The sequence below is a fragment of the Phasianus colchicus genome, chromosome 14, assembly GCF_987193195.1.
Source record: "Phasianus colchicus chromosome 14, bPhaCol1.hap1.1, whole genome shotgun sequence".
NCBI classification, from domain to species: domain Eukaryota; kingdom Metazoa; phylum Chordata; class Aves; order Galliformes; family Phasianidae; genus Phasianus; species Phasianus colchicus.
In genome coordinates, this window is record NC_143449.1 from 7,176,986 (window position 1) to 7,305,107 (window position 128,122).

General features: G+C 43.2%; 1 protein-coding gene and 1 long non-coding RNA gene across 4 annotated transcripts; one reads left to right on the top strand and one right to left on the bottom strand.

Moving 5' to 3' along the window:
• The first annotated feature begins 4,059 nt into the window (after nucleotides 1–4,059).
• On the top strand, nucleotides 4,060–31,028 carry LOC149915986 (uncharacterized). Its single transcript, XR_016470988.1, has 5 exons — nucleotides 4,060–4,141; nucleotides 4,756–4,827; nucleotides 5,249–5,299; nucleotides 21,741–21,831; nucleotides 30,578–31,028. It is a non-coding gene; the product is annotated as an uncharacterized LOC149915986 (long non-coding RNA).
• On the bottom strand, nucleotides 4,839–99,281 carry TRPC5 (transient receptor potential cation channel subfamily C member 5). 3 transcript variants are annotated; one of them, XM_090150106.1, is made up of 12 exons: nucleotides 98,852–98,935; nucleotides 83,969–84,544; nucleotides 70,568–70,966; nucleotides 54,953–55,474; nucleotides 39,204–39,540; nucleotides 35,819–35,958; nucleotides 32,125–32,447; nucleotides 27,351–27,546; nucleotides 13,156–13,362; nucleotides 12,937–12,978; nucleotides 10,398–10,487; nucleotides 4,839–9,711 (listed from the first exon to the last, which is right to left on the bottom strand). In XM_090150106.1, exons 3-12 carry the CDS (start codon nucleotides 70,943–70,945, stop codon nucleotides 8,977–8,979), a joined length of 2,970 nt encoding a protein of 989 aa, XP_090006232.1. In that variant the 5' UTR covers nucleotides 70,946–70,966; nucleotides 83,969–84,544; nucleotides 98,852–98,935; the 3' UTR covers nucleotides 4,839–8,976. The 3 variants fall into 3 exon arrangements, with proteins under 3 accessions (XP_090006232.1, XP_031450318.1, XP_090006231.1); XM_031594458.2 differs by lacking the exons at nucleotides 83,969–84,544; nucleotides 98,852–98,935 and adding an exon at nucleotides 99,152–99,281; XM_090150105.1 differs by lacking the exon at nucleotides 83,969–84,544 and having other exon boundaries at nucleotides 98,852–98,970.
• Nucleotides 99,282–128,122: the final 28,841 nt, after the last annotated feature.

Here is a 128,122-nt window from a genome sequence, read left to right on the forward strand (position 1 = left end):
TGTGCCACAGAGCACTCCTGGCTGTGCAGGATGAAGTAGGCAGTGATGTGCTGTAGTTTCCAGGTGTGGACTTTGTGGTGTTAAGTATTCCACCCTCTTCTAACCTGCTACAAACCTTTCTGCCCTTACAGCAGGCTCTTATCCAGCTGTCTGCCTGCAGATCCCCCAGTGCCAGAGCACACGTCCGTTCCTGAGCACCATGCAATGATGGCATGCTGCAGCCTGTGCTGGCTGAGGGGTGCTGGGCCATCCGGCTCCCTGCAGGCAGTGAGCTGCTCCTCTGCTTGTTAACATTCTGTACAGCGCTGCTGTGTGCTGGAGGCACAAGTCTCCGGAGTCTCTTGAATTGTAAAATCCATCTGTTATTGAAGGTAATTATTACAAATGCTGTAGAGACTAATCTTGCTGATTCTGCCTGCCGGCAGCATTGTCTTGCAGGGCTGTGCTGGCTGCTGTTCCTGTGCTGTTTTCCCCATGGCTGTGCAAGAGCACCAAACTGACTCCTGTGGCTGTTGCTTTTCCAGCTCAGTTGTTTTATTTTAGCCTCTTTTTCTGCAGTGGTGCTGGAAATCCTTCTCGTTTATAAAATCACACTGTCAAAGGCTGCATTATGCGTGGGAGGTGCTCAAATTTTAAATCCGGACCCACAGTTCAAAGTGACCGCCCTTATGAGGGAGGAAGGCAAAGCTCTCAAATTAGAACTTCATGGCTTTGAAATAAGATCAGAATTTAAATGTTTCAAGGCAGAGCTCCTGCTGGTCGAGTCACTGCCACTCACAGTGATTTAGCACAGAGCAGTTCAGCCAGCATTAGCCATAGGCGATGGGCAGTGCTCACAGCAGTTCAGTTATTGCCACAAGTGTGCTGATCTGCGGCAGCAGGGACGCGTGTCTGAGCCCTAACAGGGTGTTTTTACACACTGGGCTCATTTATGGTGTTCCATGTATTCCTTCTGCTGAATGTTGCCTTCGCTGGAGCAGGGGAGCGCTTTGCCACCAGCGTACCACAAGGTTAACACCAAGATAAGAACAACACACAGCTGTGACAGCTGCTTGACATCGCTGTGTTATGGAAGATGGTCCCAAGAGGAAGTGATGCATCCTGCAAGGATGAAATTAGTGGACCTTCTAACTCCCTCTGCCCCTCTCCTTTGGGTATTTTTCTTGTTTTTACCCTGCCTGTTCACATTCAAATTTCAAACTGTGGTTTCAGACCCCCTTTTTAAACCAGTTTATTTTGTCTTTGTTGGAGTTGAAAGCAAAAATGTTTAATATTTATGGTGATTACTTGAGCACGTGATTTGTGTTTTCAGGAAGTGCAGTAAGAGGAGATGGATTGTACTGCAAAGCTCCTTCTGTCTCAGCCCACTTCCCTCCCTCCCTGCTCCAACCTGGCGTTCTCTGCTGCAGTGCATCCTTCTATCTGTGCAATGGAAGGCGTTTTCAGATGCTGTTTTTGAGGTAGAGAACGCAACTAGAGATTCAAGGTGCCTTAACTTTGAAATTCCAGGTTTTATGGTAGGAGTAAGGAATATGCATGTCAAACTCTAAAAACAAAACACAACAGTAATAATAAAATTGCAGCTTTCTCATAGCCTTGGTGTGTTTACAACTCTGTAGCTGTGGGCTGCTACAGTCCTGGGCCTTGCTGCAGCTCTGCTGTCTGTTCCCATGTGGGGCCATGTTGCCCAACTTGTACCAGGTTCATTTGTGTTTCAAGGAGAGGGGCACTGCCCTTGTGTAACTTCAGAGAACTCCATTCTTCTGGAGGTATGACCAGGAGCTCCTGGTGGCTGATAGAAACCTTCAGAACTTCAGCAGCGTGCCTCTGGTGCCTTAATGAGATTTGCTTGGAGGACTGCTTCACATGAGCAAATGAAGTTAATATAGTTGGGTTGTTGCTTAATGACTCTTTCACGCTATTAGCTATATTGCTGCATGTTCCAAAGTGGATGATGTAGTTATGCTGGTCAAAGAATATCTTTGGGGAGCAAATTAAAATGGAAAACGATACATACTTGGACTCCTTTGTACTGCAGTAATTGCATTCATGTGGTGCATTATATTTACCAACGCTCAGTGTGGATTTGCTGCTTTCTGTTGCAGAGAGGATGTAACGATTGGGATTTTTCAACTTCTGCACAGTCAGGTGTTGCTCAGCTGCTGCCTGGGAACACTTGCTCAATCTGGCTGACTGACTTCACTGCAGGTAAGCAGGGCTGTACCACGTCTCTTCACTCAAGCACCAGCATAAATCTCTACAGAAGTGGGGCCCTGAAGTGCTCCTTGAGGAGGCTTCCAGTGCAGAAGGTGGTAGAAATTACTGAATGTCATCTGCTTTGCTGTTCATAAATGTTTATTATCAATAGGTAGCTGGAAATGTTACATCTGAAAAGGTAGAAACACCTTGAATTTCAATAGGCTTACATTTTTGGGAAAAAGATTAAACGCTTTTTTTTTTTCTTCAGTTTACATTTAAGCTAAAAATACACATAAAATAAATAATTTTATTTATTATATACATCGTTTCATTTTTACATGTTACATGAGGGAATGACATGGAATCTGCACTATGGACAGAAAAGGTGCAAGTAGAAAAGTACGTAATATGAAGCGTTTGTTTTTGCTTTTTGCTCTGCCCTCTCCTTCTCCCCCTCTCTTGGGGTGGCTGCTACCACCTAATGGGTAAGTGCTGAGGTCCCCACTCTGTCTCTACTAAATACACAAAATTCTCTCAACATCTAAAAGCTCTGTTGCCTGGAAAAGGCCATTTGATTTCTGACCAAAATTAAACGGAAGAAGAAAATCCTCACCTTTTTTTATCCCATGAAATAAAACAGCATCTTCAAATATGATCTGCCGTGAAGCTGTTTCTGTGATAGCTTTTTCATGAAGATTTAATTTGATATTAAAGCTGGATTGATTTGAAACAAAACAAAACAAAAAACCCACAACCATTTCCAGTGTAAGCCCAATTCTCCAGGGCTTCCTGAATAGAGAATTGAGTACTTACACATCTGCAACCACCCTTTTGCTTCTCAAGGATCCCTAGCTCTTTAGTTTCCAGACCCATCTTATAAGCACATTCAGTTGTTTTTAAATAAAACTGTACAATACCTCAAAAATAGCTACACCAAAAAGTGCCCCTTTGCTCAAAAACAACTATTTATAGTCAAAAGGCATTTCATTCTGTTGGCGAAAGGTATCACAGTGTTCTGTTAGCTCACGTGCTAATGGCCAGCTCCTTGGCTGATCACATCTCATTCTAAGTGCATTGTCTCTTCTGGCTTAGAGTTACTGCTGATGGAAATGCTTTAAATGGGAGGGGAAGAAATCCCCAGAGGAAAGAAACAAGCCATGCTGAAGGAGGACATGCCAGCCAGCAGGATGGGCAGTGCTGTTCTCCAAAGTTGATGAGCTGTAGGTTGAGAAGGGTCTGTATGTAAAGAAAGAATGGAATGGTCAGGTTGGCCTCACAGTAGTGAGCGATGTGAGCTAAGTGGGGGTTTGTGTTGTTGGTTTTGGGTTTTGCTTTGCATGCCTTATAAAAGCAAAGCAGGTAGAAGAGTTTCCCTGAAGCATAACACGCTGTCATACATTCAGAAGATGTTTTTGCCTTTTAAATACACTTCTCTTAGATAAAGCATTCTTTTTTAAGAGTCATTCTCGATCATCAGTTTACTCCAGAGCAGCAGTTATTCTGGGTGGAGGGAATTATGTGAATAATATATAAATGACTTGTTTGTACAAGTGTAATGGTCTGAAACAGGGAAAGCAGTGTAAAAATTAAATGGAATTGAATTATAAATGGTTTGAAAATACATTAACGTGGCCAGCCCAGAGTGCCTCCCACTGCCTCCAGAAACTTAGTCAGGGATTGATTTTATACTTGTGAAGTTTCAAGTTACACATTCCTTGAAAACTGCAGATTATTTTGGTGACACTTTAATTTAGATGATACTCTAGTGGGTTGATTTACTATTCACTGTAGTCTCACTGATTTCAATTAATTTTGCCTTTGCATGAATGGAAATCACTGATGCTTCTGGCACACCTGGGTAGGGGCAGCACCAGGAGCTGCTCCAGAGGGAGACAGTGACTTTCAGTGCATCCATCCAAGGGCAGCTTCAGAGACTTGTTGGGTAAGTAACAGTTTTCATTCATTCTGGGCAGCCTCAGTGGCGTGGATGGCTTTTGCTTTTTGTACTTCTCCATTCTGGATGTCTGTGGAATTGTAATGGGGCTGGGAGGATGATGCTGCTGTTTTGGAAGTCAGCCTTGGTGGCTGTGCAGGGCCTTCTCACGGACACGGCTGTGGGACACTTGGCATGCTGCAGTGCAGACTGGCTAAAGGAGAACTCAGTCAAAAATGGAGCCTCTTCCTGTGTATTTCTGTGAGATTTTGGCCTTTAGAAAAGGAAAGAAAAAAATAAAAGCAAGGCTGAGAAGTTCCAAGTGTTGTAGGACCTATACCTAATAGCGAGTGAGCAGTTGGTGTTTGCCTGGTTTTCTCTCGGTGAGATGGCCCTGGGGTAAAGGGCATCCCTGCTTACGCTGTTAGTACTTTTCCAAAGTGGAAGTTTCCCTCATGTTCCTGTAAGAACACCACATTCCTGGGCTCAGAATGCTTGCTGTGCCCTTACTATGCACATCAAACCTTAGCACTCCTCTGACATGAAAGAATGTGATGTTTTCCTGAAGCCCAACTTTTTTTTTTTTTTTTTTTTTTTTTTTACTTCTGTGTGCACATAAACAGTGCTGGGCTGACTGTGGAACCTCCCCATGCCTGGAAGTCTGTTGTGCCAACCAGCGTTAACCTATTTAAAGGGTAAGGTTTTATACAGGAATACATTTATGTAATAAGTACTTACAGTGGCAATTTCTGTTTAAAAATTGTTACACGTATCACTAGAAAAAGGGTGAAACAAGTACAGTGAGGTGACCTTCCAAGTCAGACATGTCACAAAACCAAGGAAGTTAGCTGAGGCTCCCAGGTCTCCGTCTACTGCAGAAGTGCCCTAAATTCCCCTGGTGGGAAATCATGCTTTTTTTCTACGTGGGAAACTACCTTAACAGACATAGCAAAATCCTAACCTGAATTAGTCTTCAGAAGAAAAGTATGTACCACTGCTATGAGAATTAACTAGTTACTGTATATAGCGCCTTTAATTTGAAGATCTGAAAGTGCTTGTAAATAATGAACTAACCCCCCTGCGAGGTAGGTAAGTAGTATTATCCCTATTTTACAGATGGGGAAACTGAGGCATTTGAGAGGCTACGTGACTTGCCCAAGGTCACAGGTGAGTCAGTGGCAGAGCTGGGAACAAACCTCAAGTCTTGTTGTCTAGTCCTGTGCTCTGTCACTGTGCATGCTGCTTCTGTAGGGACCACGAAATACAAATAGTTGAGTATTTACATATATATCAGTATGTGAATAATATACAAACACAATTATCCAAATAATCTGCAGAAATGTTACTTAATTTCTTATTTATACAACAACTTCAGTCTCTGGCCTGAGTACACTGCCTTGTAGCTCTGTGATGGTTCGCGCCTGGGGGTCTGACTGCCTACTGGGGGTTGCTTGTAGGTTACAAAGCCAGGTGAAAATGATGCCAGGGATGGGAGGTGAGAAATAAAGCTACTTTGAAGAGCAGAAAACCTAAAGAATAGGCCAAGTGATCAAGACCTGTGTGATTCCAAATTCCAAATAGCATATGTATGATGATTGTTGTTGGAGCATCTGGTACAGAGGCCAGGCATGGGCCAGTTGTGACACAGCTGTGCACCCTGAACCAGGGAATAGGTTAACTCCTTCCCAAAGATGCTCAGTGTCTCATAAGCTCCTACCCCAGCTGCTTGCACAAACAGCAGAGAGATGCTTCAACCATTCCTCCAAAGGAAGGAGTAAGAAAATGGAAAAATGTAAGTAAAATCTCCAATAGTCTGACTGCAGGTGATTTTAAAAAGGAAAAATAAGGCTGGGATCAATCAAATATATTTTTTTCCACAAGATCTTTCAGTTTCTTCCCCTGACGCTCCTCCTTAACAGTAGTAATAATAATTCACGAGCTGCTATAAAGCCTATTGCTACAAAAGGGGGTGCATAGATGCAATCAAACAATTCGGCCTTCTGGGGAGACCAGACTGACAATTTTGCAAACTCCTAGATAAATGTATTCATCACTTAGTCAAAGCAAATAGTTGTGTTCAATATGAAAGCCAGCTCAAACTAGTTCATAGCTGGGAAGTATCTGAGTCATGAAACAAATCCCCCAGGAGCTGCAGCCCCATGATGTTCCTCTCCTGTTCAACAGAATGCTATCAAGAGATTATTGCAGTGCTTTATCCATCATGCCATTACAATGTGGCAGCTCCTACCCCTGCCCTTTCAGGACACAGCAGGAGGACATGACTCACACGATTTGCACAGAGGGGATTTGCATTACCCTCTGTCACTTCTATGTTTTTGAGGGGCATTGCTGCAGAGTTATTTGCATTTCATTTTGAGATTTGTACCTGCTAATGTAGGACTGAATTTGAATGACACCTTTTAATCGGAGCCAGCTCCAGTGTGCTTGATTTGTGGAAAACGTAAAAGCTCTTCTGCTGTCTGAGGATGTGAGCCCTGCATCTGCCCAGCCTCCAACTCAGCTGACATCATCTGCACAACGAAACTGGGGTGGTTTTTATGCCCACTTGTTACACTGGTAACATAAAGATGTGCTGCCCTAGAGTTCATAAGCTGCAGTATGCTTAGGTGAGGCATGAAATAATTCAAACCCTTCTTACTCCATGTAGCAGCTCACATTAACGTTTATGCTTCCAAAAATACACTAGATTAGATTTATTAAACTGTGGGCTCTTATTGTGGGCTGCTTAGAGAACTGCATTCAGCTGCTTCTAACTGCAGCTCTCATAGGTGGGTTTGCATTGTGGAAGATAGAATTGCTGGATTTCTCATTAAGCAATCAGCAAACTGCTTCTGACAGCTTTTCTGCAAGTCTCCTCGTGATGCTTTGCTCAGCCTTACTTTCAGGAAGAGAAGATGCAATTCTCAAAGACTGCTATAACCCTGCAGTAAGTATGAAAGCCTGAAGTCTATTCATACTGAAGTGCTTCTTGCTCTCTCACACCTAGCACATCTAGAGGCTTATATCCTTTGGGTTGTGTGCTGCACGCTGGTAACAATGAGAACAGAGTCTCTTCCTGGCTGCTCTTTTTTCTTAATGCTGTTGTTTGCCTAAAGCCCTGCTTTCCCCTTCAAGTTCTGAATTCAAAGCTTCCCAGGAGCCAAGCCTGTCAGCATCTGCAGGTCTGCTGCAAGAGCTGTTCACACCTGTATCTGGGCTGCAGGCATGTCCCATCATGACCATGCAGTTGTGCTCTGTAGGTGTCCTCAGGAAGATCCCAACAAGGTGGTGGTTTTCTTTAAACAGGCAAAGCATCATAGCCCAGGCACCCAGCAACTCATTTACACAGGACAGCACAGCTTCTGCAAAAGATTTTTGGCAGTACACCTCAGGATGTGCTCCAGCCCATGTAACCTGTCCTGGGAATAGAGCCTTGAGCCTGACAACAGGACACAGCCATGGTGTAAGGAACAGCCATTTCTCAGCTCCTGGTCAGCACTGGCTTCTTCCTGGCAAGCAGCCAACTAACAGCAGCTCTTAAGCAGTGTTGAGTGCCAATCATCTGTGTATCTCAGCAACAGCACAGAAAGTCCAAGTATCACATTGTGGAAAATCACCATGTCAACCATTTTGCTCTTGATGGGGCATCTTCCCCCCTCTTTGATGCTCCTTAGGACAAATACAACAAATACAATGGGAGAGCCTGGATAGGGCCTAGCAGAAACGGAGGGGGAAAATGAACAATTGAAAAAACACTAACAGAAGGGTAACATTTCCTGCCATGTTCCTTTCTGTTGCACCTTAGTAAAGGGACTGCAGAGACTTCCTGGGGTGGCAGATACAGTCTGGGCTGCTCTCACTCCAGTTGCTTCTCAGGAATACAGCTCACAGACCCAGAGACCTCACTGCTGTACAGCAGGTGGATGGCTTCTACCTGAAAGATGATATTGGCTAGAAAGGCAGTAAAAAGCAAATGCAGCAGTGGAAATAAGAGAGAGAATTTCAAAAACAGATGCAGCTCAGTGTATGGGTGAGGTTTAGGGCTGGGTTTTGGTTTACCATTAGTGACATAAGAACCACACTGAGTTTTCTGTCTCAGGCAGCCACAGCTGGTTTGGGGTTGTTCATCAATGCTGAAGTTAGGAGCAAAGCCAGCTACTGGCTTCCCCTGCCTGCCTCACTGGGAGGCCATTCTGCTCCCTACCAGGGCATTTCTTCAATGCAGTTAAGTAAATAAGCAAATCATAACATGTTCTAGGTGCATGACCACAGCTGTCTTTTAGTAAGAATTTACAATATGAATATAATGACCTGAAAAACCACACTACTGCAAGAATCAGAGGTTGTATTGCTTAAAGAAAAGAAAAAGCCAGTTATAACCTGAAACCCTTCCTAAAAAGGTTTTACGTATGACTCTCAGCCTCTTGCTAAGCCACTGCTCACCAGCTGGATGTACTGATGAGGACTTCAAGCAGGAGGCAAAGCCAAGCACATTGGATAGCAGCAGTGATAACCCAGCAGTGCTGGGATGATGAGGGACAGCACTGGAGGAATTCTCTACTCTGCCACTGGTGCATCTGAATTAGGTGGGAGTCAAAGACTGACTGCATCTGAATGAATACTGTGGTTTACATTGATTTTCTAAATGGTGAAGCCTTCCATTCAGCTTTTGTGAAGATAAAAATAAAATCATAGGAGGCGCAGATAGCTCTAAGATAGGCTAACAGAGTTTTACATTTGTTTCATCCCATGGGCAGAAAAGAATTCATAATGCTGAACCAGGTGAGAGCAAACAATTACAAATAATGAACCAAGTTTTCTAGCAGGTGTTAAGATAGCCTTACTTATAGCCGTGTTGTAACATGGTCCTCTTGCCCGTCTTTCCACTGGTTTATAAACAAGTCACAAGCCTCTCCCCATGAATCAAACACATCCTCTGATGAGTCTAAAAGTTTGGAATTAGAGGAACAAATACTGGAAGCACAGTGAAGGGAGCTGGTACAAACCACAGGGCACTCCTTGCTCTGTCCTGTAAGTTTTGTGTTCCTACTGTAGTCTACCTCATTGAGGTTAATTTCACTTTTGGAACAATTCTCTTCTCTCTCTTTATCAATCTGAGAATATTTGATGTCTTTCCACATGTAGTGTGGCTGAATAATTCCATCTGAAATAGTGTACATGGGCTCTGAATTTGCTTCAGGTACGTGTCCATTCATCTTGGAGAACAGCAGCCCCAGTCTCTTAAAGGACTCTTTCTTGGAACTGGAAAGCCTCTGAACTCTATTTCCATTTCGGATGAAGGAGCGCTTACTGATCCCATTGCTTTTTGGCTTCTCTTCCACCATATCAATCCCAGACATTGTTTTAATTAGCGCAGATACATTGAAGTCCTTTTTTTTGTTGGCTACATTGAAAGACACACTCTTGACTTTGGGTTTTTCTCCAGCACTATCCTCATTTGTTTCATCCTTTTGAGACACCTCTGTGCTACTGGTAGAATAACTTCTCCTCTGTGGCTTCCTGTTTCCCAGCAGGTCAAGGACTTCATAGCGAAAACTTGAGATGTCCTGTTTTAATTCCTAGGGCAAGAGGAAAAATGAGGTACGCTCAGCAGCATTATCTGTGAGATGAAAGAGTGACCACATTCTCTTGGGAGGATTGCTCAGAGATTAGCAAAGTGCTGATATCAAATCATGCTTACAAGAGCATCACATAGATCTTCATTATTTGATGACAGAAAAAAAAAATGTTTTGTTAATCCTGACAACTGGAGAGTTCGCAAGATCTTTACCACCACAGGCTGTGGCCCAGCCTTTGTGACCACCCCCTTCCCCTTCTGCCTGCTTGAGCAGTGGGGGACGAGCTGAAATAAAGCATTTTATTATAGAAGTGATGAAACTGTTGGAATTTAGAAATATTACAGGAATCTTTTAGTTGGCCCAAAGTTAACTTTGTTTAGAATTGTTCTTCATATCCACTAATCCAGCCTCAGTCTGGGATTAAGAGTGTGATGTTGACACAAGTCAAGTACTTTGTTTAAAGCCTTTGCCTACATATAGTATTGTGTATTAAAATCTGTGGAAGTGACCATATTAGAAGATACCTGAATGAGGAGTATTTTCTGCTCAAAAGAAAACCACATGCACACCGTGTATGTATTCCCAGCTCCTGTAATGGTTGTACTTCCACATTTTTCCCCAAATTAGGGGGAACTCTTCAAGTGGCTACTCAAATTAATACGATCATTAATGAGAGAAAAAGTTACCTTGAAGTTTTCTTCAGTTAAGCCTTCATTGGTTTTGGAAGTTCTTATCATTGCTGCAACATATCTCTTTACAAGATTTCTAATCACTTCCTGAAATAAGAAACAACATGAATGATCCAGATTCCAGCTCTAAGCAAGTTCCATTCTCACTGTACTTCTGAGCTCTTACCGACAGTGGTTTTCCCTATTTTACTCTCTTAAAATGAATTTAAAGGGAAAAAAAAAATAAAAAAATCACCATTAGCAATGCTTATACTTTATCTTGAAAGCTGTTAAGTATTTTGCACTTTTCTAGTTGTAAAAATTGTTCAGTAAAATATTCTTGATTACTGTATAATCAATGAAAATTATATAAAGGAATATTGTATAATCAAATAATATTAAGATGTTATAATAATGAAATAAGCAAGAGAGTTAGGCACAGTGAGACAAAGAGAATAAATAGGAGGCTTACCCGTGTTGTGGGCTCGCTCAGGAAAGACCAGTGGAGTGGATCTTCTGAAGAGAGAGAGATCCTTCCCCCCGGTAGTCAGCTCTTAAATGGGTCTAGGAGAGGTGCAGCCAGGCTCCACCCTTTCCTGCAGCACAGGTGAATTGCTTTCACCTGTGCTCCCAGGGCTGACTCATTGCTCGCCTCAGGTGATTAATCAGAGGTTCAGGCCGTGACTCAGCAGTTCCCATACCTTAAATTACCTTAAATACCTACCAATTACCTTAAATATCTTCAAGGTATTTAAATTCCTTCACTGCAATTTTTAATCTCAGATGCGAAAAGTTTAAGGTTATCAGTCTCATGTATACTGCATAGCTAAGCTTGCCATTTTAAGATTGTTCATTAAATACTAGAAAGATGATATGTCATCATCAAATAACCTGAAGAATAGCCAGGACTCCATGGGGCAGCGTTAACCCCAAGCTCCCTGGGTCTTCTCTGGTGATGGTGGATTTAAGAACTCCTTGCAAAGCTGCTGTAGCATCCATTGACAGTACTGGAAGTACTGATTCACACCTCTGGTGACTTTTCTAAAGGCTCTCACTCTTCAGTGTTAACCTGAGGATGTCTGCTACAGTCCAGATCTCTGTAGGATGAAATCCATTTTGCTTTGTGTTTGTGTACCTCCTTGCTGGCTTGACATAAACAGATTGTTGTTTAAGGCTTCTATGGCTATGTGGCACACACAGCAGCTGATCTCTGTATACAGAAACACTATCCCAAACTTTTCCTTCGTTTTCCCTATTCCAGAAACTGTGACAACAAATCTGAGTACAGCCAAGCATTAAGATGTTCTCTGCACCAAGGCTTTACTGAGACGTGTTTAAGAAATCCCTGTACCTGTGAGCTGTTAAGCTGTGAGCACCAAATGTACATTACCAAAAGCGATCATTTTAAACATCAGTTCCAGGTACAAATACTCTTTAGAAAACAGGAGATGTCTTAAGTAAGATGAATTGTGCAGCTTTTGACAGTACAGCCTGATGTACTGCCTAACATTCAGGAGACTTCTTTTTTGGTTCTTCCAGCACGCTGGCATAATGATTGCATTGCATTCAGGTACTGAAGATGGTGTTTTCCATAGTTTATGATTTTTGGTTATTGGTATTCCACATCATAACATCATGTAGTGCACTGGGAGTTAAACTGTTAATGCTCAAGTTCCGGTTACCTGTCCAGAAGAACTGTATTCCTCAGGGGGCTTTGCAGTCAGAGAGGAAATATAACCCCTGGCAAGGTCACCTGATGCTCTCTTCTTCAAGCTCTTCTTCATCTCCCTGCTGCTCAACCAGACTGTGCATCTCACCTCAGCATTATGGTGAGGCCTATCCACCTTTTGGACACTCTCTCTCTCATTATATTTGATTTATTAGCTTGAATTCTAATTATATTGTATTATAGTGTGTTATCTTGCATTCTGATACTGTATTTAGTAAGTTAGTTTGTTTCTCCTCAGATCATTGCCGCTGGTTTTAATTATTTTGGGGTCCCCTGTTTCCCTTTTCTGGGGGCACAGATTTTGTGAAATCCCTCTGCCCCACTGGTCATGGAAACTGCCTGTAAACCGTTGACAACTCTTGATAATGAGCAGGCTGAGAAGGTATAGAAACAGCAGAATTGAACACAGGAACAATTCCTCCTTTCTAAGCTGCCCAGAACAGAAGGAAATCTCAACCACTGTTTGATATAAGATTAGGGATGCCTTGCAAAAAAGAGTAGAAGAGGAGTAACTTGAGAGGTCTTGTGTAAAAATCTGCAGAAACAGTTATAATCGGGATGACATGGCAGCATGATCCCTCTGAAGTCACTGCTGATGCAGCCTTTGACTTCAGCAATTGTGACACTTGGTAACTTTTCTGCTACTTTACAGCAGGTGGAAGAGTTAGGAGTGATTTACTAAACCATCTCACCTCTAAGGAGGAAATGCTTTAATCCATAAGCAAAATCTTCACAGAGTTCCTACACTTGTATGTAAGAAGTGAGGTACTACAAAATGAGCAGGAAGAAGAAAAAGCAAATGAAAATTTGATCTGCTGGAGAGCTTACCTGGTAATGTTGATTCTGGATGAGGTTGTCAGCATGGCGCTCCTGGAAAGAGAAAGGCACAGGCATGTTACCCACATCATCCTATTTGTACTGATGGCTCTTGGCAAGTTATGATCCAGCAGCAACCTTCTACCACACCAGTGTACTAGTGACCCTGGTGACCCTGAACATGCAAAAGCACTCCCAAAAACGGAAGTTTAAAACCATGCAGCTTCTTACCGTGAATGTTTTGAGGTTTTCATGTCTCTTCTGTTCGTTGTCAGAGTCATTGCCTGGGCACAGCTGATTGTGAATCCACTTGCAGAGGTACCAGAAAGACTTGGGACTTGGGATGATGTTAAAGGGAGGCGGCAGGGTGGCCCCTTCGTCAAAGTAACTCATCCAGAGCTTTGTCCGTGCAAACTTCCACTCAATGTCTGCATGGTCCTGTGGAGGGAGGAGAAAAGAGCATCAACAGTTTTAGACAGGCTTTACTGGAGCAAATACCAGTGGCTAAGGAGGGGACATGAACAAGAAAGGAACTCTCCAGCTGCAGCAAAGCAGTATCACTTCTTCAATCTCCTTGCTGGGAGTGTACTTTAAAGCGCAGAACACAGCTGAGTAGAAAAATACCATCCACTCAAGTGTAATGACAGCAATATTCAGCAAAAAGGTTTGAGAAGCTAAAGCTTAGCTTCATCCTTTGGAGTTACTGCTCATCATTGGCTTACCAGTAAACGAAGCAGGGATACTGTTTTTATTTTGCTTTTTGCTAGTGGTTGTATTATCACAAACTGTTGTTTTTCATGTCAAAAGCCAATGAATTCTCACACTTATTCCAGGAAAAAGATATTTCATAGTTTTTGTTGATCCTTTTTATAGAATCTATTAATTCAGCACTTATATATAAACAAGTAACATTTTACTGCATGCCATGTTTTAAATCTCACCTCTGCAATATCACTCCACCAAACTGGAGACAGCTTACTGATTTTTTTGATTTATGCTATCACCACAACACTGTGCCTGCTTGCTTTGCTCTAGTGCTTTGCTTTTCATCCCAGCAAAGTAAAGGCGGAAAGTTACTTGTATCATTTTACAGCTACAGAGATACGTGTCCATACCATCACCAAAGAACTGCAGAGCATGCAAGACATCCACCTTCCAAACTGCAAAATGGTGATCCCTGAATTGAGGTATTTGCCATCCAATCTGTAGAGCCTGGGCAGGCAGCAGCCCTCAAAACTACACTGTGAAGTGTAGGACAGAGAGTTAAATATGTCTGAACATCATGCCCCAGAAATTACTACACTGACATTCTGTCTATGCTCCAGTGCTCTGACATGGCTAAAATTTGCTCACAATTCAACAGTGAGGTGCAGCTCAACTCCATTTTAATAGCACTCTCAAATTATGTGCAGCTCTTGATTTAAAACAACTGCCTTGGTGGCTGAGGAGCACATTAGTCTCTGCAGATGGTGTGAATCAGCTCAAAATACAAGGGCCTGAGCTGCATCTCCCCCTGGACACACTCATTGCAAGGCAAAAAGGAAAATCCAGCAGTGACTGCATGTGAAGAGGCTGCAGACAGTTGGTGCACTGATAGATCAAGTCTCTGAAGCACTCTGTAGGGAAATATCCAGATCATGCCTGGCAGCAAGAGATGTACTGGGTTACTCAGCCATGTTTTAAGGAACAACAGACACCTGGAAACACTGACAGCAGTATATGGGGAGTTCAGCTTAAAACAGTGAGAGAGAGTGCAAGGCTGTTACTTAAAAACACATATACTCCAGGTTTGTTAATGCAGAAACATAAAGGTCCTACAGGGGAATCAAAAGGGAGATGTTCGTTTGGCTAGATATCCACCCTAGAAATCCATCCCTTCTACAGGTGCCCATCATAGCTGGCTGCAGCCAGTGCTGGGGCAGGATCAGGTATGCTGACGTGCTCCACCTGTACTTCTTCACATCTTAGTCACAGAGCACAGTATACCCTCATTTAAAAGACACACCCCTGTACTGTACTCCAGCTGTCTTTGCTATTTCTCTTCCTCTCTTTTACAGCTGTTAATTCCCCTGGGGTTTACGAACACAGCCTGTCTCAGTTACTCACCTTGATGTTTTGAGAACCTGAGCAAATCAGCTGAGAACTGCTGGCAGCAGTTCTGAGTTGGAAATACACAGAAGAGAGACTTCAGTTTTACTGGGTTGGTTTTTGTTTTGGTGGCAGGAAACCACCGTTTTCTTGGTTAGAGCTCTCTTCAGTGCTATGAGTAGTGAATCTGCATGTGAAACAGCAGCTTTGTGAACTCCCTTCCCTGTGATGAATACCAGCAGCACCACACTTCAGCTATCACCTGATACCCAGCCCAGGCCTGACCACCACATGCAAAGCTCCACAGCTATGGACAGCCTGAAGGCTCCTGCAGGGCCACAGCACATCATGTGATGTTTTCATATGACAACTTTTGTCACTTTTATAATAAGCTAGAGAAACATCTGCTAGCTTTGCAAGCATGACCTTGTTGCATTAGGAATTTAAATCCAAGTTTGGATTTCTTTGTTCTCTCTTCAGGCTTCAGTTGTGTTGCTCTTACCCTTTCCTTTCAAGCACTGCTCATTTCAGCTGCAGAACATTCTGCTTCTAAGAGAGCTGTGCCCTCACACTCAGAGTTCATGAACTTAAAGAAACAACACTCGGTTTTTCTCTGAGAAAAAAAAAGTATCACTTACAATCACAACGCAGATGTGTCATACTGGCCACATAATCCTCTTGCAAATCTCTGCCATTTGAATGGAAAATTAATCTCCCATAAAGATTCCCCTGTGGGATTGCTGGAGCCATCTTACTGCAGCAGTTGTGAAGATTCTTTAATTCAGTCAAAGTGATGAGTTCACAGATGTGCCAGATTTTAAATAATTACCTGCTACACTAATTACACAGGATAATTCAAGCATTAATCTCCATCTTCATCTCTGTATAGAAAGTCTGTTGTTTATGTTTTGTAATTATTATTATTTTTTTAAAACACAGATCACTACTGCCATCTCCTTACTGGGCCATATGGTTTAGATCATGCATTGCCAAATAACTTCCTGGTTTTTTTGGCTGGTACTGCCCCAGCCAGCACAGCCCCAGTGCTGGGAGGCTCTCTCATAGAAGCAGGGAAATACGAAGGTTGGAAAAGACCTCTAATATCATCTATAGCCCAACTGTCCACCTACCACTAATATCGCCCTCTGACCTGCGTCTCAAAGTACATCTCCACAGTTCTTCAACTCTCCCAGGGATGGTGACTCCACCACCTCTCTGGGCAGCCTGTACCAGTGTCTGACCACTCTTTCAGAGAAGTTTTTCTTAATACCCAACCCCCAACCTCCCCTGGCACATGTTGAGGCCATTCACTCTCTTGCTATTACTAGGATGAGAGGACATTTTCATCCTTGTGTCAGATGGCTGTTGCTACCTCTCCACCTGGGTTCCTCAGCTTGTTCTTGGATTTAGTGCCTAGACTCCCTGGTGGCTGAAAAGCTGAAGAAGGAAAATACTATCACTTGTAACTTAGCACAAGTCTGTTGACAAACACAGGAGCCCAATCTCATGGCTCTGGAAGCGGCATCCCTGAAAGCTCTAGGATGAATCTGAGTTTGCATCAGCTCAGGGCTGTGTAATGCTATAATGTGATGGAAAATACAGCAATAACAGCAGAACAAATAAGTCTTAAACTCCAGCAAACAAGAGCAAGCCCAAATACAGCAACCATAGACACAAAAATGAAGGAGAACCAACTGCTTACCTTCAGAAGACCTGGCTCCACCCTTTCCAATCACTCAGGTACATTGCATGCACTTGAGCTCCCCTGGGTTGGCCCTGCCTTCCTACCAGGTGCTCAATCACTGCTTCAGGCTGTGACTTAGCATTTCCACTTCAGGCTGAAATGGGTTCTGACAGCTCCGTGCTCACTGCTGCTGCACCCCTGCTCAGCTTGCGTGAGGCTGGTGTATGGCCATGGTACAAGCACTCAATAAGTGCAGCATAGGGATGACAGTGCAGTTGGACATCCAGGCAATCTGATACCTTCAGACTTTTCCACAATCACAAACAAGCAGCTGCTTCAGCTCCTTTATGCTACAAAGTGTTGCACAAGGGCTTCTCTCTTTACTCAACAGGAGAAGTGTGTTCCTAGGATACAAATCCTCCCCACACCCCTTTGCACAGAATAATGCATAAAGATGTCTGGCATCTTTCTAGCTGGCACAAAAAGGGCTGTGTATGCCTTTCTTGTACTTTATTACACAACAGTCAGTGGGCTAAGCTGGAAATCAGGCTGCTGCCTGTCAGATGCAGATATAGATGGCTGTGATAATGCCCCCAGGACCAGGCTGTCTGGCAGTGGCTGTGCACCGCAGAAGCAGGGCAGCGTGTTGTGCAGGGAAGGCTGGCAGCAGCCAGCAGGATGTCTGCATGGACAGCTCTGCTGCTATCCCAGGAGGTGCAAAAAAGGTCAGGAAGGGCCCAAGCTGTATTAGTTTCCTCCAGGGAAGAAGGAGGAGATGCATCACCCACTTTTAAAGAAGGTCGTGGACATGTCTTATTTGCAGCCTGGTGAGTAAGGGGGGGCTCATTCTCTCAGAGGCACGGGAATGTCAAAGGTGCTTTTTGTTGTATCATCAGCTGAGCTGCTAAGAGTAGGGGAAAGTCATTAAACTGTATTTAGTATATTTCTATCTCCTTTGAGTCTTTATTGCTCTTTGCAGGATAAATCCAGAGCAGTGACAGCACAGAAAATCCATCAGTAATGGCTTTCAAGCAGGCTAGCACAAAAAATATGCCCTTGTGTGTCTTGAACAGAAAGCAGCACAGAAAGAGGGCCAGGAGAAAGTTAATCTTTGCAGAGCCTGACACAGACAACTTTTCTGCAGTTTCAAGACTGTTAATTTTGTAATATGTGTTGTGCAAACTGCTAATAACATCAGCAGAGATTGGTGTCTTAATGACAAGCTCAGAGAAGCAAGCAGCAAAAATCCAAGCAGGCTGTTTGAGCTGGTGCTGAATATTTTTCAAAGTGAAATATTTCATACAAAGGAAAAAGCCATCTATGAGCAAAATCTGGGACCTACAAAGGCAATTAATGCATAGGTAATTCAGCTGCAGCTGACAACAAATGACTTTGCTTTCAAAGCTGGGGATGACATACTGAAGGATAAGAACTTAATGGGATCAATCACAAAAATAATACAAGAAAAATTACTAAAGGAGGACAATCTAGCACTAGAAAAAGCAATTAGAACAGTCAGGGAATGAGACAGACAAAGGAGAGATGAAAGCACTGTCTGGCATGAATCGCGCCATGACAGGCAGAGCATCCAGGCCCTGGGCAGCAGCGGGCAATGCCAGGAGCACGGCCAGGGGGATGGCTCTGCAGACATGTGGAGCACCACACACAGAGTGGAGGAGTACCCAGGGTGAGGAAGAGCATGTCTGGAAAGCACAGAGCACACAGCATGCAGCGTGGCAAGCAGAAAGGATGGTGTCGGCATTGGAAGGGAGTGCTGCTCCTCAGCTGCAGCACAGAAAAGCTTTTTCATAAAGCATATGCAGGTCTTCAGAAATATGCATAAATACTGACACTGGGGTACAAGAAAAGTGAATTCCTAGGCCAGGATACAGGTCAAGGCTTGATTTCAGCAAAGAAGTGTCTTTACCTGGTAAAGTACAGGAGGCAGTGAGGGCTCAGAGATTGAGCCTTTAAAATGCCTGATAAGAGCCCAGCTGTGGTGCAGCCCATAGAACAACATGCTAATAAAAGGAGCTGTGAAAAGATTTTGTTTTGTGGTCTCCAAGGTCCATCACTTCAAACAGACCAAGGAGGTGGCCGGTTCAGTGTCAGCAGAACATGCAGTACAGTAATTGCTTCGTGTCACAAGATGGATAAAGGATCTTTGGAGCACAGCCAAACAAGATGGAAAAATATAGGAGAGGAATTGGTCATTGGCTGCAATGGAGAAGAAAACCACTCATGGCTTCTGAAGACACAAGGTCACATGAAGAGCATGGGAATTCTCTGCTGTGACATTGCTACAGCACTGTACTATGCACAGGATAGTCCATCCAGATGTGAGCACGCCGGGAGAACCTGGGCAGGGGAGCAGCATGGTATGTCTTTCAGTGCCCAGTGGACCCAGCTGTGCCAAAAGTCTGCCTTCATATGCACAGGGATAAAGCAGCTGACATATCAAGATAATGTGACCCTCCCAAGAAAATGAGACGTAGCAGTGAAACAGAAAGGGAGGAGAAGGGAGGTCGGAAAGGTACAAGAGAACAGCACCCCTGTCTGACTGTTTGATGCTTCACCTGCACCCCTGCCCAGACAGCATTCACCCTGCCAGCAGGAGGGGACTGCAGCCCCTCAGCAGCACTCAGCTGCGTGCTGCACTGCACAGCCCCAGTAATGTCCACTGCCACGGGCTGGTGGCAGCAGGGCAGCCTGTGCTGGTGCTGCAACACGGGAGGAAACCTGGTAGCTCAAATGCCCACAGGAATGGTCGTCTTAATGCTTTAAATTGTGTTACAGAAAATCAAATGTAAGTTATCTTCATAGGGACTTCTGCATTAGGAGCTATCGAATCTTTTCCAAGGACTTAGCATATGAATCTGATTGCACCTCAGTATTAGCCACTTGCTTTCTCAAGCACATATTCTTTCCGGGGAAGGTTAAGTCTGATGGGTCCCAGTTAATTTCCATAAAGTCCTTTTGGAAATTTTTTCTCTTTGTGCTTGGGTATTGCCCCAGATACGCTCTGGACCTGTTGGGCAGTGAGAAGAACCAGTGACGTTTCTGTTGTGGTGGCTGTGTCTTCCCCAAAATGCACCTCTGTACTGATTTCCCCAGCTCCAGGGAATCAGTTTGTTTGTACTTGGAAAATGCATGCTTGAGCATTTCTATTTATATCTTCCATATGCAAAATATATTCATAATTAAAACTTTTATTATAGCTTGCAGTGTACCACATTCCACAATGTATTTAGGTTTTCATCAATTACCTTTCATCTCCCACCAGCACATTGGATGGAAACAATGATAGCTAATGAGAAGGCCAGGGAATAGTGTATTGGAGAGAACATGGAGAACCGTAGATTGTGCTGGTTTTAGTGCAACACAATTAAATTATTTGAATCGACTCTTTTCTGTTCAGTCATATTCTGACCAAGTTTTTATATTAATAGTCAAAGAGAGCAGTGTGAAGGTCATGTACACAAATAGTTCTCTAAGAACCTTGGCAAGAAGAAACAATGAAAGAGGTATCAGTAAGGCTTTGTTCTTCCTGCCATCCACTCTCTCCCTTATCACTGCTGATAAGGGCATCCTTTCAAGCTGGAAGTCAGAGAGATAAGAAGTATCTGTGCTGATAATGGTAACTACCTCCAGCCAGGTCAAAATCAAGTAATTCACACATGCCTGTGGAGAAATGGTGGGCTGAAAAACTGCATCTAACCTGTAGTACTTGAGCTGATGACCGTGTTAATATACCATGGCAAAAATGAACTGAGAAAGACTCAGTTCTGCTCACACTACTTCCAGAATATCATATTTATTTTTTCTGCATAGCAGATCAACCTGGGATTTGAGTCTTCAAAGGAAGAAGAAATACCCTGAATTTTATTGCTAGACTGCTGAGAGGCAGATATAAAGGAGAATCACGTACTTCTCTTTTTTTTTTTCTTTCTTTCCTACAAGAGAACGTGGTTTCAAGAAACAAAATCCCAGTTTGGATCCACTTGGGATTCTCAGATCCCAGGATCCATTCTGTGCCGTCACAAGGGTGTGCTTTCACCTGGGAAATGTGGCTACTCCCACAGGCATTTAAAGCCCCTATGGCTTATTTTATGTGTTATCTAGGTTGAACCATTTGTAATTCTTAGATCTGAGCTCTGATTATGAATTTACACAAAATACAGCTGATGTTCTTTGCTGCCAACTCCTGTGCCATACAAATATTTAGCAGAATATCTGGTCTCATCAAGCTAACCAGGAAAGGCAGTGACAACAGAACATTCATTACTGATCTGACCACACGACTGTTTTCACGTGCTGCAGAATGTCCCTGAATCATAGCCCTGAGCCTCAGTATCTCTTTAGGCTTAACAACCTCTTTATATACATACATCTGCAGCTTTAGATTCCATCCTTAAGTACCAAAAAGAATAGTATGAGCATTCCCAAACTTTCATAGTTAATAAAACCATGCCCATCTATCCAGGTACCAAATTCTTTTCTATTTTTTTTGCTTTTGTAACTGGCCATGAACTGCCTATCTTCAGTAGAAGTGGAGATGGACTGTGTCTGTTAGTGAATCTGTAAAGGTCATAGCACCAATGGGAGGAGCAGCTGCTGACACCTCCAGACATCAACATGCAGAGGTGCTTAAATAGAGCGCATGAGCTTAGCTGCCAAAAATTGAAAAATTGCTCAAAAAAAACCACAAAAAAACCGGAGCTAAGTATTCTGATTGTTTAAATATATCCTTGAGGCAAAAGAAAGGGAACCATTATAAATGTATGAGATCATTCAAATCCCTTAACTGAATGTTGAGCCAGGCACACAGCACTGATGTAAGAGATGAAGGCCCTGTTTCTCCCAAAGATCCTGGGAGCAGGCTCTGCAGCTGTGGGGACACCAGAGAACACTGCAGCTCCACAGGCACAGAACTGCAGACAAGGACCTCCAGCACAGCACCCAGGTTAACAGACATAATTGGATGGAGCTGTATGCATCCTGTTTCACCTGTGTAATTAGCATCATCTTATTCGCTATATTTCAGTGTACTGAGGAGGAAATCCATGAAGCACTGGAATCCAAAAAGGCACGGTTCAGAGGACTCGGTATAGCTGCTCCCTATTGCTGTTTGTCAGGTGAGAGTTCTTAGAGGATAAATCCCTTTTATTTTTGACTGCTTTTTCCTCAAAAATATTTCTCCTGTATCTTTCATTTCATCTTTTTTCCTCTGCTTTCCTAAAAATAAAAAAATAAAAAAAAATCCCCTTGATGCAGAAGCAGAAGTTAATGCTAATTGAGCTTGTCAGCTCTAAATAAAAGATGGGATAATGCAAGGGGCTGCAACCTATGTGGTTCCATCTGGATACTTCGACTTCTATCATGTAGCAAGAGCAAACCTTGCTGTGCTGCTTCACACGTAATGGGCAGAGAATTATTGACCTGTCATGTGGGGCACTGGTGTGTTAACTACAGCAGAGGAAACAAAAGCTACCCACACAAATGCCAGCAAATTCCCTATAATATCTTAGATCAACCCGGCACATTGGAAGCTCTTCTTGTTCTTTTCTTAATTGTAATGTTTCCACTGCTCTGAATAAGCTCCAGACTGGTGTGGCCACTCTGGCACATGGGGCCAGTTGAAGATGAAGATTAAAAACAACAGAAAGCATTCACTTTTCAATCCTGCTAACAGTACATGTACGAGTGGGGCCTTGCGGGATGATTGGGCCTAGGATGGAAAATCTGCTTGGTCTTGTTTTAACAGCAGAAGAAAGATGCTGCACATGAAGTCAAAGCACACGGAGTACTTCCATTTAGAGCCTCTGCAAACACCAGATGAATATTAACAACTTGATTCAAGTCCATGGGTTATATGTAATTAGGCCAAAGCCAGCAAAAAGACAAACAGTTCTACACCTTCAAATGAATCCTTCAGCTTGCTAACAAAAAGCAATTAAGTTGCCTGCCAGTCTACAGCGAGGCTCCAGGGCTGATTTCACACTCAGGCCTCTTGCTGCATGGCAGTATCACAGCACATTGTTGCTGCAGTGCATTTCCCTTCGCTTTCAAATGGGAATCTATTGGGAGTCCTCCACAACCCTTACAAATTCTAGAGGCTGCACCCAGCGTGGGGAGTCAGTCCTGCTCCTCAGAAGAGGTGCTGCAGCCACCAGGAGGGAAGTGGGGAGCAGTGGAAAGCTGACTGTCTGGATGTCACAGAGAAACTGGGTAAGTTCAGGAGAGTTAGTGATTTCACTTCATTATTACTGATGATATGAGCGAGTTTCAAGAGCACAGGGAGAGGTGTGGATGAGTACAGCTACACTGCAGATTCAGAAAATCTGAACATTACCCACACCTAGAGCACAGGGCTGTGCATCAGGTGTGAGGAGCAGCATGTGAAGGGCTGGCTCAAGCACCTGAGGGCCATAAAACTGGGGAACAGATAGTGGTACTTCATTCAGCTTGCCAACCAAAAAAGAGGCATTTAACTCGCTCTTTCTAGAGCCCAGTTGTTTTGTTACTCCATAAAAAGCTCCCAGAGATATTAATCCCAACTCATACAACAAGAGCATAATTTCATTTCCTGCTGTAACACAGAGTTCAAAAACAAACACATCTCAATTTTGACTAAGAAATTTAAATTAATGGTGCTGAAACAGAGCTTACAAGACAAATACACCCCGATGCTTAACACAGCTTGAATATTAGTCTGGGCTTTAGAGCTGGCCTTACCTCTACAGTGGGACAACCTACCACCCCACATCCTGCTGTGTGCAGAGACTGTCCAGCTGTGTATTTTAAACTAAGTTTTGGGATTTGTAGAATTCTTTCTTAGCCAAAACACCAAGAGAAAATTAAATGTACAGAAGTAACACTTTCATTTGTATGCACAGCATTAGTATTTAAGGACGATTTTTCCCAGACCTGCTCTGGTGTGATGCTATTTCTGAGGCATTTAGCATCTCTGCTCTTTCCTAAAAGCAGAGGAAGCTGCAAGGGCTTGCATCTCTCCTAAATATGTCAGTGGGATGCTTAGTGCTGCAGTGCAGTTGTGTTCCACTTAGTGCTCTAATCCACCTGGAATCCAGATCACAGCCCTATCGTTTTCCTCCAGAACTAATCGTAATTCCCGTTCTTCCATCAAACTTGTCCCCATTGTTCCTGTGGCTGTACAGTCAGAAATGTTGGTACAGTTCCAGTGAGTAATTCTTGTGTGACTTCCCAGAATCTCATGGATCCATAGGGAATATGCTTTCAAAAAATACATATTATTTATAGATTAAATCCGGGCAAGATGCACCTGCACCACTCTACATCAGAAAGGCCAAAACACCCCTGTGCCCTAAGACCATAGGAGATGTGCGTGCTTGGGTGTCAGCAACACCCACAGTCACATTATTCTGAAAACATTACAAACTAGCAGGAGGATTCTATAACTTAAGAGACAGCAATTTTATGAGAAACAGTCTATCACATAAAATCTCCTCATTATCCACTCTGTTACTGTACGCTGTTCATGAGTGATGGAGCCACCTGGCTTCTCCCAGATAAGTCCCACTGTCCTTCCTCTTGTCATCATGACATATTTCTCTTGCATTCATCAGATGATGGTATTTCTGTCACATCTGGAAAGGTATTCTGATGAGAGACCCAGCAGTGCATGACATCCACTTGCATTCTGTGCTGCTTGCATAGAAAATCCTGATCCTTACAAATTGAAACAGCCCACAATGCATGTACATCTCATTGTGCATGTGGATTTTGTTTACTTTTCAGTGAAATATAATGTCTCCTATAATCCACTACTGACAATGATTTGGCAAAAACAAAAAACATCGTGTATGAAAAAAAGTCAGTATTGAAATTGCGTTAGGGTATCCCTAGAAAAGTATGTTTATTGAAGTCTGAAATAGCTTAGAAAAAATTTAAAAAAAAATGATTGTGGAACGATTCTTCCTCCTGTGAGTCAGGAACTCCTCCAAGCTCTGTGGATGTTTTACTCTTTGCTTGCCTTGCTCTGCCTTGCATAGATTCCCAGCGACGTCACGCTGTGTGCATACAGCTCCTAACAAACTCCCAGGCCCTACCTCTTGTACTGGGCAGGCATGATGAAGAGCAGGGAAAGAACAGCCCAGATTCTCCTTCCTCTGATCTCACAGCAGAAATTCATGTATATATGAGACAATAGAGAAAAGCAAACCTGAACAAAAGCTGCTGTGAAGTGAGTGACAGACTTGTCCCTGGGAGAAACAATACTCACACAGCAGCATTACCACTGGTCCATTAACAAGTGGAATTAATTGACATCTCCTGACCACTCCACTGTAGGAAAATGAACAATCAACGATGCAGTTCACTCTCATTCCTGATGCTTAGCTCGTTTTCTTTCTCTGCAGTCCTGCATGGGGCAGAAGCTTTTCTCCTGATGTATTTTAGGAGACCTTCACCCCACTCCAAGGGTGACGTGTCTCTTCTCCTCCTCTCTCCCTGGAATGCCATCACTCAGTGTGCATTCAGTGTGTTATAAATATCAGGAGGAGGAAACGCCCTGTTCAGCAACCCGCCCAACTGTGATTCAGAAGGAGGTAGAGCTGACTACAGGAGGTTAAAAAATGACCTATGGTTGCAAAGCTCAGCATGTATTAACAATTCATTTTCTTTAGTGAAGAAATTAATTGATATTTGCTCTTAGAAGACACATGAAGCAAACTTGTCTCTGGGAGAATGTTATGAGCACACAGAAACATTAGTTTCAGAAAACAAAGCTTGAGTGCAATGTGCCAGCAGAGGCTGGGACTGACAGTCTCTTGTTTTCCCAAAGGTCACTGCTCTCAGTAGCAAGTGCAGTATGGCAGTGTAAGTATCCTGTAGCATTCCCACCAGCATTACTGTGAGGAGTTGCTTGTTTGCTAGGCTCTGCATCGTGGTTCCAACCTGTTACAGCAGTCTGACAGATATACTTTCAGATGTACCAGTATTAAGGTGGATGTAAGTGGGGTTGTCTCACTGCATCACTCAAATTATTCTGGGAAAAGAATGATGAGTGGTTTCTATTTCAGTGAATAACAAATACGTTCATTAATAGGCCAGACCAAGGTTCAGGCTTTGTGTCAGTGACAAGCCTATCTGATGACAATAAAGCAAGGGGAATGGGAGAAAATGCTGAAGAAACCATCTTTGTTTTCTGCCCCTCATTCCAGTCTCCCTGGAATGTGATGAGTAGCAGTGAACAAAGAGAAGGCACTTTAAGCACTGAAGCAGACTTATAAAGGAGTGATGCCTTTGTGCTAAGCTGCTTTCCTCCTTGTTTGGAAGGTCGAGGGGCCAGTTATTCTCGCATTCTTTGAATATGGTAAACATATTCTGTGATTCTGTGATTCTGTGATCAGATGTTCAAAAATATCACCAATTTGTCTGGGTTTGTACTCAGTTTCACCAAATAACTATGTCTGGGAGCCATGTGGATCAAGCAGGTAATCACCAGCAGTTGTGTAAGCTGTTCAAACAGACAATGCAATACTCTTCTTTACATCCTTCAGCCAGCACAGGAGTTCACCCATACGTTTACCCAGAGAAACTGAGAATGGAAGCGGAAGCAGAAGCAGAACTGGTGCTGTTCTTTTCCTCTGCTTTATGCTCTATCCTGTTCTAGAGTAAATTCAACAGTCATAGAATGCAGAGCAGGCAGTCTCTACTCTAGCTGTCCTTCTGAGTGACCAGCTGAGGACACAAACAATTTTCCTAACACCTGTTTCTGTGTACAGGTGATATAACTCTTCATCAGCTCACTATCTCTATGCCTACCCTACTAAGCATCAGAACTGGAAGTGCCCACTTGTTTATCTTAAGTGCTGCACACACAACTTTGAGCTTTGCTCCATACTGTTTCTAGCTAGTTTACCTAAAGACCTTTAAAATGCAGAGCCACGTTGCTTTAATTTTCTATCTGTTGACAGAATGAATTATAAAAGTACTGATTGGTTTTAGACACACAGAATGCAATTACAGTAGAGAAACAAAGTAGAATTCTGAACATTTGACTGAAGATAAGTTTGAAAATGGCTCCACGGCCAACTGGCAGCCATGAGCTGCCTCAGATCAGATCCATCCAGCACTGAGGCTACCCAGGAATCTCACATTACAGGTTTACAGAATTAGCTGCCAGGAGACTGGTTGTGAGTTCCAGATGGAAACGATCTAATTTCAGTGGGAAGACTACGGAATACGAAATTGCACATTGGGTGCCCAATACATATCCCTTCAAATGAGAAAGCAGTAGCAGGAGAGAAGCAAAAAATATACCAAAAAAATTATGCAAGTTAGAACCAAATGTGTTAGGAAGTGGTGGGAAGGTTTCCCTTTCTGTGCCCTCTTTGCTCCGAAGTCAGTCAGCTGCTAAGGACAAGGTGATTGGTGAAGTTAGTTTACAAGAGAAGACAAGGGCAGATCACAGGTGATAAGCCTTTTCCAGATAAGAAACATTTATGCAAAATGTCCTCCACAAGCATGATTCAGTGAATAGAAATCCCTACCATTGTCTGTCAAGAAATTGGGGCAGCAGTCCTCAGCATCCCAGAAGAAACATGCAACCAGGCAAACAGATTAGGCATATAGTGAAAAATGAATGCAAAGAGAGAATTGGATAACTTACAGCAATGAGCTGATAGGAGTTGTTCATCATGGCTATGAGCATGTTCAGCAGCACGACAAGAGAGATGACGTTGTAGGTACCAAACATAGTGGCCCCAACAAACTCTGTGAACTCATGTCTGGCTTTCACATTGGTGACGTAGAGATTCAGCAGACCAAACACAGACCAGAAGAGAGACTGGAGGGTCTCGAACAGTCTGGAAAAACAAACAAACAGATTTTTACTTGGCTACTTTCTTCAGGGAAGTGGAAATCAATGCCTTTAGGAGCCTTGGATTTGTTGAGGTTGGGTGTCGCCTGCTGTGAGAGCTCTGCTGGTGGCATTGGAAGCACTCCATCACTGGGAGCACCAACATCAGGTGGGGAATGCACCAGCATCAGGAGCTGGAATGCCACAGAGCATCAGTGCAGTACAGAGCTCAGCAGTGCCCTTTATTCTGTCTGCACTCCAGCCACAGGGACCCACTGGCCACTGCATGTAAGAGTTGTATCACATCAATAAAATTCACCACCTGTTTGAGAACCATATCCATGTGAGATGCAACAGCCTAATTGCCATGAAGAAACTTGAGGTTCTATTCCTACTCTATACACATGCAAAGAACAAACACAGTATATTCCCTTTAATTAAAGTTGGCACAGAGTGTTAGTGTTACTGCTGTTATATATAGATATAACTGTTCAAGCAGTGCATGCATCATTAACATGTCTATAAACTAAATGCTTAGGGAGTCCATGCTTTAGTTCTGCATGACCGTAGTAGTTAAATAGTGCTCTATGACAGGGAATCAAAAGGCGAGAGATGCAAGAAATCACATCCACTTGAACCTTCTGCACTAGGACAGGCTGATAGCTTGTGATTACTTTGACTGCAAGTGAACCAGGCCAGTGTTCTAATACCCTGTCTGACAGCATTGCACGTGGCCAGAAACACTGGTTGTGATGGCTTGTTTGCGAAGTAGCTCCCACCCACCACAGCGCAGTGCCCTCAATATCATGCTGCAACAATTGATCAGTAATGACTCAGATGAAAGAGAGTCGTCACATTAATTCAGCTTGAGAGGTTTTCTTCATTTGAAGTCTTCCATCCATAGAGGAACTAGACCTGACCTCCCATGCTTTACAGCTGATGAGATCATCCCAGGTCTCTGTTTGCTTCAGCCAGAGACAAGTGACCTTTTGCAATCACGTCAAATACATAATCAGCAATCTAAATAATTGCTCTATTTGGGCATCATTTGTTTGGCTTTCAAAAATGTGGCATTTACATCATCAAAAAATGACATTTATATGCCTGTTTAAGAGTTTCCATTTTGGCCTAGGGTCAGTGGATATTTTTGAATGCTCTTACCAGAAAAATCAATAAAAATAAATTCAGATATGTTACAAACCAGGAATCCATTCTCCTGAATTCTGTGTGCATCTGTTCCATACATAACCCCATGCTTTATATGAGGATTTAGTTTCCTTATGTTTTGTGAACAAAGGTTTTCACTGGCCAAAATTATAAAGAGTCTTTAAAACAAAAATCCTTTCCCCCAGAAGTCAAGATATTGGGCTTATTAAATAAGCGAGGTAATGGTAAAATAAGGATGAAACAAAGAATGCTGAGCAGTTTGCTATTAAAAACAGTGGAGTAGTCACTGTCTTTTAACTTATTTTAACTACTGGTGGCAGAAGTACTGATTGCAGTATAGGCTCAGGAGAAACTGAGGTTCTTGTCATGGTTATATGAAACTGAAATAAACCTTCTGTGTGATTTGTGCTTTGCCTTGAATTCACAGTGTTATAACCATGAGTATTATTGGCCCATGTTGCACCCAATATATTTGCATGTAGGCATGTACACAGAAAGCAGGTGTAGACAGCACCTGGTTTCTGCAACTTTGAACAGAAATAAGACTTCGTCTTTTGTCCCTGTTTAGTAACAGGTGAGAACCACAATCTTTTTCACTAAGTGTTTCAGGTGGGGCTCATTCTACTTCTGAGAAAAGAATTTTGGTAATACAACTGCACTCTCCTGTCGACTATGTTTTGGACCTTAAGCAAACAGGAGAAATCTCAGAGCTCCAGCATGCTCCTGAGCAGCTAAGGAAGAACAACTACCCCCATCTCTGCCAGGAGCTCTCCCAGCTTCCTGCAGTCACTGCAGGGAAACGGCCCCAGCTGTCAGCTTGACCCTTCGTGAGAACGACCTCCCAGACAGTCAGGTGTAATGGCTTCTTCCTCCCCTTTCTCCTCTTCCTCTATCTTCTCTGTTCTTCATCTACCACGATCACAGTGCTAAACATACTTATAGATTAAGCAATAGACACTCCACTTTCTAAAGGAGGGTTAGGGCAGAGCACAAAACTTAAATTATTCATGACTTCACCTCATTGCTGTCACAAAGGAATATTACTTCTCCATGATCTGTGTTTGTGATGCCGAACACTTCCACACCAAAAAAACATTAAACCCTTCCTCTGGGAGTAATAGGAAATAATGCACCAGTAAATAGGTGTCACATTTTAAACAAGCTGTACAAACACGAACAACGGCCTGCTTTTCCTTCCCTTACAAAATTAGATCTTATTGTGTGACTGCCTAGAAATGCTGGTAGGAATCAAAGAGGACTGATTGAAAGCTTTTCACATTTTTTCTTCCATTAGGGATGAACTATGAGCACACTCAAGGCAACACCATCTCTGATTTGAATTCACTGCAGTCATGCTTGCTTTCCCCAGCACAACGGTGTAATTTGCTGTTTTGCAGGTTGCTCGTTCTTAGCCATTCACCCATGCTGTGCATCTGCTCAAGGGCCAAATGTCAGCTTGTACTAGGGGTGTTAATAATGACTATTTAAACTTTTAAGAACACGTTAAATAAATTTCTTAAGCGAGGCGCCAACAAAAAAGTAACTGCAGAGCATTCTGTCCCCTGCCAGGAGACCTCAGTCCTAATGGATCCCCTCCCACTGCGATTCTGTTTTAAACAAACCTCTGTCATAAAGGCTGAGCCCCCTCAATTTCCTTCCTGTGCTCTGTTCTCCTTGGCAGGGGGCTTAAACTGAATGCTAGGGTGGGAGAAATTGTGGTTTGTATTGAAGCGATCCATACTCCTCCTGGTAAGTGGTTCTGTGTCATTTCTAGTTCCAAAGATGTTGTGCCTTCTTACTGACTTAAAGATCTTTTTTTTTTTTTTCCCCTTTCTGCTGAACAAATGCTCTTTTTCTTTTTCTTTACTCAGATCTGTTGCTTCCTTCACTAATCTGCCAACACTGAAAACTAGTTGTAGTGGAGACAGGTCCAAACTAGAATGCAGAACTGGAACACATCTGTTTACTGTCGCTCTGGGGAAAGGCAGACTCCAGTCCTGAACTTCGTGGATTTGACCCTTCCTGAGGTAGAAGCTGTCACTTAACAAACACGGTGCCAAACATTTCTCCCTCTGGCTACTGCATCAATATAGATGTAGATAAAGAAATAGCATTTGTTATTTAATTCCTTTGCAAGGGCAGCACAACGCATTTCTGGAGCATTCAAAGCAATTAAGACAGAAAAAAGACTGAAGTCTTTAATTCTGTTTTTCATTAGCACAGTGCAGTTCCATTCACTTCCTCCAGATATAGATGAGTTTAATGAGAAAGTTAATCAAGTCTGTGGTGTTCCTGCTCTGCAGTGGAGAAGAGCAGCATGGCTGGCCTACCAGGACTCTCTGGTCAAGAGGCTCTTGTAAGTTTGGACTTTATCCCTCGAAAGTCTCCCTCTTCTTGTAAAAATGGAGCCTACAGGATAGTGCCAGAGCCTTTCCTCTTCCAACCTAGTCATGTGGCCTAAGCTGTCATTTGCTTTTGATAACAATGCAGTGTCACAAATCCTTTCTTTAACCTCCAGCCTTCAGCTGAAGAAGAGTGGAGAATTATTGGGCATGATGACAAGTTTTATTTAATTTTGCCTGACGTGGTGGACAACAGTTTTGTTTTGCTTGCTTGCAGGGCATAGGCCCTTTTCTAGATGGTGCTTTATTTAATTTCTCTTCCTGTTGTGTGTTAAGTACTGTGCAAGCAGCAAGAACAATTGGAGGGGGGCTGATTATTATAATTATTTCCACTATTAGTAATTAAAACAAATAGATCACAGAGACAATTCATGTTATTTTTCAGCATGTGCTATCACTTTCAGCCCTGCCAGCTGTCATCACAGCAATTTCCATGCCAGCATCTCAGTAATGTACTAGTATTTGCAGCAGAATTGATTTTGATGTGATTTTAGTCTCACCCCGCTGCAAGAGAATCAGAGGAGCCTGCAACATCATGTGTGGATAAAAATGGCCTAGATGAGCTTGTTGTTGTTGCTCTGCTACATTATTTATTAATACAGCTTTTTCCTACATTCATCTCTTGATTTCTACGTTTTGCTTAGCTTTCCCTCCTTTCTTCCAGAATAAGACAAAACAGTTGTTGCAGCGAAAGGATACCTGCTTTCTCACATGCCAAAATTGAACGCAGCAGTAATAACATTTCAGTTGCAGGATGATGCAGAGAGACTCTCTGGACCAGAACTAAAATGATTGTCTCTCACTTCCAGACCTAAGAGGCTTTCTGACAGCAAAGCTCAGCAGAATGTCTGCCCCAGTTAACTCACACCTTTCCTGCACAGTCAAGCAGCTCACCTGATATTTACAAATGAATAAATAAAGTTACTTTTGGTGCAGTGATACACAGCATGCAAAGGCAGGTAAGACAGGGGACAGTCAGAGTTGTCCTCAGAATCAGACAGGAAAGAACATCTTACGTGGAGAAGGCATTGTTCTGTTTCTCACATCGGATCCCCTTGCAGTTGTTGGGTTCCTCCGAGGCACTGGTCTCATAATAAAAATAAAGCTGGTTCAGTCCATTGGCAAAAGCCAGAAGCACCAGACAGTAGATAAAAAGGAATTTAAGGATGTCTAGCAGCATGCGTCCCAGAGAAATCTGCAGGGGTCCCAGGTGTGAATTTGCTGTAAACAGGGATATGAGACGCAAAGAACTTAAAATGTTGGATATTGCAAAGAGGGCTTCTGCAATGAGAGTCGGGTGCCACATTTCCCATTCCTCCCTTGGACGAGAACCGTTGTACTGAAAGAAATAACAAGGGCATAAAAGTGAATTACGCTGTACTCATTTTGAGATAAGCCTGAAACTCAAACCTACTAATACTAATGCTTTACCTATGTATATTACCAGACAAAGACACAAGAAGTACTTTTCAACTCTAAGTATCAGTATCCCACTATCATTCAGGATTCACGACTGAAGCTGAGTTCATCAGAACAGAGCTTTTTAATGAAGTCTTCTTATGAAATCCCCTACAGATTTAGACTGTTCTCTAGAGATATTTTTGGGATATCAGCTTTTCTCTGGGGGTTTCTGGTATGTGGGCTGTACTTAGCTAAAGTTTGATAACAGGTCTTTTGAATTGGATAATTGTGGGTAATTCAGGTCCTTGCATGGATATATAACATCCTTCTCTTATAACATTTAAAGGGGTTCTGACTGCTCCTTAGTAGGTACAGATCATTTCCAATTACCTTTTTTCTCTTTTTCCTCCTGAATACTACCACACCTTTGAAACACTGCTTATTCCAGGAGGAATGTGAGAGAGAGAGACAGAAAGGAGGGAAGAAGGCAAGCAATGAAATAAGGAACATAAGAAATGAATGCTTTCCCTCTGTCAAAAAAGCGCCAACAGCCTAGAACCAAAACATGTTCTTCATATTAATTTTCTTATTAATTAATTTGCCATGGCAATTTTAGGAAAGTTGCTTAGGCAGAGGTCATAATTACAGCCAAAATACTGGATACAATTGAGTGCATCAGTTATAAAATTAACTTGGTTTGTAATGCAACTGTAAAAGCAGAAGCATTATCTGAGATAGCCAGATGTAAACAGGTAACATGAAAGAGCTGGTTGTATAAATGCAACTTCTCTGGCAGTAGACAATGGAGTTCAAGACATTTTAACATCAAGGAATAATTTATCTTTTTTAGCATTTATTTCTGCTGATTTAACACATAAAAAGGCAAAAACGTACTTAGAATTGTATAGCTAATACTGTAGCCAGAATGTTTAGGTCTCTAAAAACTTTTAAAATACTTTTTAAGAGGAAATGGTATCAATATATCACTGGCAGATGAGTTTGTAGGGAATTCCCATTTAAATCTGAAGGTGCAATACATGAATTCACATTTTTTTCAAGGAGGCAACAAAAAACAATAGTTTGAAACTGTTCTTCCATATGCAGGCACTGAGACATGATAGAATTTCAATGTGACGTGAAATTTCTGAAATTTCCAAACTGTTCATTATTCCATGAACATAACAGCCTGAGTTTGTTAACTTGATTTGAAGATGGGTCTTAAAACGTTTACGAACAGGTGGACATTTTAAACTTTTCAGCCAATAATCAACAGGAATTACTGGATAGATGTGATCAGCAATCCTCTCCTTCCTAGAGGGAAGATTTGCACAGTTTCCTTCTGCATGCTGGCTGGACACATCAGCCCTGGGGCTCTCTGCCAGGATAGGGTGCATGTAAAGGAATGTGAAAAGGTCTTCATCTCACATCTATTTTTAAAGCAATTTGCTAGGATTGTATTTTGGCTCTTTATAAATGGATGGTATATCCTTGCTTGGAAAACAACAGTCACTTCTGAACAGGCAACTGCAGGTAGCAGAGAAACTGATTTCAGAGTTATCTAATGAAAAGGCTGGAGTTGCTCAGGTTAGGCTTCAGAAGATGAAACACAAAATATACAGAGTAGTTCAAACAAGTTATAACAGGCAGGCATATTTATCCTTCCTCATTACATGATAATTCAATGCAGAAAATGAAAACTGATTAAGAAAGTATTTTTACCCTATAATTAGACTGAAGATTTCATTGTTACAGGACAATATTGAGGCCAGGACTTGAAACCAGTCAAATCAGGGGAAAAAAAAAGTCTCCACATAAGAATTAGGATGGAAAACATAACTGTCAGTATACAATTTATTTTTCTGATATTTGGCAGAAAGTTAAACGTCCATGTAATCCTTTGGAGTTCCAAGAAATGTTAGACTATGGTATACTGGCATATATACCACCCATTTCCAGCCCTGGGCTGTTCTATAAATAACAAAAACCTTTACAAGTCTTGTTGCAAAAGACTTTGAAGCCATTATCAATGTTTTAAATCCTCATGTCTCAGAGCATACTGCAACCTTTACTTGACATAGGTCAGAACTTCTGTGGGCATGCTGTTTCAGAGCTACCACTGTAGAAGGTTTTAAGCACTTCTCAGTATTGTTTGACATTGGTCCTTATCACGACCAGACCTTAGGTTAGCCAGGCTTAATTCAAGTGGGACTGATCTGTACTCAAACAGATATATTCCTGTAATTATTCTGTATTCTTTTTTGTGCTGATGTACAGTTCTTTGTAGCTAGCTTGTGTGTTTCTGTAGTCCTTACAAAGTATATAAATGAAACTGTACTTCCTTTGTATGTCTGGTTTGGCTGTAAGTTTTATATTTCAGTGTGTGACCATATAAGTCTGTGGATGCATAGCCCTTTTTTAGTAATTTGTATGTGAGAGAGAGAAATAACAAGATTGTTAGCATTTTAGGATTTGTCTGTGCGTGCTACAATTTTCAACATTTTCTGTATTGCTCACAGATTAAAGACCAGCCTTTCAAGGCTCTAATTTCCTCACTGGTTCTGAATGCCAGGAAAAAAAGATGTGATCTGTTTTTGCTTTGATCCTGTAACAGAGCTGCTTCTTCAGGGAGTAGCAACTGTCTTGAAGTTTTTCCCTTGAAAAACTAACTTACCACCATACAGCCTTCTGGATTTTCAATAGGCCCCAAAACAATACAGTTTTAAAGCTCCAGCATGTTTCTTTGTCATTTCCTTGCCTACAAATTAAACCTTGAATGTATATTCAAGAGAAGAAGCTGACTACTTTACATCAGATGGAAACCACCTACAAGCAGGTGTGCTCTCAGCAGACTTTTCACAGACAAGTAATCTACAGATCATGGGTCTCAGTGACTATAGATTATAAATCTTGGTTGTAGATGCTTTCAGATAACCCTATTCTTCTTGTTCCTTTATTACTTTATTCAAAAATCACGCCTTCATGAAATTTAGCATTGTTGAAAGAGATCCAATGTCAACATGGAAAACAAAAGGTATCGTTGGCAACTGAGTAGCTACAAAATGGACAGCAAGTGGGGAAACTTCCACCCAGTGCCCAAACAATCTAATTCAATATTAGTCAAAGAGTAGTGATGGGAAGGAAGGTCATTCTCTATAGAAATTTATAAGCTTTCCAGGTGAATCTTCAAATCTGAACTGCTGCGGTAGCAGCAATTCTCATACGTCTGTAATTGTGTGCTTGACAGTTTCTATCCTGTATACCACAGTTCTCACAAACAAATTACAAATTCTCTTTCCCAAGTTACTGTACCTTGACATAGGCAACAATTTTAAGGGAGATAGTTGCAAGATAGAGAGAGTTCATTGCAAAATCCATCAGATTCCACCAGTCATGTACGTATTCATTGAATCCACCGTCCCACATTTCCTTGATTTCTCCCCAGATAAAACCTGTTGAAAGAAAGAGAGTTCACTGTCATGAGAAGGTATTATTTTCCATTAAAGCACTGTGTATATGTGATGTGGTACAACTATAAATTAACTGTTTGGAAAGAAATGCCTCATTCCTTTTGTCTTCTAGAAGGTAAAACTGTGCTGATTATGAGGCATTTTACAGCTCCATTAGGAATGCTATCTAGAGAGATATGAGAAAGACCTAGATTTCCTATGTAGGGCTGCAGATACAAACACAAGGAGACTATCTGAAACCTGAAGTTAGTTGTAACTACCTGGAGTTAATTGTAACTAGCATGAGTGGATTGACTGAGATGAAATTTGTTTTATATGAATAAAGTATTTAAATTAGTGTATTTTTGGTATAGTTTTTCTGCATTGTCTGCTTCCACAGTAATCTGTGGCTCAGATGCACAGTACAGATTTTTTCTGACTTTCTCTGCAGAACATGCAACACAAGTATACCAGCTTCTGCATACCAGTATATTCCCTCCCTGACCTGGGAATACCACACCAGAGATCAAAGAAGTGAATTCATTCACTACGCTCAGTCATTGCATTTATGCATCTTGCTGCACAAAAAGCCTAGGGACTATTTGTGGGGGGGCAAAAAACAAAACAAAACAAAAAGGTATGGCTCAGCATGAAAAAGGGCACTGCAGCTTGGCATCATATCCCTCAGCAGTGAGTCACCTAATGCCAACCATGGCTATGGGTTTTGTGAGGTGAGAATTTGTTCCCAAAGGTATGGCCAGAGCCCATCATCTTTACTCTGAAATGTCTTCTGGTAATAATTGGTAGCGTTTGCTAACCTTCACTTTACCTCCCTGCTGCTAGAGGGGTAAAACAGTGAGCTTCCATAGCTCATTATCAGACTGCTACCTGGCATAACATTATGATAAGTCACTTACATGCCCTTTATTTAAGATATATTTAAGTACTTTTAAGAGCCTAAGCCCAATTTAAAAGCAAATGGCAGCTAAGCTCCTAGGTCACCATGTTTCTGAGCATGTCCTTAGAGCTCTCAGATGTTTTGAAATAGCCACTTTACAATATCCTTGAATGAAGACCTGAAATGCACATGAAAAGAGAAAGAACAAAATACACATCAAACTGTACTACCTATGCAGTCACTCAAATATCTACCCATGCCCAACCACAGCATACTGCAGTGGTCAATGAAATGCCACTCCCAATTCATTTTTAGGATCTGAAAGTTCAATCTGAAGAGCAGATAATGTTGAAATGAACGCTGCAAACATTCAAATATCAGTCTCAGCCCTTCAGCTTCCAGCCAGCAGGTCAGTGGGTCAGGCAAGCATAATGTCAAGGCCAATAAGGTAATTTTATTACAGCTGCCTCCAAATCTTTGCATGCACACAAAAACATAGAATAAATCAATGGAGAGGAGTCTGTTGAAGAACTCATACACTGTATTTATAGTGAGTTATCACTGCTGGTTACTATAGTTACAGCAATGCTGTGTGTGCTGTTCACTCTCTCTCCTTTTATAGTGGAAGATATTTCATAAATAATTACCTTTAATCGGGTGAAACTGTTCTAATTTCTCCATGCAATAAGCAATCCCACAATATCCCTATTTATCTGAAACAAAGGAACTCAAAAGTAAGAATAGAAAACTGTAGCAGGCTATTCTGAAAGGCTTTTTTGTATGGATTATCCTTTCATCTGCACATCAATTTTGCTGAAGTGCCCACCATTTCCTTCAATTTAAACCATGAAGTAAAGGATAAAATGAAGAGATCAGCTTAGTTCAGAGAAGACATTTAGCTTTCTCAGCTTATTCTGAAGTTTCTACCAACACATACATTTCAATGCCATAACTTAGTTTAATGAGATAATGAGGCTTGAGTTACCTTTTTTAAGTTGCAATGAAACTACACAAAGAACAAAATGCCCTGTGTCATGATGGAAAGTGATTTGTGAGCATGATCACAACTCTTTTTTTTCTTTACGCATTTTCCATCAGCACTTGTAGCTTTGGCACAGTGAAGTCCATTCAGCACAGAACCCACTTGCTGCTGAGCCACCACAGACAGGAAGAGCTGGGTCCTGGTGCTAGCCCAGGAGAGGCGCCAGCAGGGAGAGTAGAGGTGGACACATAAGAAGCAGTGAGGATCCACTAGGAAAGCTCTGGAGATGGAGGTTTGCTGAGAGAGATGCCCCTTACCGTGCTGTCCACAGTGCACAAACATGGCTTTCCAGGCCCTTGACCCCAAGTATAAAACCACAGCTCACTAATAACTGGCTGGGGTTTGTGAACTGAGCTAGAGTGCACAGAAAGGCTGGAAGAGAGACAGGAGGGCATGAAAACCGTTGCCCCAAGTGTGCCTCATAGTATCACCTCAGCTCTCAGTGGTGCTACATGCTAATGGCAGAGCAAAGGAGATGGGGGCTTAAGGAGAGGAGAGATGATGTTCCTAAGAATCCTAGGTTTTCACCTTCTGTTGCCTTTGAGCTCAGTTTGAAAGGATAAATACACCTTATCAAAAATGCACCCAAATTTGCTTCTCTGCTCTTCTCCTCCAGTGGCTTTATTTACTTTTTCCCATCTCACCTTGCTACCTCCTCACCCGTGCATCCTGCCTTTGGGGTCCAGGCACTCCATGTTCTTCACAGTTCTACTTGTCCAAGCCAGAACAGGTAACAACCTCAGGTTTAACCTGCTGTATTAGATACCCCTTCTTCTGCCTATATTGGAGTGACTGATACTGATTTGTTCAGTGTATATCAGCACAGAGGCATAAGGCAGAGTGAGATTTATCTTCCCTCCTCTGCTATCCCGTGGCCCAGGAACAAGCAGGGCAGGTACGTGTGTGCTGACTACCAGAGCACATCAGCAAGAAGGCAAAAGCCTTTGGAAGCCAGCAGAAGGAAGCCAGCATTCAGGCGCCTTTATTTGATACTACCATGACCCAGTAGCTAATTCTTACACCCACTCCTTGCACAGAGGATGTGGGAAGCAGGGAGAGAGCTGTGTCTGTTCAGGTTTACTCAGGGTCATCTCTAAAGGCATGTCAGATGGCAACAAGGACAGCAGAAGAGCCCAAGGCGAACAAGATCTGTTGTACCAGAAGGAGCCCAGCTGTTTCATGTAGCTACTGAAGCTGGCTGCCAAAATCTCTTTACATGATGATGATGCTGAGATCAAGTCTCCATACAGTTGCCATGGGTGCAAGGCAGGAGACTGCAGGTCAAGCATTCTAGCGTTCCTGACTTACCTAGAACCCAGGGCAGGATCATCCACTCCACGATGGTGGGAGGCGGTCCCTGCATGTGAAGGTCAGTCCTGACGATATGCTGAGATGCCAGCAGGAGCATGAAGAGGAAGGTTAGGTATGAGCCAGTGTGGCAGATGAACTTTATAAATGGCTTTTTAATGAACAGTCCCAGCCTGCTCTTCGGTGCAATCAGATATGCCACAGATAGCACAGGGAATAGCAGTCCGATGGTGACACAGGTCAAGAGTTTCACTGCCCAGTGTTTCCGCCTCCAGCCTGGAAAACCATCATACCAAAGTGTTGCTAGTAGCTGCTGGCAGTTTGGCTGAGCAACAAACTGAGAAGGAAGAAAAAAGAAAGCTTATTACTGACTGATACCTCATGTGTGCTCTTCCTTATCGTACAGAGATCCTTATACAAAACTTTGGGCTGGGTATGGGGTAGAACTCCACTCTTCTTTTCTACACAAGATTTAATATTTCTTCTAAGAGATCTTTTCTATTTGAGTCATCATTCAGTATATCAGGTACTCACGATATATAAAGCCTCATCCAAAAGTGATACAACTAAAATTACTATGAGCTTTTTCCCTTCTTATGGTTTTCCTTTCAGAACATTTTAGGTTTCGACAGTCTCAAACAAATCACTGTCAGCATCTTTAAAAAGTGACTAAAAGAGAAGTCAGGAGGGAAAAGATGGAAAGCTCCAAGCGTGTGCATGTGTGCATGTGTTAGAGAGAGGGAGAGAAGATGTCTACAAAGCAGGTGGGGTGCTGCACATGATTTTGTGCAAGGACTCCAGCATATGTGTGTGTGGGCTGGGCTGGGCATGAGACAGCATGCAATAATGTAAAGTTCAGCCAGGTGACATCTGCTGAGAAGCAGGACAGCACATTTGTAAACGTGTCTTGTTATTAAGGAAGAGAGCAATTGTAAAATGTAAGAGATTAAAGAGAAGCAAAAAGAAACCTTTGATCACAGCAGCAAAAATGACATTTGAAAGTTTACTTTCTCTCTGTAAAAAAAAACAGCTTTGTGTTGGTGATATATTGCATTTTGGTGACTCAATTCAAGAAGTGCTCAGGTTGCAATTCCTGACTGTTTTAATACCTTACAGCCCTTGGAATTTCAGACTCAAGCCAAAATATTTCTGGCCTATGCCAGAAAACTTATGTTCTTGATTATAACTAGACAGCTCCACGGTTTTCTAAACTTTTCAGACCCACAGCTAATTAGAGATGTCTGCAAGATCAAGAGGGCTGCATTTATGTATTGGATTTTTAACCCATATTAATGAAGTTAAGCAGTGACACAGGTTGCCCTGAGAGGCTGAAGAATCTCCGTGGAGATCTTCAAAGGCTTCTCAACATGGGCCTGGGCACCTTGCTCTTGTGGCTGTTGGAGCGGGAGCATGGATGGCACCAGCTGGACCCAGAGGTCTCTTCCAGTTTCAGCATTTCAGCAAAGTTATCCTTTCTGAACTCAGATTTCTGACTGTGCTCTGCAAGTTTAAAAGCAAACTTCTCTTTTCAGGATACCTGTTATTTTTGCCGTAATTAAGTTTAAAACAAACAAACAGACAAAAAACAACTGTTTGAGCATGGATACAGTTATCAACAAAAACAATGCTGTCACAGCATCTGTGACAGGACATGGCTGTATCAAAAGAATCACAAAAGAATCAAAAGAATTGACTGTAGTACTAACAGCATTCATCAAGAAGAGACCTCCGAGTAACCTGAAGATGATACTACTGTTTATTACACTTGGCTCATACATATTTAAAAGGGTTCTCTGTGAGGGATGTAATGCTAACATGCTCTACATCCCCCAGCAGAGAAGCCAGATTTTATCAGCAAAGTACTCTTTCACCCCCATAATTCAAAGCAGCTCTTGGAAGGAAGATCCCGTGGTGGCAAAGGGCTGGATTCTGAATACCAGAGATTCCTTCTTAGTGTTCAACCCTGGAAGAAGCTCCCATGCAGATACTGTTCCCCACAGTGCTGACACAAGCCAGGGCTACAGATACATGGCCCTCCTTACCACATCTTTGGTTTGTGCCTAGAATTTGCCGTAGCTCTTAGTTACCTGAAGATCACATTCAGTGTCAAAGAGACTTCTTAATGGTAGTATCAGCACACACCTGTATCTTTTAAACATTCACTTGCTGTTAGAAGTGCTCAGTATTATTTAGCATGCATGGGGACTTTCTATACGCAATTCTCAGCACTCTGTACCAGCAGAGCACTATCACTGCCACGTTCAAAATGGGAAACCAACGTGAAACAGAAGGAAAAAAACAAGAGTTGCTCAGTATCAGAGGGGGAAAGGCAGCTGCAGAACTCATGGCTGGGGTCCCTCAGGACCTGATCCTGAAGCACAAGTCAATGGTGGAGTCCCAAGCTGCTGCTCTGACAGCAAGTAGTATCTGAAGGCACTTCTCCAGAGCTCCCACAGGACCTGAACACACAGTCTGGGATCAGCACCAGGAGCAATGTACAGAGAGAGGGGAAAAAATCAACCAACCAACTTTTCCTGCATCTCTTATGTGTTTCTCTATTTTTTCCTAGAACAGATTTTTGGTGTGAACAATGTTGTAAAAAACAAAATAGTATGTGACAGAAGTCAGGCAAACTCTGATGAAACCATTCATTTCTGCAGGTATTTTTTGATTTTGTGAATGTATCTTAAACGTTCTAACAGGCTGCCTGTATCATAATCACAGGTTTTGGTTTTGGGTACTTCAAAGATATGCACTGACCAAAATTAATACTGCAAACAAAATCTCCAGGAGCCATAGAAGGCATTTCTGAAGTTGGACATTTACACGTTATTAATACAATAAATGTGGTTGCTGCATCTCACATACAAGGGACACAACACTCAGTGGGCATGAGAAAAGAAAATAAAAGCGCGTCTGATTTGGGATTAACTTACACATACAGCAGAAACTGGACAGTAGCTGACACAGAGATAAACTCCAGAAAAAGCAGAGACCTGTTGCTCATAACTACCTGAAAGTGTGATGGTGAAATGCCAGACCTGGGGACAGTGATGAAAGAAACAATTCTACAGAAATTGAAAAGAACATCAAGCATTGATTCTCACTTGGTTTGTTGTTTTTTAATCTGTTGTTTCAGAAGGGTCAGGATGTTAGGTATAAAAGCAAGAAGATACAGAAGGCTACACTGCAATATTTTTTTCATTTAAGATCACAAACAGGAGCTGTGACCGCTCGTGTTCTGCAGTCATTTGCATGGTAACAGATACTGCTGTTTCTCATAGATGAGACATAACTTTCTGTTGAGGGGAAAAATGTATAAACGCATTTTCTCTTTATCACATATGATAGAAACCTTTAAGGGGAGAACAAACTGTTTTTCCCTTGAGTCAAAGTCAGAGTCATTTGAGAAATCAAATGACTATGTTCCTCTGGTTGCTGTGCAACTTGTGAGCATCTTAGAAGTGCCTCCTCTCTGCCTAATAGCTCATTTATAAAATCTGCTTTCCAAATTGCATCTGATGTTAGTTCTTCAGATGGAGAGAAATTCACACATCACGAAAGGGCAACTTTAAAGATCAGGTTGGCATAAGGCAACGGAAATGGAAAAAGCCATTAAATTTTCCAATCAAGCCCATCTCACCATCACTAAAAATGGCCTGGGGGAAATTTAAGCACACCACTCAAAAAAGCCCTCCTAATGTCATAAACCACCAAATGTTGCCATTATTAAAGATAAGTCTAAGCACTTACCAATGCAGGATTTTACTAACTCATCTTAATAAAACTCATTAATCATAGTGTTAAAATTAGTAAATACTACAGCTTAGCTTTCACGTGGCACAAAGACTACAGCTGGGTGAAATGCAGTGTTTTCAATCTGCAGAAACACTGCAATTATCTGGCTACTTCCCTGCATACTACTGTAAACATCAGTCTCATCTTTGTTTCTAGGTGCTGTTACCAGAACCCGTTGACCAACCCACTGAATGCTCAGCTCCTTAAAGATTGTCCAGGGCTAGTGAGGCTACATTAATACACATAACATTCAAAACAGGGAAAAGCTCATCTCTAGCCTTTTTTAGGTGTGAAATGGCCTGAAATTGTAATAGAATTGTGGAACTGTTGTTTTCATTCATAATTTGAAATTTATTTAGAAAGTTTAGGAAACAACCTTATTTTTATTTTGCAAATAGGTGAAAATGAGATCTGGAAAAGCAAGCTGACTTTTCCAATATCACTTATTTGAAGGCCTTTCCTGAATATAAGTTCTATCTCCACTAAGTATGCTCCCAAAGATGTTTTTTCATCTTTTTTCAAAGCCTTTTCATTTGCTGTAGGTAGAAATATTGTATATCACAGTCTTTTATCATTTCACATGAACATACTGTATGTGACAGGATTTGATATCAGCTGAAGTTTCTGTACTGTGAAAAGGGAATATCTTGATCATTTAAAAAAACTACACATTGTCCCAGTTTTGTAGGTGGCCCAAATCAATGGCAGATGTTCTGTACCAGGTGCTCTGTTTGAGGAGACGAGCATGAGTTGAAAACTGTATTTCTTCAGCAGCTAGCAGGCAGGGCTTCTTCTCCGTTATCTGATGAGAAGAACCTGTGCTTAGCTGAAGATGCAGTCATTCAGTGAGCAATAAGATGCAGTTCAGAGTACCTTCCTTGTGAGGACAACGCTGTTCTGCCACTAGTGGGCAAGACGTTTCATCTAGCCTCTGAAAATGGGGATAAATTATTTCATCTTTTCAAGAAGTGAGATCAACAACTTCACTCATGGTTGGGAAACACATTGAGGGCAGAAACTACTGCAGTATGAAGTCTTCTGTGTTCTTTCCTTTTTTCCTTTCAGTCCTGCCAGGCTGTAACATTTGGCTTGCATCTGGATTGTGCAATTAGAGAATTTCATTCTCAGTGTTCATCATACTCATTGTCACCTAATTCTCTACCAAGGGGAATGTTCTTAAGGGAAAACAGCAGCTGCTGGATGGAGTATCTTTTTCTTAATATCTAATCTTAACTGATGTTTTTATGTCACCTAAATTTTATTTCTTGGGAATTAAATGCTTTCTGCAAGCTGTGCCATTAATATAAATATCAAACACAGAAATTATATTCCACCCCCCCCTCCCCTTATCTATGGGGAAATCCCTTATCTCTCACAGTCAGAAGTAATTTAGGATCAGACACAGATGGGCTGAGATGTGAATGCCTCGGGGAGCAACTGAAATAGCTCCCTGATAGACATCACAGGGGCTGAGCACAGTATCTCTCTGCGTTTATTCTGATTATCGTGACGGCTGCCAACAGGCTCTTCTGTTTGGAGTTTGTTGGAGTTCTTTTCTGTACCCTTGCTGCAGACAGCGATAGTGAATGCTCTTCATAGATGAATAAGCACTAATTTATAACTGCAGAGCCCTGTGTTAATAAGCAGGACCAAGTTCTTCTGTTAGTCAGCTACATCAGCTCCCAGTGAGGTTAACACTGAGAGCCAAATGTGGCATGAGAGCCATAAAATTAACTTGGTCTCCCTGTCTGACACTTACATCGATAAGTTAGACTTCACCAATAGAGCTATACCCCACAGCAACTATCCAAAACACAGCAGCTGGATGCAACACTTTTTAAAGTGTTAACTGCATTTGGGGTTATTATTATTTTATATACTATAAATTACTTATTTTATTATAAACATTATATTGCACTACATTAAATTACACTATATTACGATATTATGTTATGACTATATTCCATAGTAATTATCCAAAACATGGCAGTTGCATAGCTGCAAGGTTCCTGTGTTTGAGGGTATTATTATTTGTGCTGTCCTTTACAATTAAAGTTATTCTGGCTTTGAAAAGGCAGACTGTCACACAAACTGAGCTAGATTTTGCAGTCTGTGTGACAGTTGGGTAAATGCAGTGTCTGATGTAGTGGCATTAAGTATATATTTTAGCTAATTCTGTAAGAAATGTAGAATTCCTGTGAATCTAATTATATCATGAAAAAGATAAATGCCATTTGCCGTTCTCCACTCACTGCACATCCTGCCAAGTGCCTTATGCTCTCTCTCTGGCAGACATCAGGGTGAAGATGTCTCTGAGGACACATACATCCCTCAGTTCAGGTGAGCAGATGAGGCCAGGCTGTGCAGCAGGACTGTGCCCCTCTTACCCATACTGACACAGCTCTGGGGGGGCGTATCATTTTTCACTTCCAAATCCTCCAGATGGGCCTGCACGAGTAGCACGATGCATTTCCATGCAACAGAAAAACTATTCTGCCTCCATTTTCGAACCAAGGAGAAGAAAGGAAATGTGATTGTTGTATCAGTTTGAATTTCCAGCAAGCAATACTCAAAAGAATTACATTTCTAAATTAGCTTAAAAGCAGAAGAGAGAAACTATCTGTGGCCTCGTTTGAAGCCTGCTGCTGAAAGCAAGTAAGCCCTGTGAGATCTGATATTCTACGTAAGAAATTCCATCCCCTCAAGTTTGCAGCATTGCGAACAGTGAGATGAATAAGAAAATACTCTTTCTTAGCACTTTTTTTTTAAAGTTCAACCTTGTTAATGACTGCAAAGTTATTTACATTCTGCTGCTAAAGCATGAACTGCAGAGGGTAAACACCTAATGGTTGTTCATCCCGTTAATTAAGTACTTTCTGCAACAGAGAAAAAAGGAAAAAATGAAACAAAGAAGCTGGAGGGGAAGCTGGGTAACTCAGCCATAGCTACAGACTGTAGTTCAACATTCTTCATCAGGCACTTCCAAGAGATCATCTTTTTCTGTGTTGTTTTTTTTTTTTTTTCCCTCAGGAAAGTACAGGATGAATATCTTATTGAAAACACAGCTGCTATTCACATGTATGTTACTTCAAACAGTGAAGCACTGATGCAAATCCAGTCATTTCTGTCATTAGCAGATCACTAGCTCAGCTGGAAGAGTCCTTCAGGAAAACCTGGTGCTACCCAAATCATTCAATCCCTCTGCTGGTGGATAAAACAAACTCCAGATCCTCCACAGATGAACATATGGCCTTAAATTATACAGAATTTTGTTTAATCTGTTCTTAGAATATTTTAAGTGATGATGACATATGAATCTTAACTAAAGGTCTCCCATTCGTAACACGTCTTGATGGTAGCAGACATGAACTGAGTTCAAGCTGTAGCAACTAGTAAGTCCCCTGTGATGTGAATGCTAGCAAAAGGTAAGACTGCACGAGAGCCAAAAACCTGCTACCATTCCATCAAGATTCATAGTTTTCATGAATTTATGTTGGATTGGTTTAAATATTTAAAGAGAAGAGGTCCTGTATATTCTAAGACAAAGGTAAGACCCAGTAAATCCTGGGTGCCCACACACAGAAGAAGCAATTAACAAAATATTTAAGCTTGACATTAAATTCATCTCTTCTCAGAGTGTTTAAATGTGTGCTTAGCTATAGATTTGTATTTATGGCTTCTGTCAGCAGGATTTAAGTGCAGGTGTAAATCCAGCCTTGAACAAAGGCGAACTGCTGAACAGTGCTTCTGGAGACGAGCTGTTACCAGCAACCCCAGAACAGTTCTTCTGGGTCAAAGCCTGAGCACAAGCCCAAATGAAAGCTTTCTAGCAGGAAAAGAAAAAAAAAATTCAGCATGTATTTAGCAGATAGCAGAATACAGCTGATAAATACACTCACATAGAATTATCCCAGCAAATATTTCAGAGTAGAGTTGTGTTGCAAAGGTTAAGCAGGCACAATTCAGTTTCCAAAGGCAGTATGCTACAGTGTGCAACTAAGAGAGGGTCAGTTAATCCACAACATGCTAACTGCTCTCCCAGAGCCAAGCAGACTCTTCATACAGGAGCACTGAAAAATCACTCAGGCTAAGAACTGCTTAGAGACAAATCTTAAAGACTTTCTTATGTCCTCTTGCAGGCAGCACTTCAAGAGTTACAGGTCTTGCAAATGAACACTGGGAGCTCTTGTAGGCTTTAGCTGAAGTGGAGAAGATAGTGACTTTTAACTAAAGGGTTGAGTTTATTCTCCCGAGTGAATTTTTAACATTTACATTAAATAAGTGATAAGTAAAGCAAAAACAAGAATTTTAAAAGTCATTTGCAAGTATTTTTAAACACATACGTACTTTACCCTATTAGTGTTAGTAAAAACTTCTAAAAACATTTTCCATTTATTTCCTTTCTAAGCTGAGAAATGCCTGTGCTGAAACTATTTAATTTTGGTTTCCTTTTTCTTTCTACCTTACCTTCTCCTCCAGTATCCAGGAGAGACCAGCATATTGAAAACACTTCTTGCATCCTTGGGAACCTCTGAAGTCTTGCTCTGTTTCTGAGAGATACCCCTGCTATGAGTTGAGGAGGACATACTCTGTGCTGAAGGATGTTTACCAAGCAGCCAGGGATTGTGAATAAAGAATAAGAATGCAAAAATGGCAGTCTCAGCTTTTAACTGCTGTTCTGCAGAAGATCTCAGCTGGGGGGATTATAGTTAACCCATCCATCCATCTCACATTCCCTGGAGTGAAGAACCATGGCGTAACCATGTCTCCAGTCACAAAACATCCAGATGGCTCATCTGGATGATGATGGATCTGATGCATATATAAGAGACATAAGGGGAGTGGAATCTTAGTTCTTTTGTCTTTGGACTTTCAAACCACTATTCACTAAGAGACAGAAGTGAAGATGAAATTCACAGAAATTGGATAATTAACAACACTTATTTCTATATACAAAAGGGAGAGTATACAGAGTTTATTGTTCTGGGATATCAATCAAAGTGAATACGAAATAATAAGATATACTTACTCTTGAAGACTGATGTAAAGCTGAAAGGCATTCCAGACTTTCAGACAACTGAGCACTTCGCTTACAAATACCAAGAATGTCACTTTTCCTTTCCAGTTTCTGTTGTCTATAGAAAACCAATCAATCACGCCCTGTACTTTAACTTTTTGGCTTCTCAGGCCTCTTCTCTTGCTAGCAAGAAGACTGATGGGATACATGAAGCTAAGGGAAATGACAAACGCAATAAATCACTCTTGAATACTCTTAAAACAGTGACAATCCCTTTAGCTTTCAACATACTTCCTGTCTTTGTCCAAGAGATCATTTAAGTCAGAGGCACAAGGCACCAAAAATGACTTCAAGAATGATCCAGGCATTTATTGCCTGATTCACATTACACTAATTCAAGCAGAGTCCTTGTCCTTGACTGACATAACAGTCTTATGTTGTTTTTTAAAATCTGTGCATGACAAGATTAGTCAGAGATGATTTTGCTGTCAAAAGAGAGTCTTCTGCAGTTCTGTTCTGTGACAGCTGCAATATGCGCCTAACCTTCATCAAGTTAGAACATTTTGGTGTTACGTGAATAATATACCAAATAATACGTTTCCTCAAATAAACATTCAAGTCCACTTTGTCAAACTGATGGACCATCAGACCTCTGAATATTTATTCTCCTTCTTTCAAGTCTGGCAAGAAGTCACACTTGAGCACTACTTCTCCTCATTTTTGTAATCCAATGCAGCTGTATGGGTTAATTTCCATGCTAATTTCCAAAACTGAATAAATAAATTTGACAACAATACAGCCCATACAGTAGTGGCTCCTGGATACATACAGAAAAAAACTTGTTTTAAGGGTGCAAATGCAGATAGGTCTCCCCATCCGTCACTTCAAAGTCCTTCTTTTGAGACTGTTAGTAGCAGCTCTGTTAGTATCCCATACATGGAAGATGTTGCAATGTGGTATCAGTTTGATTGGACGGAGCCTGAGAAAAAACAGCTTCCTGTAGCAAAGGCCACTGTTCACACATCAGATGGCAACTCTGCTGCACACAATAATGAATGAATGCTGATGGAAAATGGAAGGCGACAGATGGGCTTTGAGTGCTCCAGAAATCCCTAAACCTATGCTCAGGTTTATGGCGAAGGACAGAGCTGGAAACAGCATAGCTGCACCATCCTCAACATTCCCTCTGAAGGATACAGGTCTTTCAGGTCATGAGAAAAGGAAAAAGCTTCCACAAGGCAGCTTTGCCTGCCCCATCTAGTCCAAATAAAGATCTTTTCATGATGTTGTATGATTTCATTCTACAAAATTGGAAGCTCAAGCTTTGTTATTAATCTTCTGAGTTCTGCAAGCTCACTGAAGAGCTCTTTTTATTGTGCTTTTAAGGAGTGTAATAAAAATATTCAGCCCTGTTTCATACTTCCAGTCAGCATGGCAAGAAAACAGACAAAGCCATGGGAGAGCAACATAGCACTGGCTGCAAGCAAAGACTGGATCTGTGACTATCCGTCAAGATACCTGAATGGCTTTCAAAATAGGTAAACAAGGTACAGTAAATGAGCTTTGATTTTCATAGCCCTTGCACTGCACTTTTCATGCATCTGTGATATTTTTAAAAGCTCCTGTTATACACTAACTGAAGTGCCCTTAGAAATTCACCAGGTTTATGCACAGTCCCTGGAGAATGATGCTGTGCTTCCAACTGCAGCTACACAGTTGAAAGAGTCAAGACACAGCTAAAAAAATACGTGGCATGGCAGGAATGATTATTCATTCACTCCAGTACTGTCTCTCAGGAGGTACTTGGCTATGTAAATGACTTGGAAAAATTAACTAGAACTTCTGAAGCTCCATCCTGAAGAGAAAACAGCAAAGAGCACTGTTTCTGAATTAGAAAAGCAAACAATTTCATTTCTCTCCTTTCCTGACATTGACTTAGAGTACAGTCAGTAGAAGAGACCAAGGTAACAGTTTCTGAGAGGGAATTTCATGCAGTCCTTTGATGTAATGCAGTGAAAGTGCTAAGCAAAATGGTCTCAGATAAAATACATTTCTTCTGAGTGCTTTGTGTTGAGCAGTTTCTTACAGATATATCAACTGAACCAACTACTAGCACCGGAAAAACAGAAAGTATTAAAACCCCACTGCTGTGATGTTCCACTCTATTTTGAAGATGTGATTGACCTGTGATGGAGATCAGGAAAGTCGAAATACGGTGAATATATATTGGTGCTATCACAATTGTCAGATTGTTATTTACACTTCATGTAACTTTAAATTACACCTCAAGAAGTAATCTGCTATTTTAGACCTGATTAGTTGCTATACTATGTTTGCTTTACAATATTTTGGCAATCTGAAATACATTAAAGGACACAGAAATTATATCTGCATTCAGCCTGTTTCTATTCTTTAATACAGTGACAGCACACTGTAATACAACTGTGCTTTAAGTGACTATCAAGATCTTAAGACACGACTTTCCTCATCTTTTCTTAGAAATACAAACAAATTAACAAATGCAGAGCTAACGTGGTGCCAGAACAACATAGTGAACATTGATCCCTAACAGCTGAGCTGTGCCTTTTTGTGTTAAGCTTTCAGCACCTTTTTTTCTTCCAAAATTAGTCATGAGTACAAGAATTTCAAGCTGGGGGATGTAAGGATGGAGCACAGTCCTGCCAAAAAGGACTTGGGTGTACTGGTGGGTAGCAGGCTGGCCGTGAGCCAGCAATGTGCTCTCACAGCCCAGAAAGCCAACCCATAACCTAGGCTGCATCAAAAGCAGCAAGGCCAGAAGGGCGAGGGAGGTGACCTGCCCCTCTGCTCTGTGCTGTGAGACCTCACCTGGAGTGCTGCATCCAGATGTGGAATCCTCAGTACAGGAGAGACACGGAGCTGTTGGGGTGCATCCAGAGGAGGGCCACAAAAGTGATCCCATGGATGGAAAACCTCCCTGCATGGCAGGCTGAGAGCTGGGGCTGTGCAGCATGGAGAAGGGAAGGCTTTAAGAAAGAAGGGGACAGACTCTTTAGCAGGGTCTGTCGTGATAGGAAAAGGAGAAATGGTTTCAAAATAAAAGAGGAGAGATTTATCTGGATGTAAGAAAGAAGTTTTTTACAATAAAGGTGGTGAGGCGCTGGCACAGTTTGCCCAGGGAGGTGGTGGAAGCCCTGTCCTCGGAGACTCTGAAGATAAGGCTGGACCAGGCTCTGAGCAACCCAATTGAGCTGCAGATGTCCCTGTTCATTGCAGAGGAGCTGGACTAGGTGATCATTAAGGATCTCTTCCAACTCGAACGATTCTATGAAGATAAATCCCTTATACTACATGCATTTATAGGAAAGCCTGCTTTTCTCTTAGTACAAGAATTCCTATGATCTCATGAAGATTATTTCTTCCAAAAGTGGAACTGAGGAAGTCTTGTTTTTTCTGCCTGCCTGGGGAGGTGCTTACATGGCAGTAGTACTTACCTGGATGGAGTCTTTGCAATGAAGGCAATGTTAAATGTGCTGGCTGAACCGATGCAGTTTCCCTCACCAATCAGCCCTTGATCAGCCTTCTGTGAAGACTGAGGGGCTCATGCCAGATTAAGAGATGAAGTTTCATGTACCCTGAGCATGCTCACTGGATTCCAACCACGGAACAGGGAGCTGTATTGATGGTAGGGCAGATTGCTAATTACTTGCTAAAATTAACATACAAGATCAGATTTTTCTGCGGTAGTTAGGTGCCAAAACATGCAGCTAATTTAACAGTGAAATTTCAAACTGCATCAGCAAGATAAACGTCTAATCTCCAACAGGTTTTAAGCACTTACCCAGATTATCTGATTAAAATCTGATTTCTTACTAACCTGCATATTTAGCAACCTAACTAGCTTTGAAAACCTTTCCTCCTAGGATTCAGTTTGAAGCAGGAACTATCCATAGGTGTCTAGGTTTTCCCATCAAGACTTTTTTTCAGTCCTGTACGTTCACTGCTAAAGATCATCAACCTGCACTAGGAATTTGAAGGCTGCTATTCTTCTGTATCTGGAGCAAAACTAGCACCTACTTTTCAGTGTCAGTGTGCAAAGGAAACAAAAAAGGCATAGTAGTTTCAGCTCAAATGACCTGGAGAGAAAAACACTGAATAATGTCTGGTGAAAAATACTCTGAATTCCCAGTCTACTGACGCTTGTACAAAGCAAGAGTAAGTCAGAGCGTACTCTCTACCCAACATGCACAGTACAGAACCTCCATCCAAAGGCACTAATCTGTTTACCAACTCCTTTAGAAACAACTTCACTAGAAAAAATCTAGAAGTTGAACATACCTGCTTGATTAAGCTGAAATTGAATCGATTTGTATTTTGTGGGATTTTTTGACATTTATTTCACTCAAAAAGAAAAAGCTGCAGAAAATTTTCTCTTGCAATTCGTCTAAAATCAATGTGAGATCACACATTCCTTATGTTGAATATAAAGAACTGCCAACTGCGGTAACAATTTACAGTCCCAGAAAATAACTAACATTCACTCTGGATTTTCATCTATTGCTATTGGAAATTTGACTTGTAAGGTTGTCAATGCTAAGATATAAAATTATTCTGTGGAACAAGCTGATCTTCTACAAATTCTGCCATTTCTGCAGAACTGCCTTTCATGAACCCAATCTTGTTTCTATTTTCTTCCTTGTCCCTCTTAGTCTGATACTTTTCAGTCATGATTAAAAAGCATTTCTCAGTGTCTCCCACTAAATATTCGTACTCTTTCTTTTTCAGAAGCTGGCAATGACATTCGTATCTTGCTTGGTATTTTGTATTGGACCAATTAAGACTATGAGAAAACTACTGCAAGACTTTGTTGCATAAAAACATAATGCTTCAGGCTGCATAAAATGCTTGTGAATAAGCAGGTAGTATGAGGTGGTTCAGTAGTGCTGGTTCCCTAACCACCTTCATTCTGTCCCTGCCCTGGTAATAGCATTAGCTGGCAACACAGTTTGTGCTTTTTTGCTATCATTCATGTGCTGGAATTGTCATGAATATCCCACAAAACATGGAACTTGTCCATACGTTTGGAATTCAGTCAAGTATATCCACCCCCATATCCCTGAAAATAAATAAAAAAGGATGAACATTGTCAAGCAAGCAAGCTTATATTAAGAGTTTGTTACTTGAGAATAAAAGAACCTCACGACTGTTCAGCACTACATCTCAAATACAATGAACCTCTTCCAACTTATGACATCTTAATACGAACACAAGACGAGGGGAAGTCACAAATTTGTGCTTGGTGTCAATAGTGAGCCTGAACTGTGACACGATACCAAACTGAGCAGTGCTGGAGGGGTCCTGGCTGCTGAAGGGCACACATGAGGGTTATGTCTGTGGCCACCTGGACAGTAAAAAAAATGAAGCAGTTTCCTGACCTTTTTAGATTCAAGGAACATCTGAACTGATATGCTATACTACAATTCTCCAGACTAATTCTTCACTACTTGTTTGTGTCCCTAATGCACTTATGGTGTTACCCAGCACTGTCAGCTGGCATTAAAAGCAGAAATTGACATGAAGACCAGTGAGCCCAGTGATACTGTACTGAAATAGACCAGCAATAGCAGTAAGTGACCATGTTACATTCTAGAAAGCCTGAGGCTTCACCTCCAGTTTCCTGCAGCAAGAGGCTGGCACTCAGGAGGCAAAACAGACCAAAGGGAAGAAAGGAAAATCTGCATCTTTCATTTCTTGACTGTTTTACCTGAGGTGACAAGAGCAACCTTTCTGGGAGGTGGAGTGTATCTTATCAGACTATTCCCATCTGGGTCAATGTATAAAAAAATAAACCCTCAAATACAGGGAAAACAGTGAGAAGAATAATGTGCAAGCTTTTCCACCATTCCTGTCACCCTCCAGACACAGAAAAATGTAATAGACATTGAAATTCACTTCCTCAACCAAGCAAACCAAATTCTTCTTTCAGATAACCTAAGAACATTACTGGCCAATAGCAATATATCACCTATTAAACTCTGTCCAGATTTGGAAAGAGAAAGAAATTCCAGAGCCAACTAATGAAACTGTTGTCAGCATTCTCTCTGGGTTCATAGCCTTTATTGAATCAACTTGTAAATCTCTAGATCTGCAGGGCTTTTGAAAGGCTCTGTGCCCTTTACCCATATTATGTCTTTCCTTTCTGGTAATGAGGGCAGAAGTCTGATTTGGGAAGTGATTCTAAGACCCTGGAGACATGGATGAATCAAGAAGCTAGAACCTACCTGAGATGCTTCAGGTGTAAAGTATTTGCATGATTGAGATCTACTTCCTAGCATCACACAAGCATTTTCAACTAAAAAATACCTCTGTTAATGTGGGAACCTGAGACACTGAGCATGTCCTTGTCCTCTCCTGCTTTCCTGTGCTGCTGTAGTTTCTGTAGCCCTTACAAGTTAGTGCTGAATGGTGAAGTGTGTGGCGGCTGGAGGAAGTGAAGAGTGTATTATATTTCCTGCAGTCAATAACTCCATTACAAACCCTTCTAGTCTTTGGTTCCTGTATAAAGACAGTTACTGGAAAAAGCTTTCAGAGCAAACAAACCCGTAAATTGACTATTGTTCTTTGTAGGGGCTGGGTTGCAATGAAAAAGGACTCAAGTATCTTTGAAATAGAAAATGCCAGTGCCATTGAAGCCATAACTTCCTGCAGCAAGTTCCACTACTGCTGCCAGATTCCAGTCCTGCTAGCAGATTCACACTGTCACAGCAGTGCACTGAACCTCCGGGCTGTGACTAACCCATTTGCACATGGTTCTCCACTTGATCCAAATACACTCCTACTGGTTCCCATCTAGCAACCATGTCTTTCCTAAACAAACCTATGGAGACCTGAAAAAGGACTCATTTCATCAGATATGTACAGCCTTCACTAACCTTTGCATTCAGATGGCTCTTACCTCTTTCTGGTGGTACTTTATTGCTACCTTTAGTTTTGCCAAATCATGACATTTCTGGGGGTCCAGTTCTTCACTTTGATCATCTCTGTGATTGAGAATAATCTCTAATTCTCGGGAACTCCGTGCTTGATCCAAAAGGTCCTTAGCAAATCGCTTGCATTGTTGGGAAAGCTCTTCATATTCAGCCTTGAACTCATTTTCCACTTTGCTGAGCTCTTTCAGCTCCCAGCCCAGTCGAAAGGCCGTCAAGATGGGGTCCTCACTTGATAAGGCAATCAATGAGGGGCTGGCTAAGGCTTTGTAGATGTTCAGCCTTGACCTGGAATGCCTCAGGCTGTCCACCTCCGAACTGGAGACACACTCCACACAATTGCATCTGATCTGATGTGGGCGTGGAATAGTTACCCGTCTTTGGACAAGCAGTTTGATGATTTCATAGTTGTTGGTGTGAGCCGCCAGCATTATTGGTGTGATATCTGGAGTGAATTCTGAAAACTGTGTATCCATCATCAAGGTTGGAACCTATATAAAGGGAAAAACCATAGTCATATTTCATTCGGGACAGCAGAAAAGTGATGTTCCTCCTTCATACTGTTATACTTTTAAAGTGATCTCATAATAAAACAAAGTTTTTATAACACCTTATGTGCCTTAAATCCTCTTGTATACATGTATATGCATACAATTCTATTCTGGCAAAATCATCTTGCCTCAAATCTTGACTCTCTGCCCCCGGAACAGGATCACGTTGGTGTAAAAGTAAGTCACAATCCCATCTGAATGCTTTATATGCGAATTCAGTCTGAAATGGCTACTGGTTCATATACGAAAAGGAGATCTTTCATAGGAGAAAGAAAGACAAAGGCACAAGTAATTACGCAGGAAGAAAAGCCTAGAAACACTGAATACATTTCCGTAACTATCATTATTTCCATTATATACATGCATTAGCAGACTAGGAACCTACTGACAACAGGCCCTATACAAACCAAACCGAACTCTGCTCCAGAGTTGAGCAAAGCTCTTCCTCACCCTTTCCCTACTATTTTTATTTGAAGTTACTTTTCAGTGGAAGGATGCATTACATAACTGCCCTTAGAATAGATTTGTTTTTATTTTAATGGGTTTGAAAAAAATTTAAATGTAAAATTAATGAGCCATAGTCCACTACAAATAAGACACTCCAGGGTGTGCATTATTCAGCTACCGTTGCACTTCTCAAAAGATGAGCTTAATGCATACCCTGTTGTGTCTTATTACTATATGCAGAGTGCAAAATTAGACCGAAATGCTCTTACATCCCAAGCACACAGTGTGTTTCCATTTGCAGCACAGGCAGCTCTCTTTGTTGTGTGTTAATCATTACTCAGGCATACTGTACTTCATGTGCCCACCGCTCCTGCCCCGGCAGCTGGCATCCCGCTGCTCAGGGGGTGATTGCTGGTTTTGGTGAACAGTAGGCCTGCTTCCCCTTGCAAATGTCAAAGGCATTTCATAGAAACAATTGTCAAAGAGTTCTAACGACAGGAAACATTACTCAGTCCATAAAAAAAACAAGAGTAAAGTAATGATAATTGGCATGTAGCAAGCAGCTAGCAATCTTTCTGTGGGCTAGAGGTAAGACAGGTTGTGAGACAGCGAACCTCTGACCACTGAAACTGATTTTCCTAGGAGTGAATTGCCTCTGTAGCACTAAAATGCTGAGGACTCCTGGGCTGGTGCTGATTAACGAAGCTCTACATGCGGCAGGACTCAGCCTATTCACCATGCAATGCCTTCCCAAAGGCCACCAGCACACTGAGGTATGGGGTCATTTACTGGAGCAGGGCACACTGGGAGCCTACAGGCATTCCTGAAATGCTATCAGTTTGCTACCCCAGGGGCAGCATATGAGGAGTTAAATCACACACAGGGGCAGTCATTGCTAACAAGGCTCTTCCCACAGAGGCAGTCAGAAGGGAACCTATAAATACAACTCATGGCGGGGAAAAAAGAGAATTGTAGTGATGGTTTTCTGCAGGTCATGGAGGGCTTGGTGTCTCTGTGCAAGGTTGGATAATGGTATTTTAAGATCTCTGGTAACAAACTGCTGAAAGCAGCTCTCTTTGTAAGGTCTGTGACATTCTTTCTTTTCCTTTGCTTAGCTGGTTTAGGTAGTTTTTTAAATGTCAAGAGAAAGGTGCATGTTCCTCTTTTCTTTTTCTCTCTGAAGTGTTTTTAAGCCGTGCTGCTTGCATAACTGCCTTTATCTTTCTTCTCCTCTTTCTCAGTCAGTTGCTGGCTGCTGCATTCAGAGCCTCTGCCTCAAAGGAAGAACACTTTCCCCTTCTCTATCACCCCTATTACTGTCAAGTTTAATCTTGTTTTCCTGTATGGAAATTACTGTACCCAGAGCTGTAAAAAGAATTTTCAGCTTTGTACAGATGAGGCATTCTTGTTGCTCAGCAAAGGGAAAAAGCCTTGTAGACAAGGTGATAATGTTACAGGTGGGGACAGGGCTACAGGGCTGAGTGTGTCTGCTACTGTCCTGCTCCTGAGGCTCCCCACACCTGGATCCAGGGCTCTCAAAAGAGTTGTCTCAAGGCATGGGATCAAACCGGGGGTATCTGCCAACTGATCTCCCATCCCTTACTCTGGCTGCTATCACAAGCCCTACCCTCACGGTGAAGCTCTGCTTTGGTAGGAATCAGGCAGCCACTCTGTAAAAGATGTATTCGCCTGGGCAGCTTGCAGCACTTTAATTAAAAGGACCAGAAGGGCAATGGCAGTGCAGAGAAACGGGCTCTCTGGAGTCTGGAAACAGATCGGCCTAATGCCTCACATTACAGGAACTGAAGCTCACTGCTGATTATAGCGGAACAGCAAAACAAACCAGCAGAACACAGAGCAGAACTGTGCAAGGGATGGCTGCTGTGGCCTCTTCCCTGTGTCTAGGTGATCCAAGGACCATGCACTGGCTAAAAATGACAGGGCTCGCAGTGATCATTTTTGTTGTTGTCTTGCACAGCTCTTTGATAACTTGCATCTTTATGAACAAGCTGTCTTGTTTTAGAGATGGGGCTATGCAAGGAAAGCCTTTGCTCCCTTAGGCTGCATTCTGCCTACTGTCACCAGAGGGGCAGCAGATATTAAAACAAGACGTTGTAATTGCTGATGTTCCTCCTGCACTACTGACAGGTTGAGTTCATGTTTAGATCAGCTTTTTCTGTGTCTTGGGTTAACTTAGAGTGATGGAAGCAGAAGAGGAATAAATTATTTCACCCTCAGAGGTCTCTGCTAAGCTTTCCCAAGGTTATTTTCATTAAGTGACCTGAATAACAAATTCTTTTCCATTAACCTCACCAGCTGACACAAGCTGTTAAGCTGAGTCCTTCAGAACCTTATTGTCAGTGCTTGCATAGAAGCATGTGCCATCCCTGTAGTTTATCTTGGTAATGTTCGCTCAAGAAATTGATGCCACTACTAACAACTAGCAATCAAATGCTTGGTACCTTCTTTCTTGGATTAATCCTCATAAAGTAGGCTGCTCAGCACTATACCACTGCTTCTCTGAACGATACCGCAGTGAGTGAAAAATCTCATTTATTTAAAATGGAGGGGGGAGTGAAACAAGCTTAGTTCTGTAGAGGAGAAGAAGCTGGAGGATTAGCTCACATAAAAGCACTGTTCAGTATGGCAGAGCTCTCCTCTGAGCAGGAAAACAAAAGTTTTCTGCTAAATAGCACACTGCTGGAAAGATGCTCTGATTAGGAAAAGCAGGAATCGCTGCTCAAGCTAGTAACTAGTATGGTGTAAAAGGGGAAGAAATATCAAGAAGAAAAAACACAACAACAGCACAAAACAACAAACCAATCTGGTACTGAAGAACTGATGGCTGTGATTGGCCTTCTAACAGCTTTACTTTGGACTAGATCTAGAGGAGTACGAGTGCCCCCAGAACACAACGTCTGGGTCAGAGTGGTGAAAAGCAACCCAGCTGAGGGTTTTATGCTGCTCAGCAACGTGAAGCAAAGCAACCTGAATGGAGGAGACAAGGAGATACCTCAGATGGAGGCAAAGTAAATATCATGTTTAAACACTGAAGAATTTCCAAGCAAGCTACAGTGCTTATACGATCATCCACTTCAGCAAATTAATAAAGACAAGTAGGAAGAAACTTGCCATCAGGTTAAAAATGTTCAGCTTTGATGAAGGAGCCTGGCTCTGTCTACCATTTGAGAATGGCTTTCTGTTTGTCTTCAGCCTCTTTGTACTGACAGTCCTCCTAATTACAGCCTGGTAACCCTACTACCTAGTCTCCTTCGTATACAGGACTCCACAGTGCTCACCTGGACTGCAGTGCTTACAACTGCTGTTTCCCCAGGTAAAACCCTGAGTGCTCCAGGCCTGAACTGAACAGAGTATGAAGACAGCAAAGCCTAAGCACAAACCCCTTCACTCCCAGCTCTGTTCATCTGTCAGCAGGCTTCTTGGGTCAGAGGCTGCTTAAATATGCACCTTGTTTTGAGATGCACTGAAAATTTCATTAGGAGTGCTACTACTTTTACTTGTTACAGATGGAGTTGACACATTCCCAGGCTATCTCAATTCTGTAAACTAGCACCATACCTGGGCCGCTGTAACAAACTGTGAGTATAACCACAACAAAATGTAAATATACTGATCAACATTATTTTCAGCTAGGATAACCTTTTGATTGGGCTCTTTATTATACAATATTTTCTAAGTGCCAAAACAGTGCTCTAAACAAAATGGAGTCGTACAACTTCATGGAAGATTTAAATGCAGTGCAAACAGAAATGGGAGCTTGGGTCGTTTTTTGAGCAAAGATTTCCTATTTGCAGTTTATTTTCCTGTATGCAGCCCTATGGGGGACGTGCATACTCCATCCACGAGCACTGCAGCATTGTATGACAATTGCTGTCAGTCTAGAAAGATTTTGTACTACGTCAATTCAGCATGAGGCTCAGTGGTCAGAAGGAGCTTTAGCAGTGACTATTTTGTTCAGAATCGCAGTCATGTGGCACTTTGAGACACAGCTCTATAAATAGAGAATGAGTGACAGTGTTGCTAGACTGCAGATCAGCCATGTTACCAGCAAAAGGGTTGTGGAAAAATGTCTATTGTGATGGTGCGACCATTCTCATCTTGCTCCTTGCCTAAGCCCAGAAACAAGCTGTTTCATTGACAGAATACCACAGGCAATCGTGGGGCTCAGGGGAAAATGCTGCACACTTCTCAAAACCTAGGCATTCATTTCAGGTGGTACAGTAGTGTTGATTTCAATAACTGAGTATCTTCATCAGGCATGCCTTGGGAGACATCTTTTATTACTGAGAGTGATGGCAGTTTCTATATTTAAAAGGGTGTTGTCTTTTTTAACTAAAGAGCAATTCACTGAATATCATTTCATTTCATTAATGAAATATAACGAGCAGCACAAACTGATAATGAAGTAATGTACTTTAAGGGGTTTTGTATTGGTTATGAGCAAGTTCTTATCTCTGGCATAAAGACTGCTTCATTGCAGACGTATTTTTGGGCAAGCTCTGCTGCTATTGATGTATTTTGGGAGTTGCAAAAAAGCTGTCCCAGGATATCCAGTTGAAGAAGTGTCCTTCTGATCTGAAATGTGCTCAGTAACTTGTATGTACATTAAATCAAATAGTCTTGGGACCTTGTAGCAAGCCAAACACTGAGATAAGGTTACTAGATGAGGTATGTTAACATTAAAATATATATCACTGAATTTAAAATTACTAGATATAACACATTGTTACTGAAATAATGCAAAAAATTAGGCTTGTGATTCTTATACAACCAAACTGTGTTCACTGCAAAATACATTAATCAGAAGTTTTAATTCAGCTTCTTATTTGTGTGCTAAAAAAGCTGAGACAGACCCATGAGATTGGTTATCAGAGCTAAGCCAAAGCCCAGTGCATGTGACTGTGGCAGAGCTGCATCTAAGCCTGCGTTCAGCCGTGCGTTCAGAGAATGCAGCGCAGCCAGAGATTGTCAAAAGATGTCACCACTTATGGCTCATGCTACATAATTTTCTCTTCTTCTGTGGATTAAAAAAGGAACCCAGAGAGAAGCCTTTAGAATGAAAGGATTTTGCAAAAATGCATTTAAATGGCCTGAGGCAACTCATTCCTGACAGAGCCCTTTCTTCTCTAAAGCACTGCCCCTTTCTCATGCAAGTGGGGGAAATAAAATGAGGAGGTTGATGATTAAAACTAAGAGTGCAGCCAATGTAGTTTATTCTCCAGATCACAGGGATGCTTTAACAACAGTCAGACAGTTTGTGCTCGAATCTCTTGTATTTAAATTAAGATCTTGAGATCCACTTGGCCCCAAATTCCTGTCTTTCTCAAATGAAGTGCCGAATCCAGTAGATCTTGGTCTTGCTCAGCGGTGGAAGACCAGATGGTGTTGTGCCATGAGCAACTGCACCCTCTTCTGGCTGTGACTTTTTTCAGCAGTTTAAGAGTGGCTGAGAACTCGACTTCATTATCCATTTTGTCACATTATCTCTCATATGACCAACTATCAAATACATCTTGGTTTTCTCATGTGCTTCCATTGGTTGGGGCTTGCTGAATAACAGTACTTACCCAATTAAAACAAACAAGGTACAAAAATTATGGAATATTACAAATCTGGACCTTAACTAAGCTGCTATAGAAAACTGAAATGTTTGCTATGATCTATCCCTGCCTCGCCAAAATGCAGAAGTTCCTGGCCACTTGCTAATTTGTTTCCTGAGACCCTGTGATACCAAGTTGGCTGTAAGTCTAGTATTGCTGCCAGAAGAAAATTGAATTCTCTCCTTACGTTCAGATAGGCAGACTGGATCATATGCCTGAAGCAGTTTTTTTTCCCATTTGAAACCATAAACCTGTTTACTCATTTTTCACTACTTTTCATTGCCATTTGAACAGTTGCTCTGTGGCAGGAGCTGCTGTTTTGTTGTTGTTGTTTTAAATGAAAAAAGACCTTGACAATTTTTAATTTTTCTTTTATGCATGGAAGTTAGTTTTGTTACAGAGCTTGCTTAATCCAGTCCTGTTAATTTCTCAACTACATTAAGGACCTTGGAATGTCACTGTCTCTTACATACTTTTAAAAAAATTTTATGTATAAATTCTCGCCTGACCTCAAACGTGCTTAAATACAGTCCAGAGTTAGCTTGAAATTTGCAGGCTCTGCTTTCAAAGTCCTCTCTGTTTTATTATGGCCATCTTTCAAACATTTTCTAGATATTTTTCCTGAGAGGGAAGAGCTGTCCAACTTTTTAATTAATTTTATCTGATCTCTGTATTCTTCTTTTCTGACTTAGTGGTAACAAGGACAAGATGTGCTAGAATAGTCCAATAATCACGCCAGCAGTAGCCTTTCATGTCATCATCTTTGTACATAAAATGTCACCATTTCATGTAATTTATTACCTTGTGTGGATTAGAGATGTTTCAGGGAGTTTAGGTGAGGTAACATGTTGCTAACAGGGCTTGGAAACGGAGAGCATTTTTGCTTGGAAGGGGGGTGGAGGGTTATGTTGCTACTGAATCATATAACTTTAAAAAAATAATTAAAAAAAAATCAGATTTCATCATAAGACATCATCACAAAGCGCAATGAGTGCATGTGGTGGCAGCCCGTGCTACGTGATGCTGCACAAAAGACATCTCAATGCTCACAAAGCAGGTGGCAGTTTCCCTCCGTTTTGACTTTCAGGTCGTGCTTTTTGGCATCTGTTTTTTGCTCACCAAGAAGACTGTGGATTCTGAAAAGCTCCCAGCATTTGTGCTAGCAAAGAAGTGACAACCTGGAGAGGCGGTGTGGTCCCACGCAAGAATGAAGTCTGTGTGGTTGCAATCCTCCTGTACCACTACTTCAGCAGTGACAGCCTTTGTTACCCCTGCTGCAAAGTAGATGAAAACACCAAGCAGATGATATCCCCTCCTGCTGTAGAGGCCAGCTCTAGCTTGTACATCTGCCTTAAGAGTCTCTAAGTGGAGCACACAGGTCCTCACCTCCACAAGTGAAGTACCAACAATGCCTGTGACCATGAGCCTCCTGCAGGCCTATAGTGGTTCTCGTGTGCTTTTTCAAGGCAATGGTGGAGCACAGGCTTCAGATGTGCTGGGTTCCCTCAACGTAACAACACAGGATTGATCAGACAGAATACTCTTGCTCACAGTTGATGCCTTTTTGATTTTCCCCACTCTCATTGCCACCAAAAGGCTCTGCTCAGAACAGCCTGATCATCACTGCTATATCCCAGATCATCACAGGGATGAACAAGCCATAAAGACGCTGTTCTGACTTATATTCAACAGCCTAATTAGAGTTAGGGGGCTCCTACTAAACAATCCTGCAGCTCTTGATAAATCCTAGGTATCTGCTACAGGGGAACCTGTAATTTCAATTCTATTTCCCCATACAAACTAGCTTCCCCTTGACAATGTGTTACCACTCTAGCAGCAGGCAGGCTCCCCAGCCCATTCAGGTCAATGAAGTCCAGATAGTCATTTCAAATGCCCTTTCTGGGTGCCAGAAGTCATGCAGACCACAGGCAAAAATGTGTTATGTGATGTTGAAGTACTGATCCAAGGGAGCACCTAATGCTGTACCCAGGAGCAAAGGGCAGTGAGTAAACAAGATGCGTTCATGGATGCTAGGTGGGTAAACAATTTTTTTTTTCTCCTCAAATTTAACACCTTAATCAGCACATCTATAGAGAGACCAAAGGCTTATGTAGCAATCCAAAAGGACTATTTTTCCCCACAAATAGCTCGCTCCAGGCAGTCCACCCATGCACTGATACCACTACTAACTGAAAATACACACATTAGTGCACAGAACATTCTCTCCTTGCAGGATTTCAGACCATCAGTAGCCAGTTCATCACACTGCATTTCTGCTTTTATGAGCTGTGCTGTTAGCAGCTGAAGGAGGCAAGTACTGAGATCACACCCATAAATGAATAAAGAAAACTCCCCGGGAAGCACCACATATAACAGCACTTCCCTGACTCTCCCAGCTGTCTATACACTAGATGACAAGTGCAACATGGTTGTGTGTGCTGTGATGCAGTTCTTGGACTGACCCCACCAGCCCCCCTAGGAGCTAATAACAGACCTGCTGTTGGCCCTGGCAAAGGAGCCAGACTTATTTGCTGCTGGCACCACAGCCTGCAAGCCTCTGTTCTGATGCTGCTCATTAGTTCTGTGATAAGGCACTGAGTTATACTGTTTTTGCCTTGCACCTTCTTATAGATTTGAGATTATTTTGGGAGGAAGGCACTGGGGAGGGAGGAAAGAGATTCCCAGTTAGATATAATCATTAACTGAAGCGATCTTTGATTTCTCTGTTTAGTTTAATTAGATGGAATTCATTTTGGAGGCAGCCGCCGATGTCAAAGGCATGTTAACTATAGCTGTGAATTATTACTGCATCAATAAAAATAATGAAAAGCCTGGATGCTGGCAGAGCCATTACGCTTTGGAGCAGTAACAGCTAGTTTTCCATTTTCAGACAATCTTTCTTCCTTATAGTGCATTTCAAATATTTTCATACTGAGAACCCAAGGCTGGTTTTTTTCTATTGCTTCAGTTTTTCATTACCTCCTCCGGCTGCAAGCACATTCACCCAGGTTCAGCCTTCCCCTTTCTCTCTGGACCTCCCATTAACATAGAAACAGCTGGTCTGAGTCATACCAAAGGGCACAGTATCTGTACTGAGTCATATCACCTTGCCTCTTACCTTCTTTGTTACTGAGTTTTTGCTGTTGTGCACTGTCAGATCAGGTCAAGCCTATGCACTTTCCTGATACAAACTCCTGGGTTTCAGGAATCCAGCACTTCATCCTCCCTAAATTAGCTGTTCTGCTTTGTAAAATCATGGAAGAACATAAAAGCTGCTTGTATGTACTGACCAACCTGCAGAAGGGCACTCTGACCTTGTTTTGATTCCTTTGCTGTACCCCATGCCTCTGTAACACCCTGTATTTGCTGGCACATGCCTTATCCATGATGTCCCAGAAAAGGAGTGTACATTCAGAATATGTTAGCACTACCAAACAAGACATCTTCTGTCTAGTCTGTATGCAGAATCCTCTACCTGCATCCATCTTCAACTCATGGGTAAAGAGTGAGTTCCACAAGGCTTAGCAATTTTAGACAGGAAGTCTACAAGTGTTTACTTCGCCTTTAATCATAATAAGTATCAAGGAAACAGACCTTTTAACTGCAAGAGATGGGGTAACATTTCTTATGGCCACAAATCCTAGGTCCTCTGGTCCTACCACAGGCACCCCTGTGCACTTTGCCTGCAGGCAACACAGATCCACAGTAACCACTCAGGCATGCCATAAGGAATATCAGAACCTTCTAAAACCCTTCTCTGATTCTCTGTAGAATCTAACTCCTACATAACTAACAACTGATCTTTCTTTGAAGTAAAAACTCCTGTCAGCGACTGCACAGGTCTGACAGTGCTAGCAGGGAGCTTAGACATCCCATATCAGCAACTTTGCAGAAGTCATGGGATGTTGGTAGGAAGGGCTCAACTTTGCACTGGACTGTGCATAGAGGAAGAAGAACCCTATGTGAGTAAGAAAACTCAGTTAAACCACACTATATCAGAAAGTTACTGGATCTGGACAAGAATAAAATGGTTTAATGCACCATTTAATTTCTGGTTCACAAGAGGACAGTTTCTTGGCTGCTGATCCATTATATTTAAACTGATTGCAACAGATTTTCACTCATTAGTTCATCTGAAAGGGGATTTTTGAGGTAAAATTTTAAGTTTGAAAATACTATCCAGTGTAGCAACCTTATATCAGCAAGTATCTGAGGATTAGCAACTAAGACTTCAAAACTTGCCTCTTATTCTCCAGTTTCCCCTATACAATCATATCCAGGGCTTATTTCTTGTTAAGATTCCTCTTTTGAAAGACATAGAGATAGGTAGCTGTTGAAATTCCATCGACTCAGAAGGCCTTTGGACCATCGTTACAAATTGAATCATGGTCATAAATACTGAGGTCCCTTTTCTTTTTATTCTCATTATTGAGGAATTGCATTTGTAGTCCCATCTGTGAACCAGATTAATTCGAAACCATCTGCCACGAGCAAATTGCTAATTCTGGCAGATACCAGAGAGATGCTAGTATCTTCCTTATGTAAACATTTGATGTCAGCTCTGATTGTTGTGAAGAAAACAGCTACCAATAAAGGTGCTTATGGCTACACCATGCACATGGAGTCATTCAGACAGCTGATTACTGCTTCTTAAAGAACAGAAGCGGCTCAACAGTCAGCACAGACTGTGCCCACTGCACTGCAAATACCCACTGTAACAAGGCAAGAAACAATGTGAGATCTGTGCAAGCTGAGCGAGCTGCCCTGTAAGCCGTGATGCATGTTTAACAGGGAGCCAGGGCCATGTTGCAGAATTCACACAAGCAGCTACTGAAAACTCCTGAACGTTCCTAAGACTTCATCTGAAGTAAAAAGGAAATTTTGTACTGATTTCAGCAGGATTCAAAGATTGCAGAAATAAAACTATTATTAATGATAAATTGAATATGATTCAAATACATGGGAAAATATGAATTTTCAGCCTTATAGTTCCTCTTCCTTCTTAGAGCTGTTTAGGTGCAGACTGCAGCCTGGCTGAAAACACAATCCAATGTACTGATATGTAAATGGCCAAAAAAATTTCTAATGTGACTTCCAGCACAAAAACAACACACCAAACTCTGAAGATCAAACAGATGGAGAGGCAGAAGACTTTACTGGGAAGGAGAATTTTTTTCATGAGCCTTCATGTACATATATATTCCCTCACTCCTACAGCACTATTCATTTCAAAAATGAAAGAAGTCACTTCATATTCCCTATTAACTCTAAATCCAGTGGCATACATGAGCATGCCTCTGTGGTCTTCCTGTGACAGCAAGGATAGATACCATGACAGCTCTTATCTCCCAGAGGTGACAGCATCTTTCCCAACATCAGTAACTTCATTAGCTACAGAGCTGACTATAACTGGTGAAGACTTCTCCCCAGCTTCTTCAGGAGACTCCAAAAACACCACACAAAAACATACACTAAGTTGTCAGGACCAGGCAGAACAGATTTGAGGAGAAAAGTTCTAAAAGAAAACATATCTACCTGAACACATCACTGTTCAGCACGCTCGTTTATCTGGTGCTTTGCAGAGGTGTTTAGAGAAGGGCTGATTTGTGCTCCTGCCTCTCACACACTCTACATGTAAACAAAGTCACTTCTTCCCCTCCCGAGACACCCCTTACGCAAACGGCTGCAGTGCAGGAGATTTGTGTTGTTATAGTTACTGGCTACGACTTACCCCTGCCATTGTCACAGTATTTTCAGTAAATGGTGCTTAAACAGCAGCATAGCAAGGTTTGCAAAATAATGACTGCTTGCAGTCCTTCAAAAACAGGATGTGAATATCTCTGTTGCATGGTCTTCTCAGCTATTTCTATCTGTCCCTTACATCATGAACAAGACCCAGAGTCTCTTACACAAGGAACACAACAAAAGTCACTTCAGATATAAGAAGATTTTCTGACTTCTGCTCCCTGGGAAGGTCATCACACAAGGGAAAGCAGAGCTCTTCCCCTCAGGCAGATGGAGAGCCAGGACACATCACCTTTTGCAGGCTCTGTAGCAGGTGAGCCAAGCTTTGAGGTTAAGTCTGAATAGGAACACAGTGTTTTTTACCCCTTGTCCTGTGTTTGGGTGCATCTTTTGTTATCTAGCTATCTAGATCTTTTGCTATTTGTAGCCCCAGAAGAGGCTGGCGTAACGCAACCTGTGACATTTTCAGTTGGGGTTGCAATACAAGGATAAGGTTGTGGGAATGAGCAAAATAAATGCCTGTAAAATGGATTATGCTGCTCAGCTGCCTTGGAGATGCAAAGAATAATTAACTGAGCTGATGTGAACAAGCACAAAAAAGAGCAGTTCCTCATGCCTGACAGTTCAAAAAACAAGATTTTGGTATAGAGGCAAAAAACAACCTCTCAGAGGTAGAAAATAAGAAAATGGGAGCTAGAAGGTTTTGGCAGACCCCAGACTCTGTTAGATGAAGGGAGGTGCATTTCACATTTAGGAGCACAGTCAGATGATGCTTCCTTTTCACTTCTGCCTTGCAAAGACAAAGAGCCAGCCCCAACTGGACACAGGCTGCTAAGCCCGAGCCAAGGAGCTGCCTTCACAGATTTGTTCAGGAAAACTGAACCTTATGTAGGTTTCATGAACAGATTAACTTACACCTTATATACAAATGCTATAATACTATTTTACAAATTCCTCATCCAAGCAGAAACTATTCCAAGAGATAAGAATTTGGTAACTACTCAACCAAAAAAAGCAGGTTTCTGTATGTTTTTTTAAAGATATTAGTAATTGATTGGGATAACGTTGTGCTAATCTGACTTAACAGGTGCTTTCTGTGAAAGTAATTAGGTATGGGATTCCCAAAGGACTTTCTGAGAAAGGGTCCAACAAAGATAATTACTGAATGTGTGCTGATACTAGTCTCAAATTAGCCTCAGGAAGTCACATTCTAGAAGTTCTCATATATTAGTTTTGTGATTTGACAAGCTCACCAGTGCATCCCGCCTTTGCTTAACTAAGTACTTCTTTACAATTGTTGTAATATTGACCGTACATGAAATAAATTTTAACTACCATCATTGCATGGACAATCAGTGAAACTGGAGAAGTGAAAGGCCAGTCTTGCAGCCTTCTGCTGGCAATACTTCCTGCAGTCCACAGAAGACCTGAACCATAAGCTGGAGAAGTAAATTCTGATTTCTACACAGGATCATACATCAAGCCAGCACCAGCTGAAAATTCTACCAATGAAATCTGGTCTTGCAACAAACCTTGTAAATAAAGCTGAAACTGGCACTGCATCTCTCCTCCCACACATATTCCCCTTCAAGTTGTAAACTTTGCAGCAGATATAAAACTACCTAGAGAATGAAAGCTGCACACTGATAAAAATAGAAAAGAAAAAGACATAGGCCTACTATGAAATGCATCATTGACAGAAAGATGCTGGAGATGAGATGCAATAAAGCCATCTTATTTCATAGGCCTCTGTTCCCATCAAGTTATGCCACCAAGGCTTTGAATTTGACTGGACAGAAGTTTTGGTGTTCAAGAAATCTTACAGAAAGCCACAAGAATCCCATCTCTTGCTTTTCATGATATTTTAAGAGAAACTTGTCATTAGTGTGCAACAATTAACCACAGTTCATGCTACCTCGGAAAACATTTAGTAACATGATCTATCCTTCTGTTTTACTTTCTGCTACATTGGGGTATTGGATGATCAAACTTTCTAGAAGATCAAAAGATCAATTAAAAAAAAAAGGTTCATTCTTCATCTGTGGCTCATGTCTTGCTACTTACACTTTGACACTTTAAAGCCTAAGACTAATGTTCCAATGTTTAGGTATAGTAGAAAAGCTTCTCCATCTCTTTAGGGCTTACATCACATTGCTATAGCACACTGAAAGTTGTTGTTTCTAAATACTACGCTGAGTACTCTTCAGTGTTGTCAGGGTTAACCTGCAGTGTTTGTTTCCTTTTTTGCTTTGGCTATGTAAAACTGCTATTTAAAAACTACGTACCAAGGCCCACCCATTGAAGAAATTTTTACAGCTAAGTGATAGTAATTTTTTTCTTCCTTCACACACAAAGGGCTGCATCCAAGTAGATTTCAAAACCGGACTTGAGAAATCAGGACCATCAGTTCTGAAAGTTCCTTTCTAAGCACTGAGCTTGTAAAAAGTGACAGTGGTCAGTAATGCATATAAACTATCACAGTTATTGGCAGTGTTAAGCACAGATGAAAAAAGCTAGGGACAATGCGGTACATGACACTTAAAATGGTAAGATTTGTACTTTGTGTTTTTTCACAAAGATTCCTATATGCCTTAGTGGTGGCTCTGTACCTAACAATCTTTCCTACAAGACATAGCTGTTCATTGTTCAGATATATAGTACCTCAGCTCATGCTGTAATGTTATGTACTGCCTCTGCATTACTGAACTAGACTCCCCAGAGATGGAGACCAAGATACATGTCTGTACTACAGCTAAGTACTGAAAGCTAGCAGACTGCTTCCTTACTTACTATTATTTATAAGCTTATATGTTTTCAGGATTTACTTACAAAAAGCAATTCCACTTATTAATACCAGCGCGAGAGCATGGCAGTACTTCATATTTATAGATTGTAATATAACTTCAGACAGCCCCAAATTCCTTTACAAAGTATGTGTCTATAAATCAGCCTAGAAATCAGCATGTCCACAAACACTGTAAGACTAAGAAGAACTCTGAGTGAAATTGAAAATGTCGAGTTCAGTCAGGCTGAGCACGTTTGCTCAGACAAGAAAGTTATCAAAGTACCACATCCGCTCTGGGCATTTAAAGCAATGAATGCGCATTAAGGAGTTCGTTTTATGACTCTTGAACAGCACCTTCTCTGTGGAGAATCTCTTTCCTAACACCAGATTTTATTAAGGTAACAGCTTAAATCTGAACTGAAACACTTGACCAACCTGTTTTTCACCACTTGGCTTCCTGTAATTCAGCAGCAGCTCCACAGCTCCCACCACCTCTTTCCGTATTGCATACAGCAGAGCATCTCCCACATACACGCAGTGGCTCAGAAGTAACTCCATGATCTCCAGATTTTCATTCTCTATGGCTATTAAAAGAGCACTGCGACCAAGAGGATCCATACAGTTAATGTTGATGTTGTAGTAGATCTCCGCCTCTTGTAAGGCATGTTTCACACTGGCATAGTCCCCCTTCTCCACAGCACTGAGGTAGGCCTTCTCTTCCACTGAGAGCTCTGCCTCTGCTCGCACAATCTGTAGTGGGATCCGATCTCTGTATGGTGAGTAGTTTACCTTTTTGTAGTATAGCTGGGCCATTGTTCATAGTGACCAGGCAACCTGCGGGGGAAATAAAAGTACACATAAGTGATAAAACAGACAAGCAACCCTTGTCTTTTCATTATGGGGGACAAATTTACAAAGGTCTCTTGCAGTAAAAGCTTTTGATCACTTTTTAAGGTGTTTCATTTTCAACAAAATGACTGCAATGGCTCCCTGACCAACCCCACGTTAAAGGGCTACCTGAAAAAATTAAGGTTCCATTACAGCTCAAAAGAGAATGACAGACACCCAGTAGTTTAAATAAGGTATGGACATTATTTCATTGGTTTCTTTTCATTCTGAAAAGGAGCAATCTTGTTTATGGATTATCTGGCACCTTAATTAGGTAGGTTTCTCAGCTTTGTTTTTTTTCCATCACTTACTGTTCTTTTCTTCTCTCCTGGTTTTCATTGAGCCAGGTTCGTTCTCAAAATCGAAACCCCAGTGATAGGAGCTGCTGACTTACATCCCTTATTTACAGCAACCAAGATTTCTTTTGATTATTTTCGCTTCTTCTCTGTTTCAATCTCTTAAAATAGTTTTCATTTTTCCATAATGTTTACTTTTTGACTAGGTCACCGAGCTATTTTTAAACCATGCATGTTTTTTAACATAATTTCTCACTCTGCATTTATAAATACAATCTAGATAGGTTGATGGAGAAAGCCCCCACCTTGTATTCCAGGAGCAGTGATGTTGTTTGTAGTCTAGAAGAATGAAAAGTAGTAAATCCTGCCCTGGAATGAGTGCAGCAAGCTGAAGGAATGATTGCTCCATGGCTCAAAAAGCCTAGAAGTCACAGGGAACATGGGAAGGCATTCACTCTTTCACTCACACACACGTAAAAAAAGAGGAACTACGGTAATCTACCTCTGTTTGGCATCAACAAACCACACCAAATCAGGACCAGGGGTTTAGGCAGCTTAACTAATTCAACTAATTGGATAACCCTTTCCATTTCCTTTCCCCTGTTTCTGTAGAAAATTAGCCTGATTTTTATTTCATTTTATTTCTCTATCCAGGGGAAAGAGGTAATGAGAAGCACGATCTCGTGGTTCAGGAGTTGAGCAAGGAACGAAATGCTGAGGGTTCTACTTTCACCATCCCCCTGCTTGCCAGAAGGCAACCATGTTCAGCACAGCCTATTTGCATTTTGCCTTCAGCTCCAGAGTTATGGGCCCGGTGCAGAGGCAGTAGGTGGATCTGAGCTCCAGCCCAGCTGACACTGCAGAACAGTGGGCGGCTGTAGCACACAGCAAAGTTACATCTGCGAATTTCCTGGTGAGCCACAGATTTGTAACAAGTTTGGCATACCAAAAAAATGTGCTCTCCTAGTGTCCTGGTTCCTCACAAGCATGAGGAAAGTTTTTGTTTGTTACGTTTCAGGAATTACAGTTCCATGCACATATGCTTCAATTTGATGGCACACTTAAGATCTGCATACAAACCACTGAAAATGTACTGGCTTATTTTCCTGATTTCTAAACTAGTAGCTTATGAGAGTCTATGTTTAATGTATCAACTGTGGGATTTGTGCTCTGAAAGAATGTGATTTAATCAGGCAAATCAGCATGCTAGGATAACTGTCAGTGCAAAAAGCCATCTCCCAGTTTGGTCAAGTAAGAATTGAAACTGTCTTTGGGAAAGCAAGGATGAGCCCCATGGGGAAGGAAAGTTTTGTGCCCTTATGAAGATGCAGCTCACAAAAGCAGGGACCGGGTGGGACTGGTGTCAGGGCACAGTAGCCCTGTGTGGACTCCAAAAAACCCAAGATATTCTGACAAGCACAGCTGCTGAAGTGGAGCCTGGTATTTTTCACTGCTCTTGAGCTTAATTGAATGTTTTGTAGATGGTGAGTAACATTTGCAGTGAGTTATAACAAATGTCACCTTATGAAACATCACGCCAGCATTGGTTGCCTTCCTTTCCAAGTGTCTTGTAGAAACAACAACAAAAAAAAAAAGCTTCAGATATCTTAACTGATATCTTAACTCCTCAGTGAGATTCCATTTCCCACTACAACCTCAGTCCAAGAAAAGTACTCCTTCAGTACTTTTCAACACATAAGAAGCTGCAATAAAGCTAGATGATAAAGACTCACAAGATGATTTGCCCTGAATTCTTCTCATGCAATCATGTACAGCCTCACGCAGATTGTCTACGATGCTTGGAAATGATGGCATGCAAGTGTCAGAACTAATATACTTCTGCCTGGGTTACATGGACAACTTTAGCTAAACAATGAGCTGTTGAACAACCACTCAGGTGAGATCCAGCACAACTACAGACAGATTTTCCAAACCTGATGCTTTTCTCTCCTGAAACCAGAGAACCAAGCATCAACCAAGCACGTGCACACACTCCAACATGGTACAAATGACCCCAGTGACGTCAAGGATCACTGTCTCTCTCATAGTCTCCTCCCAGTACCACTGATCTCCTGGAAGCAGCACCACTTGGTGAAAGAAACAATCAACACAAGTATATCCTGGACCACTTGTTTTTTCCGGATTGGTACCACTGCCTGCTTAACAAATGAGAAGTGACAAAAAACTTTGATGAAGTCCAGATAAGAAAAGGGGCAGGCAATTCTCAGATACCTACAGAGGAAAAACATTTCAGTATTTGAAAGTAGCAAAAATTATAAGTCGCATTAAAATTTTGGAATCCGTGCAGAAAGCCTGAAAACACACATTTTTCCGTACGACATTTCTTTCCAGAGAGGCATTTTCTACTACCTGAGTTAATATTTGGGGCAAGGAAAGTTTTTTGTTTATTTACACTTGATTGCAGGTGCATTAGAGAAAATCCAGTGGCTGGCTATCTGCAGCACAAACAAGTGCAGAAAATGGAGAAAACCACATAGCAAAGATAAGAGGAAGATGATTTATCACTCATTTTAAACTATTATCTCCCTGCAGTTGAGTCTCTCTTCCCTGTAAATTATCAGTCCAAGTCTCCAAGCCACTTCAGCCTGCCACATGCAACTTGTGTGCTGTGTGGCAAAGAAATGAGAACATGAGCCCTTGAAAAGCAGCCATACCTGGCAGAAACAGCTTGTCTTGCACGCAGAAGGAAGGTTTCCAACTGCATTCATCTAATGACACTAAATAACTTTTCTATCCCAGCAAAAATTTCTCAGTATCGTCCAAGACTCAGGTCAGACACAGCCATGCCCTGCATCAAAAGGGACAATTTTCTCTCTCTGGAGAGAGAAATGGCATTAGAGCTGCAACTGCTGGGTTTGAGAGTCCTCCTGCCACCTGCATTTGGGCCAGACTCTCAAGATGGACACAAAGATCACAAGGGAACTGTTTTACTTCATCAGAGGGCAGCAGAAAGAATGAAAAATACCTTTTTTTTTCCCCTGCTGTTTCTTGTAGGAGAGAACAACATGAAAACTGCACCAAGTTCAGATCCACATGCAGCAGCATGAGAAAGGGCAGCCTGAGCCACGTGCGGAGAGGGCAGAGAGGAAAAAGGGCCAGGGAGCAGCACTGAATGGCTGCCATCCGCTAGAGAGATGCAGTTAATGAGGACAGATAGGCAAAGGTCTCTCAGCAGCACTGCCTTTCCCCACTGAAATTTTCATGAGTTTTCACTACAGACTTTTTTTTAGGAACTGCCCTCCTTGTACCCTACTTGACAAGCAATGCACACCCACACGCCTCCGCATCTCATGGGAATGAGAATAACCTTCACAAAACAGAAGGAATAAAACTGAAATGGTGGGAACCAATGCCAGCTTACAACCAGGCAACCACCAGGCCCCTTGACATCCTTCCTGGCTTTTATTTGCTTTTATTTTCATTTGACTTTTCTTGATGCTGACGAAGCAGTCGAAAAGCATCTGATTGCTGAGCTCTCCGTGCATGGAAGCAGCAGCGATGTGCAGAGGTTCTGAATTCAGCTGTAGGAGCTCACTGCTCCCAGCTGATGAGAGCAAATCAAATAGCAGATTGTGAATGCAGATCAATAGACAAGAGCTACCTTTCCACTTGATGTGACTCCGTGTGAGCAGCCAACTCACATCACACATTAGAGCAGACAACAAAACACCCCATCTGCCAAGGTGCAAATAGAGTGGCCGGTTGTTCCCTTCCACTGGAGATTCACTCTGATACATGTTGGCAAACCTGTGTGTGTGGCTTTAAATGTCACCACAGCTTCTTGCTCAGATCTGCAAACGTTTATGTGCCAGAAAGCCTGTTTGCTCAAGCCCAATAGAAGAGCTGATCTCCATGTGACCTCACATTCTCTCTCTCTCTCTCTCTCTCTCTCCATCCTTCTCTCCAAGGCTGCTACTTCTTTTTAGCATTTCTGGGAAAGTATTCTCCTCATTTGGTATTTCCAAGCAGGACCTTCAGCTGTGGCAATCACAGACCAGTACAGAATGTTGCTGCTCAAATGTCCAGTCTCCTCCATCACACCCTGTGGCTGTGCGTGCAGCAATATCGATCTTTTTGGAAAAGGTTATAAACCTGAGTTATGAAATAGTCCATAAGGGCCACTTAGGCAAATAATATTACATTCAGTTAATGGACCAATTGAATTTGTGATTGGATCCTTCTTTTAAGTGCTCTAGATCTTATTTACTAACAATGCTTGACTGGTCTCATGCCTGCTATAATCCGAGGAAATAAAACTTACTTGATAACATCGTGCAATTGCTTTTCTTCTGCAAAGATACTCTTTTGTCCCAGAAAATTGCTTTTTCTATGAAGTTTGGTGGAAACTAGATTGCTACTCTAAGTTTCACTGCCTCTCACAACATCTCCATCTCACCAGTCCTCTCATCAGAAGCAAGAAGTTTTTCCTGTACTGCTAAATGCAAGAAGAGCCACCGCTCCATGACCTCGTAAGTTTCTGAATATTATAAAATTGCAACGACCTTCTGGTATATACACCAGTGTAAGTTTCCTTCAGCAAAAGCTTTATGATCTCAGAAAGTTTATATTCAGCTCCTAAGTTATAAAAGATATATCATTCCCCTGGAATAAGTGCTTCCCAAAGCTTGCAGAGTTGCAGTCCAACATGAAAATGAGAAATTGACAGCTAATAAAACTGAAGATGAGTGATCTAGTTTCACTGCCCAAGCTGGGCACTAATAGAGAAAGTGATAAAAATGCAAGGCTGCAGTTGTTCATGGTTCACATTGGTGGATACGTCCTTAGAAGATGAGGAGAAAAACTCTCCTTAGAACATTTTTTGCTCATCATCACTTAAGGCACAGTTAAGAATAAATACAGTCACTGGAGTACTGCATGTAACCTTGTAATCTGAGAATTTTTTTTATTTTTTTTTATTTTTTTATTTTTTGCAAAAAAGAACACAACCTTAAACTTCAGATTATAGATTTACAGAAGCCAAAAAAGAATTCTCTGCCAGTAACTCAAAATGTCATTATTTGACTCAAGTCCCAACTGCAATTCTGCTCTTCCTGGGTAGGATGACAACTATCAAAGATATATATGTTTGGTTTGGAAAGGCCAATTCTTTGGTATAATTCTCTTCTGCTGCATAGTCAATCAGTGAGTCATGACCAACTGCATATGGGTATGCATAGATATGTATAGATATATGTATTTAAAAAATCATTACAAAAGATATCATGGATATTGTACACTGTCAGGCTCATGAAAGCACCTGTTCTTCTCTAAGTAACCAATGAAACTTAGGTATGTAACTGAATTCTCAGTCTTTCTGGCAGTGGTGTGCTAAATTGTGTCAGTCCAGGACACCTATAAGGCTACCTAATGCTGGAGGATGGAAGTCTTGGCACAGCTGAATTATCTATGAGACAAAAAGCTCTCCCTACTGGACAAAGCCTTCTTGAGAGCCAATTATGACTGTAGATGAGACTTGCCCAGGACAGAAGGAGCACTGCTACATCTACCACTTTTCCACTTAGTCTGACCTTGCCTTCTCAAGCTAAGGAGTACAGTTAACTACGTATTTCAAGGAAAAATAACAATCCAATGTGATCCACCACATATGCTTAAATCCTAAAGCCCTAAAATACAGCGTGTAATGTGAGTCATGTTGTCTTGGTAAAGAGCTGAAAGGCTCTCATGTTCTGGTGATGACTAAAGACTTCAGGAACCTATAGAGAACACAGTGCCACTGCCTTCAGTACCAGGCTGAGTTCTGCAGGCCTAAAACATTCCATGTGTTTTGTAGGGGCTTTTGTAGATGCAAGGCTCAACCTCGGAGTATCTCTACAGGACCAAAGCCAGTTAGCTGGCAGCCAGGGCTGGAGAGGAAAGAATACCACAACTTCACTCATCTACAGATGTAAGAATGGAAAGTGTGTAGAACAAACAGAAAAGGTTTTCCTATCTGCTCCTGCCAGAAACAAAACTGACAGGTATGTCAGCATGATGAGCCTTTTTCCACACCTGAGCTGACCTGACCATAGAGAAGAACTTGCATGATAAGCTCACGCATTTAGAAAGGTCAGACTCCTGATTCTCCTAGCCTTTCTCTTCAGGCCGACTCTGAATTCTGCTTTGCTCTTGCTAGGTTCCTCTGCTGAATCTGCAGCTTAAGTAGCTTCATGGGGCGGGGACAAGAGTAGCCCATCACTTCACAGGATGAGGACACTGCCATAAAGCTTCTCTCTGAGGAGCTGCAGCTGGCTCCCAGTGGCCCACTGCTAGCAACCCAAAAACATCACTCTTCTCTCTGTTCCCCATCTCCACCTGCTGAGCTTGATGTGCCCCTTCAGCAGAACTGTATTCCAGGAAGGCACTGTCCAGATGTAATGTTTATACCTCTGTGACTTATGTAAGCTTGTATTTCCTCAATGGGAAACTTATTTAACATGCATTTCTGTGTATTTTAACTGCATTTTAAAACACACAGAGTAACAACAATTCAGTACACGCACATTTGCTACATTTTGTGGGCAGGCTGCTTAATTCATCCAGATGAATAATGCCCTTGGTTTTAACAGTACTTGGGAAAAACACTTCTCTGCCTTTCCATGGAAGAAAACGACTTGCATTTGCCTGGCTCAGCTCAGCATATTTCTGTTTCCTATTCCTCCATTTGCACATGGCTCCCAAGGCCTCTTGCCTGAGGCAGGATATACTGGTGTCATATACAGGTGAAAAATCACCACAGAACAGTACTGGGAACGCCTTAATTTGTGTTATAGTCTCCGTTAGCTACCATCTCAGCACCTGTATAAATGCTTCTTTCAGTCTAGTTGCATACAAGTTGTTGCAGCATTTCATGTAAATCTGGACAAGCCCTGGATATGTGGGCTTAAACCAAAACCCATCACAGCCTGGGAGCAAGCCTGTACCAGGCTATCAGCCTTACACTCTGCAAGGTAATTCAACAGCAATTTCCTTTACTTGGGAAATGACGGTGAAAGTCAAGGCTTGCCTGAATTTATCAAAACAAATTCTACGTACCCATGTTGTAAGTGTTTGCATTTCAGGAAAATTGCTAACAGGTCTGACTTCAGAGTACCCTCAGTCATCTCTGAACAATAAAAAGGACAACCACTCCTTAACTGGGTGATGAGTGTGCAGCCTTAGCAGCTCAGTGGGGCTGCTAAGGGCCATGGGTTTGGGACAAGGAGCAGCCCACCTACCTCCAGCTTGACCACTGCAGGATCTGGGTAGCCTAGACTTAGTTACACCTAAAGCAACATGGAACTTCCATCACAGCGTAATGGAAAGGATGAAAGAAAAAATCTCTAAGGTAAAGATCAACTGCAAAGCTCCACTCTGGGAGGCAGAGGAAGGGGAGCACTGACCTATTCCTGGAGCATTTCAGTATTACCTAAATAAAAATTAGTCTGGACTACTAAATGACCTCCTGGGAATGGAATGGCTCCAGTGCATGCTTTTAGCTACTATTACAATGAAGCATTTACAGCTTGCAATTTCCCCCTTCTTTCCTCACAGCCACCACACAGGTGTGAATATATAAAACGTATTGTGAGGAGATTTCTTTCTTTTTTTTAAAACAAAAAAGCAGCCCTGGAATACATTCACAGTGTGCATCTTTGCAAGTGCAAACAAAATGGAAAGCTTATTTTGCCTGTCTGACGTCACTGCTCTACCCCCTACTTTTTTGAGATGGGCTATCTATTCAATTTCCACCTTCTGAAAACAGAAAAGAGATGTCAAGCTATCTGAGAAATACTGTCAAGCAATCCATCCCATTGTCTTATCTGCTAATGCAACACTAATGTGGTGTGACATCATTATCATCTCTGTGCTCTACATCCACTGTTTCTGTGCCTGCTGCTTGCAATCTTGGGCTGCTGTAGCTAGAGAAGAGATTTTGTTCCTGTTCTCACTTCTGCTCAACAAACGTTGTAATCATTTCTTCAATCAACAAGATAATCTCTGAACATCATCTCAGGGAGAGCTGATGGCAGTATGGGCTGTTAGACCTGTCTCAGTCTAGCTGAAAGTGCAAGTAAACCACGCACTCACTGAAGGAAAATACAAGATTATGGCACACTTGTCAGGACGAGGAAAGGGCAGTAGCAGCAAGCTATAAACTACTAACAGTGACGGCTGGTTAGGCTCTGTTTCTCATCTCAGCAATAGGCAGATTTATTAGTGGTTACCAGCTATCAGTTCTGAAGAAGCCCTACTGGAACTGCGCTCATTGGTACAGCAGGCATCACCTGCAGCCCCTCTGCTGACCATCTCCTGCCTGACTGCCCTGGAATGACCTGCTACAAGATGGTGGAGACTGAGCCTTATGGATTCCAATGGCGCTGCAACAACACTGACCATCTCTGTCATCTTCTTTGCACAAGATGGGCCTGGTGTGAGCAACCTTCACTGCCACTTCTGTTGAGACAATCCCTTGGCAATACACCTCAGCTGTGTGCTATAGTGATGTATTTCATGAGGAGATAGAAATACCATTCGGGGGAAAAAAAATCTTTGTAGAAAGAAGGCGGAGGGGAGCTTCCCCTGACAATGATAACAAACAACAGTCTGCAGACAAAACAAACATGCAAAGCCAAATTCCATTCATTAAGATTACTCAGGAACTGCAAACTGGACAGTTTCTGAAGATCCAGAGAAAGACCAGAGGACATAAAACATGCCCATTTACAACTGAGAAGTATTCTCAAGAGAATTAAGCACATGAACCTACAAGACACAAATAAATGCTGCACAGAGCAAACCAGCATGGAAGAGGAGTAATGCTGTTACACTACTTGTAAGCAAAGAAATGCATAGATACAGAGCTGCTTATATTAATGCCCTAATAAGGCTCCTTAAGAATATCTCCAGCATAAAACCTGTCTGTTCAATCACCAGATCGCACTTACAAAGTCAGAGATTTGGGTCAGAGATGAGAAGGAGTAACCATGTTATTTCTTAATCTTTGCATACTTAAACTGTGCCCATCGGCTAACTATAACAACATCTAGTTCTTATATGGCTTTTCAGCCACAGATCTGAGAGCACTTTTTATAGGACAAAGTATTCATCCTCTCCTGAGAGGATAGATGAGAAATCTGCAGCAAACAGAAGTAAAGGGATTTGCATCACCCTTTCACGAAAACAAGTGACAACTGGCCAGAATCGCACAGAAATACACATACAGATACACACACACATATAGCTTTGCATGTGTAACAGACCCTTCAATTTCTACTCAGACACAGCACAGTGTCAGAGCAATCTGGAGCCTGAATGCCTCTGGGAAAGCTGAGTCACTGATCCCCTTTAGAGGAATATGAAATGCTCTTCCCCTGCCCTCTGCCCACACCTGCTCCTTACCTTACAGGCCAAGGATATGGTAACAGCAGTACTGCTGTCCCTCTTCTTTGGGCATGAGCCTGAGGTCCAGACAACTCCCAGCCCATGATCTTACTGTTGGAAGGCTTCTAGCCCTCTCTTCCAATCTTTCTCCAACCATTCCAAAACCTGACAGCAGTGATTTTCCACTCCTATGGTCCGTCCTCCTGAGGGGCTGTAGTTTTGTCCCCACAAAAGGTAGTACAAGTGATGATAAAAAAACGGAAACATCTCACCTTGCTAGAGCAACACCTTATTTTAAATATTCCACAGGGCAATTGTGTCACATGCTGCAAAATCTACAGGATGCTGTCTTGGATATCAGCCCCGATCTCCCTAAGGGAAACTTCTCCTATGGGCCTAGGATGCTTTTTTCTTCCCAAGTTCTTGTCTGCAGTGTGACTTAATGCTGCTGCTGCTGCTTCTTCTGTATTTTCTTTCTTTGTTATACTATTTGAAGATTTTCTCCCATTTTCTTTTGGATTTCATTTTGCAGCTTGCTTCCCTCTTCAGTTATGCGTACATTCAAGATATCTCAGCTATCAAAAGATGTCTAAAGTAAGGCTCATCAGTTCTTCAGAAGAGATTTATTTTGTTCACTCCCAGGTTTAGGCTCAGCTACAGTATAACTGCAGGGGGTCCATGTTTAAACTGAGCTGTATTCCACTGGCTGCAGGAGTGGAGCTATGCAAAGAAAATGCACAAATCCATAAATAAGGCTTGGCACAATTTCACTGCTCTACTTAATGCCGACATTTGCAAGTCCTGTTTTCCCAAACCTCTAGCTTCCAAATCCCTGCACCTGCTAATTTCTTAATTCTGTTTTCAGTCAGTTTAGGCTTGTGCATTCTTAATTATGTTAATGAAGGATAAAATATTTAAAGTATTAATGTTTCGCAAACTTTAAAAAGAAAACAGTTAATAAATACCTTACCCCTGGGTCTGCTTACAGTGTTGGATTTACAGAGTGGCCCAGGGTGTTACTTTTTCTCTCCTAGACTCTCAAGTGGGTATCCAGTTCTTCCTCTTGCATCTCTTCTAATACAGCTTCACTTTTCCCTTTTCTATCTGATCTGTGCTGAGAGGAAGATCTTGCAGGTTAATGAGAATCACCCCTGAACTGGTAATTACCACAGCTGTCTCTACTAGTTTTCTTCTCCTCTCTTGATATCGATCTTCTCTCTCCTCCAAGGCATTGTGAAAGATCTTTGCTTCTACTCTCTTCCAGCTGGTGCTCCCAACTTGTGTCTGGAACATGCTGCAAATGCTCAGGATGCCACAGTCCTCTGTCCCCTTCCTGTCCTTCAGGCACCTCTCACATCTCTCTGCCAGGCAGGAGAGTTACACTTCTGGCAAAGAAATGCAGCATGAAACACTGCACGGTCCTTACAAAGCGGTAGCTGTGGTCTCTCCTCCCCACATACCTACAAGTTCAACACATTGCTCTTCTTCTGCTTTCCAGAACCAGTTTGTTTTCCTGGCTTCCACATAAAAACGTAGGTCAGAGCCATGGCAGACGCACATCAAAATTGTGGTTTATTGCACAAGAAAAGAGTGAACACTGAACCAGCAAAGAAGAAAGGCAACTAATTGCTTAATTTACACAAACAACATCCATATGCAAAATATCTTTGTTCTTGGCTTCATGGTTTACCTTCCTTTATGTGCATTCCTGCTGCAACTTTTGCTATTCTTCTTATGTGCCTGTCTTTCCTGGATGCCTACACAGAGCAGCTAAATCATAGATCTACATCACGCAGGGTATCGTTCTCACCATCTCCCTGAGAAGATAGCATTGTTTCTTACAGTACAGATGGCTTACAGATACTGATCTCTGCCAATGGAGCAGCAATGCACTCTCTGTAAAGTGACTGAAAGGAAGTGTTTTGGCATTAAGACTGAGGATAAACCAAAACACAGAGTCAGGGCCGAGCAAGCCTCAAGAAGGCCATTTAAGCAGTATCACTCCCACCAGCATATCAAGGAGTTATTCCAACGCAAGAAAGCAGCTTTCCTCAGGGCTGCATGCTCTTTATAACTCTTCTCAGTCTGCATGATTAGACACCACTAGATTACAGTCATACCATGCTTGTCACTTCCTTGGGAATCTAGCCACATTTTCTAGGGTTTATTTTCAGCCTTGAGCTTCGGGAGTTCAATAATTACAAGAAAATGTCTTCGTTTTAAAAATTTAAAAAAAAAAAAGTTGTGGGGGGTGCATAGAAAAAAGGGGAGTTCTAGCCTCGACAGTGTGAAGAGTGTGAGTCACCGAGTGAACTTTACTGATGCAGAAACCAGACAGAAAGTGTCCCAAATTCTAGGTTTAAAAACCTTATTAACGTTAAGCCAAAGTTTGCAAATCTGAGGTGTGGAGTATAGAGAGGAGATCTGTGGTTTTGGAGCCCATGGCCTTGGCAGTACTGTTGCTGCCTGCCTACAGCACCCCAAACCTTCTCTGCAGGACACAGCACCACCTTCTCTGTGAGTCCCCTTCTGGCTGGCGGCAAACAGCGTTGTCTGTACAGCAAGGGATTCCTTTATGCTCTGCTGTGGTCCCAGGCAGGTCAGAGCAGAACTGGCATTTTGTACTCTGATTCATGCTTACACACTTAAGGATTGCCCACTCTGCTATTTATTAAACTACAAGGGTGTTATCAGTCCGTCAACACAGTTCAGAAGCAATTACTGAGTGTTCTTCATGAAAACAGCTTTGTAAATCCATTGAATCCTGCCAACTAGATATCATACAACCTTGTTCACATGTAGCCTGAGAGGATCCCTTTGACTCAATCAGACAAAACAACCACCAATTTAACACCACTTTTGACAGAGAAGAAATGCATTTCCACACATGCCCACTTATAGCCAATGCCTGCTGAGGCTTCTCTACTGCAAGACACTTCTATTACTGCCACACAGAGCTTAAAATCAGCTGAAAAAAGTGTGTTACACATGAGACAGCTTTATTTAAGCACAGCCATAACTGCAGCTATAGACAGAAATGCAGACAGCATCTACATTACCAGACAGGCAATGTTTTCAAATTTCCTTCATTTTTCTTCATGGTCCTGGGTTTAAAAGCCCTTATCCCACAAAAACAGGTATTTGCTTACTAGCAATTCTCATTAAGGATCCCTCCAAGATGCAAAGTATTATCACCCCCATTTCCAGGCAAAGAAAAAGGAGACTTTGGACTGAAGCCCAGGTCCAGCAAGTCATTTCTGTCCAAGCTCACCTTCACCACCAATCGACAGCTGAAGTACATGAGGAAGACGGCAGCAGAGTAAGGCTCCAGGGCAGCACAGCTGTTTTCCCTGCTGATGTTTTCTCTAGAACAAAGCACTGGAGCAGCAGATGTACTATGACAGCACACCGCCAGTTTCTTCTGACAGGCACTGTTCTCTTGAGTCTTCATTTACTTTCAGCTTCCTCTTGATTTTTTCCCCTCTTGATTTCTCATCTGAAAGCTTCCATCTATTATAGTAGTGAAGGAGTCTAGAAAACATGGATATCTGATGCTTAGACAGCTACACAAATTAGCAGAGAGCCTGGGAAAGGAGCAAAAGGTTCAGAGATGTCCCACTCCGTTCAGTGAAGGGTTGATTTTGGGGCACAGTCATCAAGGTATCAATGCTGATTGTGAGTACAGTCCTTACACAAGAGAGTCCCAGGTTTTCATTACTCAGCCTTCTACATTTGAGCGATGTTTGAAAATACCCTCTGGTATTTTGCTTGATCCAGATGTGGCCACATGTCCAAGCTTTGGGCGTATGTGAACTGAACAGAAAAGGTGTCAGGCTGAAGGTGCTCACTGAAAAGGAGGAAAACTCAGAGCCAGTGGATTTAAATTACAATGCATACTGCTGGAGGGACCAGTGCAAACACCAGATGCCACTCAGATGCTATTTCCCTGCCTTATGCTACTTTTATGAACAAAGACCAGTGGAGCACTTCTACATTTTGCTTGCTTGGTCTGATCCTTGTTCAGGACTCCAAACTACCTCCTACTGTGAATTCAGCATTCAAAATGTAATCCTTGCTTCCAGAGCTACTTCCTGAGGAGCTGCTCTTTTGACATCGACTGGAGAAATGAGCACCAAGCTAAGATCCCCACTGTCTAGCTACCTGAGGCTTAGCTTTCTGCAAATCTTCAAAGCTGTCAGAAGGTCTGGGGACAATATGTGGGATCCACAGAATCAGCATAACCAGATCAGTATAGCTTCTCACTGATTATCAAGTCTAAGGCAAAACAAGTAGAATTAACATGTGGGAAAAGAGACTAGTCCCCAGCTCTGCTCTGACTTTTACTTCTCCTGTCAGAGCTGTGAAGGGCCAGGCAGCTCCCACCACAATCATGTCTGCCTGTCATAAAGGTGGGTAAAATTCTCAAGGTGAATTTTTGTTTCCCAGGGGTTGGGAAAAAAAAAAACACTGGGATTCTAGCTGGGAGTTTTAGCAGCAGGATTTGATCTATCAGACAGCCACATCTCAGTGACATGGGAGGCTGAAGATTTCTCAGCTGCCTTTCTGGTGTACCTTTGGACAAATAATTCTTCAGATCTGTGCTTCTGTCTGTTTCTCTCATTTGGTTTTAGGGTAAACATCATCACTAGGGGCTACAGATAAGGACAGGGAAACGCCCTGATCTTTGCTTTCTGTAACAGGAGTTTATATAGTTCCTAAAACTCATTTTTTCCCCTTCCTCCCACCTTCAACAACTTGCTCTCACTGCATAGCTCTCACTTTCAAGATACTGTCAGCACTGTTCCTTACAGACACATAAAAGAGATAAAGCGTCTGATTAAAAAACAGATCCAAAAGGATAAACTCAGCTTGTACAACAAACAACTGGCAAGGATACCAAATGGAGACCTGGGGATTTCTCCAGTTACATTTTCAATGGGCATGTACGTAATGACCACGTACAGTTCTGTAATTTCAAGCTCTATGGTTAGCAACAATCCCATTCTACATACATATTTTTTTTTCCTTGATCTAACTGGCTGTTAGCATTCTTAAACACTGTCCATTAAATTTTATCACCTACTATCTAATTTTTGTAACAGTATAGCAAAAATGATTGAAAAAAAGAGTATCCATGAAAGACATAATGTTACATGCATCGTTGCAAGAGAAAATTGAGACTCTGCTCAAATTCAGAACTGTTCCTGGATGAACTGCATGACTGATGGAAATCACAAGCTTGATTTTGCTAGTGGGTGCACTGACAAAAATCTTAACCTCAATCTACTCTTTAGAATAATCCTACATCCCTACTAGCTTCACTATACACAGAACTTGACACAGCTTCAACAAAAGTAGTCAGGTCCACAGTTTTCTCAAGACCTTTTCATTCTTTGGGCCTGTTTTTCTAACTATAATAAATGAATGGTTTTGTATTTAGAAGCTAGTTCCAGCCAGCACAAGCATGCAAAAATAAATTAATTAATGAAATTTTTACACTGATGAATCAAGGCCAAATACTTATCAACATCCTGTGGTCACATTTCCTGAGCCCTGTGTCCTGAAGTGCCATAACAAAACAGAATATTTCTGTTTGATGCTTCAGTACTTCTGGCCTAGGTATCTTTCCTCAGCTCTTCCAGTCCTTGTTTCTGAGATTTTCATCCCCTGCCCATCAGATACCTTTGCACAGAACAGCTCTTGAGTGGGAAGTCAGACTCAGCACTGATTTTCCTATGCCCTCCAGCAATCTGAGGAGCCCTCGCGTTCTCTTTTTCAACTGGATTTTCCTGTCAATGAAGAGCTCTTTCCAATTTTGTATAAAATGCTTTAGGCCAGTTACCTGCTATTTGCTTTCTTGTTTGTGTACCTTCGGGCAGCAGGTCTGGCTCCTTCCTTCCAAGCTTATTTTCAGAGCTACAGGTCATGTCCATCTGTACTGATTTCTGATCAAAAGACTGTAGTGCAGTCCTTGCTGACTAACAGCAAGCAACTGTGACAGCCACAATCACTCCTGCAGTGTCTCCAGCCAGAATAGATGCTTGCAGAAACAGAGACAGATGCAATTTCTACAGGCATGTGCAAGCACAGAAAAATATCACTGTACAGTTCCTAGGGCAAGAACACATGTGCTCCGTTGTCAGCCTTTCTTCTTGCAAGAGGGGTGTTTCACTTGAAGGGAAAACTGGTGCATCTCTTCAACATGTTTGATCCACTCATGGATTTCTCATCTCCAGAAATACACTCAAGCTTTTCTGGGATTAATTCCATGTCAGCTTAGTAAGTGTCCCCTCATGATGAAACCAAGCACTTCTGTGTATGTTAGAAATGAGTTACTTGCATACACAGATTGTTACTTGCCCACTGGTTGCCCCTCTTTGTCCTTCCTATGAAAATGTAGGGTTCTACCCTATTATGAAGCCTGCAGCTCCTCCTTCTGCACTGCTCCAAGCTCCACTATAAAAAAATTAAAGATACTGCTTGCTTCTGAAATGACTGCCCCCCAGCACAGCATTGGTTATTGTATCCTTCCTGTTGTTCTTTGCCCCCACAGTGCCTTTTTGCCTCCTGCCTGCATGGTTGTGCAAAGTAAATGTAAGCACTGCAGTCCTTGCACCTTTCCCCAAGGCCAGACCCTCGAGACTCCCTGTGGCTTTTTTTTTTTTTTAATATGGCAGATGCAATTTGGAGGAATTCCAGGTTGCAAATGCTTTTCTACCCCACATCTTTCTTTTTTGTCCTAGTACTCTGGATTTTGTTCCATCCTTGAGGTGTCACAGAACAGTCCAACCTTGCTCAAGTCATAGATGACTTATTTTCCTTGGCAAATTCAAAATGTTTTGCTAAAGAGTACATTCTGGGCCTTGAAGATTTTTTTGTTCCCCTGTATGGATTATTGTCCAATTTCTCTTCATCCACGCTTTGAATTTTCTGTAGTGCTTTTAATGGCAGCAGCATTCAAGCCCACTCAGATAAAACAAACAGTGCCCCAGTCAGCTGGTGTAATGCCCTCTGAAGCCAACAAACCTCCCCCAAGTACTGTGCTAAGGCCAACAATTTCTCCCAGATACCAGGTACTGCTGTCAAGCAGAGTTACAGGAGCAGGAGGTCTGGATGAAGAAGCTGTACTCCTCCAGCAGCTCCCCTACATCTCAGGTAGGCTGTTACACATTGACTATCAGCGGGCTACACTGGTTCCATAAATGCTACTTGGCTGGCATTTCAGGTTGAAAAAGTCAAATGCTATCTATATGTTTCTTCAATTCCATTCTGGACTTCTACTTTCTGTAAAAGCAAATGTAGGGCAATGATAGCTGTAGGGATACTGCACCTCTGCCAAGGATGCTACTGTTTGAGCTCCCTCAAAATAAGCTCAAACACTGCACTAGATAATGCCACAGAGGATGAGTTAAAGGCTGGCAAGAAATGCCCTTCTTAAAGCCTGAAAAAGGTGAAACCACTCACACACACACACAATTTCTCCCTAGGGGAAAAAAAAAAAAAAAGAAAGGATCACACATTCTGGTTTGTGTAGTATTTGACAAGAGCTGTGCTCCCAAACCCATTGCACCAGCCAGTGAGCCAGGCAGCCTCCTAAATCCATTGCTGACAATGAAGCTGTTTGTTTGTCATCTTGAGGCTGAACAGCAATGACATTTCTGTTGCAGTGCAGTAAAAGGTTAGCACTTGCATAAGCTGACAAATGTGAAGTCAAGGTGACTCTACTTTACGTATTACATTAGCATAGGACTGCAAATCCTTAGGGCACAAAGAGAAATCTAAGCAAGCAATATAAGCAACTGCAGCACTGCAACTGAAAACATCCCAGGGAAAATACTCCCTTGGGGAAAATCACATATAAAATGCAGGATGAAATCTCATGACATGTTTGCAGTCTGCTGGGATCGGTGCAAACAGAACAAACTGATGCTAAGATGCATCAGATGAAAACTGCTTATTATAAAAGGAGATGATGAAAATAATATAATAGAAAAGTTAAGTTGAACAAAAAGATGCAAGTTTGGAAAACAGCATTGTTTCACTGCAGCACCTGCACGACTGGATGACTAAATTTGTTTTAACAGACTGCTGTTTTGATACTGGGCTATAACAAATATTGTGGGAAAGTGAGAAGCTGAGAGCTGGCTTTGAGATTTCAGATAATCTTCTCCTAATTAATAGTCCGTGTATATTTATGTCATCTTACTGCAGCAAAACACTCAGAGCTCTCCTTTCTTTTAACTTCCCCTTCTTTTTACCTTTTGAGTGTTAGCTATTAATTTACTATGCTCTTTCTTCACATTACTTCAGCTAATGCAAGGCTAAATTGTTTCAAATGCCTCTTACACACTCTGCACCTCACTCCGCTTATGCAGATTCACTTGCCTTGCTGACTTCAGTGACATAATTCCTAATTGCACGAGTAAAACTGAAAAGAGAAGCCGCTATTCTGGACTCCTTCCTGTTCCATTACGCTGGGCCACTGTCGCTGACTAAACTCACCAAATTAAAACCCTCCTCTAACTCAGCAGGGAAGGCGCCACAAAGCTTTGGTAGCACTTCAAAGCATCCCCACACTTTGCCTCTTCTTTCATGTCCCACCGATGTCGTCTGTCACATGCTGTTATGTAACTCCTTCAGTTCTCAGCCCCAGTGCCTGCTACCTTTTGAGTCAGGCTATTGTCACTCACTTCTGAGCTCTGTCTTCCCAACTCAGTACCACCCCAAAAAGGCGAGAGAAGAGATCAAGTGCCAACTGAGGAATATGTTCCTATCCATACGTCACCAGTGCTCTGCTGGGCTCAGATACATGCAATGAGGTCCTTATTAGGACCAAATAAGGTACAAATTCGCAGCACCATCTCCTGGCACCTTATATATGTGTATACAGAGATAGGGTGGCATTGGAAGGTTCTCTGCCAGTGCTGCGATAACTCTATACAGGAGGGTAAAGAAGGATGCTCAGCTCATGGCATGTTCCTGAGTTGTAACAAATACAAACTGGATTCTACAGGGAACCACACATCGCCAGGTTCTAGCATTCCCCATGGGCTAAGCCTATGCTGTTCTGCCCCATAAGGTCTCCCCAGCTGCCCAGACATGAAAGGCACTGTCAGCAGTGCTATGAATACATACTAGGCTGGTCTAATACCAAACTCATTCTTCTGTAGTATTCAACAGTTCCCACAGACTCAGGCACTCATGCAAATTGCAGTCTTTCTCCAAACATCTGTGAAAACTGAGATGGTCAAATTAAAAATAAAATAAAATAAAATAAAATGGTATTCAAACAGCTCCCTGTCTCCAGCATCTCCAGTGCACAGATGCAATCCACGTGGGCTGGAAACATTTTGTGGTCAGAGGAGGTTGTTTCCAGCCTTCATTTTTCAGGTGCAAGAGGTTCTGCTTAGGACCCACCTGACACTCTTAATAAAGATAATTGATCCATATGGAATCAGCAGGAACGCTGGACCAAAAACAGTAGATGAGGGCTCTGGATCCAAACCAATACTAAAAATGAATGAATTTAAATGAGAAAAGAGTAGGTCTACTGATGTATTGGTTAATTTAGGAACAAACCAGTACTTTCGAATAGCATCAGTTACCCATGATAATTATAAATGATCTTTCCTATAAGAGACTTCACTGAAAAGAAGGCCTGCTCATAGTATTTCCATTTTATACTTACAGATGAGAATTCAGAGCTATTTACCCTGCTTTGGGCAGACTTGAGCACCACTAAACCCCCAGCTTGATCCATTCCACATCAGCCTGCGAGAGGGCTTCATAACCTTTTCATCAACATCCTACTACATTTTTCTAACTTCTCAGCTGCTGGTCCCATTTTAGCACTGGACACATGTTTACTATTGAGTTTAAGCTGTTCCTAACAACATGATGCAGGCTCAACAGCTAAAGGTCTCTTTGTGGGGAGCAGGCTGAGCTCTGTGCACCCCACTGAATTCTTTTACGACCTGAGTCCCCATTCACCACTCAGTAAGGCATGCTGTATATGTTTGGGCTATAAAAGATGATTAAAATGGGAATCCATCCATTACAAAATCTAGGCAGCATGTTGGTTTCCCTCATGTAACCACACTATTAGTAGCAAACTCTGCTTTTAACTCTGAATTAATAAACTGAACTCAGTGACAGCTCTGTGTGGCATAGCATCAGGAAAGCAGAAAGATCCATCTCCTGCCTCTGGATCTTGCATGACTACGGATGCTACTGAGCTTGCTTCCTTGTCTGTGAATGGGTGATGCTGATGTTCATCTCCCCTAACTGCTTGCTAAGAGGCTTAACCCATAAAGCAGATTTAAACAGCAATATGGGCACAGTATTGATATAATTTAACATACTTTAGGTTTTACAGAAATGAACACGAACTAAAAGCCTAATTCAATTTCTGTTGAACTCCACATTCCCTTCATAATGCTTCAACAGCTCAGGAGCACGCTGCAGAACAGCCTGCACTGCTCTGTACCTGCACAAGGCCGTACCCCCAGTGTGTTCCCACTCACATTCAAAAAGCTACCACTCAAAAAGGGAGGAAGCCCCTGCTGTCATGCATGGGGCATCTGGATGCTGACAGGCATTTGAGCAGCTCCCAAGCCCAAGTATCCATGTCTGGTCAGGAAGAGCTGCATCCTGCAGCTGCCCACATCTTCCTCCAGGCACCACAGTAGTGACAGAGCAACCTAGAAGCCACTGCTGGTAAAAGTGTGTTTGGCCAAACAGACAGGAATACAGACGGGATCCATTTGTAGAAATGGGATCAGATTCCCAAATGTCCATAAACCACACCAACAAAATCCATCTAACGATGTAATCGCTGTGAATAACCTGACAGCAGTGGAGACTTGATGGGACTCTGTGGTCTTATCCTGGTTCAAACATAGGATCAGTGTCCACCCATCAAGGACCTTGGCCTGTGCCATTGCTCAGAGCACTCAAGGACTCAAGCTGGGCAGAACAACCAGATTAAAAGATACTTTAGTATCTTTTAGATTTTAGAGCACTGCCATGAAAGGTACCATGGTGCAGGACTGAGGTGTCTGTGACACCATGTGGAACAACCCTTCAGATCCCATCGCAAAGACACAGCACAAAGACAAGCGCTCAGCTTTTACCTGACCATTCTGTGCCTGCCCAGGGCTGACCTGAGCACAGGCCCACAACCACATTGTCATCCCCTGCCTGTGCAGGCACACAGTGATGTTCTGAAGAGGTCATCTCTACCTGCCTGGCATGCTAGTGAAGGCAGCGTCCTGTTCCACAAACACAGCCACCGAGGGGAAGCTCTGAGTGCAGAAGCAAGAAAAAAAAGAACAACTCTGATCCCAAAAAAGCAAACACACAAAAAAGCCCTTACCTGGCCTTCTCCACATAGGTCAGTGATAAGGTAGGGATCTTTGTCTCCAGATGACTTTTGTAAGAGAAAAAGATTAAACTAACGCATGGGAAGGTCACAGCAGCAGCCCTACTGCTGCTTTACATTCCAAATACGTCATGCTTAACTTCGGTGCCATCAGCTAGTGAGTATTAAAAAAAAAACAAAACAAAACCACACAACAAAACCAAGTAACCTAGTTAGAGGACATCTGAAATAAAACACTGAGCAGGGACCAAACAGGGCTAATAGCTCTGACAAATCTGACAAAAAGCCTTCAGGCCAGGCCCACCCTTGTCTTGGTGGCCTGAATCCCAGCATTTCCTTTTCTTTCCCCAGCCCTCTGATGAGCAATTTAACTACCAGGGTCCTGGCTTCTCTACATGTTCAATTTTATGCAGATAATTACATATTTTCCAGCCTCGATGTCTGTTACATTTGCAGGCTGAAGATGAGTGAGATTTTTGGAATCTGTAAGATTTTTTGCAAGAAGAAGAATCCCAATTTGTTCTATTCAAAAGTACATGCAAACCTTCTTCAACAAGAGAAGACAACTCAGGAAGATGTGCCAGCACGTGTACTACCTGACCCTCTCTGCAAGGATACGGTCAGTGCAAGTGAACTATTTCTGCTGGAGGTCAGACATAAAGCCTTGCATGGAGAACTAGAAGGCTTCTAAAACACCACCTCCTTTCATCTGTTGTAGCATCCGGCCTACATTACTTTCAGCCATGCCACCCTTCAACTTCTTTCTTTTGCAAAACTATTTCAGCCAACCAGGGGTTCAAGTGGCTTCTGTGGACAGCAATGGGTTTATTTTTGGGAGGGGTGCCTACCCTCACTAATTACATTTTGTGCCAATAGCTAATGTGATGGCTTGTTGACTGCTGATATTCATACCATGTCTTTGACAGGCACGGCGCCCACTCACCAGCTGCTCAGCCTGTTTGATTAGGTTACAGACAGGGTGCAGGGAAAACTGCAGGAACTAACATGGAAGTGAAGCCATTTTGTGTGCGGGTATGTGTGCATGCAAATCCACAACTTAGTGCTCCCAGTCATCATGCCTCCACATAACATCAGTGGTGTGCACATACATGCACACCAGCATCAATCCCTGGACACGGTGAAGAAATAGGAGAGCCACAGAGGTATCATTTCAAACTTGGCATGATTTCAAGATCAATAGAATCCCACAGACAAGTGTCAGAACATTTGCCCTAACACTCCATAAACACAGAGCTCCAGGCTTTCACGCTGCCATTCAACAAAGATGTACATTTGAAGGCGTACACTTATTTTAAACCTGGAGTCAGAGAAGTTGGAAGCTCTTTTCCCAGCCATAAAGTATACCTCTGCTCTGAGTTCAGGTTATGTCCCTACATGTACAGCACTGAGAGGGCACTTGGTGCCTGTCAGGAAGAGGGACGTGGCCAAGTTGTATTTATCTCCTGTTGTGCATCCTGCTGACAGCAGGGCAACAGCTGGGACTCACAGGAGCTGCTCTCCTTGCCAGGGAGCCAGGCAGATAACAGCCCTATTCCCTCCTGCAATCCTTCTGGAACCACTGGGAACCGTGAGCTTCCAAATCAACCTCTAGGGACCTTTGCAAGAGGAAGACAGTTCTTTGTTTTCTTGATGAAGAAACAAGGCACTGCAGGAGAAGCAGGGTTAAGACGACTTTTAGGAGTCTTAGCCTAAGGATCTCGATGGTCTTACACAGGAAAGAAAGATCTGGATAAAGGATTTTCACTATAGCCTTAAATATACTGCAGAAACTTCACACCTTGTGTTCGCACATTCTCTGAGGCTAACCTGCCCTCTTCCTCATCTCTCCAGATCTGCCTTTACTACCTTCACCAGTGTAATTTTTCCTCTATCATTAAACGAAATCCCTTTCTTGCAGAAGATGCTTCTCTTTGAAACAGCCTTCCTGGCTGCACCATGGGAACCTGCCCTCCTGCCCTTCCCCAGTTACTGGGTGAGCGTGCATCCCCGCACCCAGTCTGATCTCCCAGGGAACTGGGTGAAGTGTCAGTGATGAAGAGCTGGGAATCTTTATTCCTTTTATTCCCAGTAGGAACAATTTTAGGACAGTGGGACAATTTTAGAGACCTGGATATCTCTCTACCTGGAAATTTTCAACTGCTCCCATACACACTATAGATACTTCCATTAGCAGCAGCTCCAGGCTAAGTAAGAGATCAGCACCTCCATTTCATACAACAGTACAACACAGACTGAACAAGACGTAAAGATAGAATGAGAAAGTAGAATTATTTTATCCTCTTGCCCCAAACGTAGCCCTGAGCCCCAGATAGCTTCTTGCTCTCACACTACTTTGCCAGTAAGGCTTCACACAATAAAATCCTCACAGCATTCTACGCTAATCCATTAATACCTGTGAGAGCAAGCTGACATCTCTACTCTGGTTATCATTCTGGTACCAAAATGCCCAATAAACTCTGTTCCACGTTCTTCTCTCTTTATTTTACCAAGGAAGCAAATTGCTCTGTTTCAGCAGGCTATGGGTGTTGGTTCAGAACAGAGGCACAGCTCAGACCCCCAGCACTGCCTTTCAGCACAGGATGCTGCCCCTCCAGTGGTGGGAGGCAGTGTGTGCCACTGCTTTGACAGCAGCTGTTCCCTTCTGCACTCCCCTGCATCAGGCAATCTGTACACAGAGAGCCAGAGGTCACATCCAGACCACTGTGCTTCCTACCCACTCTGTTCTTTGTGAACTCCTCTCATCTTTTTTAACCTGCTTTTGCTCTGCTCAGCATCCTGTGCTAATGAGTGCTACAATTTAATTATCGGACATGATGGGAAACATATCTGATTGTATTCAGGTGCTTAAGTCAGTGTTTCCCAAACATCGGGTCAGGTTCACAGCTAAGGATACAAAAGGGATGCAGGGCACATGAGAGAGGCCAGGAAATTGCCTTAGTTCTGACTGGAACATGTTCACTGTGTGTAAAAAAAAAAGGGAAAGACTGAGAGGAGGGAGAAGGGAATAAGGGCAAAATAGCTTCCTGGCATGGATCCAGAGACTGCGTCAAGAATAAATAATAATACATGTCCAACAATCTAACACAAACACCCATAATTCCTATTAGCAAGGATGTGATCTGAGAGCTTTGTCACTCAGTCCTACTGCCTGAAGTCTCTTATCATGGCCACTGCTGTGACCAGCACTGTATAAAACCTGATGTACTCTGAAGAAAAAGAAAAAATAGAGAAAGCAGGATCGAGGTCTACTGGCTACACAGATACAGAAACACAGCTCCTTCCCTTCACAGCCACCATCTGACAGAGATGTCTACAGCCATGTTTCACTCTGAGGACTCCTCCCTGAGAAGAGCCATATCTCAGCAGGAGCACAGGTTGAACAGCGGCACGCAACAACACAGCAGCCTCTCTTTAAGATGATGGTAGAAGCAGCCAAAGCCAGAGGCAGGCAAGGCAGCAGGGAGGCAGAGCTCTGGAGCAAGAATCCTCCCGCAGCAGAAGGGACCAGTCCCAGTGCTCATCTCAGCCCTGGATGCCAACACATTTCTCACTTCCCCAGGAGCATTAACCTAACTTATCCTGAAAAGACACTGAAGCGTAACAGCTCAGACAACTGAATGGGATAAAAAACCTGCCCCAGACTCATGGCTGCGGTCTTCACCCCCATACAGACAGCTCATCTTCCTGTGCCCCTTCCCTGTGATACTGTCCTCCTCTGCACTGAGCCTGGGCACACAAAGGGGGATCTGACTGGCAAGATGTTCTGCTGCAGTGATTTGTGCCTGCTGGGCATCTCCCTTGGCAGGGAAAGCAAATGAGAATAGCCTTTGCCTTGCTCCAATTTTGTCCTAGGGACTCAACTAGCAAAAAAGAAATCTACCATTGATTTAAAGCCACAGATTTGCTCTGGTACTTCTTAATCTGAACAGTAAGGTGGATCTCGATCCTTCCACAGTTCATATTGATACCACAATATTAACCAGTATTTCACGTTCAGAAACTTCTGGGAACCACTTGCTAGCTTGAAATTTTTCCCAAAATGGGTGCTGTGGAGACTACCAATCAGCAAGAGATCCTCCCTCTCTCAGAGAGAATCACAGAATCATTAAGGTTGGAAAAAGACCGTTAAGATCATTTAGTCCAACCAAGAGGCAGTACTCCTGGTTACCCACTCTCATGCAGGCCATCTAGGTGTGCCAAATGGAGCCTCTGACACAAGCCTGCTCATCTCTGTGCCAGACTAGCAGCCCAAACAGCTGGAAAACTCTGCTTGGCTGCAATACTTGCATTAGGCCACTTCTTTTCTACAGGTTCCTCTTGTTGCCAAGGTAAAAGACCGCTGTAGATTCAGTCCTGAGCTTCTGACAGATCAATCCTGCTGAGCTTGGTGGTCTCTGCTGATCAATTCACTACAACCATCTCACCCATGGGACTGGCTTTTCTCTGCTCTCTCCCTTTATCCCTTCTCCTTCTCTAGCCAGAAATGATTTACATGTTTGTTTACCCTGAGCTATTCATTCAAGTCATTCAGCAACCCTCGTCCCACAATCATATTACAGCAGATTTTCAATTGGGATCTCTGCTGTTCACAAACAGAGGACTAAACCGTAGGCCAGTCTAGCTCTGGGATTCAGGAAGAACTCACCTTTGTTACAAACACTTAACAAGCCAACATCATCATAATCCCTTATGCTGCTTTATGAAAAAGGAGGAACTCCAGGCAAAGAAATCACTCTCTATTTACACCAGCATAACAATTAGCAGAATTTGGCTCGTTTTGTACAAATTATACTACTGTGCTTGTAGGAACAATCTTTCTGTTTCAAACTAATTTTAGCCACTCTTGAGTAGTGATTATCAAGCTCCTCCATCTGTTGCAGGAAAAATTTATTTGCACATAGCTTTTGCAAATTTTCTCCTCTGAGGTATGTTTTCAAGAACTCCATCCCTCAAAAACCAGTGTAATCATATTACTAGAAGGACTCATAACTCAGCTGACAGTGCCTTGTCTATTAAACCCACAGCATGAGAAGATCTCAGAATCGACATTCTAAGATTTTTAAGGCTGCCTGAAAATAAATTAGTTTGCAAAAAGCAAATTAATCAAAGAACGGTGTGACTCGCATTACCTCAAATGCAGAGATCCTATAAAAGCAGAAAGTGCTTAAGAAAAATAGCAATGCCTTTAAAAAAAATACATTACAAGAACAGTGAGATTTCAATATGCTCAAATGAAAACAGTGAGCTCAAATTAGAAATTCTCTCAGACTCCCAGCAATTGAAGTAAGAAACTATGTTAATGTTCTGTATGTTTGCAAGACAAATTAAAGCTGATCAGAGGTCACTCTCAAACTCAAGTCCTTTTCCATTTAGTTTCTTTTCACAGCTTAACAACAACACTCGGACCTTTTTCTTTAGTTTAAGTGCTAGAAATGCACTCTGCAGTAGTCCCTGAGACGCGGTTCTATCTTAGGAAGACTTGCTCTGAGCAGATAACATACTGATCTGTTCTGCAGCTCAGAATTAAAGTACAGTCAAACACAACAGCAAAGCCACACCACAGACCAGCGGGCTCACGCTGGGCCAACGCGATGCCATGGTTGGGGTGAGCTGTTCCATGCCTTCAGTCAGCACTTGATGGCTTAAGCAGTATGAGACAGAGGTGTTTCTTCAGCTCATAATTACCACTGGGCTACATGTAAAGAAACTGGGGGATAAATATTCACAGCTCGAACATGGAGTGACATGATGACACCCAAAAGTGATAGATTTTTTTTTTCTTGAAAAAAAAAAAAAAAGACACTAGATTTCTTTACAGGGGATTAATACTCCAGAAAATAGCTCCTTCAGCCTGCTTTGGAGATGTCTGAAAATACATTTGGCCACATATTTTCCATAAACTTCCTAAGGACACTGATGTAACTTCTGAAAAGCATATCAGAAACAGTAACGTATTACTGTAGTATTACTGTAGTCATCTGCATTCACACAGTACCTCCTGGCTGAAAAGCATTTTCAAGGGCTTCTGAGTAGCTTCACAGTCCTGAGACGTAGCAGCACAGGAGAAGCCACTATCTTACGCAGAAAGCAAGCAACACCACAAGTATCATGAGACCTGCCCACGGTCAGGCAGTATGCCCACAGCAAATGGAAACAACCCTCAGGTTTTCCCACCTGGAAGCCCGCACACGCCGCAGTGTCACCGCCTGACCATCCTTTCCCCAAACCTTCCCTTCCGTGTCCCCTTTCTGTTCCGTATTGCATAAGCCTCCTTGCAGGGAGGTGCACCTCGCACAAAACTTGGGGTTCGCACCTCACCAGCTGAAAGACCAAACGTTTTCACAAAATCAGAGAAAAGTTAAGAGGAAGGGATGAGCCGGGCTGAAGTTCGCAGCCACCTCACTCCTCCAATGCAGCAGCAAAATGCAAGGCTTCACGCAGAACCGTTCAGCCACGTTACTCAGGGCATGAGGAATTTAATGGCAGAGCGGTGTATTACCATATTCATAACCGTGACTAACAAATCTGTTGTCAAAGCCGCCAAAAACATCACGCAAGCAGAATGTTTTCACACCAAAGAGACCACAGGAGTCACAGCTCCGTAGTAAACAAATGAACTCAGGAGGAGTCCTGAAATCGGCACCGACTTTTTCGGGCTGGGGAATTCGCTAACTACGAACGGCAGGACGCCGGCGGACCGAGCGCCGAGGCACCGTCCGGCACCGCAGCAGAGGAGCTCCGCACCGCGGTTACCTTTCCGACTCGGGGCCCGCGGCTCGGCCGGATCACTCGCGGTTCGGGCGGAGGACCGCTCCGTTAAGGACCATTTCGGCTCCGCGAGGCGGCAGGCGGTTCTCCCGGCTCCCGCGGCGCGGCACCGGGCGGCCCGAACCCCGCACCCGCCGCGTCCCGCGGCTCCGGCAGAAGCAAAGCGGGGCCGCCGCCCCAGCAGGTGGCTTCCCGCGGGCGGAGCGCAGCGCCGACCGGCCCCGGCCGCGGCCGCGAGGTGGGCGCCCGCCCGCCTTTTGCCCGCCCGCCCCGGGTGCCGCTCACCTCCGCGCCGCTCCGTCAGGCTCTACATGCCGGGATGCCCGCGGGCCGGGGCCGCCGGGCCGCGCCGCTCATTTGTAATCCGCTCCGCGCCGAACGCCGCGGGGGCGGGAGCCCCCATGCCGCCCCGCCCGCGCTCCGCCGCTCGCGCAGCCCAGCCGGAGCGCCCCAGCCCGGCCGGCTACACCGCCGCCCGAGGCGCGGAGCCGCGGGGCCGCCGGCCGGCAGGGCGGAGCGGGCGGGGCATCGCGCTCCTCGCCCCGGCGGCGGGGAGGACGGGGACGCCGGGCAGAGCTCCCCGATGAGCCGGGTGGTCGCGGTGCCGCCTTTCTCGGCCCCCGGGCGGGCGGCGGCCGGGCCGGGGCCGGAGCAGAGCTGGGCGAGGACGCACGCGGTGCCCTCGCACTCCCGCCGCACGCCGCCCCTCGCGCGGATTCGCCGCCCCTCACACTCGCGCGCCCACACCCGCCTCTCGCACGCGCGCCCGCCGCGCGCCCCTCACAGCCGGATCCTCCGGCGCCCGCCGCGCCCCAGCCCGGCCCCGGGCAGCGACATGCGCGGGGCTGCGGGCGCGGCCCGGCGACCGGCCGTGCACCTCTGGAACCACGCCTGACCCGCGCTGGCGACGCGGCGGTCTGAAGGCCGCTCTCATCCAGCCGCGTGTCCCGTCACGTTGTGCCGCACCGTCGGGTGACACGCGGCGTGAATGCTCCCGAGCTCGGGGTGCACGGCTCCTCGGTGCTAACCGGGCGTTTTGACACATGGGCGTCGAAACCTATTGGACAGTGGGTTGCTCATTGACTGGCAGAGTCCAGTGAATTCCAGACAAGCTTTCCTCACGCCATCCTGGCAGCACACATGGGAGCACGCTGGCATCCTTCGCTGCTCCCCATCGTGGATCTTTTCTGGCTCCGTCCCAGCAGAGCCTACCGTTGGCTTCTTTGTCCTCTGCAAGCACCACAATGTGTCTTTCTTATCTCTGTGCTTGAAACCAGGGCATGATGCTCAGCGAGTTTGTCACTGGCCTTATGGGCACCCCGAGCCAACGTCCCTCCCCACTGTGTGGTCATAGTTGTTGCCATGCTCCCCTGGGCTTTGCCGTGCTATTATTAAATGATGAATAATGCACAGTAGCACTCGACTTGCTGCACTTTTTCATAAGAAGGCACTTTGCCAGCATCAGCCCTTGTGGCAGAAGTGCCCACCTGTGAGGTGAGGTAAGGCTGGTGCTGAGGAGGCCCAGCAGCGCCCAGCCGCCATGCCAACGGCACAGAGAGCACACCAGCAAAGGCATCGGCAGAACGCTGCTTTCCCAGCAGCGCAGTATCAGCACCGATTCAATATTTCATCACGGCACTTGTTTAAGAGCCCTTCATGTCCTCTGAGGTACCAAGTAGCGCTGAGTAAATGATTCAGAGCAAATCATTTATTCAAAACTTCAGCCTACATTTTCTGTCAGTCCAAGAACACAAAATGATTTTCTTCCTGCTTGGGTTCAGTCAACCCGTGTTTCAGAACTTGCTTTTAAATCCCAGGCAAAAGCCTCAGGTCGTTGCATGGTGACAGTCAGGGATTCTTGAGCAGTACCTTCTGATTTGTTGAATTCATTTCCTTTTGTCCTTAGGATTATTTTTTAATATAGAGCAACATATTATATTTTTAGGATATTTTGCATCTCAGAGCAGCCCCAGGTTCTGCCCAGCCAAGGGGAGCAGTGCCTGGAGGAAGGTATGTGCATGATGCGAAAGGTGCAGTGCTGCTGGGTATGAGCAGAAGCTGCTGGAGCTGTGTGCTGCACATACAGGCAGCCCAAAGCACTGGCAAGCAGGGAAAGGCTGAGCCAGGATGGTGGCAGAGGGCAGCTTTACTCAAAATAGCGGTGCAAACACCTCCAAAAATCCCAGAGTCCAGCTGCTTGGGAGCCTTGTTAGCTTTTTCATGCCTATCGGGTAGTCTGTTCATTGGCAGAGCTTTCTCCAGCAGCATTTGGGTAGAGTACTGTGAGTAAATGTGTGTGATTAAAAAGCAGAGTGATTTTTGTGAAGCGAGACTAACTTGATTTACATCCAATTTTTTTGTCTTAGAAAAGCTGCCTGGTACTAGTAATCTCTAAACCAAAACCAAGGAAAGTGGGCTAGACTGTTTCTTTTCCATTTCTCTGCCATAAAGTGAAACAGGACAGCAGCTGAGCCCTCAAAACAGAGAAGGGAACAATTATTCTTAGAAATAGTGCCTCTGGAAAATGCTTTTTATCTCACTGGAAAAGAAAGCCTATTCCTTCATCATGCAGAAAGGGAGATTTTACATATTTTAATTAGAACAGCTGAAAGGTTGGGAAAAAGAGAATCCACTTTGCTGTCAAGCTCTTTAGTGAGGGAGGAAAAGTTCTCAAAGTTCAGGAACCTGGAGAGAGCTTTAAATCTCCATGGCTAAAAATAATTTGTCCCTTAAGAAAATGCCATGGATTTTTTCTTTATTTATTTCTTTTTTCTTTTTCTTTTTTTTTATATCGCTGCCTTAGATAACTTCAGGTCATCAGAACATGGAAGTTAAGCTGGGAAAGTGGAAATCTTTTTAACTTTCTGCACTTCAGAATCTTTTCACTGTTAACTGGGCACTGGGTAATCCCTGCGGGGCTGCCATTTCACTCATGTTCGGAGGAAGTGGTGCAGCTTGATGAAATACAGCTTGACAAGATGTTTGGGGCTACAGCTGGTGATACAGATGTGAGCTGCCTTCTCTTCATTAGTTTTACTTTTTCTCTCTATTATCATTCTTCTTATTATTACTATTATTTGTTTGGGTTTCATCCTTTTCACTCCAGCAAATGCATACTGAGCAGGAACCCCAGGGCACATGCTTTGCTGGTGTATGGTCAGGACAGCTTGGTTCATTTGATCTGCAGAGCAAGGAGTCACATCAGGGGAAGATCAGGCCCCAGGACGTACACCTGCTGCTCCCACCAAACTGCATGGAAATACAGGTTTACATCCTGTTGTTACGCTATTGCTTTTATCGTGCAGTGGATGTGTTAGCCCAAGGGCCATTTTTTCATATACTTGTAAAATTCACAGTCCCTTTTTTCCCTAATACATTTTGATATACTTTGTATGTTTTAAATGTAACAAGATTTTGCATTTGGATTTTCTGTTTGCACACAGACGTGCTATGCTCTGTTTAGCTGCTCCCATCAGAACAGTTGTTTGCTGGCAGTGCTAACACTAAGCTGTACAGCTGGCAAAATGACCAAAATTACCCCTTAGAAAGCCATCGTTTCTATTTTAACTTTTTCTCCAATCCTTCAGCACAAGCCATGCTGGCTTTGATCCTGTTACGTTCATCTCTGTGCATCACTGCACGAGAGCTGCCTGCTGCAGGAGCCAACAGGAGACAGATGACCGTGAGCCACAGACACACCGCTGCTCACAGATCGCTGCTCTTTTGTTTTGTTTGCTACTTGTGTGCTTGTGCCTGTTGCTCACTGCAGCCACAGGGTGCAGGGTGTTTGCTGAGCTCTGCTCCCTGCTTGCCATGCACACAAAATCTGTGGGGCACACCAGAACCCCTCTGATCTTAGCCGTCAGGATGAATGCCTGTGAAATTCTGCCTTTATGCTCTCTTGCTGTGATCTGGATAACTGTGTTTGAATCTGCTTTTTTCCTTTAGTATATAATTCTTAATTCTTTAAAAAGAAAGTTTTAAAAATAAATGGTAATTCCTAGACTAGTCATAGTTTACTTTGGATTAAGAGACTGAAACTATTTTATATTTCCTCACTGCCTTGCATTATTACGGTTATGTTTTGTCCTTGGCTTACAAGCTTCCTTTCTCCAGCTACCCTAAACAACACTGCATTTCAAGAAAGCCACCAAATCTTGAGATAGAATTGGAAAACAATTGGCAAAATCATTTTTTTCATCCTATGCCAGCTGGGCAAAAGACAGCACTGACGAATGCCTGATTGAAAAGAAAGTTTCCCTGGTGGCTTGCTCTGCAGCGCCTGTCCCCAGCATCATGCTCCCCATATACAGTCTCAGGGCAAAGCCTAAGGTGGACCCTAGAGGCAAGAAAGAAGACAGGATTTGGGGTGAAATGTGAAGCTGGAAGGTGACCACATTTCTACTGGACACTTTGTGCCCAGTGCTTTAGAAACAGAAGGGCCATTTGCAAAATCTACGCTTGGCTCCAGTTCAGTTGCTCAGCAGGTCACAGCAGAGAGATTTTGATGGGGATCAGCTACGGGTGGTGGCTGCCAGCTGATGTGGACTCAAGGGTTCAGCCAGCTCACATCTTCCCAGGCAATATCTCAAAATGCTGCTGAACCACATAGCTGGATACTGTGCCTGTTCCTATATACATCAGTCTCCAGGGTGCCTACCAGCAAATTGATGCAGCTTATCGTCATCCGTGTTTAATTAGGAATTGCATACTGGGGACATCAAATCCAGTGCCCTATCCTTGTCAGGGCTCTGTTCAAGCTGGGTTAGAGAAAAAAGCATTGTGGATGCAAGTGGAATAAACAGCCCGGAGAGGAGGCATCCTCCAGTCTCTGCTGGAGATCAGTTTCTATGCTGAAGTATGAGGGATTATACCCCTCAGAAAAATACAGACTGCTTCTCTGTGATGCAGTGGAGGAAACTCACACCTAACAGAGAGATCTTGCCATCTTCAATGCTACCTATCTGCTACACGTCACAGACTACTTATGGACAGTTGCTTTCTTTGCCTGCCTTTGTCTGCCTTAAAGGCGGTGTCCTGCAGTTTTGATCAGTGTGTTCTTTGGTTTTGAGTTCTGTTAAATCACAGAATCAGGAAAACACGTGAATACAGAACATGCAGTATATGGCTCCTGAACCTCTAGCCCTCTTCCTGAGTCTTGGCCCGTGTGTTTCCTTCCCATACTGAATCATCCTCATCTTTCCTTTCTTTCCCCCAGAATGAACTTGCATTTTAATTCGGGACAGTTTCTTTCCAGCTCTTCAAACCTTCAGCCCCTTGAGCTGAAGCAGAATGGTGATGGCCCAGAGCCTACCAGCAAGTCTGATGCTGTACCCTTGGGCTTGGTCACCCACAGCCACACTGATTTCATTTACATGCAGATTTAGCCTAAACAAAATATTGATTTCAGTGGAGTTTCTCAAGATGAACATTTGTGTAACAAAATTGCTTCTGCTACAAATACTCAATTTCTCTTCTCTGTGTAATGGAAATAGGGTTCTTCAGATGGGAGCAATTTTGCTCTGCTGCTAAAACTGACTGCCCTGGGGACAGTATAAGAGAGCAGAAAGTATACAGTAGGACTGAATTTACTAAATAAGAAAAATCCTGATTTTGCGTAGTTCAGTCTACAGATTATTACTTGGTCACAGAAACCTCACATTTTTGTATTGCAAACTTTTACAAAAGGGATCTGTTCTGTCATCTTTCCATACTCTATATGGTTATTTATGAGTTTAGAGATGGAGCCACACTGGAAAGATAATAAGTTGATTATCTCTTATGACAATTCTATCACAAAATTGCCAGTGTCATGGAATTTAGAAGGACACCAAGGACAAAAGGAACAGCTTTTTTCAAGTATCAGCTTCTAGCTGCAATTTCAAGCTATGACATCAAAACAGATCCTTTAGAAGGAGCCTTTAAAATAAATTCCTTTGCCTGTGCAAAGCCTACCCTGCCTTCCCCTTAGTATTTCTACCCATTATCTTTTAATACTTTCTTTTCTTTTTATGACCCCATTTTTATTTACAGTACAGCCCTTAATTTAGTAGTGCTGACATAGTTACATTATCAGTAATAGCTTAATTACCATGTATTCATGACTACAGTGGTTAGGGATAGTAGCTACGAACATGACAGATTCATTTGCATTATTGTCATTAACATGCTGCACAAATGAGTTTTTGTTTGTGAAGGAAGTGTTTAATGGGGCTATATTGCTTCCAGAAGAACTCAAGACTGGAGGAGAACTGCAGGCTGCTGCCGATGCTGTACTAGTCTGAAACTTCTGCAAATTGCACTGTGATCAGGCTGACAGATGGTATGCAATGCCTTTTTCCAACTCAGCAGAAATGGGAAAAATATAATAAAGAGACTACAGAGATTAGAGCCTTTATCAATGGGACTTGAAATCTAGCGCACCATATGCTTAGTATAAAAAGAAACATTTATCAGAAAGAATTAAAGCAGAGCATAGACAGAATTTATCTGCTATTCTTTGCAGAACTTGTGGATAGGTTTTAATCTGTAATTTTGAGCATAAGCTTAATTGCAATGAGTAATAACTGGGTGCTCTGACATCTCCTGCCAAAGTAGGGAGGCCTTCCTCGCTGCTCTTGGAAGAAACTTTGCTCTGCATAATGGCAGTTTTGCCAGTGGGAAATGCATTGGCAGCAGCCACTGTCCCTGCTCCTTCCCCCATGCTGCTGGCAGGTGGCAGACCTGACCCGGAGAGTCTCAGAAGCAGCTCTCTGACCGTCAGCAGGAGCCCAGGGGTGCACCTTCCAGCACTCTTAAATCAACACTGGTGTTTCTGCAAGGATCGTTATTGCTGCTTTCTATTAAATGTTTGTTGGTGGCAAATGATGAGGTGTTAAAAAGCCTTGGGGTACCTTACATATTCACTCAGTACTTGAGATCTAGTTTTATGAATTCTGCTGCCAAATATATTCCCTAAACATATTCCTTTCAGGTAGTATGCAGAGATATCCATCATTCCTCATAAAATGCTAATCACTAATTCAAATGTATGTATAATGCTGTACCACTGTCTGCTGCACGTCTTTCATCTCTGTGCATTGTGTTTGCTTCAGAAAGACAAAACTGCAGACCTTGATTCACCAGGCTAGATGCGCGTCTGATCCTCAGTGCACAGGAGGTCTCTTCTGGTTATCTCACTTGCAGACAAGCAGGTATTTATGGAAGTGTGTTCCCTAATCTAGATCAGAATTAAGGTCTGCGATAACAGTGAAGCCAAAATGTTGCTGTGATTCCCCTGTAAAGATGAGCCTTCTATTTACTTAGCCATGAGATGAGTAGTTCAGATGATTAATGACACAGAAAGCAGTGTAACCCAGCAGTGATTCTGTTCCCACTGGGGCTAGAGGGAGATTTGCCAGCTCTGCTTCTGCATTTGCTATATACAAAGCTACCGATTTTAACATCACAGAATCAGAGATCGCCAAGGTTGGAAAAGACTTCCAAGATCATCTGGTTCAATTCTCCACCTACCACCAATATCTCCCACTAAACTCTTTGTCTTAGTACAACATCTAAGTGTTTCTTGAATAACTTCAGGCCTGGTAATTCAACCACTACCCCAGACAGTCTGTTCCGGTGCATTGCCACTCTTCTGGAAAAGAATTTTTTTCCTAATATCTATCCAACCTCAACCTCCCCTGGTGCTTGAGACCATTCCCTCTGGTCCTATCACCAGTTATGTGGGAAAACAGGTCAACCCCCACCACACCAAAAACTGCTTTCAGGGAGTTGTAGAGAGCAATAAGGTCACCCCTGAACTTCCTCTTCTCCAGACCGAACAATCCCAGCTCCCTCAGCCAGTCCCATAAGACTTGTGTCCCAGTCCCCTCACAGCTTCATTGCCCTTCTCTGAACGTGCTCCAGGGCCTCAATGTCTGTCTTGTAGTAAGGGGCCCAGAACTGAGCAGAGTTCTCAAGGTGCAGCCTCACCAGAGCGGAGTACAGGGGGATGATCACCTCACTGCTCCTGCTAGCAACACTATTTCTTATACAAGCCTGCTTCCTCTTTCCCTACCTGTTAACCAGCTCCTTGGGAGCCTGAACAAGAGCTCCTTTCAACCACGCTTACCTGAGAAAACAGCAATTTGTTTGAAATAGGTAGAAAGGTAATTCAACTTGTTTCTATTCTCTCCTGACACTCCAGAATGAGATAAGAGAAAAGGAGAGATGTGTTCAGTTTTCTTTTTCATCCAGATGAGACTGCTGAGGCAGCAAGGCTATTAAAAATAAAATTGCACCTGGCTGAGCCTTAGGAAAGCTTCATCACAGAGAATAAATATAAGAATACCTACAGTATGGCTTACTTGGAAAAACATTCTGAGGCAAGACAGGCTTGGTGAAGACTGGGCTCATCCTGTGTTAGGAAACTGAAATGCTGTGTCCAGGCTTCCTCAGAGGTTTCCAGCTCTCCAAGTCACTATTCACAAGAGAACCATGCAGTCACATCTTATGTCTTCAGCACAATACTGAAAGTATGAGGGCCTTATCTGAGCAATTTAACTCTTTGTGCTCTCTGTCTCTAATGAATGGTGCCAATGCCTAGGGACCAGAGATCCATGGCTGGTTTTTTGCCATTTGGGGCACACACCAGTCATGTTCAGTACAGGTGGCCGCCTATTGATGAAGCCTTGAGTCAGAAGGGGGCAGTGACCACGCTGGGTCACACTGCAGATCTGGGTAGCTGGCAGGAGAGTTTCCAAAAGGGCCACACAAGTGTTAACACTTCCTAGGAAATGCTCCCAAACTTCCTCAGCTTGCAGCCCTGGGGCTTCCCAGTCCTCAGACGCTGGCTTTCTACTTGAGCTACCTCAAGGATCTTTTCTTTCTCTAAGCTTTTCTGCTTTCTTTTGAAGTTTGTAATCTCCTGGCACCCACAGCACCCTCCAGCAAGGCACTCCACTGCTAATTTACATATTCTCTCGAAAAAAAAGAGAAGAACACAAACCAAAACCAATTCCTTTTTGAACTGACCATCTACTTATTGTCCATTCCTATTGGTTGACTGTTCCATAGGAAATCCTATAGCCCTGGCTGTTCATGGACTCAGGATGTGCCTGCAGGACACAGCTGGCAGGGTTACAGAAGTGTTTGAGTGGAATAAGACTTGGTCTCTGTGTTCCCAAGCAGCAAAAACAAGTATATTACTCAGCAGTATATTCATGCTATAAATACTTTTTTTTTCACATTAATTTATCCTTATTTATCACAGCAGATAACAGAACTCTGGGCTTAGATTCATGCAGCAATAAAAAAAAAGAAAGAAATTTCTACCAGATTATAAAGATCTGTCATGTTGTCACTATGTTTATTTTCTCTATCTATTTCTCTCCTTTCTGTGCATTGCTTTATGCTTTGCAGGGCCCTTGGGAAAGGAAAAGTGGGTATTGTTTTGAAAAATATGGTTTTTTTGATTAAAGGATACAAAATTAATTTGTTCCACAGAACCTAGAAGCATATTATTTGACAACTGTACTATACTATGCAAACAGAGCACACATGGCCAAATTTATCATGTTGCTTACCAGACCCTGATCTTTTGCTTCTTGGACTGTGGAGCCTCTTTTGCAATTAGAGAACATGGATTTGGCAGCACACATCTAACCACAAATTGCTGTTTTTTCACTTGCTTACACAAGGATAAAGCAAGGATGTAGCTACAGCTCTGAGTGAACATGAAAGAGCAGGAGTGCGACTCAGATCACACTGGTACAAGACACCACACAGAGCTGGAGGCTGAACCACCAGTACCAGTAAACTCACATCTGAGCTTAATAGCAAGCATTACCGTCCATGCAAGCAAAGTAGAAGAGCATTTGCTCCTTGGGGTATTTGTACACCAGAAAATGGGGGGCAGAAATGCATGCAGTTTTGCTGTCCTGGGAAAGTGCCTGCATGGCACGGTCCCCTTTGGACACAGCTCCATTGGTATTAGGTGGGCCATGTGCATGATGCACAGCAGTTACGCTGCCTGCTATTTCTCATTTCTGCTCTGTGTTTTTGAGTGTGACAAGGAAAAGCCCAAAATTACTCATATAGGCAGAAATGTCACTATGGAAACAAGGAGACAGTTTAGTATAGTTTGGCCACTATTGACACAGAAGCTCCAATAGCTCAGGAGATGGTGTGGCCCCGCATGTCTGCAGCAGAGCTCCCCAAGGAGCAGATCCACTGAGCATAGAGGTCGGCCAAAACAAAGAGCCTTCAGAAACCTCAGGTGTCTGGGTTAGAAAAATAAAATCCCTGGGGCCTCTAAAACACATGTGCAGATCGCTTCAAAAGTAATGCCTCTTATTTATTTCAATAGAAACTACAACAGCTACAAAGAGTATGATAACTATTTGATAGAGCAAATTCTCAGCTACAGAATACTATTTTTCAACACAGTCCTACCATTAGCTATGTATTTTTGCCAACAACCTGCATGCCAAGCTTGTAAAAATCTGCACCAGCAGAGGTGATCCACTGTTTCACAGCTGCTATGATGGCACCTTCAGCCTCACACTGGTTCAATAGGTCCTGACAAACTTGCATGCAATGTTCATTCTATTCCTGTGTGAGCACTGTGGAACTCACCCCGATGAGATGAGATTTGTGCAAGCTGGTTCTTTGCAAAGCAAAGGCCCCATGTTCTGTCTGTCACAGCCTTTTTAAAGGATCAGATGCATAATTAGAAATTGCATTATGTTCATATGCACACAGTAGCTGGTCTGTTTTCTGCAGTCCCAGGTGGTCTGTGGTCCTAGTCTTCAGAAGGAGAGCACACAGAGCTGCCATAGAACTGACAGTGACGCATCAGCTGGACTCACAGTCCCAGCAATCACTTCTCATGTGTGCAGCACAACTACCTCCACCAACCAAGTGAAAATAATGTTATAAAAAACAGCTGTGCAGGGAGCAGTTGAAATCCTGCTGCTGGTGAGCCTCAGGGAGAGCCCACCTCCCCATCTCCCTTCTCACCAAGACTAGTTCCCTCTGTTTGCCTCAATCCACACAGAGAGCTTTCATAAAGATGCTGCTATAACCATTTTCTCTGCAGATGTACTCTCTATGGGGTCTGACTCTGCAGTCACTTGACTGAAAGATGAACATGAGGAATAACACAGCGATGAGACTCTTCCTGCAGCATAGCACCAGCATTCCCTAGCAGCCCAGACTCATACTTCATGTGGTACAAAACCAATTTAAGTTGAAGACACAATTGGAAGCATCCAGGGCTTCAAATATCTCCTAGACACCTCTGTGCGAGGGAGAAGCTCAGCACTGTGCCCAAGTGGGGGACAGTGTGCTGATGCTCCCCAAGCACTGGCTGGGAATAGGCCCTCCAGGATCTTTTGGGAAAATCTGGATACACAGGAAACATGCACAGGGATCCCACCACGTCCCAGACACCCACATCTTCAGCCAATTAGCCCACAGCAGACAAAGTAATTAGTCTGGTTATGTTTTTGTTTTGTTTTATTTTTGTTGTTGGTTTTGCTGTTTTCTAGACTTAGTTCCATGGAAGAAGCAGAAGACAGTTTTAACCATCTGCATCTGGTACAGATCTAACCTACTCTCTCCCAGAACCTGAAAAACATTTGCTGGTCTCTGGACCTTCGCAGGGAGCAGGATAAGGCTGCTGCTTGAGGACCATTTTCAGTAACAGCAAGAGTTGCCAGGGAGAGGTGTATGTGGGAGGAAATTCACCTTAATCCTCATGCAGCATAGAACCTGCTGCAGCACAAAAATTGCTCCAGTACTGACAATCCACTAAGTTTGAACAGCAACAAAAAGGCCTGTTCTCTTTTTCAAAGTCTGAAAGTAGCTGCAAAGACTTCTGTCCCAAAATAAGGTTAACACTTAGATACTTTTTTTTTCCCCTAATTCACTACACCCAATTCTTTGTGTGTCTTCCATCTCTTAGATGACACTTTCCAGGGAGCTCTGACCAAAAGAAAAGCATGGTTTCCTCATGGCAGTAAATCAGTTATTAAAGATAAGTAACTGATCCGTTTGAGCTTCCAGATTTGCATTCCTCACCCTTTCATCTGTGGTCACTGTGGCACTTCCAGCCATGGGGTGAGCAGGATGCAGTGAGGGCTGTGAAGAGCACACAGGAATCTGACAGACTGGGTGGTGTTTGGAGGGATAGGCATTGTGTTGGGCTCCTCTAGTAAACAGTAGTTATAGTACGTTCCCCCAGAGCTAAAGATGAAATAATTTCCTGTATATAATACAATTTGTGCAGGAGGAAGTTGTCTGCTTCATTAGTTGTACTGAACGTGTGTTCGTTTTCCTGCATTGTGCTTTACTTTCAAGTCTTATGTCTCAGAAAGATTTCCCTTGGAAATCATTGAAATTAAAGACTGAAACAAGAATGAATCAAGTCTGGTCACTAACTGCAGTGCTCCCATTTTGGGGTCCTGGACAGCAGCAGAGAAGCAGCAGCAGCTCTGCTCTGGTGGGGCTATTAAAGCCAGGGAGGAGCTCATCATTTGCTTCCAGTGCTTCTTGCTGTACCTGGTGCCTCAGTGAACACATCCAACATCTGCTGACAACAAGTGGTCCCTGTCCTGGGATAAACCCAGGCAAGCCACAGGATCCCGCAAGCCTTGCCAAAGCATTTATCCTCTCTGTGTCAGTCCTGTTGCAGAGCCACATAAATTGAGCCAGCAATGCTGGTGAATAATCTCCCAGTGTGGAATTTTCCTGCTCTCAAACCAGTTAGAAGGTTTCTATGCAGTTCAGGTGGTGGAGAAGGAGAAAACAAATCTGTATGCTGCCCACAGAAAAGTGTTGTCTCATATCCACATATCACGTTCTCTCTGAACTTCTGATGTGCAGCTGCATCTTCTACAGAAGATGCGTGCTTGTAAGCATATGGACTATCAGAAGAAGGGGAAATGAAGCTTATATAGCATCCAGAGGCATGGCTCGGGACCTGGTAGCAGCATGCTTCTCTGTGTGATGAGAATCCTACTTCTTGTGCCGTTTGTTGTAAAAAAAAAAAAAAAAAAAAAAAAAAAGGAGTTTCTGTAAAAGAAAAGTGATGTAATTACTTGTTTCTGTCTTCTTACCTCTCTCTGCTTGGAGATTGCTGACTTTCATGTACAGATACTGGGACATGTCCCTTTAAGAGCTCTCGAGGGTCTTCAGGGTGTCTGTGGAAAAAAACCATTCAGTTCTGATGTCAGAACATTGCATACACATGCAGATATATATATATATATACACACATACTAGTGTGGCTACCTATATAGGTATACGTGCTTAGGTCTATTTTCATGTAGAGACTAAACACTGTGGCAGAGCTGTACATCTGTGATGTTCTTACAGTCTCAATATTGTGTAGAGAACAAGAACAGAAGCAGGAAAGGAAATAGGATTTTTGCTTGAAGCAAACAGCTACAGCTCTTGACATATATTTAACTGGGAAAAGGCAGAATGATATTAAAAGAATAATAACACAGAAAAGCAAAAGCCCATTTTTCAAATTAATTAAACTCGTGTACAGCCCAGCTTCTTGGTAGACATCCTTTGAAGTGCACAGAACTATTGCTCTTGCTCAAAAGCTGAATATAAAGCACCTCCTTTATCTGTACTCTTCCAGCCCACCTGCTCTTTATGGATGATCCCAGCTGCAGCCCAAAGACTTGTAATAAAACAGTACAAGGAGGAAAAGGTGGAGGAAAGAGATGGCTCCACAGTTTCATCCCCAAGGATGAGTGCAGTGCAAGAGCCAAACACAGGGTACACTGGGTGCCCATTTACAGCTGTGTCCTCTGAGAGCCCCAAACATCTGGCATCAAAGCAACCCTTGCACTCAGCATCCTTACACTTTTGGGTGGTGGGGGCAAAACATCTTCAGGAGGGACAAAATGGCATTTTTGCTATCACTTGCAAAAGCTATCCAGTTATCACAGTCTGCTTCATCCAAGGTATTCCAGCTGCTCCTGCCATGCATTAGTCCTGAGGATAATGGGAACAGCTGGGGAGAACAACTGGGAGATGTCTGCCCCATGGCTTCCTGCAGCCATATGGCAATTTTTAATGTAGTTTCAAACTGACCAGGCTGCCTAAAGAAGCAGAGGCAGCACTGGGGCATGAGTGGAGAAGGTGCCAGCGCTCCTGAGTACCTCAGACCACCGCTTGCAGCTCAACAAATGCACATCCCTGGCCTGCAGCATATTTGCAGGGGGAAATATTGGCTTGATAGCGTTTTCTGTGCGTTCTGGCAGCAGATATCTCTAACAGGGTCACTACCCGGAAAAGGCTGTAATGATACATCGTATATTCTGAAGGTGTCATTTGTTGGAATTGTCACTTTTATGGAGAAATCGATAGCATTTTGAAAGTGCTTTTAATGTTTTATACCACATGTACAGCTAAAGGAAAATAATGGACTTTATCCTCATTTACCAGGAATGACATGTTCCTATTGAAAACCAAAGTTTTAAAAGAATGATTTCTACATCAGATTTGAAATTAGATATTTGATACACAGATATTGAGGCATTTGATGAATATCTCAATTCCACTGCTCAAAGAGCAGTATTACTTATATAACAACACAGAAAATGGAGACATTCTTCCATGAAGGTTTTCAAATGGAAAATTTTCTTTGGAAGCTTATCTTCAAAACAACAAGCTTTTCATACCACAAGTAAACAAATAAATAAAATAAAAGCTATTCTGCAGCTAGCTATCCTACTGAAATCTCTTGCTCAAGAATGTTTTGCTGAATTTAAGGCGATTTCTTTCATTGCTTCTCGTAGAAGGTGAGGGTATCACAACAAACTGCTGATTCAAGCATGGACAAGAGATACAAATCAATGACCAGAGAACTTCCACAAACAGCTGTCGTGCAGTGCCATCATTACCAAATCTCACATTTCACCATCGTCCAAAACTGGATGACATTTTCACAGGCCCTTAGCCAGGCATTCACCACTCCCTGATGCTCACTGGTGGCAAACTGCAAAAGCTTGCCAAAAAAGGGTGAAAGTTCTCAGAAACATTCCCAGAATCGTTCATCTGCAGCAGATACCCCACACAGCCCGCACTTCCCCATGTGCCTCGAGCATTTTGCTGACAGGTGCTGCGGGGCCCCACAGGAGCCTCAGGTGGCACAGCCCATCCAGACACAAGGCCTCTGTGGCTCCGAGGGGCAGCTCCACAGAACCATCAGCACAGAAAGGGCCAGAACTGAGGTTCTGTGAGGAGAATATGCTTTTAATTTTTGCTTCTTTCTGTAAAAAGGCCACCGAAAGCCCAGAAAAGTGAATAATTAATGCACGAGCCCTGGGAGCAACCTGGGCAGCACTTGCAAGGATTTATATTATAAGCGCGGTTTAATTGTGCCTGCTAGCTGTCTCCCAGCAAAGCGTGGCAGCCTGGACACCTTGAGGGGACAAGGGAGCAGCTTGCTGAGCTGCTTTGATGTCAGGGGCTTGTCCTGGCCCTCAGGGGCCTCCAGGGTCTGCTGGCATGCGGCTGTGGTAAAAAAGGAGGTGAGGAGACAAAACGTCCTTGAGGAATGAGCCAAGAGCTGCACAGAGCTTTGGAGGATGAAGAACGGAGTGACGTGAGGTCTTTCCACAGTTCTAAAGAGAAAAGCTGACATTGTTTCTTTGGTCTTTCTGAAAACCAAGGTCAGTTTTCTGTGGAATCAAATAATCATCTGGGTTGGAAAAAGCCTTCCAGACCCCCATCCTGACCTACCATGTCCCTGAAATAGTTTGAGATGAGGACTCTACTGCTTCACCAATCAGCCTGGCCCAATGTTTTACCAGAATTTCTGTGAAAAAATTTTTCCTACCATCCAGTCTAATCCTCTCCTGGAACAAGCTAAGACTGGAGAATAATATAATTTTGTTAATCTTCAAGGTTTTGACCTTCTTCAAAAAAAATTAAATTCGCCATCTCCCTTTGCTCCAAGCCACAATTGTTAGATGCGTTCAGATGAGATTCACCAATGATCTCTCTGATCTATGCTTTATGATGAACAATTCCACCTCCAAAAATCTTCTGGATCCAGATGAGTCTATAGCAAGGAATCAGATGAGAAGAAGCTAATCCCTTCTGATAGTTACACCATTGTTTACACCACAATGCATTAAAAGAACTGCACATGAACACTGTCCCCGTCCTTGTTAAGAAAACTGAAGACTCAAAGATCATCCTTCACTCAGTGGTGCTGCCCTGCCAGGACTGTGTTGTTGGGGCCATTAGGGTGGCCCATTGCCCTGCCAGTGCTGGAGGCTCTAGAGCATTTGAGTCACAGAGGGAGGGTGCGCACAGTGTCAGACAGAGACATCTGCATTTCTTTGCATCTCTCCAGTTGCAAGGAAAGGTTCTTTGCTTAGCCGTCAGCCCCCGTGTTCATAAGCTCTCTGGAGCCACACTGGAACAGGAATCAGCTCCCAAAAGATATTTTAAGAGTAAATAGTTCCAAGTACATTCCCAGCAGGCAGCCAGGTTTACTGATAACAGAATAGCTTTTAGGTTGCTAGTGCAGGGTTTTAGCTGTTATTCTGAGGCTGAAGCAGTGGCTAGACATGAGTGTCATAAATGCAGCAGTGGCTCTGGCAGGTGTGAGCTACTGGTGGGAGGCACTGTGGGAGCAGCAGTCCCTCTGCTCCTGTAGGTATCTTGGCTGGTGTGATGCTGTTGCATCAATACTAACTGAGTTATAGCCCATAAATACCTACCCAATGCCCTGGCATGGGAGGCCCCAGTGACCATGGGCATTAGGATGCCAAATGTGTTGGCAACCTGAAGGCAGACACATTCAGAGAGGACACAACATTCAGCAGTGAAATGACCTCTCTGAGAGCAACATCCTAAGTGAGTCGGCAGCTTCTGAGCTGCCTGAATTCAGTGAATGATTATTACCAATATTCCTAAATGACACCAGTCTTTCACAACATCCTCTAGTCGCTCTGTACTGTTTCAGATGGTCGTCAAAGCCTAGAACAAGGCTGCATATTTGAGGTTTCTTTTCTGAAGAATCTGGCAATTATGATAGAGAGGAGAACAATGTGAAAGAAAAAACATTGTGCATTTTGAGCAAGGTAATACCTGCAAGACCCAGGTAAGACCTTCACTCCCCAGTGCTACTGCAATGTGTAGTCTCCCACGGCAACAATAATATGACTTTGTATTTAAATGAGGCTTTTTTAAAGGGGAAATCACTTTAATCCACCTTCAGAAGAAAATGGAGGTCAGTTGCCCAGAGCTTCACGGTGAGACTTGGCAGAGATGGCAACAGATGAGGGAACTGGGCTGCCAGCACCACAGCCTGACTCTTGGCTGTGTCAGCCAAATTGCTGGTGATTCAGTAATTTTTTCAATTTTCTTCTGAATCTTCAGCAATTATGAGCTGGGGAGCTAAGGGCAGCATCATTCCCCCAGACTTAGAGTCTAAGCAGGTTCTTCAGTTTCCAAGCTCTTGGGCAGGTTAGAAACTCATTTTTGTTGTCATATTTAGGCCCATTAGTAGCCTGTCATATCAATTATCTCTGATCCCGCTGATGATGCTTGGTTGGGCTCCAGCTCCTGACACACCACAGCGCTGCTGACAGCCGCCTGTTATTCCCAGCCAGTTGTCAGCAGATAAAAAAGTCATTACAGATTTTGTCACTGTCATTCAGTCCAGATTGGACAAATTAGGATGGAAAATTTAATGTTTCATGAAAACAGAATCACTGGCTACAAGTAGTCTTTGCTTGTGCTTGCTTTCTGTGCTCAGTGTAGTTGAGCCAGAGGTTTTACAGACAGCTAGGAGTGAAGGAAAGTTGCAGAAAAAGACTTAGGAGCCCTGGTAGGCACCCAGCTGAACATGAGTCAACAATGTGCCCGTGCTACTGAGAAGGCTAATGGTATTCTTGGCTTCATTTGGCAAAGTATTACCAGCAGGCTGGGAGAGGTGGTCCTGCTGCTCTACTCAGTACTGGTGAGGCCATGCCTGAAGTGCTGAGTCCAGTTCTGGGCGTACCAGTGCAAGAAAGACGTGGACATACTGGGGAGAGTCCAACACAGGGCCACCAAGGTGATGAAGGGCCTGGAGCACCTCTCGTGTGAAGAGGCTGAGAGCGATGGGGCTGCTCAGCCTGGGGAAGAGAAGGCTCAGGGGAATATCTCATCAGTGTCCATAATTATCTGAAGGAGGGTGCAGAGAGAACAGAGCCAGGCTCCTGTCAGTGGTGCCCAGAGCCAAGACAAGAAAACCAGACCATGGGAGGTTCTGCCTGAACATCAGGAAGCACTTCTTTGCTGTGCAGGTGATGGAGCCCTGGCACAGGCTTCAGAGATGTTGTGGAGTCTCCTCGGGGGTCTTTGAAAGGTTCTGGACGTGGGCCAGGGCACTCTGCTCTGGGTGCCTTGGTTGAGCAGAGGATGGATCCAGAGGATCCTTCCAGCCTCAAACATTATGTGATTCTGAGTCCAGGGGCTTTCTTATGGCACACACAACCATAGGTACTTCACTCTGTGTTTCAGCTGTCAGCATATGGTTGCTTGCCATGGCTACAGGAGTGAGAAGGACAAAATGAAAGCTAGAAATTATGAATGTAAACATATTCTGCCTTTTAATTTATTTGTGACCAATGACTGACTCGTCATCATAACCCACTCACATTTTAAATAGCATTTTGGCATGCTTCCCCCACCTAATACAATACAGATAATTCTCTCACAATGTACCAAAGATAATGCAATTATCATGGAGTTTCCATAGACATGTTTTATATTATCTACTTAAAATAATCCGATTTCCTTGCTGTAATGTAATCTAGCTATGACTTGGTTTGCCCTAAATGAGATATATGCTTAAAGACAACTCAGAAATAATAAACAAGAGGAGGATAAATGCTGTACCACTGCATTTTGATTAAGACAGTATGGATTCAGAGGAGTAGACCTAGCACTGTGTCTGGCTTGGGGAAGCATATTTGTTAGTTACCTGACAGCATGGTGTGTGAGGGCATCACTGACTTCCAGGGTCAGGGAGCAGAAGTCGTACCACTGGAAGTACACGATGAGCTCTTTGGCCAGCACACAGGGGATGAGGGCTGTGGGACCTGTGAATCTCCTTCTCCTTGAGACTTTTTGGGAACTAAATTATGAAGCCTCATTCCTTAACTGTTTCTTTCTGCTCCTTGGCATCAGGGCCCTTGAACCAGGATCATCCTTCTGCAGCTCTTCGGCAACAGCTTTTCCTTTAGCTCATCTGGCATGGTGATAAATAAGGCTCCACAAACGCCAACGCTGCCAGTGTTGGAATAAGATTTGACAATATGGTTAGCAGATTAAATAAGGATTAATAGGACTTGGCCACTGTGCTATACATGTTTACTATGGGAAACACATCTTCACATAAGTTGGAAACCTAAGTGACCATGTCAAATCATCAGCATTATATCCAGGAGTTTCCATGCAATGTGAGAAATCCCTCTGTCTACTCCAGAAAATGGTTTGGGTTATTTTTTCCTTTCTCATCCTCTAACAATCTGTCTGCCACAAAATGAAGTTACAGTTGGCTGAAAACTGGATGAGCTTTCAGTATCTATCCAAACTTCCCAGTCTGACATTTGTCCTCTGTAACCACATGCATCCATCACTTTTTCTTCTCCTGTCTTCAAAACACTGCACCATGAATGAGCAGGAAGCACGGAAATTCAGAGGATCGACAGGGGAGAAAGTAAATCTCCTATTTATTCAACAGACCAGACTGCCTCACACTGTTGTGCAGCCAGTGTGGCATCAATTGGGGGTACATCCGTGGTGGGATCTGAGTTCATGTTCCTGCAGGTGGGATTCCAGGTGTAACAGGAAGAGTGAACTTTCCACATTTTAGATTAGTACAGATGGAGGGCCAACTTTAGTGTCAGCTCAGAAGCCATTCAGGCTTCTGAGTATTTACGCATTTAAGTGTGTAGTTGGCTATATGAACATGGATCCCATCTCCTCCTCTGCTAGATTTATGGCCATACGTAAAGTTAAATACACTCCAAAGTGGCTTAAGTGCTGCAGTGAGCAGGAATGAACATCTCACAAGCTTATGGTCTTTGCCAAACTGTGTCTTTAAGCAGATTTTACGGCTCTCAAGATGCCTATATACGTGTTCCTCTAGCGTGGACAAAGACCTGTGAAGCTGAGAGTGGCTGAATACCCATATAACCACTCCTCATCACCTCTCTGTCCCCAAGGGTCATGTCTGTCCCCATCTGGTTGATCTCATCAATGCCTGCTTTGCAGGACTGCCTAAACACAGCCAACACAGCCACCCTTCCTGGGCCTCAGTTGTGCCTCTGTCTGGCAACAAGATTTGTCTGAACGCCATCAATTAGGAAGCTACAGTTTTCTGCAGTAATCCGTTTCATGTAGGTAAAATAATACACACTACAAAAATAAATTCTGTTTGAAGCCCCTGCATTCATAGTATTTCTCATGTATGTGGTTTTTTGGTTTTTTTTTTTTTTTTTTTTTGGTCTTTAAAATTATTCTGCCACCACTGAGCTGCAGCTTCTCTAATCTATGCAGATGAAGATGCAGGAAATCCAATGTATAGCAATTCCCAAAGCATTAGGAGCTGACGCATCTTGTGGCAGGTAAAGCAGCAGAAAAACCTAACATGTAAAGCAAGAGCAAGCCCTATTCTGGGAAGCTTTTTGCAAGCTATTGAAGTGAAATGCAAGGGGCAGAAGTCTCTGATGGTGCAGAGTCAGTGAGTGAAATGGTGAGTGCACCCTGTCCAAAGCTCATTAGTAAATTAATTAGAGAGGATAGGGCAAAGCCGCAGCAGCCCAGCCAGGCATGGTGCTGCCTTTAGAGCTGAAAGAGCTAAGCCAGCTCAGATACACTGCTTTAGCTTCTTAAATGCCAGAGACCTCCACAAAGCATCACTCACATGAGTTTCATCTCCTTAAACTCTAAACACTCTAATAAAATGCGATTTAAAACTTTGAAATATAGGAAAAAGAAGCACTCAAAAGCGGATAAAACAGATTCAGCAGAGCAATTCTGAACACACATGAAACACTCATCCTGTAGGTAGTTCACTGGTTTTATTTTATAAATTCTCAAATAATTCCACATAAATTAGTGCTGAACGTAGAATAAGAATCTACATGATAAAATAAAGTGCAATAAAAAAAAAAAAAATCTTTAAACCCTAAACAAATCTACCTTCTGTCCTGCTCTGTTCTGCAAGCACGAGCTCGTTGCACCTATGAATTACAGTGTCTGGTACATAGGACGTTGGGGATGTGATTTCATTATTTCACCAAGGGAGGATCATAAAACCTGGTTTTATAACAACCATATATTGCCTGAAAAATGCCTGGAGAGGAGATGGGCCCACCGCCGCATTCCCTTCTCAAGACATTAAAATGGATTTCATCAGGTGGAGAATACTTATTAACTTCTTCTCAGCCCCTAAACAACTGGCATCGCTGGGCTGGCTCAGGGACGAGCTTAGAGGGATGCTGGAGGACGTGTCCTTGCAGGCAGTGTCCCATGGTGCCCAGCTCAGATGCTCCATCCCTGCTGCAACCATCAGCACTGCACTTGTTCCCCCCAAATCAAAAAATACAAAGCTGGACTGTAATGTGAGGTCAAGTTTTTGGACTTCCTTGCTTCTCAGAGGCCAGCAGGGCTGGAATGCAACGTGGGGCTCCAGCCAAGTCTGACCTGCCCACCTGTGTGTTGTTCTACGTAACACTAAATTCAGGAAATTTCTTTGCCCGAGTGATTGAGAGAAGTAGAGAGGCTAGAGACGCCACCAGGTTGTTTGATTCTCCAAATCCTCTTTATACACCATTGGGGCAGAGCTGGGGGTGCTCAGAGCCACCACTGCTCCCCCCACACCTGCTCCAAGGGCTGAGGATTGATGGAGGCACTCGGTGCACACTGGCGGTGAGACAAGCTACCCTGAATAATTCACAGTGCCTTTTCTCCAGGCATTGAACAGAGCACCTCTTATTTTTCACTGCTTTTTACTGTGCATGTGAGAGACTCTAAATTACAACTATTGGTACCTTAATTTCTTTAAAAGTAACTGCCTGTGGGGTGCGATGAATATAATTTACTTTTTTTTTCTAAGTTAAATAATCTTTGCATTGGTGCAGATCTCCAGCAGAGAATCTAACACCGACAGATGAGGAGATACTTTCCACCCTTCTACAAGTGCAACTCAAGTATATATTGACAGTTGAAATGAGTTCCAACCTGCAAATGAGTCAGAAAGATGTGAAATACACTGACAGATGTCCTGGACTTTTATGTTAATGGCATTCCCAAGTGTGCTCTCAGGAGGCAGCACTAATGGTTGTCAACTTAATCATTTTTTAAAGAACAATGGCATGGAGCATTACGGTGTTTGCTCTCAGGTTACCATTTATTCTGGGTCAGGAAACCCAGAAAACCATCACCCAAGACTTTGGCTTCACAATTACATATAGGCAGAAGCATATGGAATGGAGCATGGAGTTATGGTGACCTGAACCCAACATTTAATTGAAAATTTCACAGAAAATGAGACCAAGGGCTTGGAACAGAAGTATCTAATAAGCCCATGCTGTGTTAACCCCAGTACTGACCTGCCTGTGACACATTTCTAAGCACAAGGATTGGGGATGTTGTTAATGCTCTTGGAGACCTGGAGACCTCATCCAGAGCCATGTCCAGTCCCGATGCCAACAGCAGCAGTGCTGTATGGGACCTGAGCATGGTCTTCAAGGCTTCCAGGTGCTTTACCTTCCTGCTCAGCAAAGCTTAACATGCCGTGCACATCCACACGCATAAATATGAAAACTAACAAATAAGATGTAATTATTATTTTCCTTCTAGTCATAAAGCTGCACTACTTTGGGAATCACAGCACTTAGGAAGGAATGAGTCTTGTCAATAACCTGTGAGTGAGGACGGCATTGGTGTCATCTCCCCCTAGATGCTGCTCTCCCCACAGTGATGCCTCCCGCAGCCCCCAGCAGCCTCCAGGCCCCAGCTGGACCCACGGATATGAACACAGGGATGGGGAAACCCTGGACAAACTGCAGCACTTCTGCCCCATGCTCCCACCAGCCATCCCTCATGTCTGTCATCTTTTTCTCCCCAGTGAAATCAAACCAGGACCCTGAGTCCCTTCCCTCAGCTGTTCCCCCGCAGGTGGGTTTGAACAGATTCAGGCTGTGCTCCCAGCTATGAACAAGTTTTGTTGTTTGTTTTTTTTTATTATCAGTAAACCCTGCATCCCCTGAAGCCTTATCCTTCAAAACTAGATTTTCTTCCTTTCCTGAGGTCTCATTACACTTGCTGCCTCCTCCTTGTTTTCTGTCCTGCGCTGCAGGTAATTGTATCAATGTTCTTACTCTTAACTGCAGCAAAAATAAAATGCTGCTTTGTTCTCTGTGCTGAGAACTGGCTATGACTTCCTCATCTTTACTTTTATCCAGAAGGTATCACAGCTCTGGAATTTACTTTAAAGAGGCATTTCTTTTCTTATCATTCATATCTGGTGAGAGGTGGGAGATGCTCACTTTGGTGGGGGATTACTATGGCACATTTGGGGTTGCTTCACTCCAAATCAAGTCATAGCGTTAGGAGAAGCCAAGATAAAAAAAGTGTTGGTTGCTCACTAGAAATGGGAGAGGAATTGACTGAAATAATCTGCTAAGATGGACACAAAATTAGGGCCAATCCATCTAGGCTGTAACTTCCATGCACACAAACCACAGGCATCACCAGCAAAGCCATGCCCACTCGAGCAGGCAAACACACACCATTATTTTCAGTAATGCAGGTAACGTGCATTGCCAAATCAGTCAGAACTGCCAAACAACTTTTAAAAAGCCATTAGCAATTTCTGGAGCAATACTGGAGCCATATTTCTGTATTATTTTCTTGAGCAACCGTCATTTACTTGGGTTAGTTCCAGGCTGGCAGGAGGGATGGTAAGGCAGTAATGTAGCAGGTTATCAGCTATGCTGCTTGATAAACTCTCTGCATTATCTACAGGCAGATCTTCTCTCTGCAGAGAAGCTGGTGCATGCAGGCAAGCGGGTTGCAGGGTTATCACTCGTACCGCACTGCTGCTCATCAAGGCCTATCCGCTTTCCGACCAGGAAAGGACTCAGCCACATCCTTCCCATAACTTTCAGTCTTTCATTCAGTCAACATTCAGTCTTTGCAAAGAAATGCAGACTGATGGCATCCATGAAGATGCCATTTTTAGCACAGAATGGCATTTTGTCCACAACAGCCCAGCCACTGAACTCCAGGATGGTTCTTTAGCACTGCCAGAGCACAAGCCAGGCCAGACTCTATGTTTTAGAGTTATCACTACTTTCTTTTGTGTTTGCAGCTGCCACAGATTTTAGTAGAACAGCCCTGATGGTGCAGGCATCCTTATAGGAAAAGCATGTTATCAGCCCAGCTTCTGCCCATGATAAGCAGGTTTCTGTACACTGGATACAAAAATTCACAGTAGGAGAGCTATATTTTTGGGTGTCACAACAGGTGAAAGCTTGGAGGAGGGCGGCAGGATTTGGATGCAGGAAACAGCTGAAACTGCACCCTACATCTCTTGAATTTCTGTGAGTTTGGGATATGAGCTCACTGAGCCAGGAATTGGGCATTTACTCTTTTCCCTTTGCATACTGCTCCGAGTGGGTCACTGCAAACCCCCTGCTGCCATGTCCCATCAAGCCTGCCTGTCTGGATGGAAGAAGACTGGTGATTAGATTGCACCGTACCCTTCAAGAAAGACTACTTTTGGATTGTAAAAATGATTCATTGCCATGCCTTCTGAGCAGACCATGTCTGCCTGCACCATCCATTTTGTACCCTGGGACAGAAGGGGATGAGTACAGGGGAGCCTGGCACTCACCCAAGTGAGGAAGCATATCTTGTGTATGTGTACATACATACATACATACATACATACATACATACATGGATGTCTTGAGCTTCATACCCATCTTCTTACGCACTTACATCCAGGCAGTGACTTTCCAAAACACCCTCTCATACACACATGCTCGTGCCTTTGCTCAAATGTTGCATGTGCAAGATGGGATGCTGCCTCAGTGGTGCTGGAGTTGGCAGGGGCCAACTTTGTGCTTCAGCACAAAGGGGAGGCGTGGTGACACTTCAGGGACATAGCACATGGGCAGCTGGGATGGGGCAGGGGAGACAGCTGTCCCAAACTGATACAGAAAGCTGGGGAATTGAGGATATTTGACAAGCAGACTTAAAGCAGCTCTACAGAGATGGGTTCTCCACACTTTTGTCTGTGGAATCTTACAAGAACTGGGCTATGGGATGGCAGAGAGCAGCATCAGCACCACCAGCAGCTTACAGCAAAGACAGGCTCTATCCCTCACACACTGATCCAGGCTCATTCTCATGTGTTCAGGAAAAACATAAGTATAGATTAAAAAAATGCCGGTTAACAGCATTGGTGGCAAATATTTAACACAGAAATCTGCATCAGTGCCAGAGCTGGCCCTTGGCCACTGCCACATGCCAGGATTGCTCCTCACAGCAAGGAATGCCCACAAGCAAGGCCAAACTCTCAAAAGCATTTGGGACACAACACTGGCCGTGGGGCTCTCTAGTCTGTGGAAACACTTGGTGAACTCCTTTTGGAAAGCTCAGACCTTCCTCAAATTGACCAAAGCTGCTCCTGGGGGTTGCTCTGTACCCAGACCCCACAGAGGCATGGAAAGCATTGCTGTGCTGCTGCTGGAAAACCAGCGTCCCTCTCCCTTGTGTTCCAGGGTTAAACACACAAAAAAAGGGAGAGCAAGAAGGCAAGTTCTCGTTTTGTTGCCATAGCAGCCTGCTGGAGTATTTAGACTGATAGCATTTGTAAAAATTCAACAAAGGGTAGTGTATCTTTTGGAAATCGGAGCAGATGTAACACTGCCTGCCATATGCCGCCAGGAAAAAATCTAGTGGCAGAGGAGACATCGTCGGAGAGAAAGCTGAACCCACATTGTGCAGTGCAAAATGTCGCTTTCTCTAGATTACAGGGTAGAGCTATAAAGCAGAGAGAATTGCATTCACATATATAATTGTCACAAGACATTGCTGGCAGAGCCACAGCTGCCGCTGTGGGTAAGAAGGTGCCTCAGCTGCCCTCTGCTACTTGATGGACCGCCACACGCTCCAAAGAAAAGGCTGCTAACATTAAAAATTAATTAATCCTCACAGGCAGTTTCACTCCTGAAAAGCCCTGCCCACACACAGACAGACAGACAGACAGATAAATCTCCTTGGCCTTCCCAGGGTTCACCGCAAGGCTGGGGCTGCAAGAGTGTTTTGCTGTGAGTGACCAAAGCATCACCTTCACGTAGCTGCCCTAACAGCTGCACAGACTTGTCCTAAGCCAATTAGTATTTAGAATTAAGAAATAACTCTAAGAAGCTATTCTAGTTTTCATATGCACAAAATCACGCCTGCTTTCATTCCAGCTTCACCCTCTCAAAATTTCTTTCAAAGCTATGGATTTTGGAGCCTGGCTTGCACCTGGATGAGGAAGGGAAGGGCTGGGAGCTGCTTGGGGCTGTTGGACCAGGCTGGAAGTGGGTGGTGTTCTCAGTGTTTATGTCCTTTGTTCTTCCAAGATAATACAATTTTTAGCTCTCCCTCAGCTGCTCAGATGCAGTGTTTCATGTTTCTTTTCCTGGGGACATGGAGCAATGCTCAAGGAACAGAACCCATGCTACAGAACCACTGAATCATCAGCTCGAAAAGACCTTCATGAGCCAGCCCAAACATGAACCTAGCCTGTCACACCTCTAAACTGTGTCCTCAGTGCCACAGCCACATCTCTTCAGTGCCTCCAGGGATGGGGACTGCACCACTTCCCTGGGCAGCCCGGTCCAACACTCGGCCAACGTGTGCCCTTGAGCACACTGGCAGATCACAGGGACACGGGGTTGGGGTGTGCTGCTGGATATCCTGCCAGCTGCTGTGAAAGTGTCAAGCTGAATCCAAGCAGCTCACTGAAGCCACACTGAGAGCCGAGGTCAAAGGAAATTGTTACCTGGCTGCCGTGGAGCAGGGATGGATCAAAGCCTGGAGTCACAGCATGCAGAAGCAGCAATGCTGCCAGCCCTACAGCCAACAGAAGTGACCTCCTCGTCACTTTCCAAGCAAAAAGCCACTTGATTACATTACCAGCCCATAAGAAATGAATCTCACATACCTTTTGGGAGGAAAAAGCCGCATAAAATCTGGGTTCTTTCTGCTGTGATGCTGCCAGTGAGTATAAATCACACGTGGTTTAGTTCACCTTTCTTCTGCAGCAGTTCTGGCAGTTAGCGGCGTGTAGGCTATCCATCACTGCATACACCAATTAGCATTTCACTGGCAGCAGGGTCTGCCACGAGCTCGCCATCAGCCCCTGGCATGCAGAGGACAATATTTGGTGCTCAGACCTCAGGGAACAGAAATTCAGGTAAAAGGGAGAAAAAAATATTCCAGTGGGGCTCAATAAGTAGGGCTGCACCATCAGCACAGGGTGGTGATGTTAACAGACACTGAAATGTCTCCTCCAGTTAGCTAGTAATAAAAGAAGCAATTGCTTTTATTTCAAACCCTTGCACCCCACATGCAGGAAATCCAAGCATCTCAGTGGTACACCGGGTAAATGGTGGAATACCTCTTTAAAAACAACGTTAAGAGCAAAAAAGCCACAGTCTCCAGCAAGCTGTGCAACGATCGTGTGTTATCTGCTCAGTTCCAGGTTCACCTGAGGTTTCAGCAGTAGCGTGCAGAGCTGCTGCCATGTGCAATTAACACCTGCAGTTATTTTTACAGATGGTTCTCTGATTTTGTTCCCTAACTCGTGCAAACCAAACATAGGTGTCAGGTCGTCCTATAGACCACTCACAGTGAAGACATTCTTCTGCCTCTTTCTCTGCCACAGCCTCTGGCACATCTCATAGGAGGGTATCAGTCTCCAAGCAGGTTGCAGCTGGGGAAGCAGCAGCTGCTTTCATGTTTACAGCCACATTTCAGCCCTCTTTGCGGCAAGAAGGGGCTCACGCTCCTGCCTTGGCAGCCTTGCTCCTTGGAAGCCACAGTTCGGGGCTTCTGAATTTTAAGCTGCTTGGGAGAACGGGGATAATTAGCAATGAGGCCTATGTATTAAGAACGTGCAATTAAAACCCACTGGGCTGTAATTTATGTCTTACCCTTCTGTGCACAATAATTAATGCAGTGAGAGGTTACGCGTAGTGGAGCAGTGAGGAGCAGCGCGCAGGCAGGGGACACCAGGACAACAAACCCAAGTGTAGGAGCCACGTTCTACCCCTGCACCCCTCAATCCCAGAGCAGCGGGGTGCTGCACGCCTGTTCTCCGAATCCCAAATATCAGAACATCAGTAAGAAGGAGAGCATTCAGGAATGTTCCCTGTTCCTGTGGTGTCCAGCAGGAGCCTCGATGTGTTTGCAAGAGCCCAGCTCTCTCCTTCAGAAGTGCTGTGGTTTCCAGCCAGCTCTGCTCATGGTTGTCAGCCTCGGTTTGCCAAGGGCAGCATCCCTGCCAGCGGCTGCGGGCAGCAGGGCAAGCACCGAGCGGTGCCCAGGGCCGGTGGCTCAGCATCTGGCTTCTGTGAAAGATGTAATTAGCAGCAATCATCACACACGAGCGGCAGCACACTCGAGAGCTGGGTGAGTTTGCATGCTGGGCGAGGGGATGTCTGCCTTCAAGTGAGAGAAGCAATAGCAAAATGGAGACGAATGCAAAAAGTGCTGTCAAAGGAGAGCCTGAGGCTGCGGGCAGAGCTGTGGGGTTCGATGTACGACATACACTGGGCTGTTTCTTCAGAGTTTAAATAATGTACCAGCAGCCCGGCAGGGAAGCAGGACTGCACTTTGCCAAATCCCCTCCTACGTACCTCCCCTGGCCACAGCCAGCAGGCTTTGCCTGATGCCCCCACAAAGGCTTCCCCGAGAGCACATTTAAGCTTTAATTTTTTATGATGTCTGACAGTTTATTTTTAATTTCGGCTGTGCTGGAGCAGGAAGGGGAAGGGTTGCTGTGTCCCCAGCAGACGCTCGTGGTTGTGTCAGCCCCAGGCTGGGGAGGGGGCGGCAGGGCGGGACGGCTGCTGGGGCACAGCCCCACTGTTGGCTGCTTCTGATTTACTGGAAGGAAAATACCCACAGTGACACCTGTAAGAAGTCAACGTTCTAAGAAACAAGAAGTAAAGAAACTCTCACGGG

What these genes read in the sequence shown, in the direction of transcription:
- TRPC5 (XM_031594458.2), bottom strand. Translation starts at nt 70,945, where the DNA reads ATGGCCCAGCTATACTACAAAAAGGTAAACTACTCACCATACAGAGAT. An exon ending in TAAAGTACCACCAGAAAGAG is followed by an intron (nt 39,541 to 54,952) that starts GTAAGAGCCATC and finishes CTTCCTTCTCAG; the next exon opens with TTTGTTGCTCAGCCAAACTG. An exon ending in ACTCCTATCAGCTCATTGCT is followed by an intron (nt 13,363 to 27,350) that starts GTAAGTTATCCA and finishes CTCCCTCCACAG; the next exon opens with GACCATGCAGACATTGAGTG.